The sequence below is a fragment of the Drosophila virilis genome, chromosome 2, assembly GCF_030788295.1.
Source record: "Drosophila virilis strain 15010-1051.87 chromosome 2, Dvir_AGI_RSII-ME, whole genome shotgun sequence".
Lineage (NCBI taxonomy): Eukaryota > Metazoa > Arthropoda > Insecta > Diptera > Drosophilidae > Drosophila > Drosophila virilis.
In genome coordinates, this window is record NC_091544.1 from 5,475,223 (window position 1) to 5,597,118 (window position 121,896).

The 121,896-nt window shown below is 41.7% G+C and overlaps 3 protein-coding genes across 6 annotated transcripts; 2 read left to right on the forward strand and 1 right to left on the reverse strand.

Annotated features, from left to right (window-relative positions):
• The first annotated feature begins 7,941 nt into the window (after positions 1–7,941).
• LOC138910961 (uncharacterized) lies at positions 7,942–8,310 on the forward strand. Its single transcript, XM_070207440.1, has one exon. The coding sequence runs from the start codon at positions 7,942–7,944 to the stop codon at positions 8,308–8,310; it is 369 nt and encodes a 122-aa protein (XP_070063541.1).
• Positions 8,311–33,329: 25,019 nt separating this feature from the next.
• side (sidestep) lies at positions 33,330–101,481 on the forward strand. Of its 4 annotated transcripts, XM_070206988.1 has the most exons (18): positions 33,330–33,511; positions 34,794–34,905; positions 54,582–55,367; positions 73,743–73,875; positions 75,035–75,249; positions 75,312–75,422; positions 75,886–76,098; positions 76,154–76,323; positions 77,898–78,033; positions 79,242–79,378; positions 82,160–82,298; positions 84,329–84,477; positions 85,244–85,394; positions 85,911–86,128; positions 87,434–87,608; positions 90,487–90,748; positions 92,959–93,194; positions 94,530–94,828. In XM_070206988.1, exons 3-18 carry the CDS (start codon positions 55,061–55,063, stop codon positions 94,691–94,693), a joined length of 2,916 nt encoding a protein of 971 aa, XP_070063089.1. In that variant the 5' UTR covers positions 33,330–33,511; positions 34,794–34,905; positions 54,582–55,060; the 3' UTR covers positions 94,694–94,828. The 4 variants fall into 4 exon arrangements, with proteins under 4 accessions (XP_070063089.1, XP_015026852.1, XP_002054749.2 ...); XM_015171366.3 differs by lacking the exon at positions 94,530–94,828 and adding an exon at positions 99,537–101,481 and having other exon boundaries at positions 33,330–34,905; XM_002054713.4 differs by lacking the exon at positions 94,530–94,828 and adding an exon at positions 99,549–101,481 and having other exon boundaries at positions 33,330–34,905.
• A 2,058-nt stretch (positions 101,482–103,539) lies between these two features.
• Positions 103,540–117,291, reverse strand: LOC6629785 (uncharacterized). The gene is made up of 7 exons (XM_070207441.1): positions 117,229–117,291; positions 116,049–116,337; positions 115,649–115,961; positions 112,716–115,580; positions 106,634–106,913; positions 106,453–106,573; positions 103,540–105,439 (listed from the first exon to the last, which is right to left on the reverse strand). The coding sequence occupies exons 1-7, from the start codon at positions 117,289–117,291 to the stop codon at positions 105,054–105,056; spliced, it is 4,317 nt and encodes a 1,438-aa protein (XP_070063542.1). The 3' UTR covers positions 103,540–105,053.
• Positions 117,292–121,896: the final 4,605 nt, after the last annotated feature.

The window sequence follows — 121,896 nt, forward strand, 5'->3', positions numbered from 1 at the left end:
AGAAGGACACATCTGCTGCCATTGTGCAGATACACGTAGCAGACACATTTTATCAAAATAAAACTAAGTTTCGGGAATAGAATAATAATATGTGAATTGTTGCGAGCTCTTTGGTATATTTATTATAATGTATTTTTGGATAACAGACAGTCCCGATCACAGCGTATAAATAAAGAGGAGCCCAACTTTTTTAATTAAATGCCAGGGCAAAGTTTCAAGCGTGTGAATCTGTTTCTTAATCAACGCCATGTACGAATATAAGCAAAGTTGTAATGAGTTTATTAATCAGTCATCAACTTGGACAGCGAGTTGCTTAGCGGATTGTCATAATTTCTAATGAGCAAAAGTCTACGAGCAGCAGATTTGAAGTGTCCATCAATAATGGTTACATGGCCTACATGTGGGCTAAAAGCTACAGTTGGTAGAACAAGTGAGCTACTTGGTCATTGTCAGTCTTTAAGTGAAAGACCATGTTAAAGCTTTTAAATGAGCGACGCCACAGCCGCTGGTGACCATGGCGTCTGTTTAGTTGACTCGCCTAGCGGGCCAGCCAGCCGGCTAATTAATGTGCAAAGTGTCAATTAATCAATCAGTCGATCGATCAATCCTAGCGGCCAACTTCGATGGAGTCAATGAAAGCCCAGTTCCAGCCATTACAGGCTAAATCCTCTAGTCAAAGGCGGGCAATCTTTGCAAATGTGTGTGTGTGTGTGTGTGTGTGTGTGTGCGTCCGTGGGTGTATGTGTGTGTCTGTGTGCAAACGTGGCTTTGTATTGACAGGATAAACTCAACGAGCTGTCAAAGCAGGCAACAGCAAATAACTGGCGACAACGGGAAACCGGTCAAAGAGTGCATAAACAACAAACACAAAAAGAAAAGCGGAAAAAATGAAATAAATAAAAGGAAAGCGAAACGTTTTGCCAAAAACCAATAGGACAACGAAAAAATATAACCCTGACAACCCACAGGCAGGGTTCAGAGCAAGAGTTCGCTATAAATATAATGAAAATGTTTATGTAACGCTGCTAGAGACGATAGGTGGGTGGGTATTTGCTTTGGCTAAGGACTCTGAAGTTGACAAAATACAGCAAAATGCCAACTAATTATGAACAAATTAAACAAACGTGCCAAGACTGTCGAAGTGTGTAAGCTGATTGACGCTTGGCCATGCTATTTAATCATAGACAGGCAAATCGAAAATGCTTTGCAGCTGGAACAACAACTGCTCGATTATTTTGGTATTCCATATACAAACATTTTTACATTTGATTAATTATGATGCCAGCAAATAATTCAACAATTATGTTTAAGTGCCATTAACTTGGTCAGCATTTGAAATCTCATCAGACAACTGATTATCTAATTGCGAAAGGTTGTCTTAATTGTTTCGCGCTGTCAAGGATATTTTGTTGTTTGGGCCTGAATTGTGCGCCTGCAATTTAAATGAGCTGCGGATTGCTGCAGCCAGTCTAAATTTGAGAGTCCTATCTTTAAAGCAGTTGCCAATTCCACAGGCGCCACAATTAATAGCGCCACATAAATTGCCGGCACCCTCTACGACTTTTGCTCCATGTTTTTGCTTTGCGTGTCTTGATAAATGTCTGACATACAATTTGGCTCATCAGGTGGCCTACGTACGTGCGAGTAGGGCATTTTCAAGCTCTGGCATAATTTGACAAATTTTTATGTGCATCCATTTGGCTTGCGCCTGACGCTTTCGCAGACGCAATTGTTCCAAGACGATGATGGCTTTTCAAGTCGTGAGCACTTAACAAAAATGGGTTAGAGTCTGCCACGTAATTCACATATGGGTGCCTCGTAATACTGTCTCTGGTCTGGGCGCAGTCGACAACTGCCTTGGCAATTAAAGCCCATGTTTTGGCTTTTGCATTTGGCTCATTTAGCAGAAACAAGAATTAGGCGTTTTTTGGCCAACTTTCGCGTATTCGAAGCAATTGTATTTGTATTGAATAATGGCACAGTCCAGCCTCTGCCGCAGCATCGGCCGCGGATTATATCCCCGCTCTCGCCGGTGCCTTTGCGCAGACGCGCTCTCTAGCCACTCGGTTCCTGCTCGGTTCCTGAAATGGCTCTGTGGGTCAGCAACATGTTGATTCGTCTGGGGCCCATGTGGGTTACACCAAGTTCCGTTGAGTGTGTCAATTTGTGTGCTAGTGCCCGCGCCTGAATTTGTGTTAGTGCTTGTGTGCGACAGCCACAAATTAAACGAATTGTGGCACAACTCTGGCAACATTTGTTGCTGGCTAGTCTGAGCTTACAGAATGAATGAAATCGCCAAATGGTTGTGGTCGGAGGCTCTTCAGCTGAATGCAAACAGCCACATGGTGTGCTAAAACGTAAGGTTTGCGGTCGCTGAGCCTTTCAAAAAAGTTTACCACAACTTGAACAATAATTCGATTATATTATTTGCTATACACTATTGTTTAGGTTAAATGATATTTGGGTCCATCCACAAAGGCATTTAAAACATTGATAAGGTTGAAGGATTGCTGAAAAGTTTATGAATTTTCTGTATATACTAAACATTGTCTTAGGCAATGGATAAAAACTATGAGAAAAACGCATTTGAAAAATATTTTACTTAGCATTGTTAATGTAACTTAGAACAAAATAACTCCAACATTTGTATGTGTACTTACTTTGTATTTATTTTTATGCTTACAGTAAGTCTCACTGATGTGTGTCTTTTCGATAGTACAAAGAAAATGATTGAATGATCCGGATGTTAGTTTGCTATATAACATTAAAGCTATATACATGCAAACTTTCCATACAAAAAGCAATTATTGATTTTTTTGGTTATCTAGATATGGACCAAAGATGCACAAGTTCGACAAAACTTTTCCAAGAAATTAACACAAAAACTTAAACAGAGATCTATTATAAAGTTTGTTGCTTAACAAAATTTGTTCACATGTGTCAAAATGTTTGCATAATTGTCTATTAGGTAGAGGCAAGCAACTATAAACCTTTAAATGCCACCATGGCTTAAAAAATGTTTGTCAATTATTTTGTGTTGCACTTTACAGCCGACAGACAATACAAATCAATTATGAGAGCTGGGCCTGTGCATGCGTAGGAGGGTTCGTTTTTCTATTCATTTTTTTTTTAGCGCTGTGTGTGATGTGGGAATTGGTCGAACGTTTTGTTGACGAAACTTATCAACAATTCAATTTCAATAAAAACTCGTGACTCCTCGAATACCCGTAACTCATTCCACTCTTCGATGCATTTTTTGGCACATAAGCTTTGGCCCTACGCTCGTGTGTGTGTGTGTGTGTGTGTGTGCTGGATGTTGGTATTTGAAATGTCACATATGCTTCATAGCTCCAAGCTCATCCATCATATGCAGGCAGCTACGCGCGTTTCAGCCTGTCAGCGTTTGCCAATGCAATCATTTTTATTGTGTGTGTGCGTATCTGTGTGTGAAATAGAGCGCATAAGCACACCAGTAAACTAATACACGGAGCTATGACTCCATTTTTTTGCCGCACAGGCAGACAAGCCTCAGACAATAACAATGCGCGTGTGTGGGCATATCTCTTTGTGTGTATGAGTGTGCGTGGCAATGGCAGGCAGTATGACTAAGTCCCGTGAATAAGCACAATACAAGCGTAATTTACGGCTCCACCAAAAAATGCAGTTTCTAATAGCAGTTTGCTTTTGGCATGCAAAGCTCCGGACATAAAGGATGTTTGCCTCTTTGTTGTAATTTGGCGAGCATAACAAACGTTTACATATCGAATTTGCCATATTTAACATCTGTCTGTAATAGCTGCTGGCCAAGAGTATTTGCCAAGGCACTGTGTCTGGGTCGTGGCATTTGAATAGATGAGCAAAAAGTAATTAAAGCTCAGGTTCATGCTCGGTAAAGGTTTTTGAAGCCTTAGCGATGCCATCGAACAACAATGATTAAATTGTGTTTGCATGTCCTTAGATTTTGCCATTTATAACAATCTCTCAAACAATCATAGACCCCTTAAAAGACGTGCACATATAATGGCTCAGTCAGTTGGGGCCAAAAAGAGTTAAGTCTCCCATTCAAGTAGGTCAACATTTCTAAGACGACAGTTTTGCCTGTCAAGCACAGATATGTATATGTATACGTATATGTATATATATTCACAAAAGCTTCACTTTCTGAAAGCCTCTTAAATCGAGCAATTTAAAGCTATTGTCTACTCGAAGGTCTCCCCGGGCCATTGCTGGGCGTGGCAGGAAGTAGGCGTTGGTTTTTCAATGATGCACATTTGGTTGTTTTGTCATGTAAAATTGAATTCGCTTTTGTTGGCGTACACATACTACAGCAACATTTAATTTATATGCAGCGCCAACGAAAAATGGGGCTGGCAGCGCACAGAAGTATGCAACACTCAATTGAGTTTAATTGCCGCAAACATCGCGTTGCAGCGCAATAATAACTGCAATATTTGGCATAGTCTACAGCAGGCATTATTCATATTTAAACATATTTATATGCATTATCAGCCCCAACAATATTGTAAATAAATAAAATAAAAGCCATACATATGTATATATAAACATGTGTGTTTTAGTTTAAGTTAATTTTGTGGCTATTATCGTTGAATTTATGAGCATATAATTGCAATTGCTGGGCGCGTTAATTAGTTAAATCGTGTTATTATTATTATTATTTTGCTTTTGTTTAAAGCATAGTTTTAGTGCAAACTCAATTTTGTTGTCTCAGTCGTACATAAACAACTTGAAAAGTTTTCATCATTCAAAATGTCTCCTTGTGCCTTCTACTTAGTTTGCGAAGCCTTTGAGCTGCAAAATTAAATAGCAAAGCAAAGTGCGCTGCTGGCAGCTTTTTATTTTTTGGCAGCAAACAAGCCGTGGCTGGCACAGCTTCCGCCTTTGCCTGTCACTGGCATGTGTGGCGCGGGGGGTGTGACACGCCCGCCCCTAGTGGCCGTATGGCATGTGCAAAAGTAAAAACGAAGTTGCGAAAAACTTTTTAATATGCTTGCGAAATTTTATCAAAACTACAAAATTGCAGCAAAGTGCCAAGTGCCTTGTGAACGCTAGCGACAGCCACTGCGACTGCGACTGCAACTGCAACTGCGACTGTTACTGCGAGACAGCAAAGGGCGCAACTGAGCTAAAGGAGTTGGCCAAACAAAACACAGTCAAGCGAAACCTTCAACTCAATTTGGCAATCGCATTTCTTGCTCTACTTCCGCCTATTCAACTTGACTCGATTTGCGTGCCGGCGACCGACAGCTACACGTATGTGTCTTCAAATGTGTGTTTGTGTGTGTGTGTGCTTATATGCCTGGCCCGCCCATCTGACGCTGCCTTTATGTGTGTTTAAGTGGCAATGCAAATGGCAACATTTTGGCGAGCACTTCACTCTCTGCCACTGACAGTTACACGACATTTTTTTTGGCCAACTTTTTGTGCTAAATTTAATTGCAATGAAAATTTCCATCCACTTGCAGTAGCAACTTGTGAAAGTTCACTGACAATTGCGCTTCGGGGCGTGCAGCAATGCGCTGTCGGGCTTTGCAGCGCTTTGCCAGGCCAAAAGTTGCAATAGCGAGCGCTGCGTGTATGCGTGTGATTGTGCCTGTGTGTGTGCTCGTGTATGAGATTGTGTCTCTGATTAATTGGCCAAAATTCATTTAACATTTTCATGTCAAATAAAAACTTGAATGTTGTTAGTGAAAGTTGACAGCAGGAGTGCCTTCAACTTAAACCAATTAAATGAGTCTGCAGCAACATAAAACAATTGCCAAAAATAAGGAAAAATTCCACAGAAAATGTTAATGACAGTAGTTTTTCTTGTTAAGAAAATGAGTAATGTTTTAATTATACATTTGCGGCCATATCTCTCAGCTATAAATACTTTTAGGTGGCTTTCACAGGTGTAAATGCTAGTCGTTGTCTTCGCAAGAGAGTTGAAGCACTAAACATTGGTAATGGAGAAGGTAAATAACCTAATAGGCGAGATCAATAATATCCAGTATGTCAAAACTTGAGCTTCTCTCATATATGGATTTAATCGAATTTGAAAGATGTTATTAGCATTCATAGCATCCACACATTCATTCTTTTAATGGTCGCATGTGTTGAGGGACTATAATAATTATACTAAGGTATATTCATTGAATAAGTTAGTGCATAAAATAGTTTTTATCCATCAACTACGCAAAATCAATTGGGCAAAGAAACCAAAAATAACAAACATAAACTAAAAGTGCTCAGAAGATTTTATTATATTATTTCGCTGTCTAGATACAACACTTAAATCCGTCTAAGTGCGCCACAAATTTACTTGCTCAGCTAAGAGCTCAAGCAACACATTGTGTCGCCTTTGGTTTCAAATGTCACATGTGGCGAATATAATTATGTAGAAAGTCCGTTGACCACCCAATTATTAAGTATACGCCCGCCGCCTATCACGCCGCATGAAAGCCATTGGGGCACCAAATTAACTGTGTTGCTGCTGCCGGTTTGGGCACGTTGTAAATAACAAGAGACACAATGAGCGGCAGGGCACGCGAGGGCGTGGATACAAAGCGAATGCCGACATCAGCATCGGGAGTGTGTAAATCAGGATCAAAGTTTACAGGACATGATTGTAAATTATAAGAGAAGCTCAAGCTAAGCAGAAACAGTGACAAGGCACTGTGATAATGATGATGACAATGGCACAATGATGATGATGAAGATGATAATGATGTTGTTGCTGTTGTCGTGCTGATCTGTTGCAAAGTTGAGCCGCACCTGCCTCACTTGTAAGTTCAATGGCAAGAAAAACACCGTGTGCCAAGTAATTGTTGTTGCTCTTCATTGTGAAAATAATGCGCAAAACTTTACACAGCAAAACCAAACGCAAAAGGTAGAAGGTACGGGCCACGGGGCGTGGCGAAGGTCCAAAGTACAACTTTGCTATACAAATTTCTATCAAAAGATTAAGCAAAGACAAACAAGTGAGAAGCAGTGACGCAGCCGCTGGCAAGCGCCCGCATACCCCCACCCCTCCAGCAACCGAAGACCACCGACCACTTACCAAGTTTGCACAGATAACTTAAAATATCTATCCTGGCCTGGGTGTGGTTGCGCTCCTTTTGTGGTAAGACCGAAGCTTGGCCTGTGGCTGTGCTGTGGCCGTATGACTATGTTTAGCCTGATTTTTGTTTATGTCCGTTTTATGTTTTGTTAGTTTGACATATCAGTGACACTTTTCTAGCACGCCCAACATTGCAACAATATTTTATTGTATTGCATGAAAAAGTGTTCATTCTTGCTGCGCTCGCCATAAAAATACAATTTTTATTTTTGTGTGCAAGTTGTAAACATAAATTTTGGATGCAAGCGAACAGCAAGACCGGCGCTGCATAAAATTGAAAAGCGCACAACTTTTTTTTTTGTGCTCCAATCGATTTTTCATATATTCTTTAAGTCGCCCCCAGCCACAAGTCGAGCAACTTTGTGTTAGCCAGACAAAGGTGAGGGACCAGGTGCTTGGCAACTTTCGACAAACTTTGTTGGCAAAACTTTTAGCCGTATAAGTTGTTAATTTGCGAAAAGAAAAGGCGTTTAACTGTGGTGACGAATTTTGATTGTCTGTATTAAATATCAGTTTCTCACCATAAGTACTTATCGTTATAATATATATTCCAAAATACTAACGATTATTTTGCCTTTGAAAATGTAATATAATTAAAAGTGAATGGACATAATAAAGAATGAAACTTTTTATCATAGCTAAGTTTAACTATTGCAGCTATGATTTTTATATCATGTCTTCATCAAATAAGTTAAAAAGTTGAAGAAGTAGGAGATGCTCTCATCTGTATTCATCTGGAGTTAGGTTGATATTTTAACATAATTTGAATTCGGACTTTCTGTCTAAATAATTCAAATTTGGAAATAATAAAAATTACTTTAGGAATGTCTAGACTCACAGATGGCAATGAAAATCGGTTAACTGGGGCAGGGACTGGAAAGGGTGGCGATGGTGGACGCGGCGGTGGCGGGGGTAAGGATGGGCAAGATGGCGGTGGCGGGTGTAAGGATGGAAAGACGGGAGCTTGCGGTGGTAAGGGTGGTGCAGGTGGAAGCGGTGGTGGAGGTCGTGGTGGTGATGGAGGCGGGCAAAGCAAGGAGAGCGGAAATGAAAACAGAAGCGAACGCGACAAGAAAGAAGATCAAAGACGAGATCAAGATGGCGAAGATGGAGCTGGAAACGGGGGACGAGGTGGGCGTGGTGGTGGTCAGGGTGGTGGTCAGGGTGGCGAAGGTGCAGGGAAAAAGGGGTAGCGCCGCTGAAAACAGTTGTTCAGTGAACAAAGCGCAAAGAGTAACGCTCTTAAAGAATGCAAAATACCTGATTGTGGTGGCGATGGCGGAAGAAATAGTTGAGGAGGTTGTCGGGAAAGCGTCCCGGAGGATAAAAAGAATCTTAAAGATTATCGCAGCAGTGAGAAGAGCTGACTGCAATAGGCAGATCAGCAATAACTGCAGCTTTATAAATTATTTCACATAACTTCAATCGGCAGGAGAATAGCTGCAATTGAATAATATAAAGGAAATAATAAACAGAATTATAAATTCATAAATTTAAAAGCTATAGTACGAAATACTTATCGATGTTGTGGAAAAAATATTTAATCTTTTACATTGATATGGATACCCTTCTACGTATTGGAATTGATAAACATTTGATTGGTAAGGCCGCGAAAGAGGTGAAAAATTATGGAATTTAAATTATAGCAAGCTTGGTCATAACCAATCCAAACGATATATACCTACACGTGCTGTCGACCTCGATTTTGTTGTTGTGCCAGTGGCAATTCCATTGGCGCCACGACTAAACGACTGTTTGACGGAAGGCCTGGCATGAATGTGCATCTGTTGAAATGTCGTTGCCGTTGTCGCTGCTGTAGCCGGCGTCGTCTTTGTTGACACAAATCAAAGCAGCTGCGTAAATCTTCATCAAGGGGCCCCGTCGTCGTTGGCGGTCGGTCGGCAAAAACGAGTGAAAAATACGCCAACTCACGGTCAATTGCAATTCAATTAGACGCAATTAGTGCCTAGGCACGCATGTGTTGTGTGTGTGTGTGTGTGTGTGTGTGTGTGTGTATATACACACATAACAGATAGCAAAAGATATAGATACATAGAGAGGATGACAAAGATTACACAGTTGAAACGCAACTGGAATGGGATGAAATGAGCTGAGACGAGACATCGCATGATTTTCAGCTCTCCCTCTCTCTCTTTAAATGCTCTCAGAGCAGCATCCGCATTTTCGCAGAAAAAGTATCTCATTAGATGGGCAGTTACAAGGCAACGGTCGCTTAACTCATTCATCATCATCAGGCAGAGAAATGGTCGGGTTTCGGGTGCGGATCGGAGTAACAGAATGCTATAGAGACGCATACATGGCTGCAATACTACTGCAGCTGCTGCTGTAGATGCTGCGACTGCAGCTTAATTGCGAAATGACCCGTTGAGCTCTTGTCGCTGCTGCTGGCACTGATGCTGATGCTGATGCTGATGCTGATGCTGTTGCTGTTGCTGTTGTGTTGTTGCTATACGAGCATACAAGCATGTATGTGTGTACGTATCTGTATAAGAAAACCGTTGGGCTTGTGGTGCTACTGACGACGGGGGTGGTGGTGTGCGTGTTTAATTAGTGCATGGCCTGATTATGTAAGATTAACCGTTGCATTGCAATATGCACAATGCACATGACCAGGCACCTAATTGGTGAAAGCATCGCGATTCAAAGGTCCTTGCTGCCATTTGTCTTTTGATTTTCCTCCTCATTGGCTAATGTCTATATGTACAAAATAAAACCAAGCACAATGTAAGAAGAAAAAAACCAGGAAGAGCACCAAAGCGGTTAAATCATAAAATGTGCGCTGATACACACACGTCCTCACACATATTTGTGTTTGTGCTCAATCAGGCGTGCCCAAGTGGAACCGGCATCTACATCAGTCAGAAGATTGAAGTGCAGCCGAGTCATTGTCCTCAGCTCAGCTGACAACAAAGCAGTAAAGATGACAACGTGAACAACAACGATGGAGGGCAATAATCACATTATTTGGTATCATTTAATTTCAACATTGCCTTAGCGCTCGCCTTGCTGCCTGCTCAAACACAAAGCGTATTTAATATTTCATGAATTGTTGCACGAACTGAGATACATAAAAAGATATAAATACTGTAGCATGTACTTGTATTTATGACTCGTTTACAGTTGCCAAGTCAGCCATAGCCAGCGAAGAGTCTGAGAGTTCCCCAGCCACGTCATCCTGCCGCCAAGAAACCTTCATTTATGAGGCATCAGCTCAAGTTGATGGCTGCTCTGCAGCTACGTGTCACTTAAGCTAAAGGCTACAACAGCAGCAGCAGCAGCAACAACAACAGAAACAAAATGTTGACAGCCAGTTGCGGTAGGCGTAAGCTTTCGCCTCCAATCGGGGCAACTGAGGAGGCATGTCATTGCCAATGATAAGCAGTATATTTACTTGACATTGACATCTATCACAGTGTGGGAGTGGACGTAATTTCCAATAACATTAATATTAGAAGTGTTTAAGTGGCGCTTAAGATTCAGGAGTATGGCAGCATTTACTACGAAAGTGTTATGAGAGTCATAAGAACCCGAATGTAAAAGAATAACCATTCCATCTTAAGTCAATTTGTTAATATTAGTTAATATTAACGTTAGCATCGCCTACTTTGATAGTCTCGATACTCAAGTCTGATAACTCAACAAGCCTAATTGCATGATTCCTTAACCACAATTTAAATTTTATTCATTTTTTATCTAGTTGTACTCCGACACAGTTCCTTAACACATGTTTTCGCAATATTCCGTTTCCTGGTTTCCCTTTCCCGCCGCTTCTCTCATGTGACTTGCACTTTATTTTGCCTGTGCGTTGATTATGATACACCAATTTTTTAACGCATATACATCACAAATACTTTTTTTTTACAATTTTGCAAAGCTATCGCTCTGTTATCATCCCAAGCGATCTGCGTTCCATACATATAAACCCATATTTACAGCTTAATTGCATTTTCACATACTGCCCCCACAAAATCCTGTGAACGCTGGCAGGTGCCACTTTGGGGGCAAGCACACTGAAGAAATATGGATGTCATATAAAAGTTTACGCGTGAAATTTGATGGACGCTTTAAGTTAAATTTGACTTAAATAAAAACTGGTGATAATCGATTTGGCAAAACAGATTTATAGCTCGTTCAACATTAATTTATTTATGTTTTAAAATTACTTGTAGAACTATGCGAATTTGAGCTGCTCTGCAAGTAAACGTGTTTTCTGGGTGTACTCAACTCAATCTTTCATTATGTAACTTATAAGCATTGATTAAATATGCGTCAGTTGTTTTTTTCGGGCTGCAGTCCATTGGGTTTTACTGCTTAAGTACGTTGAAAGTTTGCATTTTACTTTTAAATTTTTGATTTATTTACTTATCATTTACTTTTTCTTCATTTAATTTTACTGCATTCCAATTGAAATTTAAATTGTATTTCAAATTATTTCCGTATTTTCTCCAAGTGCAAAAGCACAAATTTAGCTCCGCCACGATTCATTTTAAAAAAGGCTGTAAATATTTATGCACTCCTCGGTTGGGCTGGGGCTGTGCTGTCGCGTGTGGGCTTTAAGTGCAGACGAATCTGTGACTACCAGTCAGTCGACGTCCATTTAAGTGACAGCAGGTTAAAAAGTGCATCAGTGATATTGTATATGCAAATTTGTATTTAGCGTTTTTTATGCGAAATTTAATTTGTCTTTATACCCTTTCGGGAAAAACAAATTGGTTTAATAAGTAGTGGAAGCCAGTCGGCAGATGTAACAATTTCCATCCATCTCTCTGGCTATATGAAGGCGTCGACATCAGATCAATAGGATATGCAATCGAATTCGGATCGCAGGTTCCCGAATTATTCAGTTCTTACATACCTTCTACCATTTTGTCTTTTTTTATTTAAGCAATAAGCACGTTAATTCCACGAGAGCGAGAAATGTCTGTTACGGCTTTTCTGAGCTGGACTATAGGTTATTGACTAGTCGGGTATTCTTGACAATAGTGTTTTCACTTGTTTTTATTTCTCGTAACCGCTTATTTTCTGTTGGATCAGTCAGATGTTAAATTTACACTGGCCAACATGTTCAAAATCGCATGAATGGGAACAATTTGAGCTCACGCTGACATAACACAAAAGCTGTTAGCCTTCTGCTTGGCGAGCGAACAAAGACTAAAGTAGCTTTCATCCATGCCCATGCATTGGCTCCTCGAGAGTCAGTTAGCTAGGGAACGTGATCAAAATTTTGAAAATAAACACCAATCGCTAAAGAAATGATTCTGTCTATGTGTGTGTGTGTGTGTTTTTGCGCGTGTGCGTGTATGTTTGAGACCAACAAATGGACAAGAGTCGTTGGCTTTGGCTGCCATCCGCTTATTGTGGGTTCCTATGAATATTTTTGCGTCAAACACAAAAACTTCATGGGACTATTCGAGTCCTAGCTGTCTGCAGGGTCGCAATGCTTGGAATTGTACTTTTGCTTGTACGAATAACACAATGCATGTTCTGTACTTTTCTATACCCTCAGGAAAGGTGTTGTCGTTTCCAAATCCTATGTGTAAGATTCTATTTATATGCTATAAGATAACTTGTTTATATAAATTTAATGTTTCTTTTCAATTGCTTCCATTTTATATTTATCTCGGTTTTCTAAATAATAGATTTCACATAGATGTTAAATCAACGATTAAATAAAAATGCAACCATTTGTTAGTTTTGTTATTAAATTGTCAATATTTACACTTGGCTCTTTAGTCCATGGTGAATTTAAGGAGAGCTTAAAGACTTAAGAACAAAACAAGAGTGAAGGGCATGGACAAATTGTCATGCTTTTAATTTAACTCAAAAAACACACATTAAACAACTTAAACAAATTGCATTTATACTTGCAAATAGGCGACACTTCCTTGTCAAGAATTTAATTATTATCAAAATATTTATTTGTTCAAGTTTCTCACGGAAATATATATATCTGTGTTTTTTTTTATGATTTAAACCATACTCTATTCAAATAACAAACCAATAGCATCCAGACAGATTCTAAGTTGAATTAATAAAATAACTCGTAAGCTTAGCCCGGCAATTTTAGCATAGCTTTTGTTTTCTTTAAGTTTGTTGAAAGTTTCAACCAAGGCTGTAAACTGAGTTTGAACCGAACCGATGCATGTATATTACTGAGCTTTATTTCGAATTCATTGCTTCCAAAATTAATGGTAATGCTGATAAACCCATAGGTACATACACTTTGCATTCATATTGTACACATGAAAGTTGAGATTGGATTTGCTTTTGTGAAAAGTTTACCAAATTCGTAATGAAGATTACTGATAAGCTTCTCTTGTGGTCGATCGAAAAATAATTTACCTACGCTCGTTGGGGGATTGGGGGATTGGAAACAGAGATAGTTAATTTTCTTCACATAAATTTGTCCGAAAAATATTCGGAGTACCAGGATACACAAATGTAATCTTCAGCCCAGACATTGGTTCAAACCGTGAGATGAACTAACCACATATGTTTTTGTGAGTTTGGCTTCAACAGAACCCTCCACAGGCTAAAAATACATAAACATCCAGGCTCTAAGCGTATTCAAACTTCGGATACCCAAGGATGGCTGGTTTTATTTTGCTTTTATTTTGGTTTCCTGTTGTTATGGTAGATGTTGCTGCACAGCCGCCTGCCTAAGACAAGCCACAAAACGGTTTGTAGCTCCATTTTTTTCTGTCGCATTTGCTCTCAATTTGATCTACTACAAGAAGGGGTGTTTGGCATGGCCCTAGCATGGTGTTGGTGTTGGCCTGGCACGCAACATATTTATGGGCAGTGGGTCAGTCATTCGCAAGAACAACAATGCACAGACACTGGCAGTACTGGAAGAAAGATTTGTGGCAGTGGTACAGAAATTTGAAATTGAAAAATAGTTTGACTTTTATGAGTGCCGATGGACAAACGGCCAACAAGATCCAAATAACCTCAACCTGCTGCTTGTACGGCGACTTTGCTCTTTGCACGTGATGCTGTGACTATGTGAGTTCGTGAATTGCATGCGCAAATTTTGCTGCCTACTTTTTGGCGCTACCCAAGCACATCATACCCACGCACACACGAACACAAACGCGCGCTCGACAAGTTGCTGCGCTTTAATTTTTCAAAATGAAAAGCGTCAAAGCGAACTGTGCAAACAAAATGGCAATAGCCTAACCTGCCGAGGGCCTCTCGCTGTCTGACTGCCGGTCTGTCGGTCTGGCTGTCGGTCTATCTGGCTGTCTATTTGTCCGTGTATCTGTCGGTGGCATCCGTCAGTAGGCTGTTGTGCATGTGTGTGTGTGTGTGTGTCTGTCGCTTTATATGTTTACTTAGCCGCAAATGGATTTCATGAATCATTATGACCGGCAGGCAACAACTGCTGACTTCATGTGTACACAGCTTGACTTTAATTGCCCTCCTTGCTGTTTGACTGGGTCGTTATCGTGTGGGCGTGGCCTTTAACTTATAACTTATGCCAAATGTGGCCTGGGCTGCTGACAAATATTTTATGAGGAATTCGCGCTATGACCCCAACCTATAATCAGTGCACGTGTGCAAGTGTCTATCAGCTGAAAGTGATATTAATATGAATCCACTCAACCACACGCACCCACATACACGGTGTTTGTAAACAGGTAACTATTTCCCCCGGGGACAGCACTTAGTTCATTGGCGTCCACTTGCAGCCAAGGCCCTTCCCACTCACCCCTTAGGTAGAATACGGAGAGTTTTGTCACGCAACGCGGGGCAGGTCTTTTTATAATGTCGGTAAAGTGTGCAAATGTATTTATTTATTAATCAATAGACATGAGTCTACATTGGTCGGATCAATACAGCTTATACATTTTACTAGAAGAAGGATCACCTCAAAAAATTTCTCTATAAAGATACAATTTATCCAGATTTTATACCAAAAAAGCTTTTCTAAAGTTTCAGTATATATACATTATATATAAGGTGGATCATGTAAATTATAAAGCAAATTTGTCAATTTTAATATCGAAAGCAAGAGTATTTAATCATCGGCTTCTAGAAAAAGTTCCATGTTTAGTTGGTTTTTTTTATGATTAGTTCAAATTCCATTTCAAGCTAAAAAATAAATTGCAGCATATACATTCAATTTTTAGTAGTTAAGTTTGTGTATCCATAAATAAACCTCTAAAGGCTTTTGCATTTTTAACTAGTTCAGCTAGCCTAAAATAATGTTTCTTGAATAAAGTTTATATTTATAAATATTTAATTATACATAAACATCTTTCATAAAATGGAATACAAAAATGATCCACCTCTAGTATATATTGCAGTATACGCGGTTAGATAAGTTTAATATCAAAGATTTACGCATGTTAGTTGTAGGGTAAAGCTCTACAGGATATGCTCGGAACTCGCACGCTTTTGCAATTAATTAGCAACAAAATTCAAACTCAACAAAAATAAACTTTAATGCGGCGCGTTGATTTTTTACCAGCAAACTCTTCTTGTTTGGTATATGTATGCAAGTCTATGTCTGTGTGTGCATACAATATATAGCTAGGTATGTTCTGCATGGCATATAATAATTTTATGGCAAATTTCTCACCCGCTGCCTCAAAGTGCAGTATACTTTCCGTTGATGCTGCGGCTGTGGCTGCTGCTGACTTCCGGGAGTTGCGCCAGAGACGAATAATTATGTTTCACTAGCTTAAGCACAGTGCTACTACACCCAGTCAAACACACACACACCAACACACACACAGACGCATGTACAGTGCTGGCAAAGTAATTAAAATGCTTGGTCCATTAAAAATTTTACTCCATGGAGTTGAGCTCAAAGTTGGTTGAGCCTCTGACTGGTAGCTGCAGCAGAAAATAAAAAATAGAAACCAAATCCAAACTGAACAAAACAAAACAACTTTAGACGTTTGCTGGCCCACATTTGACTTTAATTAGCCACCAACTCACTTGTACTCGACTCTTGCTCGCCGCATCTGCCCTCATTTCAACTCTGCTTTCAAGTGCGTTTGTCAAATGCAGTCCCACTAAAAGTTAAGTCAACAAATAAAAGTAAATGGCGAGCGCTGAGGCGTTGCTACATTTTCATCAGAATTGATATAAGATACCACTAACACTAACACTAATACTAATACTAATGCTAATACTAATACGAATACGAATACGAATACGAATACGAATACGAATACGAATACGAATACGAATACGAATACGAATACGAATACGAATACGAATACGAATACTAATACTAATACTTATACTAATACTAATACTAAAACTAATACTAATAATAATACTAATACTAATACGAATACTAATACTAATACTAATACTAATACTAATACTAATACTAATACTAATACTAATACTAATACTAATACTAATACTAATACTAATACTAATACTAATACTAATACTAATACTAATACTAATACTAATACTAATACTAATACTTATACTAATACTAATACTAATACTTATACTTATACTAATACTTATACTAATACTAATACTAATACTTATACTTATACTTATACTTTACTAATACTAATATTAATATTAATAGCAAAACTGTGGGGAGCTTGATTGTTATTCTATCGAATAGCAAATTAGACACAGCGTACTTCTTATTACCTTATTGTAAATTTGAACAAATACTCGCTGTTCATATTCTTTTCAATAGTTCTTTTGGGCCAAGTCTTTAAAATGGATTATGCAACTGGCAATGACAATGACAAGCATAATATTAAAAGGTGATTTATGAAAATATTATTTGAGCTGCTCACAGCGTAAGTTTTGGCAGCTACGGGGCAAATCTATTTCGCATGTAAAAGACTTTCAGAAAGAAAGAAATAACGAAAGAAATATATGTGGCTGGAGTGCAAATGAAAAAGGAAATAAGTGGAAACAATGAGCGATGAGCCGGCAGCTTGGCAAAAACTTTGTATTTCAATCTGTGCAAAAAGTTTGCGTGCGTCAGCCCAGAGATTGGACAAGTGTGTGTTAATCAATGGTAATGCGTACTGGCAGGCATCCGCCTGTATCTTACTTGCAACAGAACGTATACGTACAAGGACAAAGTGTGTGGCACACGATGAGAGAAAGAGAGCGCAAGGTGAACTGCAAAAGAATTACACTTACGCAGCAAAAGCAACACAAATTTGCAATCAACAATTTTCGCAAAATGCGAAAAAAAAATGAGCTGCTAGTTGTTGCACTTCCCTTACTTTTGCTACTTTTCTCCAAACTATCTTTTTTTCACTTGGTAAGAAAGTAGAGTGAAACACAGAGTTGCCAGTGCTTGAGTGATGTTCGCATGTGTAGGCGTGTGTGTAGCCATAGGTCTAAATTGTTTTTGTGTGCTTACGTTTTGCAACGTCTAATAGGTAGTCCAAATTCCAATGGCAGATTCAATTGCGTACCGAGTACTTGGGGGCAATTTCTGAGTGGTTCCAGAGTCACATCTTAATTACTGCCAAATCAAATTTCCATATTTTCTGAGTCGGCAACAAGCGGCATCATCGCAAAAAGTTACATGACAGGACTCACATACAAATACCCATATACACACATGCCAATTTCGCATTTCACATTCCGAGACTACCACAGGCTACTCAAACCCAAACCAGCAGAACGCATCAGTAGAGTTGAGTTGAGCAGTGCTCAGTGTCCATTGGCCATATATCATAATAAGCGCACCAAAGAGAGTCATTTGGGTTTGGCGAACGTTTCGGTTTCGATTTGATTACTCAAAAGTCAGCAATGGCCTCCGCCTCCGCCGTCGCCACCGCACCCGCCTCATTCTGTGCACTGTGGGTCGTCTGTGGCACCATAAATTGCAAACGGACGCCGTCTCTCTTATAGCGAGGAACAGCGACTACGTCCTGCTCCAGTCGCGTCGCATCGCGTCCTGTTCAGTTTAGTTGAGTCGAGTCGAGTCGATTCGAGTCCAATGGGTTTCGGTTTCACGGCCAGTGCCAAAGGCGTGCCAGTAGCAGGGCCGGAGCTGGAGCTGGAAATTGGATGCCATTTGTGTTCAATTAGGCTATGCTAATTTGCAGCAAGCATGGCAAGGCCCAGCGGAGAATAAGGCTGAAAGCGTAATGCTTCAATGTTGGGAATTTAAAGGATTAATTTTGTAGTCCTTTGGCAAATGGACTTGCAGCCATGCTTTGCGTTTATTTGATTTAGAAAATTTAAAAATATTTCACAGCTGACATAATAATAAACCAATCAGCCGCTGGGTTGCGAACAAACATATTGACACGCTGATTGATTGAAATTTATACGAATTTACACTAGAAATAGTAAAAACTATCAATCAATTTTTTTTAATTTTCCATTTTATTTGCCAATTCCTGTTGTGCCCACATTTTTTATTTATGTTTTTTTCTCTGGCTTGTTTCACCAACTGAATTAAAATTAAATTTTGCATTTTATGTATTATCGAGTAGCGAATGCGGTCAAATATTGAATTGCCTGCCAGATACGTAACCATAAACTATCGCATCAGGCAGCCAACTAATTATGGAAATGTGTCACATATTTCCCATTTACATTTGCATTTGACAACCCCCATGTACTGAATATTCCATTTAGTTGGGTGTCACTCACATGGCACTCGTATTCTACATTTAATAGATATCTATCATACGCCGCGTGTGCAGTAAACTGTTTTGGTGATATCGTTTTCATGCATTTGATTGGATTTGGCTGTAAATTCGTTATGGGCTCGCTGATGCGTTTACCGTCACGTTGCCAATAACTATATCATCGTGAGTATATTGACGCTGGCGCTGACGCCGACGCTGACGTTGACTTCGATTTGCACTTAATTGCATTAATATTGCGGCTGGAGCAAGGACCGGCCTTCTCAGCATGCCTTCCCGGCAATCAGCGCAATTCAATTTGTCGGCACCAGGCTCAGCCCAATTGAGACAGACAAGCAGGCCCGAAAATTTTCAATATGTATCAATTTCATCTACCCTAATTTCTTGTAGGGAGTATCACAGCTGACCTACGTCAAGCCAAATTAAATTATTTTGTATATAAAATTCAGATGTGTTATGTGCCATAACTAATTGCCCTAAACCAGATAAATGCTTCTAAGAATTATTTCAAAAATTAATTGTATTCCAAGATTTTATTATTTGATTAAAGGTATTATATAAATTTAAACAAATTTAAAACAAATTTATTTAAATTTATATAAATTTAAAATAGACTTGTCATTTAATTTTCATTTTATTTAATTGCAAATTATTACGTCCTCTTTAAACACGTTTCCCTATAAAGAATTTTTCTTTAAATGAACAAAACGAAAGAAATTCATTCATAATGTTAACATGATATCGTAAAGGGTATGAATGTTTCGTCATTAAAATGCATTTTTCAAATTTGTTCTTACTTTGCCATAAGACCCTGGACTCAATATTCAATTCCAGTCAATATGCCTTAATGCGTGCACGTTGCTGGCGGCTTGAGACAAGCATCCAAAAAACAGCCCACTTGGAGTCCTCCATCGCCCAGCACCGGGTCAGTCCCTGGCTGTGGCTCCGGCTCATAACCATTTGGCTGTTGTGGCGCCGTTGGCCCATTGGCCCCTTTGACACTTTGGCTCATTTTTGGCAATTTTTAAGCAATTCAATTTAATTTTATTAGTTTTGGCAAAACTCAAACAACTGGGACGGTACAACAATAAGAAGGTAGCATCCTACCGCCTCCAATACCTAACCGACGAACCTTTTGTCTGCCTCTTTGTCGAGCTCATAAAATCGGCAAGCGAAGCAAGCTCCTAGATACACAGATACATATTTATCTGTCGTTTGTTATGCTTTTCATGGGCCACGTCTACTTTTGCTGGTTTTTTATTTGTCGCCCTCGTCGCGCCCGCCACATAAGTTTTAAGTCGTAAAAAGTCCATAAAATGCATTGGCAACTTTTCTATATTGAACAAGTTTTCTTTTTTTCCTTTTTTTTTAGAGAAACTCAGCTTAGATAGTGTTTGGTTAGCGCTCTGACATTTGATTTTATGGCAATGATTGGTAAAAATGATGTGGCAAATGCGAGTCCATATGTGTCCACTTGAAGCGGGCCGAGGAAGGGGAGAGTGTGCCGCAGCGGGGCTCAGCTGTGGCCTGTAAATTATGTTCAAAAGTTGGCCGCTTAAGCGTCAATTACTTTTACAACTTAATTATGCGAATGGGACCCGCATGGAGCTAGGCGGCTGGTCAACAACTTTTAAAATACAAATTCATATTAGCCAGAACGGCAGGCTGTCATGTAAAACATCCATAAATATCCCATAAAGACTAACATTATTATCATACGGGACTGACAAGTTCGTGAATGCAGCGCATTAAAACCAAGATTGTAATATACACGTAATGAGGGAAATGGAGAAAGTGCAGATAGAATACATTCATTAATTACATTTGAACACTGGCAAATGGACCGAGGGCGAGTAACTCGGCTGCAACTTTCCCGGACTCTGCCACTCCGTGAACTGCACACTCGGCAAGTTGAACTGTTGCCGATTTGTATACCCTTTAAGAGGGTGTTTTTAGTTTGAAAACACAAAATGTGTCACATTAACAAATAAAACAAGTGCATAGAATGACTGTTTGAATTCATACTTACTCAGTTCTACACTCTTCCCATGAATGGGATACTCTCTAATAATAAAATTGTACCAATTTTTTTTAATCTATCACATTCGGTGCGTATATGGTATATGTGAAGTATGCTCGCAAGGGTATTTATTCGTCACCGTCTGGAAGAAAATTGGTATCGTATGATGTTTGTTTTTTGGGTTTCGCACGAAAACACTTACAAGTTGACTTTTCATTTTCCATTGCCTCCACTAAGTAGAAGCCGCTTGTAAGCATTTCAGTTTCCATTGAAATCTGTTTACATGTGTGTATAAGCTGTAAATGTAAAAAAATGTAGTTGGTAATTTGATTATAAGTTGTTTATAAAACCAAACAAATATCACAAACCAGTTAGAAGCCAATTAGGAATTCGGAATTAAACAAAGTTTGGTAAAACCTGCCACAACGGAATACAAATCTGCAATTAGCATCTGCAACTGAAACTATTATTTCGAAAATAAAATGAAAAGCTGCTGATAAATCTTTGAAAAAAAAAAACGACAGGAAAAATACAAAAATGGTTTAAATTGTGCTGGGATTGACAAGCATAAAGTTTTAGCCCATTCTGGCGCACTCTAACGTGCTGTGCAGTTGTCGCATTTCGGTTTACAATAAAGTGGACTTTACTCTCGCTGAATAAACGAACGAAGCAAATGCAATAAAAAGAACGACAGGTCACAAAACGCAACCAGCAGAAAACCAACAACTGCCCGAACCAAACCAAACCAAACCAAACCCAGCTTAACCAAACCACGCTGAACGGAACCAAACCGCCAAACCAAATCAATGCCCGCAAACGACAGTAAACAGAACGAAAGCAACAGAGATTTAGAAGAGTGCCATCCAGAGCCATGATAAGCTAAACAAATACCCTTGGAATGGAAGTGTTGAGAGGGTATTTAAAAAAATGATTGCAATAGCATTTCTTGGTATACAGAGAAAGCTATCATTAAAGACAGCTCCAATAACCGGACAAATTTCATCGAGGTAAGTTTATTTATGAGTTCAAAAAATCTCTCACAAGCATTTAAACGTACAAGCCAGTATTATTACTTAACTGAAGCTAGCCCTTTTTCCAATTTATATTTATGTTTGTGTGGATTCCAATAAAATTGGAGGCTCCCTTTTTGACACAACTGTACATATTCATGCCAAAAGTGTCGACAAGGATGGAAATGAAAATGCCAATCGTGAATCGTCGTTTTCTTCAGAGAAATGAAATGGCACCCAGAAAAACTATTTCATCTATTTAAGCAAAATTCGAAAATATTCGTTTAGAAAAAGAAATTGTCAGCGTCGTAACTTACAAAAATGTAACCTTTTTAGTTACCTGCTTTTTAAAACAATTTAATTGCTTGCATTTTAAATATAAATATTGGAAAATCACTAGCCACAGAATACAAATAATATATTTATTTATTAATGCTTTTACCGCTCCAATAAGCAGTTATCTCTCATAATTAAATCCTATGACATTTTACGCTCAACATTGCTGTTCTCGTTGCGCATATTAATTGCACGAAAATTATTATTTTAATTCTTTGTGAATAGTAACAAATTGAATGAACAAATATAATTGACAAAAATTGACATCTTACTGACTTATTTGAACCGGCGATTGTGACAATTTAATTTTTCCGGGGACCAGAGTAATACTCAGCTATAGCTAATCAGAATTTTTAGTTATTGGATTGAGGGCAATGCGGATCAAATAATTCACCTGACATTCCCAGTATTGAGCACAACACGAAAATAGCTCGACAGCTTCAAGCCAATTTGGGCACTTTTTTTGAACTGGTTGGTATATTCGAAGATAAACATAAATCGAGCGTAATTCGGGCATAAAGCGACGCAGCTGTGCAGCTGGCCCCAACGGGGCGACCAGCTGTCCGCACGGACAACGAATTTTGTCGCATTTTCTTTTATTTTGTGCACAAATCGATTAAAAATTGAAAAGCGGTCGCCAGAGGACGCCCAAACGGAGTTAAAAGCAAAGAGAAACCGGATTGAGTATGAAATGAAAAGGAACAGCAAACAAGGCTAATGTGGAGCCCTTTCCAGTTAATTCCAATTGGAGTGCTTCCTTCGCATTTGGCCAACAGGTGTTGAAAGCTTTTTGTTCTTAGTACGCATTTGAAGTTCGCCTAAGATGTCTCGGCATTGCAATGCCAATCCGCTTAAATTGATTGCTCTGTTATACTACTGGCGAAAAGAGAAAGATGAACAAGTAACATGCCCTGCTCTTGCCACGCCCCGCAAAGAATATTATTCCGCATTCAGAACAAAGTCCCTAGCCCGAAACGAATATGAGAATGTCTTAATTACAAATTCTTCAGATGCTTCTGTGCACATTTTTTTGTGTGTCTGCATAAATATGCGTCATATGTGCGAGCGTGTGTATGCTTGCATGTGTCTGTGTGTGTGTGTGAATGCGGGTGGGGGAATGTGTTAACTATGTGCATTGCAAGTCTTTAAAGGGGCATTGTCTCTCAATAAATTTTCTTTTCGGTTTTCGCACTGCCACGGCCACGTTTGCATTTCCGGCGTGCGAGCGGTCGGAAAAGCTGCGCACGGAAACTCTCCACGAGCCACGAGCCACGATCTGCGAACCGTTGCAGTGAAAACTGTTTTTAAATAACGCCGAGCCAAGCTGAACATCACGATATGGTCAAATGGCTACAGTGGAAAGGAATTGTGTGCCAAACCTCTCCCGCCCCCAACCCTTCTCAGTTGGGGCACACCTGTTTCAATTTCCCTTGCCTGGACTCCGCTGCAGCGCCTTCTGTTCTGCTCGCCTGGCGTTGCCACAGTGCCACAGTTATTGTCGATTCATGGCGCGCATTATGTAATTGATTTGGCTGTGATTACGCAGTACAATAAGCAGCATGATTTGTACAAATGTCCTTAAAATCCATGGGCAAACAGTGCATTATCACCAGCGAGAGCCGAGAGCCGAAAAAAGGGCAATTAATATTGAGCATCAGCAGGCGCAACGATCCAACCGGGGGCGCAGCTCAATCCATTTGTATTCCATTCAATTTTATGGCGTAAATACACGCAGCACCAGATGTCGGACCATTGGCCAGCTGCTGACTGCTCTGCCTCCCTTGGGCTGCCTAGCTGGTTATCTGGCTAGCCTGCTGCATTTATGAGTTATTTGAAAAGGACAATGCGTCCTTCGTCCTTCCATGCGCCCCCTGCGTTCGGGGCCGTTGCATTTTGTGACAGTCGCAGCAGCGGCCATAAAATTGTTTTGGGTTTTGCTAATTTATCTACGGCATTTGCCTAATTTATGTTATTGCCCTTGCGCCTAAGTCATATTGACAGTAGGAACCAGGGCGTGTCGCAGGAGTTGACGTTTTAAGTCAACAATTAGAACAGACGTTGCAAAAAAAAAATAAAATCAAACAAAAAAACAAAAACAAAAAAAAAATCGAATGAAAGAATTAAAATACCAACGGGCTGGGGAATAAATAAAATTAACTACGAGCTGCGGTTACACATTCCAATTTGCTGTTGTTGCATTTTATGCGGCTGTGAAAAAGGCGGCTATGAAAATAAAGTGGCCGCCATGAAAACCCGTAACAGAGCCGCGCATTTTGCAGTGGAAGTTGATTGAGCTTCCCCACCTCTGCCAAATGCTGCCATAGTATCAGCTCCATCCCACCGCCCACATTCAGTTAAGGCATAAAAAATGCCAACAAATACAATGCGCACTGTTAAAAGCGTTAAAAAGAGCAACAAAGTTGTGCGGAACTGCGGGGAAGCTCCGAATGGAAAAGCGTGAGCTTTACGAACAACCCAACCTGCCGCCCAACTTCCCAACTTTCCAAGCGCCTGTTCGCCTACTCGGCACAATAGTTTTCGTTTTAAACAAATGAAAAGCGCAACCAAAAAAGAAAAAAGCGCAAACAGTTTTATTGAAGATTGCGAAACGCACACACCACTGCACTCACACACACGCTCCGTTCCCACACTCGCACACAAACATACACCTGCCAGGCAGTCAGAAAGGTAGATACGCAAAAAATGCCAGCAATCGAAATACCACGCTGGGCAATCGCCTTTTTATGCTCTGTTTCCTAGATAGAAATGGCATATTGGCTTTTGCCCATTTCCGTCTAAAATCACAAACGAGTGTCAGTTTAATACATTAGATAGGAATAATTAAACATTAGCGATACGACGGTGGTTTCGGTCAGCTATGCCCCATTTCAAAGCTGATTTTGTCAGATATTTAATTAAAGTCAACAGCTAAGAAGGAAAAGGTTCAAGGACAAATTTATATCATATTTATAATATATAATTAATTAATAAAAGGGGATAAAGAGTTAAATAAAAGATTTAAGATATAAGTATTAAAAGATGGGGCACACAATTATAATTATAAGTTATAAGTATTATATAAAAATTGTATCTATCGAGCGTAAGTTCCCGAACATATCACAAATGAAAAGATAACAGACCGAGTGTGTTCAGAGAAATAGGATAATTTAAGAGCTGGAGTCGTAAGCCGACTAAATCGATGTGTCTCCTAGCCATAGAGCTAGCCTGTTGGTAACTGCTAATCCATAAAGATCACAATTGTCTCCTATATCGAAAAAATACTTTTTGTTTTTAATTTTAGTTAGAAAGCCAGAGTTTTGTTTCAGCTAGTGATAGAGTATGGCGCAGTCGAAAGATTTCTTTTCTTTTTTTTTATACCACTTTTTCGGGTATTTTTTGCGGCACCTCCGCGGCTTGGATGCTGTGCGTTGTGCCACTCGCTCATACATATGTAGTTGATAGAGTAAAATAGGTGGTGAGAAACACGGAGAGCAACAACTACAGCGACAGGCGGTGTGTGTTTGTTGTGTACACGAATTAAGTCCACTTGCTTCAAATTTCGAAACATTTCTCCATAATAAAGTGCGTAGGATGTCTGTTGGTACTGCGGTGTGTTTGTTGCTGTTGTTTTTGTGGGTGCTGCTGTTGTTGTTGTTGTTGTAGTTGTTGTTGCTGTTTGAGTTATTTCATTTTCAGCATTTTCGCTGAGCTAGCAAAAAGCAGACACCGCACAAAGACAGCACCGAAAACCGACCACCGACAACCCGCTGCATCCTTGCGATGACTTTAAAGTTGCAAGGAACCCAATATTGTTGCACACACACACACACACACACACACGCACACATAAACTTATTTGCATTTATTATGCCCTTTATAAACAAAGCAATTCGCCGGGCATGTGGATTTGCGCTTGTCAAATTTCCAACAGAATTCCATGCGCAAGAAACATTTTAGTCACTCTCATAACATTGTGTTGTCCATCACAGGCAGTGGTTGGATTGTAAATATTAAAATATTTTAGTTAGTTTACCTCAATGTGACATGGCACTAGCCATCGATTGCTCAAGACTTAACAATCTGTTTGATAGAAAACTCTTAGATACTTCAAATGCTGTCCGTGTTTTGCAATGTCACGTTTTCTCAATAGACGTTCTATCCCATGGCTGCTGACAAAAATGTACTTATATTTGAATAAACTTAAAATGATTTTTCATAAAATATCTTTTACAGTAAATTAAATTCTTTCCTGTATATGAGTATGAGTAGTAAAATAAAGTTGTCTTAAAATTGTTTAAAGTGCTTAATATTTACAAACGATTGACCAATTATAATTAAACATATTGCTCTGGCTACGACCTTATTATTTCATTTATATAAATATTATGATTTAAAACCTTGTGGTATATTTCGTTTAAGCCAATTTTCCTATTTCTTGAAAATCGCTTGCATTCCTTTGTTAGCTTATGCCGTTCAAAATGGACACAAATTGACTTTTGTGCAACGGCTTTACATATCTGAAATAATTAACATTATATTCAAAAAGAATTTGAATAACATTATTTCGTTTTTAAAATATTTTGTTATTTGCAAAGTACCAATAGAAAAGAAATAAAATTATTTTTCGAAAGTTTAATCTTCATTTCGAGAACGAGCTCAAGTGTATTTCACATTTCTATTTGTCGAGGATAATGCTTTAGTTGTATTCTTTGTATGGATTATGTGAGGACCGCAACAATGAAATTCATGTGTAACCATGTTTCGCATGTTGTTTTACTTTTACGCCAGACAAATACACGCGAACGCATACCGAAATATACACACAGTTACAAAATGTAGAAAAAGCGCATGCAAAACTAAATGTGTGCAACAATTTGAGCACTTTGAACGCCTTTTGCCAAAGGGGGCAGGATGGGTGGGGAAGCAGCAGTAGCAGCAGCAGCAGCAACAGCAGCAACAGCAACAAGCGACTCCGCGCCATTCACATAGCCAGATAAGATCCGAGTGGTCATTAGTGTCGTGTCAACAGAGTGGACTGCCCATTCGCCTAGTTTTTCATTGGTAGAAATATAAATATAAATACGTATATGTATATACAAAAAAAAAAAACACAAACCACTTGACCATAAACAAACTTTACACCTCACAATGTGGCGTGAAGGGTCCTGAAGTGGACTGAAATAAACACTTGGCAATGTGTGGCAACTGGCGAGAGCGCAGTCAGAGGAGCCACAATGACAGCGGCAGCGGCAGCGGCAGCATTGTTATTTGTTTGATGAAGGCACAAGCCAGGCAGACATAGGGCGCAGGACACGGGCCACCGACAGGACATGCTGCAAGAATGGAAAGGTAGAAACTAGTTCAAAGGTCAGACAGGCTGCCGCTAAGCGGCACGAATGGGACACTGGCCACTAGGGAAGGGCCGGGCTAGGCACGAGACTTTTAATGCCAACCGCTGCACACAAACAAGCACACACGACGCCCAGCCGAGGCAAAGGTATCTCATTGCAGCCTGTTTTCAAGGCTCGTTCTCATTGCCAGATTATCTGTGATCGATAAATGGCCACGGTTCTTAATGAGCGACCAAGGCATTTGGCATTGAAAGGTGTGAATCTGTCAGGCCAAGTAGCAAAACGAGCCCAGCAGGCAGCAGGAGACCAGTTGATCAGGCGCACAGCAAGTTGCCGCACAAGCATCCAGTCAGGCACTCAGACGCAATTGATGGCAGCTATTGAAAGAGCCGCAACACCAGAAACATCCTCGACGAGTTCCATTCGACAATGGGCATTTTAATGGGCATGTCAAGGACTAGCCAATCAAAGGTGGCGGGGCAAAGGTTCAGAGAAAAACACTCGCAAATGTCAAATGTTTGTGACAGGCAGCCGCAGGCAGGCGGAATGCTATGTGGGTGTGGCTAATTATAAACACATTGAAAATTATAAAATCAATATGTGGTGAGAAAAAATGCGCTGACAGGCAGACAACAACTAACGAGTCTGGATCTGCACTCTGCATACCCTGTAGTCAAGCAAATCTCAACCAATGGCGTATCAAAATATGTTCAAATGTGTGTGAGGCGCACGCTTTTTGCGGATGAAAAGATATAGTTATTTTTAAGCACATTCTTAAGCACATTAAGCACATTCATATTCTTAAGCACAAATTCATTCCGTTTTTATCGCATGAACTTAATATATAAAAAGAAAAAATAAAATAAAATCAGAAATTACATTTATAAAAAAGGCTTACTAATGATAATTCAAAAGCCCATAAATAATTTATATTATATCAAATCGATTAAATGCTAAAGGACCCTATGGAATTTGAGGGTAAACATTTTATATCTGACCTCCTTAGAGATATTATACATATATTTAAGGCCAGGGTATCTACGCGGTCACACACATTTAACTTGAGCATTTTTACATGTTTGTTCTCTTGTACGTATTTTGAAAAATTCAGGCAAATGGTCGCCATATGGTCGAGAGCTCATGCAGCTCCTGTTTTTATTTGTTGTAATTTTTGTTGTTGAAGCGCTCCTGACACACCAACATGACCGCAAATGAGATAGTGTCTACCTAACGCCCACTTTCCCCTGATCCGAAACTGTAGGTGTGTATCATCAATTCTGTTCTTCTTTTTTTTCTTTTTTGTTGACGCCCTCACGCACTTCTTTGTACATCCTGTGGACAATGGCGCAACAGGGGAATATTAAAGCGGGAATATATATGCTACAGGCAGATATGTGATATACATGTATATTGGTATTTTATTTATATAAAGCAAAAGTTCAGCTAGATCACTGAGAGATAAATAATAAACAATGAAGGAGAAGGTGTCATAATACATATATGTGGTTTTAGATACTCTCGAAATGGAAACAGGATAGCTTCAAGTCGAGAGCTTCTTTGTTATTGCCGTTGCCCTTGTCAATGACTTTTCATAAGGTTCATTCTTTTGACAATTCACATAGCACACACCTTGTGTCTTTATGCTGGCCAGATTGTCGCAGTGTGCGTGGACTGGCAGACTCGCCAACCACGTTGAAAAATACAAATTAAACGAATTTACGACTCATCAATAATTTGCCGAGCCACCCTCTAGACAGCCCATTCTCTTTTGCTTTCGGTTAGGTGTCAACTCTACGTGGACCATTAGACAGCGGTTAACGAGACAAACAACAAGGAAACTAACGAGCAGCCACATTTCTCACAGTACTCAACGCTAGAGAAAAAGAGATTGTTATCTCAAAGCCGCCAGTTCTCAAACGAGGGCCGCCCGCTCGCCGCAATTGAATTCCCCTGCGGTCAGAGGGAAAGTCGAATAGAGCCAACGGACTGTCTCTGCCCCTGTCCCTTGCACCATGGCCCTGCCGATGCCGACGCCACGCAGTTAAGTATGTTCGTAATTTAGATTTATTTGCCCCTGCCACCGAGACCCCCACCCTTAAGCTATCAGCTGGCAGCAGCAAAGTCTAATATCTTTGGAAGTTGGCGTTTATTATGTTTGATTTATATGACAACCGAGTCACAACCAGAGGGCTGCCCATGGGGGTTGCCATCCCTCACCATGAACGAGAGATGTGTTAATCCATGCACAGTTTTCACTTTCATCTCGGGCCTTGAGATAGGTATAGCTTGCTCCGTTTGGTTTTAATTGTGCGCCAAAAACTGTAAATGACACCCTCATAAATTGCCGCTGCCTGGCATCAAGAAGTCAGAGGTGCCCGGGCGTTGGGTGGAGGATGGAGTGCGGAGTGCGGAGTATCGACTGTGTCGTGTCACAGTGTCCAGCTGTCAATCACATTGAGTTCAGTGCGTAAAAAAGGAAACGACCATTTAACGACGGCCATCAAAACTAGGTACAAGAGAATCACGGCTCGGCCCGGTTATGGGCCACGCCCTTTAAAATGCGAGGGAGACTTCATTAGATGACAAGCGATGGCTTTTAATGAGACTCAAGTGAAGCCATCGCATGTGGTGGTTGGGCGGAGGGAGGGAGGTCATGCCACACGACAGTCAAAGCGTCAAGCTGGGCCAAAAGGAAGTTGTTGAAATCTTGTGATGCATTAAAATTTGCAAGTTTTGACTTTGCTTTGTCCTGCTGCCGACTGCTGACTGCTGACTGCTACTGCTGACTGTCGGCTGCTGTTGCTGACATTTGTGTGTCACTGGCACGTTTTGCATGCTTTTAGGCGCTCACACACACACATAGCACACACACGCACACACAATTTATGCAAATGTCGCTTTTCTGCGTAGCTGCTTCGCTTTTTTAATGAGCACACTGAGACTGAGAGAGACAGAGGGGGCACGCACAGCCACAGCCCGCAGCCCGCAGAGCGCACAGAGCAAAGTAAATGAGTGCTTACTGTGTGTGTGCATGTGTGTGTGTGTACATCTTTCGTATTTGTGTTGCTGTCTTGAGGAGCGTCTGCGAAGCAATTAAAATGAAATAAGCCAAGTTCTTCGCCTGGAAAACATTCTGCAGATAAGACGCAAGTTGAGAACACAATAATTGCCACGCCCACAATTGAGCAGAAAACAAATGCGAGCAATGATATGCCCATTAATCGGTAACCTTTCTATTAGCTTGGCTTGTTATTCTTGATCCTATTACGCACTTTGCTCGCTGTTGCCACTTAATGTTGCACCTCAAGTGCAAACATGGCAGCTCCGCGAGCAGTTGCATAGATGCACACAACAGCCTGTTAGCCATTTGGACTGTTGGCCGCATATAAGGAGTTAGATACATGTGGCTAAAGGCACTCACGAAATGCGTGTGGCGCATTTGCTAGGCTTAGGCACATTTTAGTACAGACATGCTGCCAGCTCTTTAACGCCGCAACACTTAACGAAAGCAGCATGTGTCCAGCAGCATGTTGTTTTGAAGCTTGCCACAAGCTGGCAAATTTTATTCCTGACCGCAGAAATTAAGACCTTTGACACTTGAGGTCGCTTTGAGGTGTTACTGTCAAAGTTGACAACCAGTTGCAAATTCTGTCCAGCTTGAATGTGGCTTGTCTTGTGTTTAAGTTACTTGACATGCCTGTCAACAACTTCAGTTTGTTTAGTTTTGAAATGTCTCGAAAATTCAACTAACAGCGCTGCCACCTCAACTTCCCCTGCACATATGGCTGCACCGAACAGCGATTATGAGGCATAGACAACATGTAATTCTGATTGTTGTAACTATAAGAGTTAACACCTTATAATAAGTGTTAAAGACAGTGAATTAAATTCGGTAAAAACATTTCTTAACATACTTAAGCAGAGACGTATTTGCATGAAAATTTCTAGTTGCTTCTCAGATAAATATTGATAGCTAATCATAATATGAATATTTGTCTTGTCAGAAAACCTCTCACTGTAATCAATGTGTAATTTTGAAAGTGAGTACAAATGCAAGTTGGTTAGAGTGTTATTTTCATTTACTTCCTTTCAAGTCACATTCGCAACCTTTTAATCTGTTCTCATCTTACACTAATTACGACATAACATATATACTATAGGGTTGCACAATGACTTCATAACTATAATTATATAAAATAGCCAACATAGGAAAGTAGAACTTTTCCTGGAATGAAAGCTAATGCCCAGCATTGTCTTTGTCCTCTTATAATTAAACCGAATGAGGACTTTGGTGAACTCCAGGAAATTGAAATTAAGTAGTTACCGAGGGGTCATCGACATTTATGGCATAACAAGTGGCAAAAAGCAGAGTTGCAGTTTGGCTATTATATTTCTTGCTGGCCATCGAGGCACACATACTTGACATCTGTGTATGTGTGTGTGTCTCATTAATGCCGCTGACCAGCAGATAACTCAATTTGTGTTTACTTATGGCTTCACGCTGGCAGCTTGCGATGGGTTGAGTGAACTACAGAAGAGGGTTATGGCCACTTTCTGTCAAATTAGTGCCTAGTTCAGGGCGCATAATTGGCCTGGCCAAAACTTTTTTCACGCAGCCATAAAAGATTTATGGAAATTATGCATGTTTTTCTTTATGCTGTGCGGCAGAGGCGAGCGCAGATTTATGAGTGCTTGCAATAAATCACATACACCCGCACGCGCACACACACGTTGTACCCGAGCCTGGGTGTGTTTATTTGAGCTGTCTATTAATTGGTTGCCTAAAACAACAGCAAGGGCTGTTGCCAAAGGTCAAGTCTATGCGTATATGTTGCCGCAACATGTTGCCCCGCACGATTGCCAAGCCAACGAGTCACTCGACCACGAGAGATGTGTGAGAGCATCTGCGTTGCGTTCGTTTTGTTGTCGGTGAGGGGCGGGAGGCCGACCGACTAACGAAACGACATCTAAAATGTAACGCAACGAAAACTGTGCCTCGCATTCGTCAAATGGTACGTCAAACGAGGTCTTGTTGTTGTCGCACGCAACAGTTTTGTTCGATGCTGTTAACAGCTACAGAGCCATAACATAAATATTTGGAGCAAGCATTTTATAAGCAGCATCCGATTATTAATAATCCTATTGAGCAGTACGTATATTATATTGTTTTTGTTTTTGGGTCAATTGGAAGATGGGAATGTTTCTGCAAATATTCAGTCATTATTTTATAGTTCGCAATATACATTGTGTATGTGGAGGCCAATCAGCTGGTGCTCGCCTTTCATAGTAATAACAAATATGCTATTTCCTATTAGTCCAGCTATTGTTAACTACAAATTTGCCTGCCGAATGCAGGAGCCAAGAATTTCTTTCCATTCTGCAACTTAATTAATTATAATTAAAATCGAAGTCTCTTGAAAATGGTATACACTTTTAAGGTGTCTTACAAAAGCTAAAGTACATAGCATTTTTATTGGAAAATAAAAATATTAATTTCCGATATTTCATTCTGATAAAATCTGTTAACATAGAGCAGGATGGCAGATTTCGAAATAAACAACATATGTTAAAAAATAAAAAATCAACCAAAATAAAATTAAAGTCAAAATTCAACAAATAAAATTTCGGGAACGGGAAAAGTTTAACCAAAATAATTGCCTTACCTTTTCTTTTAATTTAACTTCTGTTTTAATCTTAATTAACTAATTTCATATTAGGAATTCACAAATAAATGTTTGACCTCATCACAGATGATGTTCGCTTGCAACCCGGTATGGTTGGATATCGAACATATTGGCTGGTCTTAGTACTCGATCTGGTTGGCTGCGCCTCTCGACCGGGTCGCGTCAGTCTCTCATTCGACACTCGTACGCGCAGTCGTTCGCACACGTGTGCGCTTCATCTTGTCGGTTTCGCAGTCGCGTTTGATAAACAACATTTATGTGCTTAGCGCACAATCGGTCGGTTATATATAATTCAAAATATATTAATTAGAGCATATACATATACAAATAATATAAATAAATGTTAGTTGCATGGTGTTTGATTTGGTGAGTGAACATCGAACAACAACAACTGTATCAAAAATCAGGAAAAATTAAACTTAACTTAAATCTGGCCAGTTGTTCGCAATTTATTCGGTAATTAGGCAAAAGGCCAAAAAAGGCTAAAGAAAAGTGCGTGACCCATTCTAAAGATTGTTGTCGTTGTCGTGGATGCTGCGCGGCGGGTGGAGGCAGGTGCGTGCGCCCCAACAACCGCGCCCCAAGCCGGTTACAGTGCGTGCGAATAGTCGGCGTTGCCTGGGCATCAGTCGCGTAGAGGGACTAGGACAGAGCATCTTTGCCAACGTTGTCGTAATTTCGCGTTAAAATAAACACGCAAAAGAAAAGCAAAAAAAACCTTAAAAAAATATCTCAAAGAGCAATGCGCTCTACAACAATAACACAAACAACAACAACAGTGTAAAAGTAAAATCAAATAAGAATTGAAATTTAGGCCAAAAGCGGATTACGAGAATTGTTGCTGCTAACAACAACCACAGCAACAACAACACAGCCCGCAAGCATAAAAGGAAGATTTTGCCCTTGCAAAGGCAACAGCTTTGTGCGTGTGTGCGTGTGTACGTGTGTACGTGTGTGTAGAAAATAAAAGTGAATTGCAAAAAAATCAGAGAAAGAAAAACCAACACATGAAAAGAAATACTCAAATACAACAGAAATCAGTAAATAAATGACGACAACAGCAACTCAAGCGTGCAGATCCTTAGACGATTGAGAAACTCACAATTCACAAATGATTCGCATGGAAATATCGTTGTGTCATTTTCGCGCTCATTAGTTTACTCAGTGCGCCACGCCCCAACGCCCTTGATAGCCTGCTGCGTGCTGGCTATCAATTAATTGCTAATTCACACCAAAATGCGTTTATAAAGAAAAACCTGAGCAGAAATCAAAATTGAAGAACAACAAATGAATTAATGAAACTCTTGTGATTCGCATTTGTATTGGCAAGATTATGTATACGCGTGTGTGTGTGTGCTCATAAAGTGAACGCCTCAAGCAATACCCCGCACGCAATTGCACCCGCACACGCGAATCGGTCGCGTGCTGTCATAATTTATCACAATTTATTGTCGTCAGACCGAGAAGAGAGTCCAGACTGAAAGTGCATCCATACGATACACATTACTTTTGAAGCCCCTTCCATATGCGGCTGAGTGCATTAGAACAACAACCAATTAACTGCAACAGAAACCAAATTCGCAACTTTATTAAGTTCATTTTTCTCTGTCTCGCTCTCTCTCTCTCTCTCTCTCCCTCTCTCGCTCAGTTGATAAAAAGCAAAATACAAACATCAAATAAAGCGCTGCCAACGAGATTTACCCCGCACTTGGATTAGCAGAGCGAAAGAAGGCGAGCCGCAGCGCAGGCGAAAACTTTGGGTGAGTTTCTCCCTCGGATTTTGGTAGCTCTATGCTAAAACTTATGAATTGAGTTCAACGATAAGTTCTCTGGCATCACTTTATGTCTGTACATAACTCCTGAGAGAGTACTTTAAGGTTAAGCACTATTTGCAAGTTCTTATATATAAGAATTTACCTTCTGCTGCTTGCTGCAATTTATTAAAATTGCTTTTGTTAATTCCGTCTATGAAAATGAAAACCTTACCGTTCAAGTATATGTTTATATATACATCTATCCATCTCAAAAGAATAGTTGCAAGTCTTGTTAATATTAAACACTATTTAATAATATTACGTTCAATAGTTTAAGATAACAATTAAATTAAATACCATTACCATTACTGAGCTACTTTTATGTGGGTCGTCTTAGAGAAATAAGTATTTTTCTGTGAACATAGCAAAGATCTTTAATGGACTTCTTACTGAACCTGTTGACGCTTAAATAATATTTTCATAAATATTTCAATTTGATTCAGATTGATCCGAACCATAAAAGTGGGTCAAATAGCAATAGCATTTTGAATGTCCGGGTCGGACAATGTCAAGAAAATTATGGGTCGAATGATAGATTAATACTTGGGTTTTCCATGTACCTTGGCTAAAAATGCATCTTACATGTTTAAAAGCCAAAAGTTGTCTACCATATCTTATGCATAGCTCAAAAGAATGAATCGGTCGATGCACACACTATTTTCTCTTCATAAACTCTTCAACTACGAGCTTCAATATTATGCAAATCCGCAAAAAATCGACCTATCTATCAATAGGTTTCTCGTTAGGAATAATAAGTTAAAATTTAGATTTCTATCTAACAAGGTATGTATTTGTGTGGCATTCCGTAGCAAAGTATCAAAATATAAAGCAAGAATATTCAATCTTCATGGCGCATTCCATTCCAGTTTTTCTTCTTTCAGATGCTTTTTTATCTTAAGTAAAGATAAGACTCTGCTGACATGTTTCAGCCAAGAGAGTCTGAGATCCAACGCCCAGGCTATTGCCTCAAGACAACTTTTGGTTACCTGGACAACAATAGCTTAGTCCAAGTCTAAGTCACAGTCCACAATTCACTAGCCGCCAGCCACAAGACAGACACCAAAGTCAAATTTTGAGCTAAGTTCAGCAAAGCGCCTCTCGACGTCTTATGCCACGCAAGCCGGGCAAAGAAACCAGCTGAATATGGAATACGCACACATACACGTACATATATAGCACCCATAAGCGCACACATATGCCACACTTAAACATATAAAAGAGCAAATCAGAAAATCCAGTGCACCCCCATGCGATAAACTCATATGAATGTGAATGCTAGTGCCGCAGGATATTTGCAAAGCCAGCGCCAGCCCCAAGTCGTTGCCAGTTCCGTCCACAGAGTAGTCTATTAAAACAAATAGAAAAACAGCAAAGCACACACACGCCCACACACACGCCGACACCCACTCACATACACCGCCAAAAAATTGCGCAAAACAAAGCAAAATATTTAGAAACAGAAAAAAATTGCGTACATAAAGTTTAGAGCTTTCCACGCACAGAGAGAGAGAGAGAGAGAGAGAGAGAGAGAGAGAGAGAGAGAGAGAGAGAGAGAGAGAGAGGGTGAGAGAAAAAGTAAGCAACACAACTCGAAATTTAGGTAACTGCATAGAAAAATTGAATTTTGCACAAAAAACTTGAAGCAGCAGCAGAGGCAACAACAACAAAAGCTGAAACACATAAAATGTTTGCTTTATGAAAATGCAAATAATGTTTGTACAAGCATAGCACATATGTATGTGTGTGTGCCTGTATGCCTGAATGCGTGTGTGTGTTGGTCAGTTTGTGCGTGTGTGTAGTCAACCAATAAAATTTTCAATATATTTTATCAGAATTTCTGTTGCTATTTTATGCATAATACATTTTGAGGCTAAGCCGCAATAAATGCTCTACTAACTAAAAGAGATAAATATTGAAGCAGGAAAAAGTCAGAGGCAGGGAGAGAGAAAGAGACAGAAATGGCTTGAAAAATATGAAATCTTATTTAAATGACATCAATATTGATTAACAATTGCGAGCATAGAAGAAAATCTCTTCTCAGAAAGGCTATTATTTATTTGTGCATGAAATAAAGTACGAAAACTTTATTCTGCTACTGATAACAATTGCATTTAAAATCTAGTTTTAATCTTCTAATTGAAAAGGAGGCTCAAGCTTTGTAGGTTGCATTTTGTTCAATTTTTGTGGGTAACGCGGGGACCTGTTAATAAGTTAATTATTGTAATCTCTGTGAACCATACATATCAATACCAATTGTTGCAGCCAGCTTTAGTTGTATGCTTAAAAAACAATCGACTTTTACGAAATAGTATGGGCAAGGTCTTAAGGAATATACACTTCAAAATTTCCATTGATTAGCTTATGTAGTTTCTGAGATTGACGGGTAGACGCATAAATATATTAATTATATTACATAAAACATATGGAACTAAAGTGTGCTTGTTTTTGTTTTTATAGTATTCAGTTATCTTAAATCATTTCACGTTAAATGTGCCTCAAACGTGTAGCATTAAGAATACGATATTGAGAATTCCATCCGCAACTGTGGAAAATTTGCGGATAATGGTTTTCATGAGTGTTTTAATATTTACATTTAGGCTTTTCACATTTTTCATTTGTTCGGTCAAGAATATAGACATTTTATGATGTCGGACACGTCTTGTTCTGCTTGTTGCAGGAATTATAACCTCATAATCCATTTCCAATAGGTCAAGGTAAATTAAATCATCGCTTACCAACTTCAAAAGGGATTAATTAGGCTTAAGCTTTTCCAAATTGACGCTTAGTGTCGAAACAGGCACCACACGTTCAAAATAGCAATTATTTTGATAAATTAAATTTGAATCGATTATATAGATTATATATTTAAATGGAAGAAGACGTTAGATTCTAGAACAAAATTGTTCGATTTATATACATATACATACATAATCTGAGCCCGACAGCAAATAGTTGCACTCGTACAGGAAATATTGTTGATGAAATAGCAAAAAGGAGTTTTTATTAAGACGCGTAATATTAATTGAAGTAATAATACAAAAAGATATTATTACTTATTAAGTGTTTAGTTTCTTCAAGTATGTCCCAGCTTTTGGGTATATTTGCATTGAAATTATCGTGCCACGCAGCAATATATTTTTTCTTGTTCAATCCCACAGAGTGCATTGCCACATTAAGGTACGATGGCACCGCGCAAAGGTGGAGCATCATTTGGCAATCGGTTATGGGTCACGTGTGCGAGCAATGCATTTATAAATGCATTTGGCCAATGGATGCAAATGTAAATGGAAATCTGTGCACATTTTCCAATTAACGTAATTTACGAAATGGCCTCGTGTTTGCCTTCAACTTCCAATTAAATGCCGGGACAAGCACGTAGCCGAGCCAAGTCCAAAATGTTGGCCAACTCCAAGTGCAACTGCCGCTGACATTGCACTGACTGTGGCAGCAACTGCATTCTCACGTAGCATGCAAATTGTTGCACATTATCGACGTTCGTTTGGATGCTTACTTTAATGAGCAGCCGAAGGAAGCGTCTGGCGGCGGCTTCATATTACTCGCCACCTCGAGGCAACCCAAAGCTACAGCTCCCAGTTCATCCCCCTCCTCCCAGACCATGCTCTGCTTAATGTTAAATATCGTCGTCGCCGCATTTTGCCACTGTTTGCATTTAATTTTAACTTTTCTCATCTGATTTATGTATTTCGCTCAACGCTGTCGCTGTCGCCAGTCGAACGATTTTGCATATTTATTTTGCATCTATTACTATGTGAGTTGTGGGGTGGGGGCTGTGGAAATTTGTAGGGTCTGCGGTTTGTAGGCTCCGCAGCGTCAGCAAGCGTTGATGCTCTGTTGCTGTTGTTGTTGTTATTGTTGTTAGCATTGGCATTGCCATTGCCTTGCTAGGGAGATGCTGGCAAACGATATTTGTAATTCTAATGCCTTCAAAGTGTTTCTCTGATATGCGGTATTTGCATATATTTTGTAAGCGTGTGCGTTCGCAATCGTGATTTAAAAAAGCAAAATAAAAAAGATCAACAAAGAATGACACGCCGAATGTTAAATACTCTTGTGGGAGACAATTATGTAGAAAATGTTTTCACGTACAAACTTCGCTCATTGTGTATAATATAGTCCTGTGCTGAGAAGATTCGGCACATATGTTAAGATTGGAAAAGAAAAAGGAATCTTCTATTATAAAGTGATTCAATCTGGATCAGGGTTCCGATAGAAGGCTCTTTAATAGAAGGTGTTCAAATTGTGAGATTTCCCGGTGGCTGATGCTGATCAGAAATAAATTTACTTTAAGGGTTCAAAAACGTATGCGTTACACATTTCGTAAGAAAATGTGTTATAATACCATCTGCAAGTGTATCAAATAGGTTTAGAAATGTATAGAAAATCAAAATAAAAACAAACTGCGACCTCGGACTGTGATTTTAATGGCCATTCCACGCCCACCAAATTGCAGCGACCCCAGCGCGCTGGGCATGCGAATAAGTTGTCAATTATGGGAGTGTTTCAATTACGATACATTGACCTGAATGCGATAATGCGAGCATGTTGAGCTTAACTGCTTGTCATTTGGCCACTGAACGTCTGCTGAGCGTCTTGTGACTCAATTATTACATTAAATAATATTATAATGCGCGCTTATCGCATTGGGCTAATTGTTTTTGCCTGGCTAATTGAATGCAATTTATGGGCCACAGTGGGCGCCTAGCGGTGGGCGTGTGCTCAAAAGTCGCCCCGCTTTGTTATGGGCACAGCAGCAACAATAATTTATCAATTTGCGCCGGGTCCATGTCGGGAGTAAATGAAGCGAGCATGGAAAAACGAGCTTATCCCATGTTAAACATACTTAAGCGTAAGCACACATGAGCAAGCAGTCAGCTGCACAGTGGTTGTTGTAGGAGCAAACATGGTGCACAGTGCTTGTAAATTTTTATGGCTCTTTAAAGCAATAGAAACACAAGCAGGGCAGCCAGAGAAGGGCTCGATGCGATGATAGCCATCGCCTGCATATATCCAATTGAATTGGAAAGCATGTTTAAACATGCGCAAGGCTTTGACTGCACCAGCAGCAGCAGCATTGGCCATTAAGGACAATGGGCTATGGCCATGACAAGGACATGCATCCCGTGCTGCATGGAACAAGTCTTTGCATTCAGCTCTCCCGGCTTTAAAGCACACAATCGCACTTTGGGCCACGAAATCTGCAAGCAGCTTCGATTAGCGCCGGTCGCCTAATTGACTTTCTGTGTTGCGATTTCACCTGCAGTTGCTGCTGCTGATTGCCCAGTTGGTTAGTCATCATCTAGAGCAGCAGTAGCAACAGCCACAGCAATAGCAGAAGCGGCTACATATCTATGTGGTTGTCCTGAACAAAAAGCACAATGCGAACATTTGCATTTAGATTGGATTCGTCTGCCGTTTTGGTATTTCTCTTCGATTATTTTTTTTTACTCTCACCCTTCGAATTGAGTGATGCCAGCCAAAAGAAATCAAAATTTTTAGCCATCGGGTGGAACGGCACACAATATGCAGATATCGATGAGGGGAAAAACTGTGTTCGAAAAAAACTGAAAAATATTTGTTTTTGCAATGCGTGCTGTGGTAATTCTTAATTAAATGCATAATTCGTATTTATTATTCAAATGTTTTTGATTTATGCAATGCTAGCTCTCACCTAGCTATAATTTATAAATATTAATTAGAAAATTCAACGTTATGGTTATAAACTATATTGATTCAAATTTCGTGTGAATTTAGCATGCTGCCGTTTTTAAGTTGAATAACAATTGTTCGTGTGTGTGTGTGTGTGAGTGACAAACGCTCATAATTGAAGAGCGATTCACACACATACGCATATATATGCAGAGACGAATGTGTGTATACACACACCACTTCCTTGCAAACTGCTTGTATCCCTTTTGAATAAATTAATGTCAGAAGTGCTTTGGCTTTTGATTTTGATTGATGATTGTGCGCCTGCATGAGCAGCTACAACAAAGCACAGCCAGCCACCCACTCCACACCAGCAGTCGCCCACTCGAGCTACGTCAGATCCGCATCGACTCTCGACTGAAGAGCCTGTGCCTGTCTTGTCCCGGCATTTGCTTTAACAGCCGATGAGTCGGGACGTGTGTGCATAGAAATTACGCATAAATAACCAGTACGTGAAGCCTGCCTTTACCGCATGCCCGTCAGCTGCACTTTACCGCATGCTGTCAGCTGCTTGCCGCTTGCCGCTTGCAACTGCTTTTGTAACTGGCTGCATCACCATCCTGGCCAACATCGATGACAACGCCAAGCCCAAGCCGTAGCCAATGACAACAGCATCAGCGCGTAGCACAGGACTCGTGTGTGCCACACGCACGTGCCGCGTCTATGCTTATCTCTGAGTGTGTGTGTGTATGAATGTGTCGCGCTTTATAGAGCCATTGTGAGAGACACAGACGCATCAATCAGCTGTTTGTCGCTGACTTTGAGGTTGTAAAAATTGCACAAAGCTACGATCTTGTCTGTCTGTATGGTAACAGGAATGGGTTGGGTTTGAAAATGGGGCGTGGCCGTGTAATCAATTACGTGGATTCATTAATCATGCAAAATACTCGCCACAGCAGCATCCACAGCGGCTTATTGATTTTGTCGAGCATGTTTCTTATCATGTGACGTCACGCGTTGCCTTAAAAATTAATAAATTTTTAACAGCCCGTAAAGACCTGCCCACAGAAGGCAGGAAAACTCGATGTCACAGCAAATGAGTAAGTTCAGCTATGCGATTCAAGGCTGGCATTGTCCTTGACGTAGATACAAATTTGCATAATAATCTACATCTTTTAAGACAAGACTAAAGGAGAGTCTCTCGCTCTCACTCTCAACCTGACTGTTTCTGTCTCTTGGTGTCTCTGCTACTTTCAAGGTTAATTTGTTTCAACAAGAAACTTTGCGGGCGCACAAAAGTATGCTAATGTTTTCTCTGGCACTGCCAATTTTGAATGTGCCTGCTACGAGTTTGCGAAAATGTTGAAACTCCTTTCATTAAGTTACAAGTCTTTTATATAAATGTATTATATATACACGAACACGCAAGCTCATACACACACACACAAAACCTTGCCAGAGACTGCTTTTCAAGACCTTAAACCCTTCCATATTCGCTTGATAAATAAAAGTAAATGTATGCAAATCCATCGTACACATTTGTATTTATTCAAATGCGATTATTTGTGGGAAATGCACATTTTCTTTATTTTTTAATGAAGCATTTCTTTTTAATTTCATTGGAAAATGTAGGATTTACGTGGGAATCGCGAACAGGTGTAGTTGAGATGAATGGAAGCTTGTAACATAACAATTCGCATAAAACATAATTCGATGCTAAATCGATTGTCGCATGAGAGAAACTATAACGAAAGTATTAAATATCCTCGCGGGACAGATAGACTTAAATTCTCATATAACATAAAGTCGATACACTATCTACCTGACAATGTATATATGCATATAAACATTTGACACTGAACTGTTTGTGTAATTGATTTCGTATCTCTTGCACAGTCCTGGCCTTGGTTTACCCTTCCGTTAAATAATCTCCAAAATAGTTTCAGTTTCTACTATAAACGTTTAATCCTTGCGGCAGGTCTCACAAAGCTTCTTATCTGCATTCTCGTGCGCATATTTAACATTTTGTTGAGCGAACCTTTCTCGACCGAAGCTTAGCTGAACGGCCGCATTCCGTAGCCCATGAGAGCCTTTTATGCGCCCTAAAAATGTAAATTTACGGAACGGAATAGCGACAGCGAATTTTCTGTCAGGTAACTCAAGGGGCTAGCGCTAATTATGTGCAGCCGCACAAGTGCTCCAGCACAAGTAGGTGGTTGCGCTGCGGGTTTTACGGCCTGATAAGCTCCAAGCACTAAACTCGTTCTCGAGACAGCCGACAGTTGTCACTTCCATAACACAAATTCTACGGGCTAATGCGATTTTCGGGAATTGACAGGTACATGACATTGCTTACGACTTTAATGACAAGCACAACATGAGATTCAGTCCAGACAGACGCAACTAAAATACGGAGCGGAACGCAGCGAACTGATGGGAAAGGGGAAACGGCTTCATCGATGACAAGTGGCAATATTTTATGGGGGCTTGCGACTTATTTGGATGAACTAAGCAGAGCTTAAGCTACAAGGCGCAACTGCTTCCCACACAGCTCAGCTCAACATGTGTGCCTCACATGCAATTCTCCCACCCTCTCTTCCCCTTTCGAAAGGGGGCACTCAATGTGAAACTCACATTCGACATTTGACATTTGACATTTTGGACTGCGTAACAAATCGTGGCTGCAGCTTTGGGCAATTTCAGCGTCGCAACTGCAAACGGCAAGCGAACCAAAAATTGAGGACTATGATAAATTGAAAACTCATAAATTATGTGAAATTATGCCTCGATGCTGGTTTGCTTAATGTGTCAGTTGAGTGGAAACATTTTTGACATTTATTAACATTTTTCTACCGTACCGAAGACAGGCAACAATTAAATTTGCTCGAGTGTAAGGTTTCACTCTCGTTTTGTATATGATTTTTTGATAAACATTTATTAAAACAAAGCGTAGGTAGTCGAAAGATACATAAATCATTCGTTTTTTTTTTTGTGGGAAATTTAAGGCACATTTTCGGAAGAGACAGCCTGGACAAAGGCAGCATTACAAAGCATAAGCTTATGCTCTGTTCTTAATGCTGATGCTGATGCTGACCAGATACTGCCATAACTCACTGTCAGTTTAGGCAGCAGCTTTGCCTGCGGCATTGCAACCGCAACTGTAGTTGAAACAATCGAATAAGATGTTCCCTTGACCAAAATGAATTCAAACATACAAGCAAATATTTTCTATTTAAAATTACGCATTTAAATGAATCTTTTCTTGCGAGTACATCTACACAAATCTAAAAGATAAACAAAAAATTGCTAAGGTTGATTCCATGTTGTGTTTTATTTTGTGGTTAAATGGAAATCTGATGTTGAATATGCTGAGATTGAAAGTGATTAAATGGTTAAGATACATTGTGTCCATAGATACTTTTGCTTCTTTCTACATTTGATTTTCGAATTTGTTTTATTTTAGTTTCAGTGCCATTGTTCTGGCAATGGTCTGCGGCTAATTTTGATTTACTAATATATTATTGTATTTTATTCCTTTGACATGCAGACACAATTATACAAAGTTCAAAATTTATATTTTCCTTGCAATTCCAAATGCGGCTTGCGATAAGACTTGTTTACTCAACAGTTGCCTAACATACAAATTAATTTTGTTCATATTCATTTGCAGCTTCTTTAAAGATGCCAGCGAATGTCAAACAGTTGCTCTCGAGTGCATTTTTTGTATCGCCCAAGGTCTAAAATTCAATCAGACAGCGTCAGTTTATGTTTTCTTTGTTTTGTAGTCTGGTTAAATACAATTATTTCACATCGACTACTAGGGAGAGATCTCTCAAAAGAATACAAATTTAACTTCTGCCCTTAAAACTTCAATTTGCCTTTGATTTTACTGTAGCCTATATAAGCAATATTTAATCTTTTAAAACGATATTTCACAAGCATTCGCATTCATAACAGTTGATCAAATGTGCTGTCAACGCCTGTGTGAGTTAAATAAGGAGATTTTCTTGATTTAAAAATAGCAAAGGCGCACTGAAAATGTGTTTTAACTTGCTCTCGAAGAATTTAATAATAATATAACAAGAATATTAAAATCTTCAATCTATCAATTTCGCATATTTTATTTACACCCATACACAAAATATGTGAATACTATTTTGTGGGCATATGAAAATAGAAAATAACAGAAATGTTTTAATTAAATTTTAATATTAATTTACAATTTAATAGTTAATTGCAATTGGTGGTCGTACCGAAAAAAAACCAACATTTTTTACTCTTTCCGCAGCGATTGTCCAGCTTAATATGTTGAAATTTGCTAATACGGCGTGTGACTATGTCAGCGAGGCGACTGTTCAATTATTTGGATTGATTTTTTGCGCAATGAAATGAATAAATTATTTCACACTTGTATTTTATTTATTTTGCTTTAAAGTGCGCTTGCGAGTTCCGAATTGAGTGCTGCGAAATTTAATTCAGAACATTTTTACTGCGCCGCAATGTATGCAATAAAAATTATTTATGCATTGCACATTGGGCGGCAGCAACAAAAACAATATTGTATTTAAGCAGGCGCTATAATTAATTGAAACTTGTTTATCCTTATCGCTGCTTGTTGGTCTTTACTTTAACTCTCGTTATATAAAAAAGCGTTTGTTTGGTGGAATTTCGGGAAAAACGCGGAAAAGGATTGTATGAAGCACGAACTCATTTTATATGAGTTTATCTTTGGTGCAAATGACAGCAAAATGGTTGTTACTCTGCGCTCGAATGCAAATCCAAGTTTATAAACATTTGTTTCATTTATGTTTCATAATTCACTTAAAATCTGACTTTATAGAAGCTTTTATACTAGCTTTAAAAAAAAAAAAACAACTAGATTTTATTGTGATACGGATATGTTGAAATTGCGAAAACAAATGGACAATTTATGTCTAAGATTTGTAGAAAAAATTGGAGATTGGTGCAGGGTAACTCTTCGACAGGCAGTTGCAACCCTTAATTGTTTGAACATGTTTTTGCTCGCATGGGCTCATACAATATTACTTTGGCCGTGCGAGTGTGTGTTTGTGTTTGTGCGGTCTGTGGCTATTATGGAAATAATTTATTGTGTGAATGAAATGTAAATTTTTAATTGATTTTTAAGTAAAAAAAAAGCATCAACAGCAACACCTGTTTCTGAAACTGTGTCACACGATGACGCACGCGATTTTTGCCGGATTTTTTGCAGCGGCGCAAATTTTATGAGCGCCGGTTACATCAGCTACTGCTGCAGTAGCATCAGCACTTACTGTTACTGTTGCTGCAGCGAAACTGTTGACATACACGCACAAATTGGATTTGCTAACGAGTTGGCCCACTCAACGTTGGCAAGGGGGGAGGGATCACACGTGGACGGCTGACAGTTGCCCGGTGTTTGTCACTTTTGCCACTTTTGTTATCGGGGGCTTTTCGCTATTGTTCTTGTTATTGTTGTTGTTGTTGCTTTTGTCGTAGTAGTTGTTTCTGCTGTTAGCCAACGAAAAAACGCGTTCGCGCCTGTTATTTATGGCTTCGATTATCCTCACACAATGGGCAACGAAGCAACCGATTCCCCATACACCTAGTGCCCCGTACCTAGCCGGGCCCTATTTCTACTGGGGAAAGTGTTTGCAAAAAGCAAATGCTGCCAACGAGTCAGCCTGGCAATAAAACAAAACCCACACGCTCACAGTGCGAAGGGGACAAAAGGGTGCAGAGAAAATGATGGGACAACGGAGGAGATGAGCGGTTGGCAGGCAGAAATCACAGAAGCAGCACAAGGACATGCCGCTAGGCAGGCAACCAAAGAGGCTTTACGTATTTTCAATAGTTTCCATTGTGTATTCATGCCCACACGCACACAACCAGCAAGCACTAAACAATCAAAGGCACACATACACACGCATACACATGCAGACAGGGGCAATCTGTGTGCTGATTTCAACGTTTGAATTATGATTTTCATGTGGCGAACTTTTAGTTTGATTTTCGCTTCGTTTCGTCGCTTTTGTCGTTGTCGTTGCCTTTCGCTGATATTCTCCTTGTTGTTGTTGTTGTTGCTCTTCTTGTAAATGTTGTTGTCGAGTTGAGCGACAAAATTTATATGCGCTACTAATGCGGGCACTTAAACTATACAAACAAAATGGCCCTTGTTCCTATGGAATATGTATACGTATGTATGTGTGTGTCTGTGTTTTGCTAGTAAAAGTCGCTGGAGACTTTTGGCCCTGGCCATGTGAAAATGACTGAAATCGTATCGAAAATCAAAGGTCACTTTTGGGATCAATTCAAAAGGAATTGCCGCATTCAAATCGCTGCGAGGCACTTCTGAAAACACACACACACAAACTCACACAAACAGGCAAACACACAAAGCAGAAGCAGCGACAGCGACATCGATTTGGGTAGCTGTAGCCGCGTATACATAATACATATGTACATATATAGAGAAGGAATGTAGAGGATGTGGAAGCTGCCATAGATATTCAAACTAAATTGCGTCATCTATAACGAGTGTGTGTGCGTGTGTGTGTGTGTGAGTGTGTGTGTCTGTGATTGGGTGTGTTTGTGGATGTGTCTTTGCTGACTGTCGATGGGAAATGAATTTTAATGATTGCCCAAAAAACTTTGGCTATGGTTTGTTATCCAGCTCCATAGGGGTCTGTCGAGAATGTGTCGGGGCAGCAGACAGCAGGCGGCAGGCGGCAGTCGGCAGGCGCTTGTTTTGCGCTGTGACCAAAAACTTTATACATTAAATTGTTTACTTTTTGGCTGACAGAGTCGCCTAAGTGGCCGATAACGATAACTGAGCGCAGGCCGCACTAACCCAATCGTTACATAAGCGCATGCATTGAAAATTCAAATTCCAGAACCGACGCGGCTTACCCGCCCATCTGTTTGACTCGTGGCAGGCAGGCGCTAGGAAAACCCAAATGCATTTCCATGAAGCGACGCGTGGCAACGCCTCAGCCATTGCTCGTCCCCACTAGCCCCGCTCTCTAGCACGTGCAGCTGTTGGCAATATGTCAAGAATCTGCAGAGCGCTGCGCTGTTTTTCCCAAATGCCAGACACGTTTGTGCAATTTATTTTTAGTGCAGCTAATTAAAAATCAACTTTCGCTTTCGACTCGCATCGCCAAATGCGAATTTCGAAATGTGAAAACGCGAAATGGGAAAATGCAAATGCATTGCTGTCATTTTTTCATTTTTTCATTTATGAAAAATCTGTTGTTGACAATACCGAGCAGCATATGGACTTTACCCTGCGCAAGCAGCTGCAGCTAATTAGCTCGACCAGCGCGTACCCTAAAGTCTCTTTCCAGTAATTGATTTCCTTGGAGGGCTTCTATCTTTGACCCGCTTGTTCGTCTATTTACATTTAATTTGATTCCTCAACGCTTGCCGCTTTGTTTACTTTTCTAATTAATATGAAAACAAGTTGCAAGTTTTTGCTGGCCGGGCGCCAGGTGGAGGCGCCCCACTCCACAACGAGCTCCAAATGAATTCCCAGCTGTCAAAAGTGGCTTAACAAGAGTTTATGTTGTGCTGTGCAAAAAAACAAGAAAAATAATCATACGCCATGTGTACAGCTATATTTGTGGCTTTAAAAAGGGGCGCATAATTAATTATTTTTTGTGTTTGTGTTGTGTCAGTTGGGCTTTTTGCTGGGAACGTTATCCTTACGCTCTGATAAGAGAATAAATAATGAAATTCAAACAAAGTCAGTCAGCAACTGACACCAAACACAAAGACCAAAGACAGCTTCATGGCTGGGGCTAGGTCATGTGTTTTAATGAAGTAAACGCGGACACGCCCATCGACCAGCGTACCAGCTCGTCAGCTCGCCTTCTTGGCTTTCTTTTGTCTCCGTTTACATTAGATGCGGTTACAGTGCGGCTGGCTAAACAGGTGACAAGCGACAAACTTAAAGCAAACTTGTGCCCACACATCCACACCCATATCAGATGTGAGTTTCATGGGGGCAAATGCCAGAAAATGAGAACAACGCTTACTCTTAAAGATAAATTATGCATTTAATGGAAAACAAAATATGTGAGAGCAGAAAAAAACGACGCAAGAGTTAAATAATTGCGGGCTGAAACACAAAAATTCCAACCACGAAAATGGTTCGAATTGCTGAACTCTTTGGGTCACATTTGGTCCAATTGTTGTTGCTGTCTGGGCACTGAAGAATATTAATTGAAGGATTAGAAGGCGTTCAAAGGGTATGCTCCTTGGGGTTTCTGCTGCCAAACTAACTTCAATTTAAATTCAAATTTGGGTTTTTCAATCGCATGCTGGGATGAGAAGTTTGTGGGGTCATGCCTGCCACGTGCAAATATTTCTGTAAATTAAAAACGTTTAATCTAATTGCAGCTGATGTTAATTTAAATTGCAAAAATTTCATCGCTGACAAATGCCACCTCATTAATATCAAACAAAGTTCAACTAAGCCGCTGCGAAAACTTAAAGCTGCCAGCCCCCCAAATACATAATTTGGCAACGCTCTGATTGACACCCGCAGGGATAACGGAGTGTCAGGGTGACGGTGCGAGTCGGGATGACTAAATATCAGCGACAGCTGCGCCACCTGCGGCACCTGTGCTGCCGCATGTTGTCAAATTTAAGGTAGATTTTGGGCAACCGCACCGCCAGAATACACAGCAGCTAGGACAAGCAGCAGCTGTATCTGAATATGTGTATCTGTGTCTGTGCACTCGTTTTATTTATATGAAGCTGTCAGACCAGTACACTGGGCGCAAGTTAAAGGGGATGAGCTGGGGTCTGCTACAGTAGCTCACTGGATTCGGGGTGGCCTGTGAATGACAGCAAAAGCCGCAGTTTTTGGCAGTAGCCCCTTCCTTCGCATCTCTCTTCACAGCCAAAGAGTGTTAGTGTTGGGCATTTCACAACAAAAGTTAAACTAAAAGACTCACATATGCATTCAGGCTCACAGGATATTTCAAGTAACTGACGTGAGCTGGTCATAAAATCTAAAGCCAATTAAATTTCTACATTTGGTTAAGGCTTAAACATAGGTAAATTGTTTTCAATAAAGGTTTTTCAGGGCACGATAAAATACTTTGGGGCGATGCAGATGATTCTTAAAGCTGTCAAAAATTAACATTTATTTAATTAAGCCACATCTAATGAAAATGTGGCATTTATTGAGAATCAATTGCACTCTATTTAATTACTAACATTCCGTTTTCCTGAGCACAATCATCGCCTCAAGTACGGTAAATTGCAAAATTCAAAGATTGCAGTGAAACTAAATAAAATACCACATTTGCTTGTAACTCTTCAAATTGGCAGTCCAAAGTTATATTCTTAGCAATAGTTAATCAAATTAATTTTTCTAGCATATACGTGAAGTACTTAATTAAGCCCACCAAACTAGGGAAATAGAGTTCGATTAGGAAATATCCTGCACCCAGGTCTCTCCCACTCAGTGAGAGTATAGTTAATAAATGTTGGGCATAGAGTTTCTAGAGCTAATATTCTCTTAAATAAATAACTTATAAACGACCAACCAAGCTGGAATTGCTGACGAAGAATAATAAATAAAATCCTAGTTAATAATGTGACCGTTTTTAACCCATTTTATATCTAAAGGGTATGAAATGGCAAAAGAACGAGTGCAGGATAAATAAAGTGATTTATGCATGAATAGTGTGTGCATGCGTCTGTGTGTGTTTAAACTGGACGCGTGCCCAAAAAAAAAATAAATAAAAAAATATCCCAGAGGGCACCAGTGGCCAGTTTCCGACTAGGAGATACTCTGAGTCCAGATCCAAGTTGTCGTCAGAAACATTCAATTTATCATTTATACTATTCTTTTGCTCTGGTGTTAATAGTTCGATTAGTATGAAAGACGAGTGGGCTGTGTCAGCTCTTGAGTAAGAATATACAATTCTTATGATCTCGGAGATGTTTCATTCTGCCTGTAACATATATTTTCACATTATACATTATACCCTTTTTACCTAGTTTCGATTGATAAAGGGTATAAAAAAGGCTTCTTGCTAGTGCTACTATGGCAACATGAAAAAAATATAAAAGAAAAAGTATTTTTAAAAATACATGAAAAACTGAGTCAGACATAAAAAAATTGTGATTCAGGCCAAAAGGTCAGCTGGTTAAACTGCATTTCGTTGGGGTAAGGAACAATTTACGGGCATATGTCATATATTTTAAATTATCCCAATGTGCGAGCTTTGCCGATTAATATTCGCAAATTAATGATTTTTGGCTAACCAAACGTATTGGGGCAATTAATAATATTGCATTATCTGATTGATTTGGATTTCCGTGCGTGATGCGATTTCCCTTTGTTAATCCAATAACTACTTTTGCCTGTTGTTGTTGTGCCTATTGCTTCTGTTAGATGTGGTGTTGCGCATTTATTAATGTTTTTCATAAGATGCTGTCAGTTGCTGTAATAAACGTATAAAGGATATTAATGAGCTGCTGTGTGTTTAACCCCCTACTGAACTTTCGCAAGATTTGCTTTTATTTCAGCTGAAAAGGCAACTAATTGCTTACTCACACACTACACACACACACACACACACACACGGGCAACTCATTACTCATGCTGGCTGGCAAAGCGCTCACATATTTCACAAATTGCGCATACGACATGTTAAACGGCACACACACACAGACAATCAAACGCACGCGTTAAGTAAACACACGTTTAAGGACGAGCCAAGGTGGTGGGTGAAGAGCACATTATCAGGCCATAGTTGTTATTGGTCTTGCTGTTGTTGTTATTGTTGTTGTTGCCGCTGCTGCCTGATGCATGCCTTTTGTCATAATTCAACTTTTATTTGCACACTCACACATACACACGCACGCACACAATGAAAGTGAAATGTGCTTTGAGTGGCGCTAAAAGTATGCCGCGCGGTGTAATAGCACGCATTGTCGCCAGGGGCTGTTGCTGCTGCCTTTGCTGCTGCTGCTGCTGCTGCGACAGTGACAGTAGCGGTGCTTATCCTTGTCAGACGCATGCTTATGATATCACACATCAACTCACATGCACACATACAGACAGGCACCCTTCATAGCGGAGCAGCAATTGCAGTCGCTTCTGTTGCTGTAGGGTTCTGGCACGGTCTTAAGGCCCAGTCAGTGCAAGGACTGTGATTGCCCGTCATGACTCAGTGCCAGCTGCCCCGTCTTGTCTTGGCTTTGATAAGAAGCAATGCTATGTCTATCTATATAATGTATGTGTGAGCACATGTGTGTGTGTGTGTGTGTGTCAAGGCGTTGACTTGCGCTAGAATTTATATTTCTTATTATATTATTATTTTTATTTCATTTTAAAATTTATGTCAGCTGCCATCAGCTGCTGTGTGGGAGAAAAAGTAAAACGAGTTATGCGCCTAGCGACTTTATGAAGCATGCGAATTGCACACAAGGCATGACAATGGCCATGACATTCGCATACCCGTTCGCATTCCAATGGCTCAGACTCATTCGATGGCTGGGCGCCTGGGTTGATGCGGCGTTAAATCTTGGGGAAATTGTGTCACATTATGATGAACATTTATGGGAAAGTTGAGCATTCGCTCATAAATTTACGCGCCTCCATGTCAACCACAGCCGTAGCCGAGGTGCTGGTCTTGTGTGCGTGGGTGGGTACACCTGCCAGAACTTGAATTAAACATGATGGAGTAGCTGCGGTAATTTGACATGGCTCAGGGCTCAAGGCCCCAGACTCAGTCATGTTTCAGAATGCTGAGAGCTGGAGGCAAGTGTTGTTTCAGACGAAGGCACACCTGGGCAAAAAGCCAATCAATAGTCGAAAACAAGCAAATATATAATTGCCTTTGGGTCGAGCTCAAAACAAAATACAAAAATAGGTGAGATGCCAAAGCTGTAGTCGACTTTTGATGCAGACAACGCTGATCCTGTTACATACAGTCAATAGTCGAAAGATAGCCAAGCTATTTATAAATGAAAATAATCTGAATCTCGAGCAAAATGACACTACTGGACAGTTAATGCGCCCGCTGACCAGACTGCTGTGTGTTCAGTGCTGTCAATTGATGTCAAAAGTTGTGCAACAGACACACGCAATGGCCACAGCCTAAGAAAGGGAACAGGAAGAGGAAGGAATCACACCTCGTATTCATGTGCCGGCAAACTTTTTTAATTAGCAAATCCACCAAGTTCAATTTCAATGACTCGTCCAGGGCAGAGGCATTGCCTAATGCAAGGACTCTGCGCAGATAGCTAATGTTTCCGAGTTAATTAATCAGTAATAAAATATGCTAACTAACTGCTAAGAGTAGCAGCAGCAGCTGCGCCAGAAACTACTCATTGTATATGTACCTTTTTTTTTCTCTTTCCAATGTTGGACTATATGCTGCCGACATGAAATTTACTAATGAGCAAAGTTTTTGCTTTCAAGCTGTCGACTGCTTGTGTTTGTTCACTTATTTACAGGTAACATGAATCGAAAAGGTAACAACTTTTTATGGAGGCGTAAGTAAATATGCAATTAAATGCAAACGGCAAATGGCTCGGCAGGCAGTTAGCAGCAATCGTACCTCTGTTCTCCTTGCATTGCGTTCGGTTGTCATTTTAATCAAAATACCTCTTCAAAGTTCATAAAAATTTATGAACTTTTATTCCCTTTTTTTATGGGTTAGTCTGCTGCTCATTAAGCAGCACAGCCCAAAAATGGACGCCAGCCCTAACAAACAAACTAACTAACGCAGAACCGCACTCAGCACACAAAAAAAATGCGGAATATGTTGCATAATTACGCATTTCGGGGCGTAAGGTGAGCCGCAGCAGCATCAAAAATCATTCGCGTGCCTGTCGCCGCTCTTGTCGCGCCCATCCTCACTTCATTAATGCAGCCAGCCACATTGGGCCAAAGCCAAACAAACCATGACACATGCGTGGCTGCAACGCTTGGCTAACAACGCGCTGCCAACGATAAGGGTTGGTGATGGGCACGGGGGTGCGGCTGGGGGTGCTGGCTGCTACTATTTCAGTGGCCAGGGGGTTGGTTTATCAATTTTGATGCGTTGTTTAATGACCGACGCTCGTGCTTAGTACGCAGTTAACAGTCAGCAACAGCAGCAACATTTGGCCGGACAATAGAGCAGCCGGGATTAAGGTGTATTGGTTGCAGGCCGTGCTGACACAGCTGTGGCAACAGCAGCAACACTCATAAATCTACGTTGGCGTCCTTAATTACAAGACTCACATTGAAATGCGCCATTAATCACACTTCATCGATGCGCTGGGCACATAAAATATCAAATTTGGTATCCAGCTACGGGGCCAGTTCCAGGCCAGTAAAGTCTGCCGCTTACCCTTTGGCGGCAACCAAGTTTACGAGTTCAATTTGCTTGATGTGTGTGCCTCGCAAGTCAGTAAAAATATTTTATTAGCACTTTTCATATTTTGCTAAAGCAAGAACAACAGCAAGATTGGCTAGTTAGCCTATTTGCTTGTCGACGCTTAAATACCCTTGCAGACATTGAGCTGCAAAAGTCGCTTATTATTCTGACCCATGTTTGATCCAGAAGGCAGACAAGTGGCTAAACCGTTGTTCTCTCTCTCTTAATAATTTCATATTTTCTTTAGTATATGAATTATGAATAAATTATAAAGAGCTTGCGTGGTAGAAAAATGTCCGACTTTGGGAGCCGTTCGAGTATGGTAGCTGTTCGTAATTGAAGCTCTAAGTATGTATACTTTTTATGGTGTGAGATGTCTCTTTCCAAGCGTTAAATAACTCAAGACTATATTGCGATACCCTTTGTGAGTGTATAACCAAGGCCAGCAATTGCCTTGATCAAAGCTGTTGTCTGGCTTTGGTTATTGGGTTGGCGAATGGTGAAAGCAAACCCCTAGAAGTTACTCTGGAGCTCATGTTTCATGTTTTATTTTTGCTTTTCTATTTGCAGTGCGGCAGTCGAGGGACTTCTCAAATCTGCTATGCCAAAAAGGCAATAAAAGTGCAAATAAACATGTAAAAGGACATTAAGATTCCCGTGGCAGCAGAGCACAAAACAGCAGCCATCAAAAGAAACCAACGGCTGAGCCACATATAAATGCCAGTTGAAATGCGAGTGTGTTTTTTTTTATGGGCCAACTTGAAGTGAAAGCTAACTAAAGGCGCGTTGGCGCTTCATTAAAGTGAAAAGCGGAAACGGCAACGGAAACGGAAATAGCCAACAGCAGCTCTTACGAAACGCCACACACACACACACACAAGCGCGACACAAGAGAATAACGGCGTCTGTCTATTAACGTCGCGGCAACCACATGTATTGCGGCCATTTTTATTGGTATCCCTGGTTTTGGTTTCGTTGCTTTGACTTATTGTCCAAATTGAAGTTTGCCACATAAATGACGAGACGTTTCTGTGTTCGAGCACAACGCAATGATTACAATGCAGTTTTTAATAACAGCACACGAAATGGCAACAGCAAGTGCAACTGCAACAGCAACAGCAGCAGCAACCACAAAAATGCAACTCAAAACATCTACAAGCGCAACACTCACCGATTGGCAACAGCACGAGCAACAGCAACAACACAATACACATCGAAAATCACGAACGCGAACGCTGCTGGACACTGGGAGCATGGTTTCAATTGTCGTTTCGGTGATGTTGTTGCTGTTGCTGCTATGTCTGCAGCCGGAAGGCACCCTGGCGGAAGAGGAGTCGCAGGATTTTCAAAAGAACAGTAAGTACACGTTGCACAATTTACTAGCTGACAGACTGATTTCCCAGAAGATACCCTCGGCTATTGATGTACACCTTCATATATGAACGCACATATTTATATTTATTTTTATCTACGTTTGTATGTGCAAACGTGCGCATCCAGAATGCTTTGTTTCAAGAACTTTTGTTTATTAAAAAAAAAATTGTTTATGTACATATGTGTGCAAAAATATGCGGAAACTGTATTTGAAACGGTATTCGTTAGTTTATTTCAATAATAGTTGGTACTTTCCGGCCTCGAATGACTTATCTTTTTGATAAATATTTAAGATATAACTATTCCACATACTGCCCACTACACCATTTGACAAAATTTGACGAAACCGTTATTTGAAGGTTTATAACGATATGGATTCTAAAAATTTCCGTACACGAGATTTCCTGGTAAATTTGGTGGATTGGAAGACCATATTATACAAAAATGTCTTAAATTCTAACTGATTGCAGAATGTAAAATTTAAATATATGTTTAAAAATATGTTTTTTTTTACCGATCTATAAACCGTATAATTGGCTCGCTGCTTTAAGTCAAAACTAAAGCACTTTCTGACCAGGATAGGTGAATTTCACAAAAAACAGGCCCCACATGAATTTAAATAAATATCTATGCAATCGCAAATGGCTGCTATAAAATATTTTCAGTCCAAATTTCAGCTTTCTAACTCTTTGGGCTATGCGTTGATCACCAATCCATCAGTTATTTGCCCCTGAAGGGGTATTTAGCCTATCCAGAGTATATATGTAGATTTATCTATAAACTAACCACATTCTTAGCATACATGTTCACGATCATACTCTTTTGAATCATATATGCAAGCTAACGGGTACAAATATATCATAGCACAATCAAAGAAATCATTGCAAGTACTTCAGATATTGAATTAGAATCCTTGCAATCGTTGGCATTTGAAATCATATTTACTCGTTTGCCATATGCCAAAGGAAAAGAAAAAAAAACTTTAAGGATTTTATGTTAAGATATGCAAAGCTGTGCCCTGCAGCGAGTTACTTGCCTTCTATTTTATGTGTCTGACCAACAAACGAAACATGGGCTGGCCATGCCTGGCTCCGCCTCCTCCCGACTCAGCTTCGATGCTGGATATCCGCACACGTTTGCACAAAACGATGGCTTGTGCAAGCATTTTGTGCAAACTTGCAAATCATTCACCGACTGCCAAAATGCTTATCAATGTGCGTTACATAAAACGTGCTGCAGATTTTTTTCCTCAAATAAAAAAGAAAACATGTGAAGAAAGGGAAAACTTAAACGAAAACTTGCCAGCCAGCAGTTTTGGCCAAACAACTTTATAATTTGCGAGGTCGAGCATGTGTCTGAGTGTCTGCAAGTATGTGTGTGTGTGTGTGTGTGTGTGTGTGAGTGCATACGTGTGTGTGCAAGTGTATGTGTTTAAGTGTTGCTATGTTGCTACAGCTTGGTGCCTAGTGCTTTTTACGATGCCATCAACTGGTTGTTGTAATTTACGCTCCGATTATTGTAGAGTATCTAACCTTGAGGCAGCAGCAGGAACAGCAGCAACATCGGTCATATCTCATTTCCCGGGCGACCGGCTGGCTTCTGCCCTTTTTGGGATAGCAGCCACTCGAAAAAAAAGAAGAAAAACAAATCATAATTCGACATCGACATCAGCATATTTTCTTTTTGGATATAGTCCGGGCGTCTGTCTTTTGTTGCCGGGCTTTTTGGGCTGTGCCACAATTTATGACAGGATTTGGCCAAAACGAGACACATTTTCTGGCATTTTCTATTTCGCTTGGCATTGCCACGCCAATGCGCGGGATTTTGTAGTAAATTGAATTTCGATGCTTGGATAAAGACATTGCCACTGCCCCTACTCCTCCTCCGACCAACCAATCGACTGTCTGCTTTGGCCTGCGTTTTACCCTGTGCGTTGAGCATTAAATTTAATTATGTGTGCTGCTGCTGCTGCTGCTGCTGCTGCTTCTTCTTGACTTATTAGCGGGCGGTACTCGACAGTTTAAAATGCCGACCGTTTCTTTGGATATTGCCATCTTTTGACTTTTGAGTATCTCAAGAGTTAGCCCCACTCGATAGTGCCGCATTTGGCACTGATGACGCCTTAAGTGGAACTCGAATGGGCTGCCCAACGTTGGAATATAAGCAACTAACACTGCTGCAAAATACACAAACACTAACACACATTAATATGTATGTATATATATAATATACAAATATGTATATATATATATATATATATATGGAAAGCGGGCGGTCGGAGACACGCTGCGAATGTATGGCTCCTGGGACATAGCCATGGCACTTGGCGACGGCTTCCGTTTGCCGCATGAATATTTTCATCATAATCGTCGCTATTTTTATGTTCACAAGTTTTTTGTTGCACGTCGTTGTAGCTACACGACTATGCACATACACACACGCACACGCATAAATATTTATATATATATCGGATTGAAGCTCTTGGCATTAGCAGTGGATTTATTTGCGCTCGTTTTGGACTGAGCGAACTATGCAAATCTCAAGCTGTGCTCCTCATGTGCCAGGCTTTGTTTTGATGGGCAATCAACACGCGCAACAGCATTTCGTAGCAACAACAAGCAACAACCCCTAGTTACTGTGGGCGTGGCAGCTCAGATCACAGGCGCCGCACAGTTCAATTGTAACGTAAACATTTCTCGAGCGGCATTCAAAGTCATTGTGCGTCCTCATCAGCTCTTCATTTGTGTTTTAAATTGATTTTTTGTTAATTTTTATGAACTTCAAAGGGAAAACAAGAAGGGGCTGCACCCTCAGTCCTCACCAGACCTGCCTAACCATCAGCCAAATGCGACACATGTGCGCTGCCAGCCAACAGGGAACAGAAGCGTGGAAATATTTCCCAAACATATTTCCATACATATTACATACACATGCATATGAATATGTATGTATATATATGCTTTATATTTATTTATAAGCACGCGCGCGCGTTCGCAGTGTCAAAACAACGTCACAAGCATAGAATATGGGAGAAGGGAGCAATACTTTTGGATGGAGGGCGCCACAAGTCAAGTGCAGCATTGGATGTGGACGCAGCCGAGAACAGAAAAGAGACGAAAACAAAAAAAATGGTATGGCGTTGCGTTTGTAGCTGCCACGTTGCGCCAAGATGCAAAGTTCAATTTCACATGTGGAAAATAACAGCAAAAATATTGTGGGGAGGCCAACAAAAATACAACAGAGGAAGCACATGTCACACTGGAGTACGTGCAAGGATGGAGCTGCATTCAGCATGTGTATATGTGGAGCTCAGGGGCAGCAATACAAAGTGGGAACAACTGGCGATGCATCTTGACAGACGACAGAGGACAGAAGACAGCGACAGGCGCATGCAGCAAAAGAGGAAAATAAATGGGCTAGAATAGCTGAGGAAAACGCAGTGAAAAGAGCATAAAGTATGCAGGAGAAGGGCAAATATACATGCATATATCACGGGTATATCATTACAGTCAAAGGATAAATCAAGGCATTGACTAAAGTTAAGGTATCATATGGTATCGCTCATGTATGTTAAATATACGATGCTAACTCGTTGCCTAAGCTTCTTTTTTCGCTTGCGATCCTAACTTATATATGTATATATAACTGCCTGGCAGTTGTAACCAAGGGCAATGATAACAACTTCTGACAAAAGCTAGGAAAGTAAATGGCAAAAGAGGATTATACGAAAATAAATAAGAGCATCAATTCCATTTAAAATACACAGAATGTGCGCTATGAATCTTTGAATGTTATATCGTTTTATTTTCTTTTCTTGAAATTGTGCTCGCTCAGGCGCAGAGATTTCAGGCGAAACAAAGGCAGCCTCGCAGACTATTTTCATCGTGTTTCTCAAAACATGTGCTCTTCACTAGCCTCAATGCACTTTCCCCCATAAATACTGGAGCATTTTTGCATTTATGAACACCATTGGCCGGCCACTCGCTCATCCCCGATTGGCCCTGGCAAGAGAAGCTTTCAGGCAGCGCACTCTGGAACAACAAGTGTTTGGGAATGGAGAACAATATCTACTTCCTCTTTAGCGCGAAATTTCAATTATGAACAAACATGACCAAGCCCTCTAAGAGAGGCAACTGGCAAAGCCCCACGGCCGACAACGTCTATCTCTTCTAAAAAATGAAAGCGGAAAATATTTTATATGCATGTTTTTTTTCTTCTTTTCTTTTCTTTTCTTTTCTTCCCTTTAACGAAACGGCAAAAATCGCTTTGCTCCAGTTTCGTGGGCGTTGGGGCGTGCACTCGTGCAGCTGTTTCATTTCTGGACAGGCACCAGATACGTTCTATATGTATGTATATATATATATGTATATATCTGTTAGTCAGGGCACCCGCTGACTACTCAAACGTGACTGTCCAAAGTTTTTCAATAAACTTTAACAAGAAAACATTAAAAAGCCACAAGGATGGAGAAGAGCATTTCCATTGCCATTTCCAAAGCGTATTCTGCAACCCCTGGCAAGAAGTCAAAGCTTCAACTATATAAAAGCGGCAAATAGTTGTGTGAAAATGCTTTAGCCCCCATCCCGAACGCAAGTGAGCACCCAATCCCGCCCCAAGACACAAGATGCATCCCCTCCCTTCCAGCCCAGCTGACAGCCCGTTTCACTCTTTGTTATTTTGCCGACTTCTGCTCGCTCTGGAGCTGAAATATAAATTTCACATAAAAAGCAAATCTATAGCACATCTTCAGCTTCTCCTGCAGCTGCTTCCTCTTCTGCTGTAGATGGCTTCAGCGGCTGCCGCGCCTTAGTGGCTGCTTATGCCACCCGCGAGGCAGACCACCACCCAGTTAGTGCGCATTACGCAGCAGCGAAATGAAATAAATATCATTTTATGACTTTTTAACTTGCTTCTGCCGCCTTGCTGCCTTCCCGAGCTGCGTCCCTCCGCTGCAGCAGCTGCTGGCCTTAACAAGTGCAATAAATGCAACAGCAACAGCGCCAAAGCGCCAAAGCGCATCAGCGGCTGGTAAGCTGGGAGAGAAGACACCACTGCTGCCACTTACAGTTGCCCGCTTTTATAGTCTACAATTTCCCTTTTGTGTTGATATTTTTAGCTGTTCGAAACATTTGAATTTTTCACTTGATTGAGCGCCCCTCGCTGTGAGTAATGCTTCCGTTAATCAGCGTGCTCGCACCCCGTCCTAAGCCCCATCTCACGGCCAGCTCAGTCGCTCCCTGCCACTTGTTTAAAATTCAGCGAAAAACCCATTGCCAAAAGGTGTGAATCAACAAATGGCGAGACGACCCATGCTATATTTGTGTCTGTGTGTGTGAGCGTATATATCCAATACACAACATCGCTTGTTTTTGTCAACAGCGTTTGGCCTTTGCCTTTTCTGCTTTACGCTTCGCTTCACCGGGGTGATTTTCCGAAATTAACCCTTTCTGGCATAGGGTACTCATAAAAAATTCAATTTTATGACCATTTTTATTTGGCCACTTTTCGTCTGTCTGCACATGCCAACATCGCATTAAAAACGACAAAGCCTCTGGTCAAAATTCTGAATCAGTCCAAATCACTGAGCGGGAGGAGCAAATGTCACAACTAAGCCTGTAGTAACAGCTCTTTACAGGATATCATAAGGCCATATAAGGTCACGCAAACTTACTGTACAGCATTTATTCCCACAACAGCATAAATAGGTGGGGGCGAGGGCTTTGGACTTGTATTTATCCTGCTTCAACCAACATTTATATTGATATATAATATTTTGAGCTTCTAATGTCAAATAAAGTTAAAAACCGAACGAAGCTTATCATTCGAATCTTAAAACTTTGATCAAAAAAGGTTTGTCGTCATTTTCTACCCTTGGAGGAGTATATTTTGCGAAAGATACTTCTTATTACTTTCCATAAAAATTCTTGGATTTTTTTCCAATTATATTTAAAATTTTCTTGCAAAACATTTTCAGCTATATTCTCCAATGACAGCTGTGAGTCCTTACATCGAATACGTTGCAGCTCTATCAGCAATCTTATGTGTATTAGAATAGAATGGGCGATTACTAGTTAATCAAACTACGAGATCATATTAATGCTCCAGCCTCTGTCTAATTCAAAAAGGCATGCTATAATAAAATTCATCAAACGATACATTTTTTTTTATATTTTTCTCGTCATCTTGTTAACAATGACTGCTGGCAATGTTTTACAGGGTATACTAACGTCGGCTTTTTGTGTTAAGAGTCTTCGTATGAAATGACTAACGCATTATGTACTTACATGTACATCCTAGCTAAGGTTGTGATTCACATTCCGTCAACGGGAGCTGGACACGCCCAGCGATATATCCTTCAGCAGTGCAGCAGCAGCAGCAGCACCAGCCATGCTTCAGTGCACCCAGTTGCTGAGTCTTTTGTTGTTGTTATTGACTGTGGGCTTTGTAATTTTTATCGCCGCCCGGCATGCGCTTTGTGGCTCTGGGTTTGGCACAGGGTTATGTGACCTTTTGCGTTAATTGAAAATTAGCCAAAAGAGGGCGTGGCCCGGCATAGCGGAAATGGGCGTCGCATGCTGGCTGGCCGTAATTTGCGCAATTTGCATATTTATTAAATTTTAATTTAGCAGGCAGCTATTGTGTTGTTGTTGTTTTTTTTTTCAAGTTCTGAGTCGGGGCGATTAGGCTCTGGATTTGCATAATATGTTGCCATAAATTGTCGCAAATTGAAAATGCAGCAGAAAAACAGCAACTACAACATAAACAACAACAGCTACAGCAAGTGCAGTAATAAAATGCCATAAATAGCATCAGTCAGAGTAAATAAATTAGAGCGAATTGCAATTGCTGCATTTTAAGTTGCATTTCAGTTGCAGTTTCGATTTATTTATGGTCAGCGGCCCATAAATTGGTATGGTTTTGTCAGCTGTGGGTTTAATTAAAAAATTATCTAAATTATTGCGAGTCACAAAAATACTTATTTCATTTCATGTTGCGTCAAAATGCTTGGCTATCGTATAAATCTTTGGCGCAACCGAGCTGTTTTCAGCGGCCACATAAGCTGAGCTCGGCACCGACGGGATCGCACTTGTAAATCTAAACACACACGGCCAAAAGTATGCAATACTATGCATAAAGTATGTTCGTACTACAGCTCTATTTGTGTGTGTTTGTGTGCTGTTGTTGTTGCCACCATCGTAAATTTACATATTTTGCATATAAATAAACTCGTAAAAGCGGATTTTGTCGCTCAGACGTGGTAGCAGCAGCAGCAGCAGCAGCAGCAGCGGCAGTGGCAGCGTTGAAATGTCACACAGAAAATGGCAAAAGAAGCTCCAAATAAATATAAAATAAAATAGCTACAAAATGGCCAAAAGAGCATATAGTTTGCCAGGCAAGTGTTGGGACGGGGCGGGGTCTGAGGTGTGTCGAGCGCCCGCCAGGCAAATTGAATGCGCTGCCTCTGAGTTATGGCAGTCTGGCCAATGTTGGAGCAGATGGGCAACCGATACCAAGTATTCAGCTCTCGAGCTGCGCCTCGCTGGGATTTTAGGTCTAGGCGTGGCCATAAACAAGCGTATACTTGATATATTGTCAATGGAGCTGGTGCCGCCTTTTGCGCCACTTGAGCTTGCTGCAGATTTGGAGGGAGACAGCAAGAATGGAACAGATAGAGAGGCAGAAAGAGACAGAGAGAGAGCTTTGGGTACAGAAAGCAACAACAAGCAGTCTCTCAATCATTCTCTTCTACTATTGATTACTTTGCTTTCACAAATGCTGTCATGGTGTTAAATATGGGCAAAGGCCGCTGCATTAAATCATCTAAATGCTCATGCTCATTAGCAATCAATGCACAACAACAACAACAACAGCAGCAACAAGACTGCCAACACTTCACACTTCATTTGTGCTCTGCCACTCAGCTAACATTTAGGGTATGAGGAGAGCAGCTCGATTAACGAGCAAATTAGCATAAAATTACTTATTTCAAAACGCACACATCCCTCCACATACCCCCACACACACACACAAAGTAAATAAATCAATTAGAGGCAAAAAAAAAAATAAACAAGAGTATAAGAAAAAGCATCTACTGAACGCTTCTAGTTAGCATTGGGGTCGTGAGGGTTGCCGTATCTTTGGGGCTGGGGCCTGGCGACAGCTGACGCATATTGGTTAACAAAAACAAAGAAAGGAACAATTAAAAGCTTTAGCAGCATGTGCACAACACATTGCATGCCAATAATAATGGGCCCGAAAATGGGCCAATGTGCACAAACTTGAAGTTCCCATCGTTTAAAGTTCTTTGGACGCGCTTGATGGCAAACGCAGCTGCAACGTGCAGCTGCAGCTGCAACTGCAACAGAAGCTGCTGTTTCGCCTCGTCACATTATTTTAATTATTTGTTTACGCAACGCAAACAAACTTGCTGGCGGCACTTCTCTTGTCTTGTCTTGTATTTGTTTTTGTTATTGTAATTGTTATTGTTATTGTTATGCATATGCGTACGCTGGGGTGGGCTGATATGGACTTCATAAAAAGTAACGACCCGAAATTCTTGGAAAGGTCCGAAAAGCAAAAGCATTAAAAAAAAAAGGAAACAATGCCAAGGCGGCAGTCGCGGCGCCTAATTAGCCGCTCTCAACGTCATGCGAATTTGTCAAATTAAGCAGCTGGCGCTGCCCCTCCCTAATGAGTCAGCTGCTCAGCTGAGCCCCTCTGCCGATGATGCTCCGCTGGAAATGCCAGTGTCAAAATAAAGCGGGCTCAGAAATGTGCAGGCAATTACCAGACAACATTCCAGCTGGCATTCGTGAAATGCAGGCTGTGCTCGGACAGCGCCAAACATTGAAATTTGGTGGCGCCAACAGCCAAATGAAATTAAATATCACGAGCCCGAGAGCTGCGGATCTCTGGAAATGAAGAGCTGGTGGATATGGCCTTGCTGAGTACTACTGAAGCGACGCTGATTAAAAAATTGTTTGACAAGAAATCAGCGCGACGTTTGTCTGGCTTCAGAGCCTGCCAGTTGGCGACCAGGACAGCTGGGAGGTGGACACTCGGAGCGTAGCTCGGTGAGCTCCAACTGGCGGAAAAAGTGAAGTGTCGCCGTTAATTCGGCGTAAATTTAATTGTCAGCTGCAATTAAATTGATTTTCGCCCCGGTGGCAGTCATTGCTGCCGCCGCTGCTTCTGTTTCTGCTGCTGTTTCTGCTCTTTCTGCAGCCAAAAGTGGCGCCACATTGACTTTAATTTTCTTTTCATTTTTGGTGTGAGGCACACGTTTTTTTTTTCTTTTTATACGCTTGTACAATATATTATAATTTTAAGACATGGGGAGAAATTTCCGACCAGCGGTTGATCGGTATCAATATCCAAGTGGGCTGCCTGTTTCTATGCAAACTCTCATGAAAAGTTAAATAGGGCTATTGCAATATGTTGCAGTCAGTACACGAATCAAAACTTGCTATTAAACATACTATTGTTTAACGAACGTGGGATAAAGCGTTTTAAGTCAGTAAAAAAAAGCGTCTATATCTGCATCTGTCCGAATAGCCAGATAAAGTACTTTCTAAAAGTAAAGAAAAATTGATACGTAGGCTATTTCAATGACAATATTATTATATTCATCGTAAGCAAGAAATAGCAATGTTTGTAGTGTTCCTTGATACGTATAAAACCCCAAAATAAATCTAAATTAAATTGTATTAAAAGCACATAAATATATTCTCAGCTCGCTTGTGTCACGGGGAAATTCTCTGATCGAAAGCAACCAAGTATATTTAGATATATGTAAACGTATTTTTTGTATATATACTATATTGATGCCACAGGGCAGGGCTGCCTGTTTCAGTTTCTAAAACGAAAAACTGGCACAAATTCAAAAATGATTTTTACGCAATTTTACGACAACAACTTGAAGATGAACTATAAATAAAGGCCCCTTAGTGTTAGGCGGGCGTCATTATAAACTATTTGTAGCTCGCATTCGTGAGTTACTTGCGATGCCCCTAGTCGCTGCTGCCAGGGACATGAGTCACTAGCGACAGAGTCGCTGTCAAGCGGCTGCTTGTTTATCTATGATAAGGGCCCAGTGGCCAGTTTAATTGAAAATAATAAACACGCGTGTAAATAATGCGCAATGTCTTGACCAGTTCCACAGTGCTGCCGACGCAACTGCAGCCAAACACAATGAAGCTGCAGGCAGAGCATTGTCCTAGTTTCAGGCGTTGTATGCTGCACAGCAGCGCGTCCTGCCACGCCCGCCCTGCCGCCTGTCACTTGGCGTCCAAAATTGTCGCTGCAACTACACAGCCCGGGCCATGTTGCACAGCATGTGTTGCATGTTGCAGTAGCTGTCGCAGTTGCTGCTGCTGTTTTCATTGTTGTTGTTGTTGTTGTTGTTGCTGCTGCTGCTGTGGTTGCCTGCTACGTTTGCAAAAATGTTTTGCTGCATGCCGTTGCCATATTTTACTTTTAAATGCCGTTGCCATTGCCTCTGCTGCCCTTGCTGGCTGCTTTTTAATTTATTTGCTCATTTTCACTATTTTCCAGTTGCAGTTGTCTTCGCACCCGCTCAAACCCCCAACCATGTCTACACCTAGAAATTTGCGGTGCGTTATTTCCATTGCGGTTTATTTTCATACCCTTTGTAGAGCAAGTGATTCTGCCAACTTTCGCATTGGGCCTGACAAATATTGCAGACTTCGTAAAACATTATTTCCCACTTCTTTTGGATCTAATAATTCTACTGGGGTTACACTGAGAGATACTTGTGATATGAAGATTTCTATATGGTAGCACAGAATTGTATATTTTAGTTTGATACAGATACCAATTAGGGCACAAACGTTTATCTCAAAAATCGAATGTACAATAGGAAATAGAATAGCAGCATGTAATAAGTGAAAAGGTTAGTTGTATGAGAAATCGATATTAAGATATGTCTCTATATATAATTCTATAAGACAGTCTATCTCTCAGGATATCGACGGATACCCATTAAGATTTCTAAATACAGCCAATAAGTAGTAATATTTGAATACATTACTTGATTTTCCCATTACTATTTTACAGCTTTTCATGTAGGTTAGTCAGTCAAATAAACATGAATTTGCATATTATATAGCCTTCGTTAGCTATTGATGAATTTGTACAACGCTATAAAATAATTGTTTAAAAAATGCTGAATACTACCTCTTATTATCCGTTTGAGCTAATCTGATGTGAACAAGCTGAACAGTGTTAAAACTTAATTAAAACCAATAGCATATACATTGTATGTTTGATTTATTTTTACATTTTCGGGTTTCAATTGAGTTTAAACCTCGAAAATGTATTTGCACTACTAACACGTAAATAACGTGTCGAAGCTTATCATCTTCGTAATGTGGATGTGTCTTACCTATTTGGACTCATAATCTGATTAGGGATTACGCTAGTTTGTTAGTTTTAAAATTATGTGAAGGTTGCTCATTATATTTTATGTATGCAATACATGCACGCTTCACTGCCGCTTATTCCAAAAATGTATTTATAAAATACCAAAGAGTGTTTTCATATCGCTCTTAAATGGACTTCAGCTCATATGTTTGCATTTGGTCAAAATGAAAATCGCATACTATTTTATAAATCATGGCCACATGTGCAGGCTGCAGTTGCTTTCTACTTATCTGCGCATTGCCATGGGCGTGGCGCATACCACAGATAACCACATGCCCCCGCTGACTCTGGCAGCATGCCCTCTGGTGTATAAGTGTGTGCGTTTATAAAATTTAAATCAAGTAATTTACTCGCTTTTAGAGCGACCGCTAGGTCAGTCGACTGTTTTTGAATTCCCGAAAGCGCAGCAATTAACATAAAATAAAATTTCATCATTTGCTTGTGTACAGTAATTGCGGTCATTTAAAATGTTTATGCTCGCCAAGTGGTTTTTGAATTATTCGCAATTGAAATAATATAAATTTTAAATATGCATTTTTCAATAAATCAAAAATGGAACCAAGGCTATAAAGAATGAATTAATAATAGTCCCTATTCAATGTGAGCTTTGCCTGCAATTAACGGCCACTGTGCGTATGCGTAATCTGCTTATTTATCACAGCTGCTTAAGAGCATCAAGTAGCTCGTTGTCCAGTCGCAACTCAGCAACTTTAAGAGGGAATTTAACATTAAAAGCTCGCTGTTTAAAGGTTTGCAATATACAACAGCTCGTTGGGACCTCGAGTCCTCAGGAGCTCAAGCAACAGTTGAAAAGCAAGGGAGACAGAAGAAACAACAACAAAGAGAGAGCTAAAGGAGCCACGTAATGGCCGTCCAACAATGCCGTCAACATGAAGGACAACAATGTGCTGACTGGAATATTTTTTCGTATTTTATTATTAAATCACGTAGCGAGTGCAATACGGCGTCCAAAATGACAACGAACGCATTTTAATTGAAGGCGCCAAGGCGTACCCGAAGCCCGCCTAAAGGAAGCTCAGCAACTGATAACAAGTTAGAATGGCCGATGATGGGACACTCAATAAGGAGGAGATGGTAGCGAGCTTCTGGCTCTACTCATGCTCATGTTCATGCTCCTGTTTCGGTATCTGGTCCTGCGGCTACCATTGAATTTGCTGGCTTGAGGCAGTGCCGGATTCCTGCGAATGACTTTGGCAACGAAGTTTTCTAATTGAAAATTGCGTCGCTAAATTTAATTTGAAAACTTTCACTGACTGGGGCTGACCCCGTAAGCATCAGAAGAAGAAAAAACACTCCAATAACAACAAACCCAGTGGTAACTATTTGCAAGATGTATAAAAAGAGAAATCTTTGAGGCATTTTTTATATTCGCCAGGCACTGGGTCAGCCATAAACAGCTTGGCTTGCCAAACACTCGTGCCTTTATGTATACTTGGATACATATTATATATTTTGCCTAATTGACTTGCCACGGACACTTTCTGCTTGGCTGCGCAGCCCGCGGATCTGTGACTGGCGCCAACTTTTCGCTAAAACATATTTTTAACACAGCAATTTGGCGAAATGCTTTCATATTTTGGTCCCCGTGCCGCATGTTGACTACGAAATGATTCGGAGAAACATACGCAAGCAGATTGCAACCGAATTTCTAGCTGAGCTTTGGTCAGAAACAGGGATATGTTCAGGGATCGGGTGTAGGGTAAAAAGTTGTGTGTGCTTGTCCGTTAAAAGTTGTTAGCTTTATTTGATGTTTAACATGATGGCAGCCGGAAATGCATACAAACCTACAAAAACACCGCAGTTGGGAGGAATAAACATGCCGGCATTTCTAATTATAAGTAAATACTCATATACATGCATATTAACAGGCACTGTACGTGTGTGTGCGAGTGTGAATAAGCACTTTAAAAGTTTTTTACCCACACGCACACGCATACACACACACTCACACACATGCGCGCGTGCACTTATGCTATGTAGGAACAAGGCTGCCCTGTTCGGTAGTCCGTAATGCATGCGAGAAGTGTGAGAAAGTACATTAGGGTCAGTGACGACTTGGACCACAGTCGAGCTGGGCGGGTCATGGGGCGGGGCGGGGCATAACATGGATGCTGCTACTGCTACATTTACTTGTCGTGCCATTGGCAACCACTTTCGCTTTCAACTTGCAACATTTTGCGGCCGTGCCGAGCCGGGTGTGTGCTAGTGTGTGTGTCTTGTGCAATGTGTGTTTGCCATAATGTACAATTTAAATGTAAACAATTTGCCCCAATGTGGCACAGCGTGGCAAAAAATACTACAGGACAAAGGCAGCTGAATAAAATATTTAAAAGCTAGCAATAGCAGCAACAGAAACAGAAACTGAGCATATGGCAGACGAGGCAGCTGTGAATAGTGAAACTCAAATATTTATCTTAGCAATTGCCTCTAATTTCGTTCAAAGTTGCTGGCGTTCTAAGTAAACTTTTCATTAGCAGCAAACTCGCAAAAACACACAACCATACAATACACAAACCCCTTTACGCCATTAGTCAACAGTCAGAAGGATAAGTACTGCTATTTTTATTTAATTAACATTCTTTTATAGTTGTAATTGACTTTCATGTGCATTTGCAAATGTTTCAATCAAACTTCAACCCTACCAGAAGCCGCAACATGCACTCACATAATCACCATTAATCATATCCCCATAGTCAGGCTATATAATTAGGTATTCACTTGGTTTTCCCATGGTTTTGGATTTTCTATTAAAGAAAGTTAAGAATGAAGCAATATAACATTTCAATAAAACTGCACTTATAATATCAACATACACTTGAGTATGGGAATACCTAGTTGACATAACATAAGTCGCTTATTAGAAAGTCCATACAAACTATTAAATTAAATGAAATAGTCGCAAAAGTAATATTTTAAATTTTAAACAAAAACTTTGCATTTGATACTCAACCAACCGAATAAGCCAATTAATTAGTTTTTTTTTAACTAACTGAATAAGCCATACAACTTGGCGAACTTGACTTGCACACTATGTTTTAAAATGTCGTCAAAGAAAGCACATCCCGAATGGTTAATTTGAAACTATTTTATACCTAATTATATTAATTAAGAGTATTTAATTATCGGTATACCACAGGTAGTTGTTCGGTGAATTCTTCAATATGCAACAAGCCGATATTCATAAAAGACAAAACCGCAACCACAACAAACAGGAACCGCAGCGCACCCAATATGGGGCGTTAGCTCCAACCACCCATCAAAACCACGGGCCCAACTTTCGCATAAAATAAAAAAACAAATCAATTGAGAGCTGTGCTGTGCAATAAAACAATTTGATAATATTGAAAAACTAAAACAAGGCACAAAAATGCGATGCTATTGAAATGATGCCAAGTTTTTGTTGTTTTTGCTCTCGTTGTTTCCCATGTATTTATATTAGTTGTTGTTGCTTTTGCTGCTATTATTGTTGTTTATATTGCGTGCTACATTTGGCACGTTGCCGTGGATATCTGGTTTGTTTAGCGACACGTTCTGTTGATTTTCTATTATTCTCTTTTCCTTTCAAATTTTCTCAAAAGTTCATTAAACTCTTGCGCAAACAGTGAAATAAATATTAAATCAATTTAATTAACTCATGTTTTTTAGTTTAAACACAATATTATTTCTCCAACCAAATATAATGATTTTAGAGTGTTCAAATACCCCAAAAATGTGATTTTCTCTTCTAGCGCCTGTTGTGTGCATAATTAATGTAATGTCTTGGGTCCCACAACGTGGTGCCCGAAATGTTTGCTACGTCCTTTTACGACTGTTGTTTTATGCAAGCAAAGTCCCACGCTGCGTATGCGTAATATGTCACAGGCCTTGTTAAATTTCGGACTTTAAGACATCGGAACCTTTAACGATTCCCAGCATAAGTTAGAGCGTTGAACGTAAGGATAAGCGAGAAGCTTACATCATTAAATGGTCTGCAGAAATATACGGGCTTAAGGAGATAAATTCAGGCAGACATATTATGCGTTATATTTATGATCCACTAGTTCCCGTCGCGACTTTGTCTGCTTGCGTTTTGGTAGGGTTCATAAAATGTTTACCACGCATCTATTCATTTGTGTGTTCCCCTGTCCCAACCCATGCACCCCTATAACATTATTAATTTACCCAAGCAATAGTAAAACACACACAGCGGGCCACGAAAATTATACCAAGACCCTCTAAAGGCCGTCACACCTCCAAGCATTCACCATACTACATACCGAATTTAAGCTTTATAGCTTCTAGGGTTCAGACTGTGCGTTAATCACCAATCAGTCAGTCAGTCAGTCAGACCAAATAGTTTTATATAATGTGATAACGTTTTACGTTTAATTCAATGCTAAATATAAAGAATAGAATGCAGAAAATAGTACTAAAATGGCATATCTGTCAATCACCGTCGGTGTATACTCATGCTCACACGTCTCTTTTGTAGTTTCTTAGAACTCTGTATTATTATTTATAAATATATAAATACATAGATAGTGTTTATTCATAAAATAACAGCGTCTTTAGGAAAAAGGCATAATTCACGAGTAATAAATCAAGCAGAGTTAAAATTTGTTTTTTTCTTTCAATGAATAGCTTCCAGAAAAACTCTCCAAGATTATATATTTATTTTTAGCCGCTCAATTTCAAATATGTTTTATTAAAGGTTGAGTATTAATGTAATTTATTTATAGCTTGCCCGTACAATTTTTCCTTTATTTCGGAACTAATCACAAGACCCCATTAAAAATTTCCGGTGATATCGACTTAATTAGAATGAGAAAACAGCCATAAACTCTTAGCGCACTCAACACATACGATGGATATTAATTGATCCATGTTGAGAGCCTGTCAAATGCGCCGATGCCTAAATAATGAACCCCCGAATATCTTTGACAAGCAGTAAAAATTCCAATTGGGAAAACGTTTGCTCGCACCCTCGCTCTGCTCGCCGTCAGTTGGTGTTAAGTAATTTACATGAGGCTAAAAATAGGCGCAAATAATGCGATGTGTCAAAACAAAACATCAAAACGAACTGAGAAATGGGAACTGTGATCTGAGAGATGGGCAATGGGAGCTGGGAATGAAGCGGGAGGCGCAGGTAAAACTCAAAACTCAAGAGAGCAACCAACTGGTGGCAACTATTTTGGATACGGAACAGACATCAAAGTCGTCTTCCCCTGGGCTGCCAATAAAAGAATTAAACGAATGTATAAATCATTAAAAACGGCCAGACGATTGCCGCCTGCAACTGGTCACATGCCACAGGGCACTTATAAATAGAATTCCTGCTTTAACTAAAGAGGCGCACGTGCTGCTAATGCTGCTGCTGCTGCTGCTGCTGCTGGACAACTTCAAAGCTATTGCACCACAGAGCGTCTAATTAGACGATGTGCCTGCAACAGGCAACACCGCAACAGCTAAGCAAATATAAACTAACTCCTGCCCCCCGAGATGGGTTGCGCTTGCATGGCCCGAGCCATCTATTAGGATTTACGACTAGGTGTTGCCTTTTGCCTTGCAGCGCACATTTGCTCAGCTTGCCGCAAGCCAAAGCGTTGACAAATTGGCGATGCCGCAGAGGAAGCTGCGCTGCCGCTATGTTTGCCATTTTGCTCAAGCTGTCATCGAATGCGCGCCGGAAAGTATGCAGTGCAAAATAACAAATGGCTTGTGGCTTTGCGGATCTGCGGCGCTCCTTGGCCAGCTGCAAGCGTAGCGGGCACGCGGGGCTTATTTCAATAATTTCCTTATACGTTCTTACTACAAGACTGCATAAATTTATGCATAGAGCTGCGGCTTGTGCTACGCTAATCCTTTGCTTGTGCCGGTAGAAGTAGCCGGGCGGGGATATTGGAGGCTTGGACCAACGATAAAATTTGCACTTCACTTTCGGCTGGCAAGCTGGCAAAAACATTTGAACATCAAAGCGGCAGAACGACAAAAAGAGAAAACCTAGAAAAAGCGAACAAAAAAGTCCTTTAAAATTTGTTTGCAAAATAAATGCGTCGCAGTTTTGTTGCCGCTGCTGCCTGCTGTTGCCAACATTTTTGCTTTGCTGCTCTGTTGAATTCTAAAAATTCTAAAAATGGAGCTCTCCATCCAGCGTTGAGTGGATTCTGTGGGCTTTGCTAGGCAAAATTGTGTTTCGACTTTAGCTTTAATAATTTAATTGACGATTACAGGTGGGCAGCACCTGAAGCTCGTGTAGTTCACTTATCAAATATCGCACACAATAACAGATAGAATACTTGTAATATTAAAGAAGCCATGCGGACGAAAACAATGTTAAAATCTTACAGGCTGTCCTGTCGATTGAAATAACACAAAACACGAACCCAAAACTCGAGGTGAAGCAGCCTAGCATGAAGCAAAATATATTGTCTTTATATACACTTTGTTTGTTTTATTTTTATTTATTATTATTTATCTTTTTTTTGGAGAGAAAATAACAAACTTGAACAAACGACAGCAGCAAGGACAACCATAATGTCGACAACCGGCAAACGGAAGAGTCGAACAGACAATAAGCACGGGGTGGGCGTGGGGGTTGCTGGGCGTAGCCCAATGCCAGGCACCACTCCCGGCGGGCTGGCTTTGGGTATTGTTCTGCCCGTTCCGCGAAAGGCAAACGGAAGCATTGTGTTAAAATAACAAACAATCAGCCGAATCATGCAGGATGTGCAAATAAGAAATAAATATATTTTTATCAACGCCAGCGCAAACGCCAGCTTCCTACCTAAGAACTTCAATTGGAAGCTTTCCCTGTTGCCCCTTCTGCTTTCCGCCATGTTGCCTGCTGCCGCCGGGGCGTCAGTTTTCATGTTTTGCTAATACAAGAAAATCAACTTTTCTTTTGCCTTTTTACAGTACCTGCACGTTTGGTTTGGGCCGCTGCCGGCAAGACCGTAGATCTGCCATGCGATTTGACGCCGCCCACGCCGCAGGACTCGGTAAAATTGCTGCTTTGGTTCAAGGACACCACCGGCATACCGCTGTACAGGTAAGTGCTGCTGCTGCAGTTGCCAGAACATGGCAAATCAATTTGAAAGCTTGGCCAAACTATTTAGTTGAAAAAACCGACTAAGCCAGCTGCCAGTAGACGTTGCCAACAAGCGAAAATGCTGCCCAAGTGTTACACACACACACACACACCCTTACACATCCGGCAAGCGACAGCCATCCATCAAAAACGTGAAGTAATCGTCAACATCCTTTGCTGCCGTCACACTTGGCGAATTTTTCACATTTTTTTTTTGCTCCATTCTGTTTTTTTTTTTTTTTTTGGGGTGTTTTTGTTGTTGTGCGTTTTGCCTGAATTCCGGCATCGGTGCTTTTTGTGTGACGGCATTTTTGCGCAGGACCCCGGAAGAAGTGTTATGTGTATGCGCACGTGTGTGCTTGTGTGTGTGGTAAGGATGCGCCCGTCCACGCCGTCATAATCCACTTTGTTATAATAAATGTAAAGCACATCCGATTACAGTTGCCATCGCTAAAGTGTAGCAAATTTTCACGCACATACGCATCAGACACGCTTCCCCCAACCACCCTACCACTGTCCTCAGCACTCCATTACCACCTCTCAGCTGGCAAAGAGCATTTTTGCTTTTATAAATTTCAGTTGATAAATTTTCAATGTGCCGTGCGCATTTCAAGTGGTACCGCCGCCAGGCTTGCGTGCCACAGCAGCAACTATCAGACACACAGGTGAACTGGCCACCAGTCGATAATCATAAACAACTGCAGCAACTGAGCAGTGGCAGTGGTAGCAATCCAACTCTAGAGTGCAGGGTGTTGTACATGAAATAAACAGAGTAATTTGCTAAAACAGCAACAAATTGCTGCAATTTGCGCAAAGCTGCCAAAGCTGCCAAAGTCGCGACGTGGCACGCAGAAGCGAAGCAACAGTAACGAATCCGCAAAAAACAAGAACAAAGCAACACACACACACACATACACACACACACACACACATACATACTCGTGCAAATTGAGCGTCATTTTTTATGGCCGTAAATTATGGTAGCAGTAGGACAACCTGGGCACCAGGGCAAACTAATGGCCAAGAGATGCTTGCATATGTTTATTTATGATGTATAATAAGCGCTATGCTGCCAGCCACGCCCACACACTAAATTCACACTTAACGATTTGCTTTGCAGTCTGGATTCGCGTGGCGGCAATGTAAAGCTGGCGCCACATGCGGCGATAGCTAGCGATCTGGGTCAGCGCCTATTCTTTAGCATTGGGGATAATCCCAAGGATTCGCGCCTGCAGATTAAGGATGTTAAGCCCGAGGACGGCGGCGTCTATCGCTGCCGCATCGACTTCTTCAACTCGCCCACCCGCAACTTTAGGCATAATCTAACATTAGTTGGTAAGTTCAATTTGCCAATCAGCCTAGAACCGGCCATAAGCTCCATAATCTCTTTTATGCAGTGCCGCCCGAGGAGCCGCGCATCTTTGATGCACAGGGCAAAGAAATCTCCCAAATGGCAGGGCCATTTCGTGAGGGCTACGAGCTTTTCCTCTGTTGTCAAGTGAGGGGCGGTAAGTGTAAAACTCCTTTTGCATTTGTTCATTTGTAACTGTTAGATAATTAAAAAGGATTACTTTTTTCAATACAGTAATGTTCCTCCAATTGGATTATGATTTTACTAGTTATAAATTTATTAAAGAACATGTTTAAAATGAGAAACTCTCTCTCTGAAAATTCTTCAGAGAATCAGGGATATTCCAAGAGTTCTATTCGAGTATTTGTAGAGAATACTCTTCAATGATTGGATAATTGTTCCATCCGGAACACACATTGCATACGGCACTGTAAAGTCCTTACAATCCCTGATCCCTGCAGCTGACATGCTGCGGTCACTGCAGCACTTTATAACTATCTCATATGGCAAAGCATCCCTGTCGCTGTATGGCATATTGTGGCTACTCCCTGGTAGTTGACAGGAACTTGGAAAACTATTGAGAGCAGCTACCAATAACACTATGTCATTCTGTTTTGCAGGTCGACCACCACCGAAGGTCACCTGGTGGCGTGATGGCAACGAGCTAATCGGCACTAGCCACACCTCGGTCGAGGAGGGCGCCACAGTGATGGTGAATCAGCTGCTCATTGGCACCACAACTAGGGATTACTATGGAGCACGCATTGAGTGCCGGGCGCAGGGTACCCGCTTGCTGGAGCCTGTCATCAAAGATGTTACCGTACAGGTGCACTGTAAGTCGAAGTTCCTTTCTTAAATGCTGCTGTCTAACTGTAACTGTATTAACAGTGAAACCTGTGCGTGTGAAGATTATAACGCCCAACGATCTGCTCACTGCCGGACATCCGATTGCCATACGCTGCGAATCGTGGGGCTCGTATCCGGCGGCTAAGATTGCCTGGCTGCTCGATGGCGAGCCTATACGCAACGCTGAGGTTACCGTGCATAATGACAAGGAGGTAAGTGGCGACTCTTTCAATTTAAATAGCACACAAATTGTCAAACGAAGTTTAGCCAGAACAATAAAAAAAAGTAAACAAGCAATTTGCTGTTGAACATGCATCCTCCCAAAGGGAGCGTAACTTTTTGCTGGTAAATTTGCTTTTTACGTTTGACATTTGATAGCTACACACACAGACACAGACACACACACGCACACGCACACATAGGCACTCATGCACACATACTCACATACAACTTTGAGCAACTGTACGCCGCTTAATAACCTCTGAAGTGCAACTTCTACAACAACAATGTCGACCACTGGGTGACCCTAAAAGGCAACGTGAGCCAGGCAAAGTTTTGCAGCAGCCGCAGAGCCAAAAGCTGCAGACAAGTTGACTTCAAGTGGCCCGTCCGCCTGGCTGGCAGCCACAGGCCCCCTTTTAGGACCCTGCCTCTGCTGGACTTCTTTGATTAAGTGCACTGCCGAAAACTTTCGAGCGAACTATACAAATTTGCACTCGACGATTGGGCCAAGGAGCACGACGGACTTTTCCTCGACTAATGTGCGAATTTTTATTTGAATTTATGCAGACGGGCCGGGCCGGCCGGTCAGTTTGTTAAGGGCCCAACGCAATTTTTGTGCATCCAGCTTAAATTTATCAGCTCCAGTTCACATGCAACACGACTTCATTTGCCTACGAGACAGCTCCATACATTGGAGCGGGGGTTGTTTGTAAGACATGCGACCGCACTGTGTAAGGACAGCTCGGTTTTCGGCATCCATTAGTTATCCTTTCTTATACCTTGCCAGAGGATATTTTAGTTTTGTCACGAACTGTGTAACTTTAGAAATATATGCGTGAATTTCTGAATAATATTGGTCAGCTCAGAGGTCGCTCTTTCACGAAAGTTCCTGTATGAACAAATTTTCTTTTTGCATTTTATTTGACCAATTCCACATAATATTAAAGAAAGCAATACTTTCTGGAAGGGTATTTCATCGTTGGCATGCAATAAATAGCTGTTCTTTTTTGCTGCTCTTGTCGTTGCCTTTTTCGCTTTCTAATTATGCCATGTTAGTGAATAGAGACAGGAGCCAGAGCAAGAGCTGTAGCTGTAGCTTTGGCTGGTATTGATGCTGATGCTCGAAAACGTGAGCGTTTGGGACTTGCCCTATGCCAAACGTCGACTGTCATTAGACAGCTCGTGCATAACCGATTCTTACGATAGCAGGCCCCAATATGGTATGTGGGCGCAAGTTTGAATGTGGATGTTGGTTTGGGTAAGGGTTTCGCAGCATCTGCTTGCCACACGCATGGCTTTGTGCTCAGATCGATTGTTGCCAAAACGTTGATGGCCTGCCATAAGCAAGTTTGGTTGCTGGCGTAACACAACACACTCCCCGACACGAGAAGCCAAAGATGCGTCTCATTATTTCCAAGCCCATGCAGCAAAGCCCTTCTAGCTTGTCGCTTGAGCTTGATACGATACCCAACAGCGAGTGGGGTGCTAAGCTTTGCAAATAAATCTTTGCTACCTCCATATCTGAAAAAAATATCGAATTTTGATTCCGTTTCACATATTGCAGGATGCCAACATTACGACCAGCATACTGACGCTGAAGGTAACATCCGAGAACGACAATGCCGAGCTGGCATGTCGGGCTACGAATCCATGGTTCTCCGGCGGCGCCATCGAGGACAAGCGCATTATACGTGTGGCATGTAAGTACAGGTTGATGTAAAAACTTATTGAATCACATGGTCTGCTCTGTCGTATGAACTCTGGCCATACTTTCAATTATGTCAACAAAGCGATACACAAGCACGCACGCACACATTCGTGCTGAATTATAGACATATCTATCCTTTTCTCCAGCTCCAGCTTTGTGCGAGTAGGCGTGCGCGGGCGTTTGTAGCTAGGAGCACTTTCCGCCGCGGCAAGTCCAATTAGAAGCGTATTAGGGCCAGAGCAATATAATTTGATTAGGGCTCCACACCCTGCCCGTAGCCTGTAGGCCAACTCGCTCCAGTTGCTGCTACTCCTTCTTCCATCCAATCTGACTTCGTGGCCTCATCCACCTGTTGCTGCCTGCTGCATGTTAAGCTGCTTATGAAATGCAGTCAACTTCATAATGATCTTTATCGCCATCATCGAGGCTGTTGCCATTGCCTGCAATGTTGTTGGCCTCTGGGCTGCCTTCGACTTGGCTTGATTAAATTTTCACTGTTATGTTTCCGGTGCTCATTTTTCGCCTAGCCACCGTAATATTTGCAACATCCGCTTCCGGCTTCCGTTTTACATTACTCCTACCACAATGAGCGCAGCCAAAAGCAAAAGCAGCAACAAAAGCAAATTAAATTACCTGCACTCAGAGCGACCCCAGCAACCTCTTGCTGCGACATCGGACTTCATTTCAATTTTATTTTCTGCCGCATTTTTAATAATTCACCATAAGCGTCAGCAATTTTTGCCGTCTTGTGTCCAGACGCCATAGTTTTTTCCACCCGCATACAAGATGGCGGCCGGACACGAGAGCCCACGACAGCCGCTCGCCCTGGCGCCAGTCTCGGTCGCGTATTAGATTTTTACAACCGTAACTAATAGTCCCATTTGGCTTATGGCCAGGCAGCCGAGTAGCACAGTGCCACAGTGCCACAACGCTGCGTAAAGGATGTGCATTCAAGCGGCCGAGGCTGTGCTCTGTGTGTGGGCAACAGCTGACCAGGAGCAGCAGCGTCAGCTTGAGTTAACTACATTACGCAACGCTGGTTAGGCCCGAGCTGGCGCCTCACCTTATGTGCAATTTGCGTTTATTATTTGGACTTTTATCTGGCTATTTGCAGCGCTCATTAGATTTGACGCCCGCACTTATTTATTCACTGTTTTTGGGTTTGTTTCTTCTTAACTTTTCTCTTTTGTTTCCACGCAGATCCGCCCACCGTGTCTGTGCACTTGGCCAACGAGGATCCCAGCCGTATGGTAACACGTGCCGAGGGCCAAAATGTCACGTTCAAATGCCGTGCTGATGCGAGGCCACCTGTCACCAGTTACTCCTGGTTCAAGAACGTAAGTGCGCCACAGATTTTCATCAATTTGTCCAACTCCCTCTCCCTCTCCCGCTCTGCATTAAATTGAAACTACCCTGGACCAAGGAACAACCGCTGACGCCTATCAAGCGGCAGACACTTTGGCAATTTTTATTATCAATTGCTTCACTCAGCTTGCCGTCTATCTCTACCTTGCTCTCTCTCCCTCTGTCGCTCAAGCTGTCGAAATTCCTGCGGCAACTTAAGCAGACACTTTGCGGTTTAATTTAATTTACCGAAATTGTTTGCAGCAGCCAGAATTTTCAACGCTGCGAGCAACTCCCCTACATATAAGATGCCAGGCGCAAAATATGTGGCCTATTCGGTTACCAAGTGGCCGCCATTAGCCACGCCCAGATTCGCAATATATAAGGATGCCATGCATAATTACTCACGAAGGCTTTGATTGAAGTCGCCTAGCATTGAAAATTATTTAAGCATTAATCATGCGACAAATAATCCAGAGACTGACCAGAAACTCTACGAAGCCAACAACTACCCATTGCTGATTTAAGCTTCCATTCACATTCCGACAAAAGCCACAAAGCTTGACCGGCATTGTTCGGATTGCCAGTATTGTGTTGTTGTTATTACTAAACGGGCAAGGTTTTGACAACCTTTGACAGTTTCGTTCACATGGGCACATCATCATTTTTCATTGCCCAAGCAAACACTCACTAACACACACACACACACACAGTGGCATAAAATCATATTTTTTCTCTCACATTATTATATTTGCCTTGTGTCTGCCAAGTGCGTGTCTTAGCTTGGCATTTAACAAATTATCCCAGACCATTGTGGCAAAAAAAAACTTTTTAATATTTAAGGCATTTCGTCTTTGGTCCTTCGGATTTGCCTTTTGCCGTTGCCATTTATAAGCGAAAAGCAAAAATCGGCAAAATTTATGAAAAACGATGCGGCAAATGTGCGCAGAAAAAAGTTATAAGGAGCAGGAAAAAGTAAGCAAACTTTGTCACTTCTTCGGTTGTCAGTTCTTTCTAGATTCCTTAATCAGCAGCTTGCTTCTCCCCGTCTAGATAACCTAGAGACATTTTTATTCAGCCAGCTCAGGCTTAAATTTGCAGGAACCAGAAATAAAATAAACTTATGTAATAAGGCTATAAAGTCGACTGGCTGGCTGTTGCATTTCGCGTTAAATGCATTAAAAACGCATTACATATGATGCAACTGCAATTAGCCTTATCTATCAGCAGAGTAAACTGAAATGTTTGCAATACATTTTGCAAATTAACGTATTATAAACAATTAATTTTTATATATATAGTAAAACACAAAAGTCAGTTCGTCTCAACTAGGAGATACCCTTCATTCTGAGCGCATCCTTATAAAAATTCATTGATGGTTAAATATAAAAAGCAGGCACAAACTTGAACTTTAGTTATTATGCTTAGAAAATTTTCCAAATCGCTTACAAGTTGTAATCAAACCCGCTGTTACTGCTTACAGGGTATAAATATAATGCAATTTGCAATTTAAAGCTGCTGCAATAATAATTTCAGTGTTGATTTTTTTATTGAAAGTTTTAACACATGCATAAAATTCAGCCTATGCATTTGATGCCGAAAAATTATGGAAAATTAATTTAAAAATGGCGCAAAGACCAATCGAAATGACGTTCATTGATATGGCAAGTGTCTAAAATGTTGTGTGTTGCGCAGCCTGCAAAATATAAAACAATATACAACATTCAATAATGCCAATAGAGACACTCGAATGCATTTAATTTGATTTCCAATCGTAACCATAATCAAATTGGGTTCACTTCGTGGGCACTTAGACAGTGACATTCGAAGCGTGTGTTAATGACATAAAAGCGAATATATCTCTCGGTGTGGTATATGTGGCTGCTAAGCGGGCTATTGAAATGCGATAGATGTGATTTATTCTGCTAAATATGCTGAATTGCCAGTCCTCATGCGAGGCATAACAGGAAAGGGTGGATAATTGTAAGGCTTGCTATTGAAAATATGTTGGAAAAATATTTTCAAAACAAAATATCATTTGCGGCCGATTAAAATAAGCTCATGATATAGTTGTCCGATGCTATTTAAGAAGCAGAGTGAAACAATTAAATTCCATTTTAGTCAAGATAGCTTTAAACCCAAAAAAGTTTCGCCGAAGAGCTATGGAGAACTTTGTTAGCCCTACGTCTGACTACCGCAGAAAGTCGAAAGGCGCAGGCTTAGTTTGAAAATGAAACCTTTTTATCAAGGTTTATTTTTTGCTTCGAAATTAATACATATTTGCGTGTCAAACGTATGCTCTGAATATGTTGTAAAGATAAATAAACACCCAAGATATTCGCGACCGAAGCTGGGTATCTCATGGTATCTCCTATTCGGGTTAAATTAGAGCTTATTATGTAAGTATATAAATACATATACTCAAATTTTTTTTTAATCCTTGATAATATTTTCTGTCATACCTTTCATCTTGCTAATAATTCATATCAACTATATGTCTACTGCGTGCTTGTTGTTTCTCAGCTAATGTGTTAATATACAACTTATGCTACCATAATCTCTGAAACCGGAGCTAAGATGGTTCATTTTCAATTCCGAAATTGAAGATGCTTCGTTGAGAGTCTGAAACTGAAAGCCTTGCATACAAGTGCTTTCTGTTAATCATTTGATTGCATAAACTTTAATCAAGCCCTTGCCGGAGCTGTTCTCAATTTCCAGATGCACTCGAAACATGTTCATAACGTTTTATTTCTTGCATATATTATGTTTTGCAGGGCATGCGTATGTCAGGAGAGAGCACGGAAATCCTGCACCTGACGCAGCTGGAGCGGGAGAGTGCAGGTGCATACGCCTGCGGGGCCACCAACACAGAGGGGGAGACCCGCAGCTCGAGCCTCACCCTAAAAGTGCAATGTAAGTAAGCAGCTTTGCGGCAGGCGGGCTCGATATAAAAATAAGTATTATAGTAATAGTACAAGCAGCCACAACACTGGCAACAATATGATGGAATAACATGGCGAAACGGAAACGGAAGTTGCAAGATAAAATCAACTTGCTGCAGCTTGCGTGCCCATAGCAACAAAAAAAATATATATACAAATTTAAGTTTGCCAACTTGCGCAGCGGATGAGGAAATTGCTTAGAAATGATACATAGCCCAACTGTGACTATGTGTGTGTGTGTGTGTGTGTGTGTATGTGTGTTTGCGTGCGTGCTTGTTTACAATTGTAAAATTGTTGCTGGCACCAGTCTAAATAACCACCATTGATTTACACACAAAAGTTTTGGCTATAAATTTAACTCTCGCAATTTTTGCTCTGCCAACTTTTTCATAAACCTCACGCACTGCCTTTAGGGAACAGCCGCCGCCAGAATTTTTTTTTCATCAAAAGATTAATGTGCAGTGCATATAAAAACGATTGAACTGTATAAATCAGTCGATCTGTGTGCCCTTTCGTGTACCCTAAGTGAACCCTAAGAGTGGCTCAAGTGGAGCTTGTCCGAGCTGGCACCCATCGTAAATTGACTTCATAGCGTTCACCTTTCGCTTTCAACAGCTCAAAGCTGTTTATACTTTTAATACACTCATGAAGAGCACTGTAAGCCAGTTATGAAATATAAATAAAGCCTCAAAGCACTTTTTAGGAAATGTAAAAAAAAAAATTAGTCCGTTAGCTGCAGACAACTCTTGTATAAAAACTATATAATGAGATTAAGTACGTTTTTATATAGAAATACTTTTTCTTTTTTACCACTATTGGAAATATTTAATTCTATACTAACTTTCTTAGAAACTTTTAATTAAAACGATATTTGATAAAGTTCCGGGCTTAAGCCACATTGATTTAGTTAATCTTTTCCAAACACCGCGATCATCAATTTAAGACGACTTAGTTTGAGAACAGATATCTATATCCTTAAAAGAGTACATCAAAGTCTGCACCTTTAGAAGAACTTTTCCTTGTTTGTTTTCTGTCGTATTGAAAACTTGTGGACCGCTGTCCTGATTATTGCGTAACGACATTCAAGTCGAAAAGTACATGTGCATACATACTTATAGCTCTCTGACATCCGCAATCCTCTTACATGACGGAAATTTACAAAGGAAACTGATTCATTTTTCAGTGCTCGAAAGTCGGAAATGCACTGCCTTTGGATACGACAGTTAAAGTAGTTTTTATTTCGAATTATGAAAGTTTCAAGCATTGAGCTGTGGGTAAATTTGGCTCAACTCACACACAAGAGCAACAAGTACCTGTGCACATCCACAAGTCCTTTAAAGCATATTGCGCTGATATGCAGGCAACTTGTGATAACAGCGCCAAGTAATAAAGCCTCAAATACTTATCAGTCTTCGCGTGACTTACATTTAAAGGCGGCTTTCAGCGCCAGGCAACGCCAGCTCAGCGCGCACGCACACAGCACACATGCGTCTTCATGTATATATATTTGATGTACATATGTCTGGCAGACAGACTTGGCCCGTGGGCTAGGGTGCAACTTCCGTGTATGTGGTCTCATTTTACAGTCAAGTGAAAGTAAAGTCGACAACATCTTCTTCAATACCTGCCACACACACACACTAGCAAAAATGCGCGCGCACAGCTTTACCCGCTTTTTTTTTGTAGCATAAACAGGACAACAACAACGGCAGGGCCCACGTTCATGAAACGGAAACATGTTAATTACTATGCTCAAGGCTATGTAGCTGGCTCGACTTTCTTTTGGATTTAGCTTGCTCTTTCTTTTTATTTTTATTTTTATTTTTGTTGCTTAACTCCAGAGGCGTACAGACTGTTTACTCTATTGGGCGCCTGGGTTGGGTGCTCTCATATTTGAGAGCTGAAAGGAAAATTTTAAAAAAACGAAATGTTATGCGGCTTAACGACTTTTTCTTTGACATGCTTGAATGCGATTTTCTTTTGGTTTTTGCATCTTTTCAGTCTCGCCGCGCTGTAAGCCGGGCACTGAGCAGACATCCATTGGAGCCATCAACATGCACTCGATACAGGTCAAATGCGAGGTGGATGCCGATCCACCAGAATCGGTCCGATTTAGTTGGACCTATAACAATACGCGAAATGTTTCGCCGGTAAGTATTGGGCGGGCTACTCCCCAATTGCACGCCAAAGTCTTCTTTATCTTCTTGACTTGGAACTGTGATTACGTCCGCAAACGTGCCTCAACTTTAGCGCACAGTTTGTGCCGAGCTTAGCTGAAATTATTGATTCGAAAGCTGGAAAGCTGAAAACTTTCAGCTCGAATGTGGGCAGCTATTAGCAAAACTTGTGTTAAATACTAGGTAGCTAGTTGGGACTCCCGCACAACAATGGCACCCTGACGGGAATCAAACGCAGCAACTTTGTACGTGACTGAATTAAAATTTAATCAAAATGTATAAATTTTGCAGTAGAAAAGCAGAGCATTGTAGCCCGACCAGCTGTGCAAGGTTGGGGGTGAGAACTGCAATGCCTGCAGACAGAGGGAGATCGAGTAGAAGACATGCATATGCGAGTCTACTAAGCACTGGGACAGCTGTGCACAATAAATAAAGTAATTCATTTACCGCAAAAGTTATTTGAAAATCTGCACGAAAATCCTGTGAGTCACAGGCAGAGCCACAACTAGTCCCTTCTGGACCAAACTGAACTCAACTTGGCTCGTTTCGACTTATCCAACTGTTTGCATTGCAATAAAAACCTATTTGCCTTAAAATATTTATGCTAACCCAACTGCCGGACTATACGACTGCCCAACTGTCCGACCAACCGACTGACTGTTGCCAGGCTCCAATGATTTTGCCTACGTTTGCAGAAAGATTCGTAATCCTTGTGCTGCTGATATCCTTGTGCTTGCAGGTGCTGAACTCCAGAATACAATCGAACGGACTGGCCAGCACGGTGACGTATCTGCCGCAAACCGACTCCGAGTTAATAACGCTCGCTTGCTGGGCCAGCAACACGGTGGGCAGGCAAACGGCACCATGTCTGGTTCACATACTGCCAGCAAGTAAGTAAAGGAAATTGTTATTACCCCACTCCCTGCATCTGCAACTCCCCCATCCTGCCTGCCTGGCTGCCCGAAGATGCCGACATTGTGTGCAATTTAAACAAGACGCCGCCGGTGTCTGAATTGGTGTTGGTTCTGGTGGCCATGTCGATGTGATTGTGGGGGTATCTATTATGCACACCAGAGGATCTACTTACATAATTGGTTGGTGTTTGTATGCGCTGCAATTGAGGCAGCCAGGCAGCGCCTTGGCCAAACCCATGGCAAATAATCATCAGAGTACGCGGTCTACCTGCAGCTCATATCATTATAAGGTCTTCGGCCAAATTTGGACGTTATTAATGCAAATGGTGGGCGTGTCGCTGCCTCACCTTTATTTGCGCAAAGTGGCGAAAATGATGCCCCAAATTCAAAATGTAAATTGTTACCAACGCCAACTGTAAATTATCCTGCAATAGACTATTAAGAGCAACGCCTGTCCTTACAGCCCCCCCTCCTCTCTTTCTCGCCCTGCAGATGCACCCGAGGCGCCAAAAGCCTGCGAACTGCGGAACGATACCGTCCTCGAGGTGGTTTGTGTGGCCGGCAGCGACGGCGGACTCTCGCAGTACTTCATGCTGGAGGTGGTGGGCGGTGATTTACTGTATGCCAGCGAGTCGGCAGCGGCGGGCAAGGGTCAGTTCGGCGAGACGGTTGGCCAGGGCGACAATGAGATATCCACGCTCAATGATCAGGTGAGTCCTCAATTCAGTTCAAACGTATTTTCAACACGTGCAGTTGGCGTTCAGGGAGTCTGGCGCACTGATTGAATTACAGTTAAGGTACGGGCCAGCGAGCGAGCGGGTTGCCTGAGGCAGAGCCACAATTTGAATCGCTTGAAATCCATATGGTCAATTAGTGTGCTCGTCCCTTCTGACTTTTCTGCTTGAATTATTAATGAATATGATTTTGAGACGAGGCAGACGGGCCAGTTGCTCGGGTTGAGCCAATCGGCTCAAGCGTAAAAAGGACAACATAATTAATGCTATGAGTTTCCATTCGAGGCAAGCAGTTTAACCAACTGAGTGGACAAAGGATGGACGGGGCCTCGACTTCATCCATAAGCCAACGCGGTGAACACATGCTGAGTTATTAAATTATCTCTGTCACTCGTAAAAGAGAATATCATATGAAAATTTCATTTCATTTCGTTTGGTTGCATTCACCAACTTAAGTTAGGCAGATGAAGGGGCTTGGTGAGAGCGGGAGCTGGGTGGGAAGTCTGGTATACGCCAGTTGCTTGCTTTGCTGATGAAGCGCTGGGCAGGCGACTTTATTAGCAATGTAGCCAAGCGCAAAGCAACGACTGGGTCAGGAGCCGAGCAGAGGCAAGCGGAAAGGATGATGAGCAGGACATGGACTCCGGCCAACGTCGGACGTTTGCAGCTTTAAAGTTTCACGCTAGATAAAAATGGCATACACCAAGGGTCGTGGGGGCGGGGCAGCTACATTGACAGCAGCTACAGTACTCAGTGTGAACGGTAGACGGTGGACGGTGGACGGTGGACGATAGTCGCCGGGCTGTGGGGCGCTGGGTTGGGATGGCATAAACGCCGCAAGGACAACATAAATTACTTACGCTTACTTGAGTGGGAATTTGTGCGTAACCAACGAAGCTCACTCGATTGTGTCCTATTACGGCAAACGGATATTCAGTTTAAAATTTCAGACAGCGTTCTGGTCAGAACAATGTGGCATTCCCGACGCCATCCCCCACCCCCCCGATACACACACACTCCATGCACTCTAAACACATTTTTAGGCATGAATAATTATTTATGGGCTGTGTTTTGCCATACTCGTGTGGGCGTGTGCAGAAAGTTTTGGGCACCAAAAGTTGGCAACAAATAAGCGTTGCATACTTTATGTCTAAACCATATGGCCAGCATATTATGATGCGACACATGTCTATCAAGATGTGTATACATATGATACATATAACTCTCAACTGGTTATCTGGTTTTTATTTTGCTGTTTCGTTTTTCTCTCCTTTTTTTCAGGCTACATCTGCACCCATCTTTCGCATACAGGAAAACAGTCCACAATTTCGTTTGAATAATTTAGAGCCGGGACGTGAATATCAATTTTTAGTTTATGCCGTTAACGCAAAGGGACGCAGCGAGCCGCCGGTGGTGATTGAACGTGTGCGCGTGGCTGCACAACTGGGACCATATGGTGAGTAGCCGACTACTGAAGTAAACAAGTAGCAAAAATAACCGAGTGCCCGACTGGCCGACTGGCCGGGTGGCCGAGTCACAAGACAAAAGCCCCACATAAAGTGTGCCAAAATATTTGCCAATTGCCAATCTGAATTTGCCTTTGCCAGTTGCCAGTTACCAGTTGTGGACTACTTTCTGGATGTACCAATAAAGTTGACCGAGTTGGGTTTCTGTTAGTTGGTAGCTAGCAGCAATTGACGTAGCTGTCTAATTCAACGCTTCAGTGAATTTTCAAATCAACGCAAGTTCAAGGAAATCATCTTCAATCAGCCGCCGCGAAAACTGTGCACATGGCGCACGCACAAGCAAAAGCAAGTAACCTGATTCCTTTGCAGCCTGGCTGACTGGCTGGCTGGCTGGCTGGCTTGTAGGTTTGCCGCTGAGGCCGCCCTTTTCTAATCCACTGACTGAGTTATGCAGCGAAGCGTAAAGTATTTCAGCATTTTCCATCAATGCGCTAAGCGAGGCACGCATATTGCGTATACGCAAGGGCGTGCCGCTACAGCCTCTTCATTTTTACCATTCTTAACGACAACTGTGTGTGGTCACATGTGTGTGTGTGTGTGTGTGTGTGAGTGTGAGTGTGGTGTATGTCATTGGCAGTGCCCTTCTTTATTTCGTACCATCGAGCGAGAAGGAGAAGCGAAATTGCTTCAATTTTCGTTTTGCTTAACGGGACGCCGTAGACACTTTGCTTTTATTGTTCGCCTCGCATTAGCATTCGCACTCGTCCATTGCGTATACGTACAAGTAAATTCGTGCGTAGGCAGCAACGAGAACAATGTTGTCATTATTTTCATGCTGATTTTTATTTTTATCTGCATTTCCATTACCATTTTCATTTGCAGTGGCGGCACTGCGGCACCGCCTGTGGCACTGGATGTGGCTGCCTCTGGCTCTGCCACTGCCTTGCCTGCCACACTCTTTGAACATTTCCATTTGCCTTAACGGTGCACAGTTCGAGTTGGCCATAAATCACATATAATATTGACCGATTTAATGCACCTAATTGTGCTTCATACGCAAATGTTCAATTAAATGTTCCTTGTCCACCAACCCGTACTGCGAGCCAGGTCAGTTTCAGTCTATTCAATGAATTTGTTAGTCATTTAAGCCCGACCCTCAGTACGTCTTCTCGTCTGTCGGTCTTAATGCATTCATTCGGCCTCGGAACAATAAATGTGATTACCACAGGGCCGTAGTCGGTGCCAGTGCAAAAAGATCCCTTGAAGGCTCTGATAGGAGTAATTTATGTGAAATTTTAACATTGCCAGTCAGCGCCTTCCTTCGCAGCTTCTATTATTTACACATTGTCTGGGACGACTGCCTCGGTGCGTGTGAGAGTGGCTGTGGGGGGATGGCGGTGTGAGGGTGTTTGGTAATAAATAGGCCAAGACAGCGCCGCTCTGGAGTCACAATATTTACGTGTGAATAACGGAAAAGCCGTCGACGCTTGACGATGACTTTTGCTGCAGATTTAAATCTGTTTGCGTCGAAATGAAAAACACATAAGGCTAAGTTATTCGCATAAAAAACCTAATGAAAAACAGTGAAGGAAGTGCCCACATGAGTCAGGGGAGAGTAGGCAGCAAATAAATTGGTAAATCTGGCATACGCAAACAAATCTGTTAGCCAGAAGCCAAAAGAAAGATAGGCGGGTTAAAGGTAGTGGGTCAAGACTTTGGGAGAATATTAGATACCTCGTGAATGACGTCTTTTATAAAGATAATAATTATAGTGTTTCAAAAATGGCAAAACGGGATAAAGGAGTGCGAATGGGTAAAGGAAGCAGAAATAAAAAGCGCTTTAATATAAATTCGAAAAGCATTCCCGACAATTTCGATTAGATATAGGGTATGGAAATGGCAGAGATGTGGCCAAGAATATTGAAAAGAAAATTGTTGGCAAAGGCCAGCATCATCAATGGCAGCCGCACAACAACAAAAATTAAATTGAGCCGCAGGTGTAGGCAATTTCCACTTAAATGCTCGCTCTAAAAGCCAGCCGAGAGCCACCATAGCAGCCACTTGGCAGTGTTTCTATACGAAGCTCGCAAATGGAGCGGAAATGCTGAAAAGCATAGGAGTGAAAGAGCGAGCTCCTCCTGGCGGGCGGGCAACTGGGCAGGTGGGCGTTTGGCTGAGACAAGACGAATGAATCGCATAAATCTTGCCTCTGGGATCATCTTACAAAGAGTTTGCTGTTGCAATTTCCGCTTCACCATCTTTAGCTGAAAATCTAATAAATATCAACAATGCCTTCCCTTCACATATTGCTTATAATTGGCAAAGCTCTTTCAATCTGGAGCAATCAGCGTCTTGATTTCGATGTCCTTGGCAGCGACGAGCAATTAAAGCCTTATCGAGTTCCTGGCAGCTCCGGGCAACCCAGGCTTCGCATTCCACCGCACAAGCGATTGCCCAATTGGACTAATTTCAATTTTCAACACAATTTGCTACAACAACACAAGCGGAACGACAAATGCTAAGAAAACAGAAGACCCCATAAACAAATACTACAGCAAACCAGTTAAAGCAATCAGTTAAGCAAAAGGCGAAACGTGAGCACACACACAGACACACACAAACACACACGTACGGAGTCCCAAAATAAAACAACAAAATAAATAAATAAATGGCAAATGTAACGCAAAAAAATGAAAATGGCCAAATGAGAAGTGTGGAACAGCGGCTGCTTCCACAAGTTCATACTAATTTCGAGCAAATAACAAATCATTGTGCGCCCCGCCCCTACACAAGACCATTTTCGTGCCCAACAAACTATTTGATTTCTAACCTGCGTCCACGTCTCGTTTTGTTTTATCTCACTTACAGATGAATCTATTCTCTCGGAGGACCCGACGCCCGCGGAAACCACGCATCATGTGGGCGGCGGCAGCAGCAGCAGCGCGAATGGCGTCGGCGCCGGCGCCAGCATCGGCAGCGGTCCAGAGAAGGAGTCGACGCTCCTTATACTTGCCACCGTCGTGGCGATAGGCGCCGTCATTGTGACGTCAATTATCGTGGCCGGCATTGTAGTTGTGTGTCGGCATCGGCCGCGGCCACCTGAGCCGCAGGAGGTGCGCAAAAGCATGCGGTAAGTCTGTCATGTATACCCTGTACACGGGTGGGCAAAACGGCTGACCTGAAACGGTACTTTGTAGATAAAGTCAGCATAAAGTTGATCTAGTTGTAGTCTGAAAGTGAAAGATTGCATAGGGTATCGCCGAGTCGAGCAGTCCTACAATAAATTGTGTGTTGTTGTTTCTTGTTATTGTTTTGACTTGAGCGCATATAAAAACAAATAATGAAATTGTTTGCGCTGCTGCTGCGGCTGTGTGTGCAGAAATAATTACAGCATTATTTATGTGGCGCACGTGTGCTGCAGCAGGAGCAGCAGCAGCAGCAATGGTAGGCAGGCGAAGGGCAGCGGCTGTAGAAGAAGGGGTGGCGGTTGAAGCCACAGCGTAAATAATAATTGTAGCATACTTTTTCGCGCCTTTTCATAAAATATAATTAAAAGGCATAGCGAACGCAAGAAATTAGTGCACATTTAATTGCACGTTTACTTTAAGTTCAAGTCTTTAAAATGCGATCAAATCAATGTGCCTGAACACAATGCCTGGCGCGGCATCAGGCTCATTAAACATTTTGCTGGCAATGACCAAATCGATTAGCCCGCAGCAGCAGACCGAAAACCGTCCGAGGGCCCAAGCTAAACAAAGAGCACGCAGCTGCCCACTAAATTATGCTTAGACTGTAATTAAATTAATTAAACCTGCACCTGACTATGACCCACAAAGGAGCAGAAAAGAATCAAAATGAACGACACTCGCCCTCGCTATGTGTCTGTTTGTATGTGTGTGAGTGTGTATGCTGTGCACCGGAAACGGAAGCCGCTGGCCTGACACCGCCGTACCGCAAAGAGAGTTTCATTTAAGATAAGAAATCAGCGTTAACTTTGAAAGGGTCGCCCAGCAAAGAGTATATAATTAAGCAGCTGCTTAACCTGCAGCTGCCTGCCTGTCGCTCTGCCTCTGTCTCCGTCAATGCCTCTGACTCTCGGCAGCGACAACCATCCGGCCGTCCAGGTAACAGCTACCGGACTCAGGACTCAGGCGACTGTCAGCTGTGGCCCTAGTTGGAGCCTGTGCTAATGAAAGACAAACTTGCAACCACAGTGGCAACTTCAATGTGCGGTGTGTGTGTGTGTGTGTGTGTGTGTGTGTGTGCGTAATGCTTAACTCATTCATTTAGTTACCCCGGGAGTCCTTTGCGTGCGTCTATCTATTTGCTAGCCTGCCAAATTGATGCTGCCACTCAATCGTATCAGACGCCTGATTATCGGTCCACCTACTCGAGCCTGCTATAAAGGGGATTATGGCAATAGGAGGAGTGGACGGTGAACATTTGATGGGGCATTACTTCAAAGCAAAGCCCAACAAATATTAATTAAAATGCGCTAAAGTAAAAAGTTACAAAAATAGCAGCAGCTAGTTGATTGGCTGCCTCCTGCCTCGTCACATTTGTCACATCAAAGCAAGCCGCATGTGGGTCATTAAATGGTCGCTTTACAAATTTGTTTTAGCGGGTGGGGCTAATGATATGGGGGCGCTTTTAATGCGACTCTTGGCCAATTGCAATCATACGTATATTCCATCCGAGAGAGGCGTGTACGCATAAGTACTCCATCAAATTATGTATTATATCAGTGGCTGTGTGTCAGGTAAGCTGAACCGCGCACACCCCCTTGTTGCCAAGTGCTCCAATGCATAAATTTTAACGATTTGCCTTTTGTGGCAAAAGTAAAAGTGCAAATATTTAAACGAACACACACGCACACACGGCAAACACACACGCGGTTTCGTTGTGTGCGCTCAATTTTAACTGATAAGGGCGCATCGGAATTAATTAGCATTTGCGCTAGGGGTGGCCATCAATTACAGCAGATCTGGGAGCAAACAGATTGAAATTTCACGTGTAGTGAACCTCAGCGATGTTGCCCATACGCCACGTGCAACGGGACTATTGAATTGAAAATGTGAAACGGCTTGAAAAGTGGCAGCAGCTGCTCCCAGGTGGCCAACTAATATTGTTGTTCTTGTTGACTTGTGCTGGTCGCTTAGGTTGCGGTGTTTCACTTTTTAACAAATTTGTCGCTATGCAAAAAAATGGACACCGTCCAGGGAACTATTAGCAAGTTGTTGGCGGGCATACCTCTCTGTGTGAGTGCGTGTGTGTGTGTGTGTCTAAAAACTTTTAATAGATTTGTGAGACTTGTTTTTCTTTTTGTTTTATTTCCCACAGGCCGGCGCGCAACGATGTGCCCTCAATGTACATTGAGGAGGATGAGCTGAACGAGTTGGAGGAGGGCGGCGGACGAGCCGCAGAGATACGTGCTCGAATCACACCTGCCACATCTCATCTGTGCGGCGGTGCTGGAGGCGGCGGCATCGGACCCAGCGGCGGCATTGTGGGCGTCGGCGGTCCGCACCATTACATCTCCGAGAGCTTCATACAGTACGCGCAGCCCAGTCTAAACGGTACTATTCCAAAATCTATACTCAACAAACTGTAGCCAGTAGCTGAAGTAGTCTAGTCATGTATCCAACTCTTACTAAATATTCTGTATATCGTATTTAGCTCTCTTGCATCCACTTGGTTTGCCTTTTACCTCTTGAGTTCTGTTTGAGTCCGCACTTAATATTAAGTTGTATTCATAGCTTTAGTTGATTGATTGCTGCAATTTAATTAAACTTAATCGAATTCTATCGACTGTAAATACTTTTTAGATATTTATGCACACAAATTGCCTGCACAAATATAAATGTAAGCGAGTACTTATTATGAGTGGATTCCATGCATATGTAGAATAGCTTAATATCTCAAATGACGTGAAACCAAATTAATAAAATGTCAATGCGACTGTCAATAGGTCCATTAGTCAATCTATTATTTATTCAGTTTCAGTTTTATAATTTTCGAAAATTATTTTTAATAGCATCAAGTGCATGTTAGTCTACATTAAATTAGTTGAAAACGCTAAGCAGGCAACAGGGAAAATCGCGTGCGTGCACAATATTTGTGGTTAATATTGTGTTTTTATTTTTCCATGATGCACACATTTTGACACACACATACACACAACCTCACACACTCACACACTGCTGCATACATACTCCAGTTAGTCTATTTACTGCTGTGGGGTAGAGCGCATTTCATTAAACATTGAACAAGCCAGCAAATAAATTACTTTTTTAATATCCTTGTGTTTGAAATTGAAAAACTAATTGGCCCTCATTTTATTTGCTAAGTAGCTTATGATATGCTATTTTCTAATTAGCATTAATCGAAACTGTTCGTAGTTTTCATTTCCATTGATTCATTTCCCATTTTCAATTGATTGCCAACACTGTAGGGCAGCACTTGAAGTATATACATACATATGTATGCTTACAATGTGTACACACTCGTACAGATTGGCTTACCTTCTGCTACCAAGTACCTATGTTATGTTGTAGTTGTCCTGGGATCCTGACAGTACTTTATAGATAGCTATCTTCAATTGCTCCAAAGTAAAAAGCCACATTCTATCTATCTGTCACTCTAATAGCTTAGCCCCTCTTTCTCTCTCTCTCTCTCTCTCTCTCTCTCTCTCTCTTTGTATCTGTCCTGTTGGTCGCCTTTCACCCATCACCAAACAACTTAGTTAAATTCTAGACTTGAGGATGTAAATACCTTGCCTAATATTTAAAGCAATGTAGTGCACAGATAATTTGTAAAGTTGCAACTTTCACCTGCCTTAACTCCAACCCTGTCATCATTCTGTGGCGCTACTAACGATGCATTCAAACACTGTTACCGCTAACCCATCCTAGGCGACGTGCTGCTACCTTTGCTTGTTACTGCCGGCCACCCGACCAGCCGCTACCGCCGAGCAGCCGACCCACTCCACTCTGCCACAATGTCGGACGTGGTCGTGGCCATGTGCCACCCGGCTGCTGCAAAGCTCTGTGCAACTGCTACCGATGCGTCCGCCTGACCGCCCAAATGTATGCAAACTGAATTTTATAAAGCAAAATCTGTGCAAAAAGCTGAAAAGCAAGAACCAGCTTAGAACAAAAACAATAACTACACACATACTTAGAACTTAAACTAAAGCAACAGATAGAGTGTTTATAGTTGGATATATTCAGATCCAATACATTGCGCATCTGCACAATGTCATCTAAAGCTCCAATTAAGCAACTCATCTTCTCAAATATTTCGTATACGAATATTCAAATAAATGAACAAAATCTTGCTTGATTTCATATTTTAATTTGCCTCCATTGTCATACATCGTCCACAGATCGATTGACTGTACTCACATTTCCACTTTATATACTCTGTTAAAAGAATAGACTAGGGCGACTTTTAACAAAATTCGATATTCCTTTTCATATCGTTGAAATGTGAAAGCGATTCGCTCAAGCTATAAATTTCTTGATTTTGAGGCCAGCGAGAAGATATTTTTAAAAAGCGAACTCCTTTTACCCTTAGCATAGAGCATCTGAATGACGTGAGTTACCGATTTCAAGGCAGTTTGAGGTTTTTTGTTTTGGCTTTCTATGAGTCTCTGGCTGATGACTTTCTCTTTGACATTTGCACTTTGCTGCGCAAATTGCACAACAAAGCCACAAATTTCTTTTAATTTAGGGTATTTTGACAATTGTGAATGGGATTCCTCTAGCCGAAAACGGACCATAAATGTTGCAGCAAGTGGGTCAGCATTGCATGTGTGTGTATGTATGTGTGTGTGCGTGTGCAGTTAAGCAAATCATTTGAAAATTAAAACCATCTCAGCCTCGTGCTCTGGTACTCTGGTACATTGTGGCTGCAGCAGTCTGCTCTTTATCTGCCTCAATCAGGAGCAATAATAGGCATTTTCCAAACAATTAAAGGATTGATTGTTTCACTTCGACAGCATTGACATTGCACAAGAGAAAATGTAATAAAATATGATTGAAGATTTTAAAGTGCTTTTGTTAGGAATTTGTGTGTCAAGTCTTGATGGTCAAAAACCACTGCACACGACAACAACAAAGTACCGACAGCAGCAACCCAACAAGTGACATGACAATAGCATGCTCATATGTTAAATATTGTATTTAAAAAGGACAAATGCTGCAGAGCCCTGCTGGCATAAAGAAACGATGCGGCGTCACTACAGTGGGGCATTTTAGATGCATTCCTTGCAAAAGCCATAGCTGCGGAAGCATTTAACATATGTATTTTATATGGAAAGCTTTTTGTTGGCCTGCCAAGAATTTGATTTATCAAGAGGCAAAGTTAAATTAGAATCAGTTTCAATAGAGTTATGTAAAAAGTCATTTGCCTATTGCTCATCTCTGAGTCATCAATAAGACGTAGTGTACGACTTTTTCGAAGCTATACATAATATAATTTGCAGATACAACGTTTTTCATTTGAAGAGTCATTATTTTTGCTTTTTAATTTCACATGAAATGCTTTTTGAAACTCTAAATGCCGAGAACTGAAGCAAAAATATGTGCTTTAATTCAAACACAATGCAAAGATTTTTTCAACGACTTTCATGCTGCGGTTCCACTGTGCAGCGCATAACGAATGAGGTCGTAATGTAGCAGCTATTTGTATTGGTATTAGAATTGGTATTTGTGTCTGCGTCTGTGTGAAAAAGCCCTTTGGACACGTTGCACACAGCTACAACGGTGCTACATAAACATGTAGCACGAGTACACAAGCGAGATACAAAGTTATATGCAAATACTTGCTTGCATCTAGTACTCGTGCGTTGCACGCTCGGCGAGTGCAGCAAACAAATTTGCAAAATATGCTGCTCGCTCTGTTTACTTTGCGAGCACGTGTATATTTTGTTTTAACTTTAAATTGCATAAATTTCAATTATGTTTTGCAAAAGCACTAAATTAAAAAGCATAAATAGGCAGACCATTTGCGAGCATGTCAACATTCCGAATGCAAATATTATTCAACGGGCAGTTGTGACGTATACGTGATTTTAAATTTAATTGAATATGCAGAGGCCAGCCCACTGCCGCCTTTCAGCCCGCATTATTTGACTGTAATGCGAACACTGCCTCATGCAAAGGTCACAAATTAGCCACATTGTTGTTCCTTTTTTTTAAACTTTTACTCGGTCCCATGCCTGACAACTTTTCAATTTATAGGCGCCGCAGGCGCTGCGCCGTGACTTGCCGCAGCGCCTCTCACATTTGACAGTTAAGCATATACCGTATGCCCCTCATACACAAGCACAGAGAGAGGGTGAGAGGGAAATAGAGACCTGTACACATGCACCGAGCTGACTTGCTCTTGTTCACAAGACACCAACAAGTGCCAAAGTCAGACTGAAGTGTGCCCGGACGTTTCGAAAATGTTGGTACTGTTGGCAAAAAGCTGAGGGTCTAAACAGTTTAAGGCCCGTCGCATAAAGAATACTCTTCAGCTGAAAAGCTATTTGTGTCGCCTGCAGAAAAGTGCAAATGAATATATTTTAATAACCTTAAAAGCGTGACGCAAAAAGTCATATTATGGGTATCAAAACAACCGCATCCAACCAATTATTTGAATAATAAAAATATTTGATAATTCTTTCACTTTTATTTAAAATACTTACTTTCACTCTCTCTCTCTCTCTCTCTCTCTCTCTCTTGCCTTGTTTATCACTTTACTTATCTTCAACTCTTTCGGTGCTTCTCTTCCGTGAAAACTACTATGGACTTTTTCTTAAGAAGGTATACCGCATCGTTTTACTTCTCATTTTGCTTCTTCCTCTGAGCATCTTGTCGAAAGTCATATACTCTGATGGCACCCAGAGCCGTGCTCAGACAGAATGTCAGCACTTAGAGCGCACTAATTCAAGTGAAGAAAGTGAGTTACTCACATGTGTGTGCATGCATATATTTGCATATATGTATGTGTAAGCATGGAGCACCATGCTACATAGCCGCCAAGCCTGTCAGCGCCCAGCGACTGCTGCTGCTGTCATTAGCCAACATTTTTAATTGCATACAGCCTCGCTAGGTGGCGCCCGCGTCGCAAATTGAATAAGGGGTAGGGGACCAGGTGATGGGTTACTGTGGGGCAGGCTAGGAGAGTTTAGCTTGTGTTTTCTTTATACTCAGCGAACCTCTTGCGCAGGCAAATACGTTTGGCTTTTTCAGCTTTTACATACAACGCTATAAGCGCGCTTGTGTGCTCGTTCGCGTGTGCGTATGCGTGCGTGTGTGTGTGTGTGTGTGTGGCTGTGTATGTAGGTATTTGTTTTTGCGTATCCTTTTTTTGTGCACATTTGTTTCATTTCATGCTGCACCATTCATTTTGCTCGACATTTTGTCTTATTGTTGTTATTGTTGCTGTTGTTGTCGCTGTGTGTGGACGTTTGTTTTGTTTGTCTGTGCGCGTCATGAGTCGCGTCGCCAACCGGGTAACATTCGTGCAGTTGTCCTTGGGCTCTTACTTTTTGCGCCAGCTGCCGCAAGATATGTGCTACACATATTGTTACATACACACATACACAGGTGTGTGTGTGTGTGTTGGATGCTTTTGGGCTCTTGTACACTTCAGCGGCACTCGTCTAATTAGTCAAAGTTAAGACTGGGCCCGCAGTGGCAGCCAGTGAAAAAGAGGCCGTCTCAAGTCACTAAGAGTCGTCATTTGTTGCGGTGCTGCTCGCTTAAAGGCGACTTAAAGCGTGCTGTAAAAATTGTAACAGCTTTATAGGCCTTGGGCGCTCTCAACATCAACTTTGATGTCTGTGGCCGAGCCGCAAGAAGTGCCACACAATTTGCTTTGGCAACATTGTTGATGCGGCCTTTGCTGCCACACGCACTAGCCGGGCTCCTCTGTGGCACTTCAATGTCAACGCTCGTTCATTTGTCGCCGCACTTCCGCTCCCCTTTCCCTGTTTGCCTTTGACTATCAGAGCTGGCAACATTTTTGCAACTTTTGACATTTTTAATGCTGCCTGGCATGGCGTGAAAGTAAACGTGAAAGGTCCCACACAAACACACACGCACACACACACACACGCACACACACACACACACACATACGCAATGTGTGACGCCATTTGGACGTTGCTTTAGTTTGTGCGTCTTTATGACTCAAAGACGCCACACAAATGTGACATAAAGGGCGATAATAATAAAATATAACACAGGGCGCTATGGCAGAACGAACGTCAAATAACAAACTGCAAAATCGTAAAGAACGGCACCGGCAGCCAGCGCTAGATGGCGCTTGACCTGGTCTCGAAGTCAGGGTGTGCTGTGCGGGCGACACAATAAAATGTATTCGGACATAAATGTGCGATAAAAATTAAGAAATTGTTGAATTATTTGCTATTTACGATCCAGCCGGGCAGATCGCGAAGGGGGGAATATATTAATATTTATATGCTGTTGTTGTTTTTGTTTTTGTTTGTTGTTGTGCTTGGTTGTTGCTCTTATCGGCGCACAGTTGGTCACGCTTTTGATATTTGCTAATAGTTACGATAACTTTTTCTTTTACATATTTTTCATTTGCTGCCAAAACAATTTGCAACTGTTATATGATGTCATTTTGCCAGTGTTATGAATTTCGGCAAAGCAGAAAATAAAAACAAATAATAATAATAATAATAAAGTCAATAAAACAAGCATAACTAATCGGTAAACACAAATTGTACTTTTGTTTTTCTTCCCACCCACAACTGACTCTGCCGCACACACATACACTTGCGCATTACTCACTATTAATTTTATAAATTTCGCACACACACACTTATTTACACACACACACACACACACACCTGTACATTTACGCCATTGTTGTTGATTTTGTTTTATGCCAACCAACCAAAGTGTATATTGCAGACCCGGATCTAATATTACCGCGCGGCGAATTGGAATTTACGACACTGGATCCCACGCTGAAGTAATTGTAAAGAGTAATAATATCTACCGCAGTACACATAGACTTCTTTCCCCTGTCCCTGTCATGAAGCTCTATGATAGCCATGGCGCCTTGAGTCGCACATTGGGCAACATAGTTCATGACAATTTTATTTTACATAGCTGTAAATTTTTAGCCTAAATTTAAATATATGAATGTCAAAGGTAAAGCACACATGCATATTTCTATTGATGTGTGTGTGTATCAGATACAGGGGATAAGCCCTTATGTGTATAAGTGTCATATAAAATGCAATGCAAAAACAAAAACTAAGTTTAAAAAATAATAATAATAACTAAGCGGCTTTGCCACTTCATAAAACATGAATTTTGTAAATCTTACCACATACATTAATACACCCACACATTCAAACGCAATCAAAAACAGATGAAAATCAAAAAAAGAGCAAACCAAAAACGAGCATCATCGCCATCAAATGTACATATATAAGGGGCAAACATGAATCAAACTGCATTTAAATGTTAAATACTAATTGTAATTATAATAAACATTTCAGTTATTAAGCTAGGTATTAGGCCAAGTTTAGTTATTAGTCTGATTGTGTGTATTTCAAGTAAATTTAATTGTAATTCGACTCAAAGAGCATAGCGGAAACCCAATAACAAGCACGGGATGCAGACGAGAGCCAATGCTAAATCAAAATTCATCAAAATTAACAAAATATTTAAACTAAGTGCTCGATGTATACTTAAGTTACGTGAAATGTATATTGGAGAATATTCAATTGGGAAATTCCCTAAGAAAAGCGCATAACTAGGCGATACACTGTTCTCGATTGAGGTCAGGAATAGCCCACATTGTACATTATACATTCCGACAGGTATTGCAAGAATTCATAGCAACAAATTAATATCGAATTATGTATTTTTGTGCAATTGGGCAGGCAGGTCAAGAATTTATAGCAACAAAACAATATCGTATCTGTTAACCGTCAGTCCTAGTTGGCAGCCCAATGAGGCGCCTGCAGCCTGGCGAACAATTAAAATGCTAAGGAAATTTAAGAAGCCATCTTTGGCGTCGGCAATGGATATTTTTTCATTTCATGTATATGCAATTTCCATGAAAATTTCGAAACAAGCAAATTTCAGGACCCGCCCACTGAACCTGACGTATTGATGTAGGCGCTGTGGCTGACTATATATATATATGAATTCATTCATGAATATTCTATTACCATAACAAAGGCTGGCCAAAACAAAGTAAGCGCAAACTTCGAGTGCATAATGAATAAATGTTAAATAAATTAAAGACTCAACAGCCAGCGCAACCACAAATCTAACTTCAACAACAACAAAAAGAACAAAACAGACAGCAAATACGGCAGATAAATAGCAACAACTACAATAATATAAATTAATTCATTGTATGTACATGTTATAAATAACTAAAGTAATCGACTAAAAATACATAAAATCTAAATACTCTAGCATTTATGGATAGCATTACACACATATTCATGGATGTGAGTGTGAATGTGAATATCAAATATGCAAAACAAAATGGCAGCCTAGCAAAATATACACTGCGTATGCGTAACAAAATAAATTAAAATTATACCATAGATCAATAGCAAAGCGAAATGAGAGCGGGTCGAGGCGTAGCAAGTCGAGCCAATTGAATTTCCTTGTACTTGCCCGCCTTCAGGATCAGCCTCTCGCATCTCACTCCCTTTCTCTCTATCTCTCTGTCTTTCTCAGAAAATGGAAAATTACAAAACTAAACTGATTATCTTTAAGGTGAGGTTAGTTTTACAGATGAAATAAACTTAAATTAAATGGTAAATATATTTAACAATTAAGTTGAAACTACTGAGTGTGTTAATAATATTAATGAATACTTAATAAATAAACTGAATTAAAATAAAATATCCATTTTGCATTCAAATCAATTTCAATTACTTGCATTTAGCGCAACATCAAACTCCAAATGGATGCCAACTTTGCCGCGCTGCTAGCCAACTTTTCCCATGGGCTAAGTGATATTAATGCGCCTTAAATCCTGCAAAGAGCCAAAACATTGGACCTTCAAGGACTCTCGCACTTGCTCCCATTAACTGCACTTCTAACTGCAGCACCTCCCGCCCAGCCCGAGGCGAGTAAACGAAACAACAGAAAGGCGGTTAGCTTAGTCGGCCTTCATTAATTTACACGGCGAGTTGGCCAGCAGCTTTTCTTGAATGGCTTGCCACTTGACTTGCACTCGGGATGGTAGCTCATTCCATCAAAGGAGTCAATGAAATTTGAAGCAAACTCGCTGCAAACTTTTCAACTGCAGTTTATAGTACAATTTAATGCTAGTTTGGTAAATTGCATTGCATATTTTCCCTACAGATGCAACTTTTTAGCTCGGCCAGTTCAATAGAGAACATTAGTTTTAATGCTTGAGCTGCAATTAGTTAGCTGCATCACTTGAGGATTTGTAATTTCTTATCTTCATTTCATGTCTTATGAAGTATTTTGTAGAACATATAATTGACTTGATAATTGACCTTAGGCACTACTTAATATCAATACCTGTACTCCTAAGAGCAGAGGAAGAGTTGGCGGAATTGGCCATATGGAAAAACATAAATATTTGACGGAGACCTTGCAATATGTGGTTAGGCAGAACTATATAATTGTTACCTATCAAATAAAAAATTTTCAAAGAATCGTTTACCTTTATCTAATTCCTATTTCAGAGCATAAGACTCCATGCCGCAACCTGCTTGACACGCATTCTATTTATTTAATTTTTATAAATCGGGAGTGAATGGAAATCCGGTCTAATGTGGATTGGCAAAATGTTTCCTTTTTGTTCTCTTTTTTAAGATCAGGTTAATAAATTGCCAAAGCGTTCTAGTTAAAAAAGGGTTTAATTCGTACCGATTTTCCATCGTGCATTCTGCCATTTTATTACATTGACACGCCATGGAATAAAATTACTGAGACTTCTCTGCAGCAAATGCATGAACTTTCTTTGTATTTTCGCTTGGGTAGAACGAGGGAGAGAGGACAAACTAATGCCAGATAAATCCACAGATTTGCACTTAAGTGCGTAAATCGAAATGTCGGCATGGCGGTATGGTATGAGGTAGGTTGAGCAGAAAAATTGTTGAATTGTTGGTTGCGTTCTTTTCTGTGACAGGCCTTGCCTTAAAGCCTTAACCTTAAAGCTGATGAGCAAATGAGACGAGGTTTAGCTGGCCAAATCTTTGGTCATTCTGAATACACAAAGAAGTGCTTAGCCGGAACATAACTGCTGAAATATTAATGCTGCAGCAATTGGGCGGCGATCCAAGAGTCGGCCGTAAATGCCAGCTTTGAATTCAATTAGCCTCGCGACCATCTGCAACTGAGTAGAGGTGTATAACACACCCGATGCTCTGCAGCAATTATTGAATTCTCTTGTTGACAAAACCCTTAAAAGAGTTGTAACTGCTCACTCACACTAGGCACCACTTGGCATTCATGGCAGCCATAACAATCACAATCCCAATCACCACCACATCAATGTCCGCCTTTTGCAGGCCAATATTGCCAGGTAGACATCCTGACCTGGTCGCAGCTTAAATTTGTCAGGCCACAAACGCTGTCGAGGCTTGCAGCGCCTGCAGATATGCCGAGCATCCTGTCCGTTGTTCTTTTTTTTCTTTTTGTTTTTCATTTCTGTTGGGCTGCTCGTCAGCGGATGTCGTGGGGCTGTCCTGCACTGCCAGATGCTCACATTGGGCCATCGGCAGCTGCTAGGGGAGCAATCAGCTAAAGCGACGAGTCGCTGAGCGAATCTATGCCAAGGACATGGCAGGCGGAATTGTTTTGGCGGTCGCTTATTGTTATGTATATCTCCCTCTTCCTTCCTATGAGGATGCGTGTGTGTGTGTAAAAGTGCAATCAAAACATGCTCAATATAGACATTTCCAACGTTTATTTGCAACAGCTGCCTTAAATCTAGACGTAAACTCTTTAAAACGCGTAGCTCGCGGCTTTTATTCATCAGCTTTTCATTTTTTAAATATGTTTTATATTTATTTTATAAAGCGAATTTATTTTTTTTTATAACCTTTTTCTGTTTATGGCTTGTTGTTTGTCGCTTAACACAATTTGCAAATCTGGACTTTTTGTGCTGAACGCAATTATTCTCCATTTACAATGCACCCAATGCGAAGCGAATGCAGACACACCGGCTGCAAAAGTCAAATGATCGGCCAGAATATACCTCCACCAAGTTGAGTACTATGATATTGCCTTAAATATTATACGAAATAATTGGCTGATATCCCGACAGGCATGCTTAGTAAAGTGCTAGACTATCTACATCTAAGTCTACTAAAGCTTCTGTGCATTTAACTGTGGAATATGCTCATACCCTTTTAGCCAATGGTTAGAGTATAGAAACAAACAGCTTGAATGGGGCGCGCAAGCAGACAAGTAAATAAAATTCCAAATAAAGTAAAAATGTTGAAATGCCAAAGAAATGCACGGTACATACTTTACATTTATTCATTCGCCGCCGCTGCCGCTGCTTTTGCTGTTGCTTTTAAGCAAGGACAAAGGCAACAAGCGCGGCAAGGAGACGACTCCTCATGCTTGCTGCTGCTGCGTCGTGCTGGTAAGCCGAGCGTTAATAACAACGCTTATCTGTAGCATTAGCAGCGTACACAGCAATAGCAGAAGCAACAAAAAAATTTATAAAAAAAAATATAACAAATAAAACAAGAAAAAAAAAATGATGATAATGAAAAACTGAAATAAAAGCGCAACAACAGCGCCGAATAGCCGAACAGCAAACAAAACAGAACAGAACTGAACTGAACAGTGCTGCATAGCAGAGGGAGCTGTAGCGGCCGTAGGGCCAGGGGGTGCGAGACAGGGGGCGGCATAAGTAATTCAAGCTGCTGTTGCCGCTGACGCTGCTGGCGTGACAACTTCAACTGACAGCCGCAGCACTGAGCATAGCGCTGCGCGCCATCATCCATTATCAGCAGTTGGCCATCTTAAAGTGCTGCAAAGCAGCAAAAAAACAAGTAAAAAAAACACAGGAAGCAAGCGCAGGACACAAACAAAACCAAAAGCAACAACAATAATGAAAACAACAAAAAAAGAGTTGAACAAAAAGTCAAAATACAAAAACAGTCGGACAGCGGGCGGTCGCACAAAAGACATAAAAAGTGAAGCAAAAATGTCGCATTGTTTTAATGCATTTGGCGCAGCAACACTGACGCTGATGCTGATGCTGATGCTGATGCAGATGGTGATGGCTGATGCGTGTTGCTCTGTGGCTGATGCAGAAGCAGCGTACAAGCACGCTGCGTTTGGAAAAAGTCATGCCAGGCGACAGCAGCGAAGGCCCGCGGCTGAGGCTATCTCGCATTACGTATACGCCGCGTGCTACTTGCCATTCGGATCACTGGCAGCAAAGCCTGATTACTGTGGATGTTGTTGTTGTTGTTGTTGTTGTTGTTGCTGGTGATGTTGTGGTTGGTTTTGTTTATGCGCCTCTTTGGTAGCGAACTGCCCCGGAGAATCCTTAACTGTGAACGTCACATAGTAGCGTTTATTGCTGTCCAACTTGTCCGCTGGCAGTGAAATTAGTTGTTTGCTCTTTCCGTGTGACAGCTCTAGAGCAACTTTGTGGCTGCACTTGCCGCTGCCGCCAAAGCCGACATCGACTCCAACGCCAACACCGACCCGCCCGCTGGAGGCGCGACCAGTGGTCAGTATTTTTGGCAGATAAAAACTGCTAACGCTGCCGGCCTTTTTGTACGGTCCAAATCCAAACTTGGGCATCGTGTGGTGATTCATCATGGGAACTGGCAGATAGCGTACGAGAGAAAGAGAGAGATAGCGAGAGAATGAGTTATCCGAGTGAAACCTAAGATTAATGATCTGCTGCGATCGGCCTAATTAAGTGAATGCCATTTTTATGAGCGCACTCGAAATGAATTTCAGCTGCCAGCATCTAGTTGACAGCCAGTTGCATTCCAGTTTGGCCACTAGAGCATGGTAGCTCGGGGGAGACATGTGTCAGGTGTCAGCGCAGTGCGAGGACACTCTGTGAAATTGCATTTAATGGAAAAAGCGTAATAAGAAAATGAAGCCAAATGCGCAGACATTTCAACTAGAATGCTGAAAAGGCAATTGCCATGAAGATGTTCCATGCATTCACTCCCCTGTTGTTGTTGTTGTTGTTGTTGTTGTTGTGGCATGCAACTGCCAGCCGTCGCTCAAAGCGCATTTGGACGGATTAAGCGGGTTGTGATCCGGTATTAATGTTGTCTTGGGCGCTCTAACTGGGCGAATACACATCAAGAGCGTACACAGTATTTGAGCAGAAAAAAAATGCGTTTTTAATTTGGCATAAGCCGGACGCATCCTTTGGCCCAAGTCCCCGTCCCCGTCCCCATCTGCCTTCGTGCCCGCGTCCGTGTTCGCGCAGCATAGAAGCTATAATAAAAGTTGAAAAGCCGGAATGTGGCCAGCAAAAAGGGGCAAAGCAAAGAATATTTTTAATACGCTCGGCGCTTGGCTGCTCGGCCAAATGAATAAACTGCTCGTAATTAGGATTTATTTTAATGCTGTCGGCGCATTTGGCGCCCACGCGCGCCACTTTCATCTTTGTCTTTGAATGTTGCCCATCCGCTTGACCCACTCAGAAGGCGGTAACAAAACTGTAACAGCTCATGGCCAAGTGATTCGACCGACCGTCTAACCAGCTGACTGGCTGACCGTCTGACCGTCTGACCATCTGGGTCTTTGTCTACTTGGCTGGTGCCATTTTTCACGCTTTTAAAGAAATGCTTAACGGACTTAGGCATTGACTTACTGTAGGCGGCGCAGGGTATGCCCGTATAGGCGTGGGCTGCATGGAGGCAACGATGTGTCTTGGTGGTGCACTGCAGCGCCTTTTCGTACGCATTGTAGTCGGGGCTTAGCCTACGCTCCGCCTGCAATTGAATGTGTCGCTTGAGCCATGTAGAAATATAAGTATAATCTGGGCAACTTGCCTCCTCGTAAACCTCGTTGATGTTCTGAAAGTTGTTGGTGCCCGGCTTCTGCAATCCCTTGAGCGTCTCGTAGAGAAACAGCTCAAAATTCTTAAACGTATATTCGCTGAAATTGTAACGCCGGAGCCTTGTGCCAGTTTCGCCGCCCAGCAGCACGCACGATTTGTGATAGTCGTCAACGGCGCGCTTCACCAGCACCGCTTCGTTCAGCTTGTTTGAGCGTATTTGTAGCGACTTGAGCTCCAGCAGATGCTGGAAGATCTTGCGCTCCATGTAGTATCTGCAAAGAGTATAAGAGCATGCAAATATGGAAAAGGCGCCATGGCAACCATCGCCAGAAAAGCGCAGCATTGTCCTTATTCCTCCCCATTTCTGGCATCTCATCATCATCAGAAGCTTTGCCAGCTAGCGCATAAAATAAATGTTTGCAAATGTACGTAAATTGTCATTTTGATATTTTGCGAAGAAAACAAAGGCCGCGCCTGCTGTGCTTCTGTGCCTGTGCCTGACATAGCTCGAGGCCCAAAAGGAGCCCAACGCGGCACCCGAACCCCTAGCAGGAAACACAATGCGCACAATACGCGAGCGCAATAAAAGGCATCATGTTATTAAAATTTCAAAAATACTAAAAGTGCGTTCGCGCAAAACAAAAATTGTATTAATAATTGAGAGAGCACATAAAGCGGAGCATGTCGAAATTAAAGCCACCAGAGGCCATGGCATAAAGAGCAATCGACAAATTTTTACCAAAAACCTAAAAATTGTTCAAATAATGAAGTAGTTAGGTTCTGGCCCGGCTGCCCGGCTGCCTGGCTGAGCTTAAAGATCTCACTGCCTCCGGCTGCACACTTGAAACTTTGCAAATCAACCGCCGGCTCTGAGACTTTTGGCAGCGCCCCGGGCAATGTATTTTCCCAAAAACTGAGCAAATTTGTCGAGTGCACTCAGCACAGCGCAGCGCTGAGCGGCGTTCCAAACTTGTTTATGCATTGAGTCGAACGAGCTGGGTAGAGGTAGTGGGGCTGCGAGTGGGAAAGTGTCGCGAATTGGCTGGCAATTTATGCAGTTGCCGCTTGACACTGTTCGCCACTTGGGTGCACTGCGAAATTATGCGAAGCAATTTCGACTTTGAAACAAATACGGTGCGCAAAACTACGAACCAACCAACGATTGGGCAACTAACAGAGCTGGCAGCAGGTAAAAGTGCTGCTTCTTCTGCATTCGTCTGCGCTTCAACCAAAAAGTGGCCATTGGCTAGCAAAAACTGCGTGGCAAATTGCCCCTTAAACTGGCCTGAAAAGCCGCACCGGGCGACGATGTTGATGAAATCTCTGGCTGCTAAGCTGCCAGCGGGATTTTGCGCCACAGCCAACAGATCCGGCCAACCACAGCTCCTTGGCCACTGCTCTTGCGTCCATTTGGCTGCTCCGGCTATTCTCGCCCCGTCATCTCCATCTTCAGCTCTGTCTCCGAGTGGAGCTTCAATGCTGCTTGTTTGCCGCAGCGCTTTTCAATTTTACGCCTCGCTTTGGCTTCGTTCAGCTGTGCCTTAATTCTTTGCTCGACTTTCCTTTGCAAAACTATTTGTGCCTCGCACTTTTTTGCCTTGCCCAACGATTGCCTTTTTTTTTTTAATATTTTTTTTTTCGCAAGTGCAAATAGTTTTTCCACCAGTGTCCTTGGCACATTTTTTGTATTTTTATTTATTTTTCTTTCTTTTTTTTTTGCCGCTGGTTTCAGTGTTGCCGCCGCTGTTGCTACTGCTGCTGCTGATTTCCGTTTCCGTTTTACGTTCGCTTAGCAGAACTTTCATTGCATTTTCTTGTGCGCGTTGATTTCGTGTGCTACATTTTTCAGTGACCGACTCACTGTCACGCCCACTGCCTCCATGACACCCAGCCGCCGTGCAACCCTGCAAACCCTACCACCCCTGCCGCACCAACGCCGGCGGCATCCTGTTTGTGACACAAATTTGACAAGCAAAAAGTGCGCGCAGCACCAAAGTGGATGGAGTGGAACACGGCCCAAGGGGGCGTGGCACGAGCGTGCGGCATGTGGCGCAGGCGGCTGTTGACAGCGGCAGTGGCAACGAAATGCAAAGAAATTAAGTGCGTCACGAGCTGAACTAGCAACTACAACAAGAACAAAAACAACAACATCGACAGCAACAACAAAAAGAAATCTGTGCCCACCGGCAATTTAAATGCAAAAAAACAAAAGCAAAAGCAAACTGAAGTGCACAGCATTTAAGAAGACTTCACTTTCCAGTTGCGTGTGGACACTTGGGCAGCCTTTTGTACAATGTATTTGCGTCCCTTTTGCCAAAAACGAAAGACTGCGAAAATCCATGCAGACCATGCCTAAACAAGGAAGTTCCTCAACCAGCGAAACGGAGCTCGACAAAAGCTCTTCATCTGCGGCTTTGGTTTTTGAAAAAGGGAAAAACGGAAAACTTTCTTGCCTCATTTTTCATCGAAGCCTAAGTTGCTTTTGGCAGGAGCTCAAAAGTTTGAAGAGCGCTGCCTTGAAAGCTCTGCATCTGCAAAGAGGATCTCCCCTGGGAGAGGTGGTAGCAATGGAAGCTTTTCATTCCAGAGGCGACTGCCCCGAAATATGCGAAAGCAGTTGCTTGGAAATTGGAACACTTTGCTTCCACTGGTAATTGAACTCCATGAAAAATGATAGCACTACTAAGTTTCTACTTACATCTAAACTTAAACTGAACAATTATAATATACCAGCTCATACAGTGTGTTGAATAAACAAATTTGATCAAAAGCTTGCACATTAGCAAGTGAAAGGAAAAATAAATAAAATAGGAAAATTGAGCCTTGCTGAGATCGGCTGAGCCTTGGCAAAACGAAATCCAAATATTTAACAATGTCAATTACGTGAGCGCACATTATAAATCCCAAATCTCACCTGTGTTGTTGGGACACGCATAGCACACACAGAGATACATACGCACTGCTGGCAAGTTATTTGTTTAATTTATGCGTCAGATAAAATTTTAATCTCTTCGGAGCCAAAGCGAAAAACAAAATAAAGGTAGCTGTACACAGGAAAAAAAGTTTACAAAATAAAATAAAATATAAAACAACAACCAACATGCGACTGATATAAATAAAATTCTCTATTTACACACTTCTCATGGCGTTTAGCATCGCTGGCAGCACAGATGTCCGCCAGTCCAGAGCAAACCTGCACCTAGCCCAGATTATTCTACCGGGTGCTTTAGATTTACTTCTTTTTTATTTATTTACTTTTTTTTTTTGTTTTTGCCAACCAGCACAACTGACTGCCGCTGCCACCCCCTTGTGGATTTTGTTGGATTTTTATGTATTTTACAAGAATTAATTGACTCACACTGCCGACTTGTTCAAAAATGTTGTTATACGAGGTGAGTAAGACGCTTGTTTAACTTGGCGAACATTGCGTATAAGCCGCATACTATTTGCATTGGTCTCTCGTTCGCTCATCTGATATTTATACTCGGCGGAAAAAGTTGCTTTCAGTTTGGCTTATGCAAACCGAAAGAGCGGGCCGCGTAAATATTTTCATTAGTCAAGTGGAAAATATTATGTATTTATGAAATGCGTTTTCTTACCCACTTGTGTCGAATGCTTGCAAATTTATTCATAGGCATCGGGGGCAGATTACGGAAATTAATAAAATTGTGATTACTCAAATTTAATTAAGTTTTCGAAGTCTACGCTTATGCCCTATGCAAATCCCAAAATTACAATTACAATTGACTTTTGCTGCTCTTTAATCCGCCGTGGCTCAAAACAATTTAATTGCCTAAATGAAAGTCATCAGAACAGAAATACAATAGTACACAGTCCACACGTTACCAGCTTTAAAACTAATTTGATGTAGTCAAGTTCGCATCGACATTTTAATCCTTTCGTCGAAAGGATATCCGCTACAAGGTCTCTAACAGCCGTTGAACTAATTCTGCGTTTTGCATGTTTGCGCCTTAAAAATTCGCCGCTAATCTGCGTTAATTCCACTTACAATTAGCATTAGCGCCTTGTAAATGAAGACGCCGACTTTGCCACCGACTGCAAGCTGCGTCCTATTTTAATGTTTTGAACCAGTTTTTGTATAAACAAAGCTCTCACCGCAGGTGGGCGTTGGACGTTGGCTCAGAGGTGAGCGGGTCGTGGGCGTTGCCACTTAATTAAAATGCGCAACTCTTTGCCGGAAATGAGCATTTCAACTAATGACAAGAGCCTGGGGCCTCCGAGATTTCCAGCCGTTCGTATAAATTAAAATAAATTAGCTATAAGAAACAAGTGCGGCGCCGTAATGTACGAACTATTAAATACTCTGCAAAATCACGTATATGGAATATAACATAGCCATGTCGTTATCGTACGAGTCCAACGAGAAAAAGTCAAAAGCTTAATTTAAATTTTGATTTGTATCTAAACACAAGTAAAATCGTTACAGTCGGAAACTTTGCTTCCAGTGCAATAACAGCTCAAAGTTTGACTTGCTAAACTTGAGCAACAGAAGGCTTAATAAAACTATTTTGATGTAATTATTCTAAATACAATTTTCTGACATTAGCTTTAAGTTTGTAAGATACACAAATTTACCTTGCAGGATAGAAGTAGATTTAGCGAATATTTCCCTACATATTTTACTCACGTTTATTTATAATTTCAACATGTGTAGCAATTGGAAAGCATTTCGCAACGGAGATAACGTCCCATCAATATACTCTCTTTTGCTTTGCGCATAGTGTATAGAAAGAGGTATCAACTTTCTCTTTGGGATTTTAAAGGGTCTTAGTTATTTAAAGTTAACAAAAAGTTACTTTTAATTAAATAAATAACATGCTTACATTCTCGATAGTCGAGATGGGCGCGGTCCCTTATTCTAGTACCGGCACGAGCACGAAACTCGCACTTGAAAAAAATATGCTGCACTTTTTAGGCAAAAGCCAAAAATTTTGCCCGATTCTTTTTTTAAATATTCGGAATTAAGACCCGCAAGCTGAAACCCTAAACGTCACCAACCAAACCTTCGACCTTATCTCAGACCAGGTAGGAATATATTTTCCGAAATTTTGCAAGCAAAAAAGTTTCATGGTCCAGTTTTTCTCAATCAATTGATTGTAAGCATGGGCTTGTGATGGGACTACAAGGAATTCTCTTACTATAAAAGTCCTTATTTAAACATTTAGTTAATTAATTAAATTCATTGTTGAAGATGATCAGGATGCCGAAATATCTCTTGTCTGAATATATTATTGATATATATCAATGTAAAATATATTATCTAACTAATCTATTCTCAATAGCGGGAATGGAAAAGTTAATCGGCTCAATCATAAATAAGTTATTATGAATTAATTATTGTCAATCATTAAGTGCAAAAGGCCCTACATTCTTCAGACAAACATATATGTATGCATGAATGTTAAAGTGTATGTACTCAAGTATAATGTACTTCGTACATATGTATGCAGCATGATGTGATAATGAGCAGCACTTGTTAAAATTACGTTTTAATCTATTGTGGGCACGGGGTCATCGTTAATGCCCCAAGTACATGGAGGATGGACATTAATGCCGCGTTTATTGCCTTTAACCGCATTATGATAACTTTAAAGCGAGCATTTTTATGGCAACCGGAAGCTGGGCAATTTATTTGTTGGCCTGGACAACAATGGCGCCGCCTCTCTCTGACCACGTTAAAAAATGAGAAATGTTCCCAAGGCTACTAAGTGCCCAACTAAATTAACTTTAAGGCGGCCCGGCTGACACTGGGACAGAGACTGAGACTGAGGCGCCCGCCCCTTTGATTACATTAAATGGACGGCGGCTGCGGCCGCCCAGAGGCGCGTGCGTGATATAATGCGAATCCACGAGCCTCAATGCTCGGCAGTTGGACGTTCAACTTGATTAAAATCAAGCATCAAGTAAATAAATCTACCGCCGAAAAGGCATCCAGGCAGTCCAGGCTGCCGCCACATCAACTGCGTGGTGATTAATTTAAATGAATGAATCTTGGCCACTGGCCATTTAAATTGTGACGAATCAGTTACCCGAAATCTGGTCTGTGGACTCACCTGCGAATATTCCGCTGGATGGAGCGTGTCACGGCGCCCATATCACAGGCACCCTTATCGCCCGGCTTTCGATTCTCCAGGCGACTGCTGCAGGAGCGCCCGTCCAGGGTCGCATAGATAGGCCGGCGCGGCATGGCCGTATGGGCTGTGCGCGGCGTGGGTATTTTGGTGCGCTCCGCACGCGGACTTGGCTCGAAGCCGGAGTCCTGATCTTTGCTGGTGGTGGCCAAGGCAATATTGCTCTCGCGCGATTCCTGTGCGCTCTTCCAATTGCTTCGCGTCTTGGCACCGCTGCGCACGCGCTTTTTTAGGCGACGCTTGCGCCCGTTGGCCAGCCCATCATAGACACCAGCGGCTGCAGTGGCGTCGCTGGTGGCACCTTGTTCGCCGCCAACACCATGGCGTGCTCCACTGCTCAGAAAGCGGCGAAGGGCACTGTCGTGCTCCGGATCAATGTCATCTGCATCGTCATCGTCTGCGGCATCATCAAATTCTTCGTATTCGTCAGGCTTGTCCAGCTCGGATGCACTGGGCAGCTTGGAGCTTGCGGTGCCATCGGGCACCACTTGAAAGACTTGATTGCTGCCACTGTACTTAACATCGTGTGGACGCGGCGAATCCTCCAAATCGGCAATGGAGTCGTCACTCTTAAGCACTTGGAAGCTCGATTTACGTTCGGGTTCATCAGAGACTGGCACAACAGTAGCCGCAGGCTCATCATCAGCCGAGTCGGAGGGCAGCAGTGTAAAGGAGCGTCTTGACTCCTGTTCCCGTTGTGGTGGCTGTTGCTCATGCTGTTCCTGCTGCTGCTGTTGCTGCTGCACCTGTTGCTGTTGTTGTTGCTGTTGGGACTGCGGACGTGTGGTCTGTGCGGCTGTCGGCTTTTGCTGTGGATTATTGGGCTCATCTTGGGGTTTGGGAGGAGATGACGGAGGCAACGCCTTTTTCTCACATTCAGGCTCTACCGCTATGTGCTCCAATTTTTTGCCAGCCTCTGCTGCGGTTTCTAAGGGTTGCGGCTGTGGCGGCGCCTCTAAATTTGGTTGCTCGGTTGTCGGTGGCTTCGCAACTGGTGCGTCAGCTGATGGATGCGGTAAGGGCGTGCTGGCAGTGGTTGGTTCGGCAGATGCTACGGGATCTCCACTGGGATTATCCTTAGCGCTATTCAATGGCAGCATTTGCTCTACAGTTTCCGATTTATTCTCGACAGATGCTTCTTCAGTAGAGCTCTTTGACTCGCTGCTCAATGCCGTGGCAGCTATTGTGATCATCTGTTCGACCTCAGTGGTGACCAATTTGGTGTCCTCCTCGCTTAGCTCGTGCTTGGCAGCTCTCTCGGCCTCTGCAGGCGTAGTCGCGGTTACAGTCGCCGTTTCACCTCCTGGTATCTCCTCGAAAGACTTTGAGGATTGCAACTCTGCATCATGATGGACATCCACTTGGGTAACCACTGACTTGGCTATTTCCTGCTCCTCATCCGTTAGCTCCAAGCCATGGCCTTCTGCCACCTTCAAGTTGTCCGGCTCCACAGCTGCTACCTTGTCGCCTTTGGCGCTCTGGGGCGGCGATTTGATAAAGGTGCCCTCCTTGGTAGCTGTTGGCGTGGCTGGCTGTGTCTGATCGTTGCCTGCCATTTGAGGTGGCTGTGGACTGTCAGGTTTATTCTGCGATGTGGACACTTTGTGCTCGGCCTTCTTCGGCGAACTCTTTCCCTGCTCGCTGCCATCCTCCTCGCTGCCAGGCAGCTCCTTGGGCCTGTGCGAGGGTGTAGAACGCTTGCGCGGCACGACACGCTGTTTCTGGCGCTTGTGATAGCAGCAATTCTCGCAGGAGTCCTCGTCATCCTCGTCGTTCTCGCCATCACTGGTGCTGGCAGAGCGCTCCCTGGACTGATAGCGCCGACTGATTTCAATGTTGCTCTTGGAGCGGCAAATGTCACTGCACTTCTTATGTTGGCCCTCGCCGCAACTGTTGGTGCGTCGGCGAAGCTGGCGCCGCTTATGCCGCTGGCATGTATGCACCAGACGCTGCTCCCTTCGATATGACTGCTCCGTGCAGCTGCACTCATCTTGCTCCTGCTCCTCCCCACCGCCAGCAGCAAGGCCACCATCAGAATCGCTGCGCTTGAGATACACTACGTATTTCTTGGAGCTACGTAGATCGTGCAGCTCCTCCTTTTCCATATACTTTAGAGGTCGCACCAGATCCGCTGCGTTACTCTCGTGAAAGGGATTGCCGCGTCGAGCAGCCAGCCTCAGCTTGTTGGATGGCTGGCCGCCTTGCGACTGCAGGAACTTGGCCGTGGAACGATGACCACGCTGCAGTGCACAGTCCAGCGGGGTCAGCACAAGGCCCCGGGAATTGCGATAGAGCGCATTCACATCGCCTCCGTGGTCCAACAGCAGCTTGCACATGTCCGTGTAGTCATTTGCAGCTGCAATGTGCAGCAGGCTGCGCCCGTCGTTGCTTGTGGTGTTCACCTGCTTGGGTCGTTGGGACAGGAGCCATTCGAGTAGCTCACGTCGGCCGGAGGCGGCCGCCTCGTGCATTGGCAGATCACCTTTGGCATTGCGCAGCCAAAGATTAGCGCCGCGCTCCTTCAGCAGCTTTAGCGTTTCGAATTGGCCCTTGGAACAGCCACAGTGTGCAGGCGTGCGCCCCTTGCGGTCCTGCCGATTGGGATCCGCTTCCAAGTCGAGCAGACGTGCTGTGGCATCCGCATGGCCAAGCGTCACGGCATAATGCAACGCCGTGCAGCCGTTGGTGTCTATGAGATCTGTGGGCGCGCCACACAGGCTTATCAGCGTGTCGATGCACTCGGTGTGGCCACGCGAGCCAGCGCAGTGGAGCGCGGTGAGACCATCCCTGCAAGGAGAGCAAAGAATGTTACAATGTCGCAACAGAAGATCAAAGCAAATGGTGACTCAACCCACTTATCGGCACTCTCTACACGTGCGCCCGCCTTCACCAGGGCTATAACCGCTTTGGCCGAGCCCGCCGAAGCGGCCCACAGCAGCGGCTGCCGTCCATCCTTGTCCTGAACATCGACGCTGCTCTGCGGATGGGCCAGCAGTATGCCAAGAATCTCAAGGGCCAACTTGCTGGAATTGGACTTCAGCTTGTTGTCGTAGCTGGCGCCGCACATTTGTGCCGCATAGTGCAGGGGCGTACCGCCGTTAACATCGGGCTGGGCCACACTTGCACCGGCTGCCAGAACTGCCCGCAATGCCTCAATTTCGCCACATACTGCAAAAGCAGTCAGTTTGTTATTCAATGTACCGAAGGCAAATATAGTACATAGTTGTGTTGGGTGGCTGGGGAGTGTATGCTTACCCGTGGCCCAGTGCACCACCGAATGGCCTTCATTGTCCACCGCGTTCACATCGGCTTTGTTCGCTAGCAGCAAATTGACCATCGCCAAATTGCCCTGAATAACAGCCAAGTGAAGCGGCGTGAAGCCATCCTCGTCGGCAGACTCCAGCAGCTCTGGAGCTGCAATCGCAATGCTTGCGGCCGCCACGAGGTCGCGCGTCTGCTCCAAATCCTGCGCGGCACAATAATGCAGCGCGTTGCGGTTGCTACGGTCACGCTGCCGTAGCAGTTGGGGCTGCAAGAAAAGAATTTGAGTTATTCACTTGTGCCCGCTTGTGTTTTGAATGCATTATTTATTCATTCATTCAAACATTCAGCTTTTTGTAGCTACCTTCAAAAAGGCAAACTCTTTAAAATAAATTAAAGCTTATCAATTCAGTTGCGCACGAGAATCGCAATACAGCCGCCAGCTACAGCTGCAGAAGCCGTTGCAGCTGCAGCCGGGAAGCGATTAATAAACTAATTAAAATGTCATTTGCATTCTGCAAAAATATTTGCCACAGACAGAGTATCTCACGGCGCATACTGCGGAATAATAAATTGTGCAATTATGAATAGCATCACGCTTATTGCCAGCTCAGGCGTCAAACGAGCACAAACTATAATTGCAGTCAAATGTTTTACTCGCTTTTCCCCCAATTATTATTATTTTTCCTTTTTTTTTTTTTGTTTGTTTGCTGTAATTTATTTATGTTAATATTTATTCAAATGTGCGATCGTCCCTTGTTATTATTGGCCGCGTGTAATCCAATATTTTTTTTTTACACCAAATTGTCGAGCTGCTGCGCTCGACTTTAAAATTGATAATTAAACATATTTTCGCGTTAATCACGTGCAAATTGTGCGCGACTATCAATAATTAAAAATTACTTTTCATCTGCGGCCCGTTTGCGGCCGCCGCTTGTTAGTAACTAAAGCAACAATGGCCACAACCAACGGCAACAAAAATAAACAAACAAATACATGTTTCGCAGTTGGCAGTTGGCGTCCCTTTGAAAGTGCAAGTGGCCACTACGGTTGCGCCTGGCAACGTGGTGAGTTACACCTGCCGCCTCACGCCTCACACCTGTCGCCTGACACCTGCTGCCTACAATCGCGAGGTGTATTTCGACAAGCCCCGAGTGCCACCAAGTGCAATTACCAAATTCACATTGGCCATTTTGGCGCGCAGCACGATATCGAACTCCAATGGGCTGGCGAACATTTTAACGAGTACTTCCAGGCGGCGCGTTGCCTGTTCCGCGTGTCAAAACATGTCAAGTGCACAAAAAATACTGTCGCCGCCGTCGAGCACTATGCGAAAACTTTACTCGCCGCCGTCGCAATGCGAACAACTTCAGCAGCAGCAGCAGTAGCAGCAGCAGTAGCAGCAGCAGTAGCAGTATCAGCAGCAGTCACACGCAAGCCGAAAAATGCTCAAGTGAAAAAAAGGCTAAATCATCGGCTTAGCGCCAATTTACACGACAACGGAGAGACGGGTGGGCCAACCTTTAGAGTCAAACTTAGTAGTCCTTTTAACACTCTAAATGTAAACAAGTAGCAAATAAACTTATAAGTATACAAAATTGATCGTCATCTTAGCAAAGTAATCATAATAATAAATAATAAATTTGATTTATAGAAAATGTTTTCCATTCCTCACAGCATAAATCGTTGCCAGACTAATAAGATTAGATATTAATAATAAATTATTTAAAAACTGAAGAACCCGTTTCAGGTGCATAATAGTTCTGTCAAAGTTTATGCTTGTGGAACATGAGGTAATATTTAACAGATTTTTAGCAGCATAATAAATTTGTGAGCCGCAAGGGTGCAAAATTTAATACTGCGAATGCAGAATGCAAGATCACAATTCACATTTAAAGAAATAGGCTCAAACTCAAATAATTATTAAGGAAAATTCCGCATTCGAATATAAATCAGGTCGACTAAAACACATAATTTTAGTGATCTATTTAGTACAAACTAACTATTAAGCAAGAAGCAAAAAGCGTTAAAATATGGGTTATATTTTTTATTCTGGTAACAATATAGTCATTTCTTTAAACATTACTAAAAGAAATCTTAAAAATATATATTTTGCAGTAAATTTGTGTTATGATAATAGAGTATATCAAATGTTAGCTATGCTGCTTAAACTTATTTTTGTAAGCAATTGGTTGCGCTAATTTCTCCAGTGTCAAAAAGTTTCGGTATACTACGCTCAATTTGGCTTGCGTTTATCTTGGCAGTCAGGCAGAATGATTGAATGTGTCGCTTTTCTAACCAACGTTCAATTTTCGCAAATACATTTTAAGCACGTCCCCCTCTATTTTTATCAGGCGCAAGCCCATCGCGTGACTATCAGCGGGACAAAGAACATTTGGAGGGAGGCGAATGGCACTGAAATGTGCACCTCGTTTTTTTTGGGCAGCAAATGCCAAAGTCGTTGTAGTTCAATTTATAGCGCATTTAACTGAGTCAACAAATAGTTCGATAGCAGCCGAAAAACAAAGATAAGAACTGGGGTCAAAAGAAAAGCAAAACAAGCTCAACCAAAGTAAAGACATTAGGAATTTGCGTGCTTCCAATGGCGGACAAGGACATAATATTAGGACTCAGAAGTCTTGTTGAAGTTATGAATTTAATATTATGCGGATATAGGTATTAGATAAACGATAAAATTGATTTTAGTGAGAGAAACTGTGTCAGATAGAAACTTTTTATAAGAATTGCATATCTTTTAGATATTTTTGAAATATTAAGCTTTAAGTATTAATCGAAGGCAAATACCAAGTCAAGGGTCTTTTGAATGTAATATTATAATGTCCTCGACCAATTTGCCCTCAATTTTTCCTATTTTAGTTGAATTGCAGCGTAAAGCCAACTGATTAGTTACGATTTACATAAATGAGTGCAACTAAGCTCTTCGCCCTTTTTCTTAATATATCATATGGTCTAGGAGATCGCAATTGTGATTTTGTGACAAATATTTTAAAGCCTCCGTAGGCGGCAAATCTCAACGCTTTTGTTGAGTACCGAAAAAATGGTAAACACCTCATCACAGTTTAGGTTAACAATCTTTGCTGCGGTTTTTTTTTTGTGGTATTTGCTTTTTCGTTAATATTTTTGTTGATTGAATCAAAATTGTTTTGATGGTTTTGTTGCGTTTCTTTTGTTTAGTCTCATTTTGATATGGTTTTTTTTTTTTTGTTTTTGGTAAAAAGAATGAAAAGTGGAAATTTACATTGCGATTGGCACAAAAAGTATTTAGAGTGAGTTTTATTTGCCGCTACTTCCGTTATCTTGGTGTCCCTTTTACTGTGTGTCTTGGCCATATCCGGGCTCTTTCACTGTTTCTTATAGCGAACCTCCGCTGCCATCCGGATTATGAATAATTCAAATAAACTGAAATGATACCTAAAAACTTTGACAGCGAGCTCGCTCGCAGTTGGTACAAAAGAGGAACCTAGGGTCACAGCTGAATCGGCCGGGAGAGGGGGGTGTGGCTTAACGCAGCATCAAATAAAGTTCTCGTGTTGTTACTGCCACTCTTGTTGTTGTGATTGTTGCTGCTGCTGCCTTTGTTATTATTACGATGATGGCTGGTGTGATTGTTGCCGCTGCCATCGCCTCACACCCGCCACAGCTGCTGCTGCTGCTGCTGCTGCTGCTGTTGGTGTCATGCAAATTTGCATTTAACTTTCTACGTTTGCCCAACACAAAATGAAATGCGATAATCAAATACGTCCAACAACAATGCGATCCAATGGCAGCAGCAGCAGCAACAGCAGCTGGTGCCTCCCGCCCTCAATTTTCCCCACTTTTGTTGTTTGGCTGAGCCAAGTTAAGATAAAACTTCGGCATTGGCTTCTGACCATTCATAAACGGGCCTGGTCAACCCACTGGCCCTGTTGCCTTGTTGCTGCTTATGCCATTTTAATAGTTTTGAAAAACAAATAAAACACGCCCTAGCCACACAACAGCAGCACCTACTGAAGCAACAATAATATAACTTGTAAGTTCGGCGAACTGCGCTAAACTTTCCTTAAGCTATTTAACCTTATTCTAGTCTGCCCAGAGAGAAGTATAAATAATTGAACTAATACTGTGAGAATATCAATATGTGGAAAATCGCAAGGAACAAACTGAAACCCACCTCAAATTTAATTATTTTGCACTTTTCTGGAATGTACCCCTAATTGCATACGCAGTAAACTTGTAAGCTTTAAATTTATTTGCTGCGTCTGGGATAATACTGGAATGTGTCCTGTCAGTCAACTCGGCGGGGTATCGCAGTTCATCTGATTAACTGAGAGTCCGCTAGGAGCAGCAATAAAAAACGGCAGCACAAAGAAAGAATTGGACGATGACAGCCATAAAATGTCACATTTTTTGTTGCTCTTCACAACGGACGCTAAGCCTAGAAGCTGAGTCCAAGATTCAGGATGAACGATTTTGAGCGTTTCCTGCCAGCTAAACTTTAAACTTTCAATGTTGCATTTAATTTTGGGGTGCGGTATTTGCATAACTCGAGCGGTGGCACTTCCGTGACGACTTCTCGTAGTGTAGGGGACTGCAGCAAAGCTGGGCAACTCTTATTATTCATATATCGTAATCCATTAGCATAACAATGGATTGTAGTTGTCCAGAAGGAGTAACAAAAGTGCCACAGACGGCCTAGGCCTTAGAATTTATATTTGGATATGACGCATACGACATGGTGTACCCATACATTTTATTGTTTACACGCAGGAAGTGCGTACACACACATACAGACTTATACACATATAAATAAAGCATAAATAATAATAAAAGAAGGCACAGCAGCCACAGCAAAGAGGACAAAAACAACAAAATGTGAGACAAGGGGCAAACAGTGATATGATAATGCATAAAAAATAAAATACATGCATGGGCTGAATACCACGAAAGGGCACAAATGACATGCGGGCGCCTGCCTAGGCGGTGTCATGAGGCTGTATCCAAGGGAATATGAACCGAGAATTCGACTTAACGCTTCGTTGGGCATCACATCCGCCATAATTATGTGTGACGCGACAGCAGAATGGCGCATTAAAAGGCCAGGACAGGGTCAGTCTCACTAACGTTGTCGGATAGTTCAGTTCGCTTGAGCTCAACTCAGGAAGACCACATCGTATTTTCCTGTAGGAAATGGGAAAGCAAACCAAAACAAATTCCAGCCACAACCAGAGACACAGACACAGACATGCCGGAAACACTTTGCAAGCGCCTTAAGGTCGCCATTTGGCCCGGTTGTTCTGCTTAAGATGTCAAGTGACCGCAGCGGGGTCCACTCAATTCCAAATTTATGCGCACAATGCGTAATTCATATGTTAATCGCATTCAGCCAGCCCAAGCCATCCAACTAGCTAACAATTCAGACTGCCAGCTACCTTTTGGGCTGGGTTTTAATTAATGCAAGCGACAAAATGCGCAGGTAGCTCCAACTGAAACTAAGTACACACACACAGACACACGCACACGCACAAACACACACATACATACACATGGCATGGTATTTAATATTGCTGTTTTGATGGGAAAGCAACGCTGAAGGCATGCAGGAGATTTCTCGTCTTAAGCAGCCAGACTCTTGCCAACAAAAGCAACAACAATAATTTACATGTTTAGCAGACAATGCCAATGCGAGGAGGAGCTGTGTTGTGAGTAGACAGCTCTTTAAATGTTGTTGTAGCACCTTTTATACTTCTAATTAGTGCCACGCTGGTAGCTGCAACACCAATGGGTTGCATGCATTGCAGTTAACATTGCTTGAATAGCCGCCTTTGTTGTGGCTCTGTCTAAG

What these genes read in the sequence shown, in the direction of transcription:
- LOC138910961 (XM_070207440.1), top strand. Translation starts at nt 7,942, where the DNA reads ATGTCTAGACTCACAGATGGCAATGAAAATCGGTTAACTGGGGCAGGG.
- LOC6629785 (XM_070207441.1), bottom strand. Translation starts at nt 117,291, where the DNA reads ATGTTCGCCAGCCCATTGGAGTTCGATATCGTGCTGCGCGCCAAAATG. An exon ending in ATCCAGCGGAATATTCGCAG is followed by an intron (nt 106,914 to 112,715) that starts GTGAGTCCACAG and finishes TACTCTTTGCAG; the next exon opens with ATACTACATGGAGCGCAAGA. An exon ending in CATACCCTGCGCCGCCTACA is followed by an intron (nt 105,440 to 106,452) that starts GTAAGTCAATGC and finishes GCTATCTGCCAG; the next exon opens with TTCCCATGATGAATCACCAC.
- side (XM_015171364.3), top strand. Translation starts at nt 55,061, where the DNA reads ATGATTACAATGCAGTTTTTAATAACAGCACACGAAATGGCAACAGCA. An exon ending in ACCGGCATACCGCTGTACAG is followed by an intron (nt 73,876 to 75,034) that starts GTAAGTGCTGCT and finishes TTTGCTTTGCAG; the next exon opens with TCTGGATTCGCGTGGCGGCA. An exon ending in CGCGCAGCCCAGTCTAAACG is followed by an intron (nt 93,195 to 94,529) that starts GTACTATTCCAA and finishes AACCCATCCTAG; the next exon opens with GCGACGTGCTGCTACCTTTG.